Source organism: Neofelis nebulosa, chromosome 13 (assembly GCF_028018385.1).
Source record: "Neofelis nebulosa isolate mNeoNeb1 chromosome 13, mNeoNeb1.pri, whole genome shotgun sequence".
Lineage (NCBI taxonomy): Eukaryota > Metazoa > Chordata > Mammalia > Carnivora > Felidae > Neofelis > Neofelis nebulosa.
Window position 1 is genome coordinate 34,502,752 of NC_080794.1, and position 107,019 is coordinate 34,609,770.

A 107,019-nucleotide genomic window follows, 5' to 3' on the forward strand; every position below is an offset into this window, starting at 1 on the left:
ACAAAAATAGGGTTATAGGGGCACCTGAATGGCTCAGCGGGTAGAACATGTGACTCTTGATCTCAGGGCTGTGAGTTTGAGCCCTGAGCCCTACATTGGGGGTAGAGATTATTTAAAAAAAAAAAAAAAAAGGATTGGGGTGCCTGGGTGGCTCAGTCGGTTCAGCTTCCAACTTCAGCTCAGGTCATGATCTTGTGGTTCATGAGTTCAAGCCACTCATAGGGGTCTGTGCCGACAGCTCAGAGCCTGCTTTGGATCCTCTGTCCCCCTCCCTGCCCCTTCCCTGCTTGCTCTCTCTCTCAAAAATGAATAAACATTAAAAAAATATTATGAGGGTGTTTTAAATGTTTTCTGAGTGTTAGTTCCTTTAACCAGTGGGGAGGGGCAGAGTGCAGGAAGTTAGTATTGGTTCCTGACAAAGACTCTCCCTGACCAAACTTTGGGTCAGGCTCCTCTAAGCCTTCTTTCTTTTTTTTTTTTTTTTTTTTAGTAGGCTCCACAGCCAAAGTGGGGCTTGAACTCAGGATCCTGAGATAAAGAGTCAGGTGCTCCACTGAGTCAGCCCGCCAGGTGCCTCTCCTCCAAGCCTTCTTTCTGGATAAGCCTCACCTTTGGGCCCCAAAGTGTCTTCTGCCTGCCCAGTCCAGCCTTAGCAAGAATCCTGCCAAGGTCAGTTTAGTATGAATCCCTGACCCTTGATATCTGATCAAGTTCTTCACTCCCACCTTGACCTGCCCTTAGCCAGGAGTCCTACTAGGTCAGTTTAGCAAGAAACCCCCTACCCCGGAAGTCTTGTTAGTAATTTTCTATCCACTAACTCCCTCACTCTGCTTCTTGGCTGAAATCCCAAGCTTCTCTGCTATCTTTGCTTTACAACTCTCTGCTGTCTAGACTTTGCAAAGTTTTGAATAAAGTCTTCCTTACCATTTTAGCAAGTGTTGGAATAATTTTTTCTTGAACACTTCTCACGTCAGAATCATGGGGCTTCCAATATTCTTAGCCTTTAAGTGTTCCAAACTAAGGATCCTTTTTTCTCCAATATTTATTTCTCTGTTGGCCTCTTGCCATTGGAGAAATAAAGTGGACTGTTCAAAGGCAAATCAGAATCAGCTTTGGGATATCCAGCTCTCAGCCTCTGAATTTGCGTCCCTTAGTGTCTCATTGGACTCAATGACTATTTAAACTATATTTGGGAAAGTGGAGTTGTAGCACCAGGAAGCTGGAAGGGACCCTAAGACGTTCTTCGGTTGGCTAAGTATTTTTACTCTCTTTTTAAAGGAAAGGCTACCATGGTCCAGAGTCTTGTATTGTCTGAGTTCAGTGGCTAGAATAATGGAGCTAGAATAATGGAGGTAATTTGTGGTGTGTGTGTGTGTGTGTGTGTGTGTGTGTAAAGAAATGGTATTAAATGCCTTTCCCCTGCCCCCACCTCCTCTTCTCTGCTCTTTGCATCAACACAGTTGCTTAGCAAAGCCTTACATTGCTCCTTGAGAAATACAAACAAAAGTCTCCAGGATTTGTTCGTTCTTTCTTTTCTTTCTTTCTTTCTTTCTTTCTTTCTTTCTTTCTTTCTTTCTTCTTTCTTTCTTTCTTTCTTTCTTTCTTTCTTTCTTTCTTCTTTCCTTTTTTCTGGAACAGGGGAAAAACATGCTGTGGAAGCAGAAATGGTCATAAATAAAGAGAAGCCAGGCAGAAAATGATTTCTAAATCAGCCTTAGATGTCAAGGCATGATTGTCTTTTTAAAATTTTTTAAAAAGTTTTATTTATTTTTGAGAGAGAGAGACAGAGTGCGAGCCAGGGAAGGGCAGAGAGAGAAGGAGACACAGAATTCGAAGCAGGCTCCAGACTCTCAGCTGTCAGCACAGAGCTGGATACTGGGCTTGAACTCATGAACTTCGAGAACATGACCTGAGCCAAAGTTAGCTGCTCAACCAACTGAGCCAGCCAGGTGCCCTAAAGCTTGATTTTCTGAGTTAAGGGGGAGGACCTTCAGCCCGATGAATTTTGGTTTGGAAAAATATTTTGAAGCAGTTCATCAAAACATCATCCTCAGTGTAACATGTGTGCTGTAAACAGACTCCAGAGAAACCACTGCACTCCAAATGTGTGGGTATGGCCTGGGTGTGTCTATTCCTTGAGGCTTTGCCCTGGCATCGGCTGTTGGATAACCAGGTCTTCCTGTGAATCACCCACAACCCAGAAATGCTTTGGTGTGTGATGACCCCAGGCTAGTGGGAAGCAGCAAAAGTGGAGTTATTCTAGATGGAGTACTAGTTAAACTGGACTTGATGCAAGCAGAATGAATCTACGGCTCAGGTACTGGACTATGTGCTGGGTGACAGAGATGAGTCAGTCAGGAGGCTGGCCCTCCAGGGATCTCAGGTTGCCTGATAATTGACAGATAATTAAGTATTACAGCCCTTAACACACAGGGGTTTTAAAGGGTTAACAATGTGCTCCAAGAACAGATGATACCTTGCTGGATTTGTCTCAGGCTTCACGAGCTGAGCTTTGGAGGATATCACCTGGTGGAAAGGGGGAAAGCCTTCCAGGCAGATGGAATAATGTGAGCAAAAACATGGGAAGATGTGCAATTTTGTGTACCTGGAGTACCCCGTCCTTGTGTGGATTGCAGGAGTAGAGCAAAGATAGAAATGGAGATGAAGCTAGAAAGACAGGCTGGGGTTAGAGTAAGAGAAGCATTGAATGCTCTACTCAGGACAGACCCCAGGAAGATATGAGCATCAAATGATCAGGTTTATCTTCCATAGCAATTACAAATGTAGCAGGCATGCTTTTGTTCCTCCTTCAGGTTGTTTTCTAAACCAAATGAAATCTTTTTTTTTTTAAGTTTACTTTTGAGAGAGAGAGAGAGAGACAGCATACATGAGGGCGGGGGGAGGGCAGAGAGAGACAGAGGATCTTTTTTTAAATTTTTTAATTTATTTTTATTATTATTTTTTTAATATCAGCTTTCTTTTTTTTTTTTAACGTTTATTTATTTTTGAGACAGAGAGACAGAGCATGAACGGGGGAGGGGCAGAGAGAGAGGGAGACACAGAATCGGAAGCAGGCTCCAGGCTCTGAGCCATCAGCCCAGAGCCCGATGCGGGGCTCGAACTCACGGACCGTGAGATCGTGACCTGAGCCGAAGTCGGATGCTTAACCGACTGAGCCACCCAGGCGCCCTGAGACAGAGGAACTTAAGCAGGCTCTGTGCTGACAGCAAAGAGCCCAACGCAGGGCTTGAACTCATGAACCGGGAGATCATGACCCAAGCTGAAGTCAGATGCTTAACTGACTGAGCCACTCAGGTGCCCCTTGAAAGTATTTTTTGAACAAGTATTTGCACATGGTAATACACAGTGAAAAATAAGCCTTCCTTTGATCTTGTTCCCCATTCCTCTCTCTACAGATGACCTCTGTGATGACCAGTACCCTTCCAGAGATTTTCCAGCCACACATGAATATATATGCCCATTTCCCCCCCACCCCCATGTTTTAAATGCAAGTAGTGGGTCTATCTTTCTTTTTTACTTCAAAATATGTTGGGGGGTGCCTGGCTGGCTCAGTCAGAAGAGCATGTGACCCTTGATCTCAGGGTCATGAGTTTGAGTCCCACGTTGGTGTGGAGATTACTTAAAAAATTATATCTGGGGTGGGGGGGGGTGGTGCCTGGGTGGCTCAGTCGGTTAAGGCTCCAACTCTTTTTAAAAAAAAATTTTTTTTTAATGTTTATTTATTTTCGAGACAGGGAGAGACAGAGCATGAACGGGGGAGGGTCAGAGAGAGGGAGACACAGAATCTGAAACAGGCTCCAGGCTCTGAGCTGTCAGCACAGAGCCCGACGCGGAGCTCAGACTCACGGACCGTGAGATCATGACCTGAGCTGAGGTCAGACGCTCAACCAACTGAGCCACCCAGGCACCCCAAGGCTTCAACTCTTGATTTTGGTTCAGGTCATGATCTCAGTGTCATGGGATCAGGTCCCTTGTCTGGCTCCATGCTGAGTGTGGAGCCTACTTGAGATTCTCTCCCTCTCTTTCTGCCTGTCCCCTACTCATGCGAGTGCAGGCTCTCTCTCTCTAAATACATACATACATATATACATACATACATAAAACATCTATATTGATATAGATACAGATATAGCTTTCTGGGATACTGTCTTATATCAATCAGTACATAAAGTTTTGTCTCAATCTTGTTAACTACATAGCATGTTCTTTAGATGTATATATAGTGTTAGAATGACTTTGTTCTTTCTCAGGCATAGATTTCACTGAAAAAAAATATTTAAAAATCCTTTTATCATGAGACTTTTTAGTGTACCTTTTAGTTTGACTACTGTGTCCCTCTTTAAGTGGAGAATGATACCAAATCTGTCTTCTAAAAACGTTTCTGTGTCTAGTGTCCAGAGATCGAAAAGATGGAGGGCCCCTGAGAAGATTCTGTTTCTCTAGTTTTGCCATGTTAACACTGGCCATTCAGGTTGGAGACCTTGTTTTCCATGAACTCTTTTTTTTTTTTTTTTTAACGTTTTTTTATTTATTTTTGAGACAGAGGGAGACAGAGCACAAGTTGGGGAGGGGCAGAGAGAGAGGGAGACACAGAATCGGAAACAGGCTCCAGGCTCTGAGCTGTCAGCACAGAGCCCGACGCGGGGCTCGAACTCACGGACCGCGAGATCGTGATCTGGCTGAAGTCGGCCGCTTAACCGACTGCGCCACCCAGGCGCCCCTCCATGAACTCTTAAGACGTGTTCCATTTGGGAGGAATTAGGGGATATTTGTGAGGTAACTGATCCTTTGGGATCAAAGGATCCAAGTGGATGCATATTTGGCTGTAGTTTAAATTTCTCTCCTTACAGGGGCACCTGGTTGCTCAGTTGGAAGAGCGTGCAACTCTTGATCTCAGGATCATGAGCTTGAGCCCCACACTGGGTGTAGACATTACTTAAATAAATAAACTAGGGGTGCCTGAGTGGCTCAGCTGGTTGGGTGTCCGACTCTTGACCTCGGCTCAGGTCATCATCATGTCATCATGGTCTGGAGATCGAGCCCAAATGGGGTTCTCTGCTGGGTGTGGAGCCTGCTTGGGATTCTTTCTCTTCCTCTGCCCCTTCCCTGTGCTCTTTCTCTCTCAAAATATAATTTTTTAAATAAATAAATAAATAAATAAATAAACAAAATAAAAGTTAATAAATAAATAAACTTAAAATAAAAATAAATACAATTTTCCTCCTACAGTCTTCCCCCTTGTTTTGTTAATTGGACTAGCTTAAGTAAAATGATAATGGAAATGTCACACAGCTGAATGAATGTTTCCATAGTTTAAGACAGTTCTACCTCATAATTTCAGGCTGTGAAACCTCATAGCTGGGTCTACTTCACAGCATCCCTGTAGCTAACAAGGGCCTGATTGTATATTTCCAGTTCAAGTGCTTGGGAGACAGAAGCAAGCTCAGGACAATTTTTCAGACCAGGCGACAGGTCCAGTGAGTCAGGGCATGGTGTCTGGGCTTCCTCATCTAGCCTGGTGTGTGGACAATGTTGGCATCTCTGCTTCACCGTCCATTAGCCTCGTCCTCATAGGCAAGTGGCCTAAGCTATCTAAGCTTTCTTTTCCTTTCTTTTTCTCTTCTTTCTTTTTCTTTCTTTCTCTTCCTTCCTTCCTTTTTTTCTATTTTCCTAGCTTTTGTTCTTCTTGTGGAAGGTGTGGCTTAATATTACCCTTTTCAGAGGGTAAAATTTGAGCATAAAATTAGATTGCACATGTAAAACCCTTAGTACAGTTCTAGGCATAGAGTGAGCTGAGAATAAACGAGAATTATCATTACCCTTATAATAATGGAAAAGACACTGTGCCAGATGCTAGAGATAACAGAGACAAAAGTTATAGTTCTCCAGGATGGGAAACACAGCAAAGGTATCCTTGATCCTGCAAGGTTAGGGTTGCCATAAAGAGAACTCACCGGAAGAAACAGCCCTCACTGTGGAGCTTATATAGGCATAGGAGTGTAGTTCATTTAGACTCCCTGCTGCGTTTACCCATCCATCGCCATCAGAGTCAGAATTCAGATGTGAGATGGTTGTCTCAGGTTTGCATGTTTATTTGAATTGAGAATTGTGTCTGACTCAGGGCACCTGGCTGGCTCAGTCGATTAAGTCTCTGACTTCGGCTCAGGTCATGATCTTGAGGTTCGTAGGTTTGAGCCCCGCATCGGGCTCTGTGCTGACAGCTCAGAGCCTGGAGCCTGCTGTGGATTCTGTGTCTCCCTCTCTCTCTGCCTCTTCCCTGCTTGCACTCTCTCTCTCTCTCAAAAATACATAAACAAAAGAAAGAAAGAAAGAAAGAAAGAAAGAAAGAAAGAAAGAAAGAAAGAAAGAAAGAGAGAGAAAGAAAATTGTGTCTGACTTATTTGTCATAAGGAACCCTGATCAGTGGTTGCCCAACTCCATCTCTTATCACCTGTGTGATCAGGTCGCACTTCTTGATTAAACACGGCTTGCAGTTTCCTCGTCTATAAAAAATATAGAGATACTGGGGCGCCTGGGTGGCTCAGTCGGTTGAACATAAGACTCCTGGTTTTGGCTCAGGTCATGATCTCCTGGTTAGTGAGATCGAGCCCGCATCTGGCTCTGCACTGACAGTGTGAAGCCTGCTTGGGATTCTCTCTCTCTCCCTTTCTCTGCACACCCCCTCCATCTCTGTCTCTCTCAAAATAAATAAATAAACTTAAACAAATGTAGAAATACTAACAGTAGTTAACACAGAGTTGTGAAATTAATGCCCCAGTGTATAGTGTTCAATAAATGTTAGCTATCATCATTTAATAACATCATCTATCATTACGAGAATGATTTACAAGGAGCAGGGTATAGATGGTCTCCGATTATTATGGTTGTTATTGATGACTGATGAGCTGAGGGAGCGGGAAGTCTGGAATGACCCCCGGGTCTGGCCAAGCATCCCTCCTCCCTCTTATAGGGCCAATTTCTAGTAGTAATAACAAACGCCCTACCTCTCATTAACCTGTTTTTCCTCCAGGAGCTCTCACCCAGCCTCTGTCCCCAGCATATGAGGTTCCAGCCTCTGTCCTCAGCATATGAGCTGGACCACCTCACTCAGAGGCTCTGGCTAGAGCCTGATAGATCACAAGCCCCTCTCCCTTCAGTCCTGGGAGCTCCTGGGACAAGACGGTTTCTCAATCTTTTGGGAATGCCCGGAGCCAAGCCAAGGCTGAATTCCACGGATTTCACCACTGAGCCTCGCCAATCGGGGTGGCACCTCTGGAACACTTTACTTCCCTCACCACCTAAGTGTATAGGATATTCGGGGGTTGGGGGGGGGGGGAGCTAGATCCCAGACCTCAGAAATTCATGTGTAGAAAGAATTTTAGAATTCTTAGATTTCAGTTCCAACTCTTCATTTTACAGGACAGTAAACGAAGGCTCGGAGACAAGGGAAGTAGCGAGCAAAACAGCAGACCGAGACTCAAACCTGGGTCTACAGACTCCCGGGCCCGAGCGAGGTCCTTGACACCCGCGGGTTGTCCCTGGTCGCCTCTCTCACTAGGAAGGATCCCATAGCCAGGGAGATGGCGGCCACTCCGGTCGGCTCAGCTCTGGGGACCAACTGGCCGTGCTACTCGCGCCGCGGTTGAAAGAGGCTCTCGGGGGCTGCGGGGGCCCCCGTAGGACTTGGAAAAGCCCCAGCGCGGCCCCCCACCCCACCCCACCCCGCCCCGGGGTAGGGGAGCTCTCGGTTGCCCCGGGAGCTGGGAAGTGCAGAGAGACACGGGGGTGGGGGAGGCAATGGGGGGGCAGAGCGGCGGAGTCCTGCCTGGGGTGGAGCAAGGCCTGGTAACTCAGCCCTTGGAAACCCCCATTGGGTGCCGGCGGTCGAGGACCGTGGCCGCTCCCAGGCCTCGCGTCCCGCCCCACCCCCCGACCCGCCGAGCACAGCCGTCCCCGCCCCCAGGAGCCCGTTCCCCCGGCAGCCGGCGCGGCGCGCAGTAAGCCGATTCCTCCCGCCGCCAGTGCTCGCTCCCGACCATGCGCTAGGCTGCGGGCCCCGGCCACCCGTGGCGGCATGGCCCGGCCTGTGCAGCTGGCGCCGGGCTCGCTGGCGCTGGTGCTGTGCAGGCTGGAGGCGGAGGAGGCGACGGCGGCGGCGGGCACAGAGGAGCCTGGCGGGCGCGCGATCTTCCGCGCGTTCCGCCGCGCCAACGCGCGCTGCTTCTGGAACTCGCGGCTGGCGCGCGCCGCCTCGCGGCTGGCCTTCCAGGGCTGGCTGCGGCGCGGGGTGCTGCTGGTGCACGCGCCTCCCGCTAGCCTGCAGGTGCTGCGCGACGCCTGGTGCCGCCGGGCGCTGCGCCCCCCGCGCGGCTTCCGCATCCGGGCGGTGGGTGAGTGCGGGACCCGGGCGGGAGGGGCGCCCCGCGCCGGCCGCGGGGACGGAGCCCTGGCCACCGGGGGCGTGTGCTGCCCGGGCTCTGCTCTGAGGCCGCGGGAGACGGGGCAAGAGGGGATGGGCGGCCCGTGGGCTGCTGGAGGAGGGCCGTCCTCCCAAGACATTTCTTCCTGCCAGGACACTGAAGCTCAGCTCCCCCCAGGTCTGCCTGGCCGCTGCCCTGGGCCAACTCCGGGATGCCTCCATATCCCAAGTCTTTCAGCCAGTGGAGCCAACAGGTTCCCGGCCGAAGGAACTTTCTACTTAGAAAAGTGATGCTCTGGAGGAGCCACGGGGTACCCAGACTGGGGTCAGGAGACAGAGGCCTCTGCCCCTGCACCATGAGTATGCTTAGGAAGGATACTATTTCTGAACTGGTTGCTGCTTTTTTTTAATGAATGAATGAATGTGCTTAGGAAGGATACTGATTCTGAACTGGTTGCTGCTTTTTTTAAATGCATGAATGAATCAGTGAATCAATCAATCAATTTATTTATTTATTTATATTTATTAAAGTTACAGGCTTGGAGCGGACAAGTCTGTGGTTTCTATGCCCTTCTGTACTGGGTGGTGTGGTGGTCTCGTGGTTCAGGGCCTCGTGGAAGGTTTGGGGTGATTAACTGCTTGGGAAAAAGAGATGACAAATGGTGCTCTGAACACAACCCATCCCATTAGCCTAAATAGAAAGAATTCCTCCTTTTCAGCCTTTTCAGAGAGCCCGTTTGTTAGAAGACAGACAGCAACTTTCTGCTTGTATAAAATAGCTTCATTTGAGAAACGAAAGCACTCCACCGTTGAGCGGTCTTTGACACCCACCACTAAACTCCGGAGGGCTTGTCAGCGCCCCGCCACAGTCTCGTTTGTTTGCATTTAAGAGTGGGGTTGTGACGACCATTTGATGGTGTGCTGTTGACAAGTCACCAGTTGTCCAGCCCTGAATTTTGACTCCTACCAAGGACCCCCCCCCCCCCCCCCACTCAGTCCATAAATCCTTCTCCTTCCCTGGAGCAAATAAAACATTTGTTTTACGTCCTCTGGGAGAAGGGGGGTGGGGTGGGGGTTGGGAGGGTACAAGAGGCACTTGATGTGTATCATCTGCTCAGAGATGATGTCTCAATATCGGGGCCAGTGAGGCTAAATAAACCTTGGCTTTTCATCTCCGTGCGTTCCCATCTTTCTGGTGCCCCTGCCCCACTTTTGTTGGGGGGCAGACCATTTTAACTCTTCTGTTAAAAGCAAAAGAGAGCTCATTTGCAAAGCCACATACACACATTTCATCACCTTTGACTTGTGGGAATTAGTGAAGAAAATCGGTTTCTGACTCTAATAGCAGAGAGCTAAGTAGCCAGGCCAAAATTCTTACAGGGAAGGGGTCTTTCAGACAGGCTGGATGAAAAACTCTTTCCAGCTCTGTGTCCTCTGTTTTTCTGGTTTGAATTAGTGGTTGCATTGTCTGTTCCCCCACCCCCTTTCAAAGGGTGAGAAAGAGTATTGCAGAGAAGGAGTGGATGGAGTTGGGGTCTGGAGCTGAGGGTGACACAGAGCACTTGTGCTAAGCCAGAGGCAGCCATGGTACTACCTCCTGGGGCCCATCAAGCAGTGGAGAATGCTGGTTCCTGGGTTGGCCCTGTTTTCTGCCATTTGAACAGTGTGGTGGACAAAGAAAACACGTCACCCAGTACTCTGATTCTCCACCCACTAGATACTGCTGCCTTGTTGCAAAACTCAGGATGCTACGGACACTATAGCCTGTGGAGTGAACAGTAACAGGGGTCTTTACGCTGGGTCATCACCCCTGACTTGGGTCTCTTAGAAGGAATGGTGTTGAGGTTTTTAACAGTGTCCTGATAAGAATTTGGACATTTTAGCCGGAATTTGCACAAAACCACCTATTAAGACAATCTGGATAGCAGAATGGAGAAAGATCTTATTTGATGCAGGCCAATGGATGCACATGGGGAAGGGGGTTATTTTGAATAGAATTGATAATTACTGATTTAACTTGGGGTCCTGGGGTCACATCAGAGAACTGCATCAAGACAGCTCTTGGGCCATCTCAGTCCCAGAATGTGGTGAAGGAAGGAGGAGCTGCTTCCCCGCAAAGAAATTAGAAGTTTCTGTTCACTTGCTTTCCTGAATCTGGCAGCATTGACTTTCAGAAGCAAATATGGGCTTCCAGGAAGGCAAGGAAGAACAATGGTGCACTCTTGCAGGTACTGTTACTTTGTGGTGAAGAGCAAAATGCTAGCAAAAGACAAAAAAGATCAATTTGGTCAGATCAATTTGGTTCCTTTGCTGTAGATTTTTTTTTTTTTTTTTTGGTGAGGCTCATTTACTCCCATATAAAAGTGTTTGTGCATGGGGAATGCTGTTGGCCAGCTCAGACAAAGCGCAGGGAGGGAAGGAGAGGTGGCCACCAGCTTTATAAACCCATGGTACTCTGCTGGGTTCTCCTCCTGGGCTTCTGGACCTGGAACTCCTGGGGCCTCATAAAATATGAGGTAGGAGTGCCCTGGTTGAGCGGACAAGAGTGACTGGAGTTTCCACTTTCTGGTGCAGACCTGAATTTAAGGAGGAGTTTATATTTTCTCCTTGTTTTGTGTCTTTTCTTTCCCTCTTCACTCTCCACCTCAACTTCCCTCTGGTGAGAAAAATAGTTCCCAGACTGAGAGCATTCTCCTAAAAAGAGGGACATGTTTAACGTATGGGCCAAGAGCTAACTCTTCTTTTGTGCTCCAGTCTTCCTGTCTCTTTTTGTTTGTTTGTTTGTTTGTTTGTTTGTTTCTAATAAGCAAGTGACATTAACAAATGAAAGGGGTGAGCTCTGGAAACTGGAGGGAAATATCTGCTCTGCAAGCTGAGCCACTGCAGGTGGTTAGGGGTGGGGGACACCTGTATTTGTTTGGCTGAATCAGTGGTTACTCTGGGACCACACCTCCTGGGGTGGTGAAAAGTTAATGATGGCTTCCCAGGGTAAGAGAGGGAAGGCCACTTGGCCAAACAGTTTGTTCCTTTCTCCTGAAATTTATAGCTGCGGTGTCCCTACTCTTTCACTCCTAGCATGGCCTTCCGTCTGTTTTCTTTGAATAAAAATGCCTGTGGCTCTTTCTAAATACTTGCTTCATTAATCCATTCATGTGTCAGGTGCTCTTCTGAGTGTGCTTGTGTTTTAATGCATACTTCATTAAGAGCTGCTCGTGTACAAGGTGAAAATAGAGTCAGCCTATTTCCTTCATGTTCACTTCAAGGGGGGATAGCTGAATGGGAGGCTATGTTCTAGAAGTTGGCTGGTTCGAGTGCCTGGGCGGCTTAGTTGGTTAAGGGTCTGACTCTTGATCTTGGCTGGAGTCATGATCTCATGCTTTGTGAGATCGAGCCCCACATCAGGCTCTGCTGTGTCAGCTCTGAGCCTGCTTGGGATTCTCTCTCTCCCTCTCTCTCTGCCCCTCAAGAGCACACTCTCTCTCAACTCTCTCTGTCTCTCAAAATAAATAAACATAGAGAGGTTGGCTGATTCACACAGAGTCTTTTCCATCCCACTGTGACATGTGTGGGCACTGCAGGATTGGCCTGTGATTTAGTTGGGCAAGAGTTCTCTGGCATGTGATTTGGGGGCAGTCTGATCAGGCAGGTCAGACTGGTGAAAGGGAGGTAATAGAAGGATCTTTCCACCTCTCCCCATGTCCCTTATACATCCTGGTTTGCCTGAGACTGCCCTGACTTTAGAATTGATAGTCATGCATCTTGGGAACCCTTTTGGTCCCAGGCAAACTGGGATGATTGGTCATCCTAATTTGGGGGAGAATTGACATTTTAGCAATCCATGAACATGGTATATCTATGTTTGAGTGTTCTTAATTTTTCTTACTAAGGGCTTGTACTTTTTAGGGTAGAGGGCATGAACATCATTTGTTAAATTTATGTTCCTAAGAACTGTATGCTTTTGGATGCTACCATAAGTGGAGTTGTTTTACCTTTTTTTTGAGAGAGAGAGAGCAGGAGTGTGATCAGGGAAGGGGCGGAAGGAGAGGAGAGAGAGAATCGTAAGCAGGCTCCATGCCCAGCTCTGAGCCCAATGAGGGGCCCAAGGCAGGGCTCCATCTCACGACTGTGAGTCATGACATGAGCTGAAATCAAGAGTCAGATGCTTAACTGAATGAGCCACCCAGGAGTCCCCCCTTAAGTTTTTATTTATTTTTTTAAAAAGATTTTTTAACGTTTATTTATTTTTGAGAGAGAGAGAGACAGAGTGTGAGCAGGGGAGGGGCAGAGAGAGGGAGTCAGAATCCGAAGCAGGCTCCAGGCTCCGAGCTGTCCGCACAGAGCCTGACGTGGGGCTCGAACCCACAAAGCACAGGATCATGACCTAGGCTGAAGTCGGATGCTTAACCGACTGAGCTACCTAGGCGCCTCCTCTTTTAAAAATTTTTAAATTTAAATTTTATTTTAGAGTGAGAGAGCAGGGGAGGGGCAGTAAGAGAGAGAATCTCAAGCAGGCTCCATATGCTCAGCATGGAGCCTGATGTGGGGCTCAATACCACGACCCTGGGATCATGACCTGAGCCAAAATCAAGAGTTAGATGCTCAACCAACTCATCTACCCAGGCGCCCCCTAGGATGGAATATTCTCAATGTATCTGTTAAATGCATCTGGTCCAGTGTGTCACTCAAAGCCATTGTTTCTTTGTATATTTTCTGTTTAGATGATCTGTGTGTTGATGTAAATGGGGTGTTAGTTTTTCTACTATTGGGGTGCCTGGGTGACTCATTCAGCTAAGCGTCTGTTTCTTGATTTCAGCTCAGGTCTTGATCTTAGGATTGTGAGTTCAAGCCCCACGTTGGGTTCCATGTGTGGCACCTACTTAAAAATAAATAAAAATTTAAAAAATATAGTTCCCTACCATTATTGTATTATAATCCATTAGTTCCTTTGTTTGTTATTAGCTGTTTTATGTATTTGGGTGCTCTCAAGTTGGGTGCGTAAATACTTACAATTGTCAGATCTTTTTGTTGGATTGTCCCCTTTATTATGATATAGTGCCCTTCTTTGTCACTTGTTATAAATTTTTTTAAAAGTTTATTTATTTTGATGGGGCGTCTGGGTGGCTCAGTCGGTTAAGCGTCCAACTTCAGCTCAGGTCACGATCTCGCGGTCCGTGAGTTCGAGCCCCGCATCGGGCTCTGGGCTGATGGCTCAGAGCCTGGAGCTTGCTTCCAATTCTGTGTCTCCCTCTCTCTCTGCCCCTCCCCCGTTCATGCTCTGTCTCTCTCTGTCTCAAAAATAAATAAAACGTTAAAAAAAAATTTTTTTTTTAAAGTTTATTTATTTGGAGAGAAACAGAGACAGCACAAGTTGGGGGGGGGGTGCAGAGAGAGAGAGAGAGAATCCCAAGGAGGCTCCACACTGTCAGCATAGAGCCTGATGCAGGGCTCGAACCCACAAACTGTGAGATAATGACTTGGGCCAAAGTCAGACATTTAACTGACTGAGCCACCCAGGTGCCCCTACAGTCTTTGTTTTAAAGTCTAGTTTGTCCAACATATGTATCGCTACTTGGGCTTTCTTTTGATATCCATTTGCATGATAAATGTTTTTCCATCCTCTCACTTTTTTTTCTTTTTTCTTTAAAGTTATTTATATATTTTGAGAGAGAGAGAGAGAACGGACACAGGATGGGCAGAGAGAGAGGGAGAGAGAGAGAGAATCCCAAGCAGGCTCTGCACTATCAGTGCAGAACCTGACGTGCGGCTCATACTTACAAACTGTGAGATCAGGACCTGAGATGAAACCAACAATCAGACGCTTAACAGACTGAGCCACCAGGCATTCCTCCATCCCCTCACTTTCAATCTGCAGGTGTTCTTAGGTCTGAAGTGAGTCTCTTAATAGGCAGTTAGGCTGTCCTTTTTCACACCCTGTGTCTTTTGATTGGAGTATTTAGTCTCTTTACATTCAAAGTAATTAATGATAGATACGTATTTATTGCCATTTTATCACTTGTTTTGTGATTGTTTCTGAAGATTTTCTCTGATCCTTTCTTGTCTTTTTCTCATGGTTGGCTGGTTTTCTTTATTTGAATTTCTTTCTCTTTATTCTTTACATATTTAAACATTTTTTTCTAATTAATAGACTGTGCTTCTTTTTTTTTTAAGTTTGTTTATTTTGAGATAGAGGGGGTGGGGAACAGAGAATCTGAAGTGGGCTCTGTGCTGATAGCCCAGTGCAGGGCTCAAACTCACGAACCGTGAGATCATGACCTGAGCCAAAGTCAGATGCTTAACTGACTGAGCCATGCAGGTGCCCCAGTATTCTTTGCATACTTAGTCTGTCTTTTCCTCTTTTAAAATGTCATTCTAGGGTGCCTGGATGGCTCATTCGGTTAAGCATCTGACTCTTGGATTTCAGCTCAGGTCATGATTTCACAGTTTGTGAGATCGAGCCCCATGTTAGGCTCTATGCTGACAGCATGGAGCCTACTTGGGATTCTCTCTCTCCTCTCTGTTGTTCCCCTTGCTCGTGCTCTCTTTTTCTCTCAAAATAAATAAACTTTTAAAAAATGTCATTCTGGTGACGAGAACTGTCTAGCCTGTTGAGAAAATAACGGTCATGTCAAGATCATTTAGACGGTCACCAGGAACAAATATCTCTGTCCCATGTCTTCTTTCTCCCAAACACATCTTCATATCTCCCCAGTCTTTTGTAGCTTGATTATTCCTTTTCTTCTGTTAGGTGGTAAGCTGGAATAATTCTGTCCATTTTGCAGACAGGAAATGGAAATTAGGACTGTCATGTGGGTGGTGTTGTGTGCGTTTCTTGCCTTCCTCTTTATTCACTACCAGTCTTCCCATGGTTCCTGTGAAGGTTCTGGCATTTTTCACAAGCCAGTGCCCTGGCCCTCACTCTCCCTGTGAGGCTATCAGATTGCCACCATGGCTTTGGTCCACTCCAAGGCCCAGGAAATGGCAGAAACAGCTGCTCTGACCATGCCCCTGCTCTTACCTCTCTCCTTTCTACCCAGGATCCTTCCACACATGTTTTTCTGGCTTTGTTCTGCCAGATGTTACCTTTCTCCTTATTCTGTGCTGAGACAGCTGAACAGTTCAGTCCGAAAGAGCCAAAGGGCTCACAACAGGGTGTCTTGTAGGCATATTGTTACTAAGCTGGATGATCTGTATGTAGCATCTGAGCAGTTAATGAGTGTTTCTGGCTCCATGTTTTGATTTAGCAACTGGTGGATAAGAAAAGACACCTTGAGTTGCTGCCATGTAGCATTGAGGCCCAATGGGATGAAAAGAACCATTAATCTGAAAATCAGCTTGGACTCCTCTGCCTTCTTCCTCATACCCCAGGCCAGTAGGTCACCAAGCTTGGGGAGGCTTAACTCCTCAGTGTTTCTTAAACTCAGTTCTTTCTCTCCATTTCCCCTGCTAGGCCTTTGTCCACCCAAGATCTTACCATTTCCTACCCGAGTTTTGACTTCAGCTTCTTGCCTTTTTTGTGGTGCCTTCTCTTGGCTGGCTCCGTGCACTTCAGTCCATTTGCCACCTCACAGGTAGATGGACTGATGGCATCTAAAATGCGTATCTAATTCTGCTCTTCCTCTGCTCAGATACCTCTGCTGCTCCCCTTTGCTTTTCAGAAAAAGTCCAGAGCCCTTAACATGCATCACAGTGCTTCTAATCCCATTCTAGCCTGAGCCTCCTTTTTCTCCCCACCTTCTGAAAGGTGCCTGCCTTCCTGTTATCAGTCAAGGTTCAATCAGAGATACAGAACCGGTATGAGATACATATATTCAGAGATTTATTACCAGGAATTGACTTCTGCATGATTGTGGGGGCCAGGGCGGCAAGTCCAGAATCTGCAGTTCTCGCCATCATGCAGGGCAGGTGGGGACTCTGAGGCACAGCCAAAGCTGCTGTGTATAGGTAGAATTTCTTCTTTTGAGAAGCCTTAGTTCTACTCGTAAGGCCCTTCAGCTGATTGAAATCTAGATTAGGTAGGATCATCTCCCTTACCTAAGATCAACTGAGTGTAAACTTTAATCGCATCTATAAAATATGTTCACAGCAGTCCCTGGGTCAGCATTTGATTGAATTACGGAGCTGTAGCCTAGCCAGAGTGATGGTCGAGACTGACCATCACGCCACCCTTCAGCCAGACCTGAGTGCCACCCTCTGAACAAGCTGGGCTGTCACCGAGGGTGTCCGCATGCTGTACCCTCTGCCGGGTGCCCAAAGTGGGTGCTCTTTGGTCTCCCCCATGCCAGCCATTGGCAGGCTTCCCATCACTGGCTGTACTTACGTGCCTGTTGCTCTTCAAGGAAAAGCCAGTTACTGAGTCATCCTTGAGTTCTAGACACCTCTGTTCTTACCTCTGTTGCTGGCTGAGGGGTGAATGTCCCAGAAGGTCAGCTCCACACTGTTTGTTTGTAAAAGATGGTCATCTTCCTTCTCCCATTGTGCCACGCGTCGAGCCTTTTATTTCTTATTGTATTTTAGAGAGCAGGGGAGGGGCAGAGGGAGAGAGAAAATCTCAAGCAAGCTCCACGCTCTGAACGTGGAGCTGACACGGGGTTGGATCCCACGACCCTGGAATCATGACCTGAGCCGAAATCAAAGAGTCTGACACTCAACCGACTGAGCCACCCAGGCACCCCAGAGAAGCACATTTTAATAAAGCAAAGGGGGAGGACATGTGTCGCAGGGCATGGCCCACATGGGGAACCACAGGCAGCCAGGCACGGCCGGAGCGTGGAGTGGCACGTGGGCAGTGGCGTGAAGGGCCTAGAGAGGGGCTGGCCTGTGACAGACTCTGACCACCATACTGAGGGGTGTGGATTTGAGCCTGAGGCCACTGAAGAGTATCAAGTTGTGGGGTGAATAATGCGTACGTTACACATTACATTTGACATGGTGCGTAGGAAATCTTTCCCAGCCTTATGTGAGCATTATCTTTCCTCCAGAGTGTTTTCTGCAGTGGTGGTTCTTTTGGAGGGTTACATAGCCTGTGGACCCACTGTAGTTTGTGCCGTTTGTGCCCGTGAGGTGGTGGTCTGCCCTCCGAGTAAAGCTGTAGGGAGAGGCCGAGGGCCATTTAGGACACCCAGATCTAATCCTCTGCCACTAAGCAGCTGAGTGACCAGCTTCTGATCCAGTCCTCTGGGCGCCTCGGTTGCCTCCTGTTGGCAAGCATCCTACCTGCCCTTTCTGCAGAGTTGGCCTCAGGCTCAGATGGGACACCCTCTGGGAGAACACTTTGGAAAGTACAGAGTACAAGAACCAAGCCTTTCCATTTATTTATAAATCTTTTTTTATCTTTCATCAATTTTTGTTAGTTTTCAGTGTGCAAATCTTTCACTTCCTCAGTTCAGTTTGCTCCTAAGGATTTTATTCTCTTTGATGCTACTGTCAATGGGATTGTTTTCCTAATTTTCTTTTTGGATACTTGTTAGTGTATAGAAATGCAACTGATTTTTGTATGTTGATTTTGTTCCCTGTAACTTTACTGAATTTGTCAATTAGTTCTAGCAGTTCTTTTGTGGAATCTTTTCGAGTTTTCTACGTGTATGAACATGTCAAAAAGTGATTCCTCTCCTTCTTCTCCTCTTCCTTCTCCCCCTCCCCCTCCCCACCTTTTTTTTAAAGTACTCTGCCCTCGCGGCGCCTGGGTGGCTCAGTCGGTTAAGCGTCCGACTTCAGCTCAGGTCACGATCTCGTCGCGGTCCGTGGGTTCGAGCCCAGCGTCGGGCTCTGGGCTGATGGCTCAGAGCCTGGAGCCTGCTTCCGATTCTGTGTCTCCCTCTCTCTCTGCCCCTCCCCCGTTCATGCTCTGTCTCTCTCTGTCTCAAAAGTAAATAAATGTAAAAAAAATAAATAAAATAAAGTACTCTGCCCTCTACGTAGGCTTGAACTCAGCGCTGAGATCAAGAGTTGCATGCTCTTGGGGCGCCTGGGTGGCGCAGTCGGTTAAGCATCCGACTTCAGCCAGGTCACGATCTCACGGTCCGTGAGTTCGAGCCTCGCGTCAGGCTCTGGGCTGACGGCTCGGAGCCTGGAGCCTGTTTACGATTCTGTGTCTCCCTCTCTCTCTCTGCCCCTCCCCCGTTCATGCTCTGTCTCTCTCTGTCCCAAAAATAAATAAAAAACGTTGAAAAAAAAAAATTTAAAAAAAAAAAAAAAAAAAAAAAAAAAAAAAAAAAAGAGTTGCATGCTCTATCAACTGAGCCGGCCAAGTGCCCTGTACTTCTTCCATTTCAATTTAGATGCCTTTTATTTCTTTTTCTTGCCTAATATCTCTGGCTAGGCTGAATAGACATGATGAGAGTGGCCATACTTGTCTTGTTCCTGATCTTAGAGGCAAGGCTTTCCGTTTTTCCCCATTCATTATGACCTTAGCTATGGGCTTCTCATAAATGGCCTTTATTGTGTTAATTTAATAAGGCTAGTTTAAGGTAATTTTTTCCTGTGTTCATGGATTGGAAGACCTGATGTGGTCTACAGATTCACTGCAACCTGTCAAACTCTCAATGACATTTTTTACAGAAACAGAAAAAAACATTCTAAAATTCATATGGGATCAGAGAGGATCCTGGATAGCCAAAACAATCTTGAACAAGAAAAACAAAGCTGGAGGCATCACGATTCCTGATTTTAGTGTGTTATAAAGCTATAATAATTAAAACATTTATGGTACTGGCATAAAGGTAGACATATACACCAGTGGAACAAAATAGAAAGCCCAGAAATAAGCCCACACATACACAGTTAGCTGGTTTCTGATAAGGGTGCCAAGAATACACAATGGGGAAAGGCTCGTCTCTTCAACAAATGGTGTTGGGAGAACTGGATATCCACTTGTGAAAGAATAAAATTGGACTCTTTTCTTAGACCATACACAGAAACCAACTCAAAATGAATTAAAAACTTGGGGCACCTGGGTAGTTCAGTTGGTTAATAAGCATCTAACTCTTGATTTTGGCTCGGGTTATGATCTCATACTTTGTGGATTCAAGCCCCGTGTGGGACTCTGCTGTGAGCAGAGACTCTCTCTTCTTCTCTCTCTGCCCCTCCCCTGCTCACACACACACACTCTCTCTCTCTCAAAATAAATAAAGTTAAAAAAAAAGATCCTCTCTCTCTCCCTCTGCTCCTCTTCCCCACTTGCACTCTCTCTAAAATAAAATTTTAAAAAATGGATTAAAGTCTTTAAAAAAAATTTTTTTTTAACGTTTATTTATTTTTGAGACAGAGAGAGACAGAGTATGAACAGGGGAGGGGCATAGAGAGAGGGAGGCACAGAATCTGAAATGGGCTCCAGGCTCTGAGCTGTCAGCACAGAGCCTGACGCGGGGCTCGAACTCACAGACCGTGAGATCATGACCTGAGCTGAAGTCGGACACTTAACCGACTGAGCCACCCAGGCACCCCAAAAATGGATTAAAGTCTTAAATGTAAGACCTGAAATGTAAAACTCCTAAAAAAAACCAAAAAACAAAAACCTAGAGGAAAAGCTTCATGACATAGGTCTTGGCAATGATTTCTTGAATAGGACACCAAAAGTACAGTCAACAAAAGCAAAAAAAGGCAAGTGGGACTAAAGTACAAGCACCAAATATTCACAGTGGCTGTGTTCTCTCTTGTATTGATTATGGTTGGGGTGTTCTGTGTGCATGTGTGCACTCATGCGCTTATGGAATACTTTTTATATTTTTAAGATATTACCTTTTTTTAGCGCCTGTTATTTTGATTTAATGGGTTGCTTAGGGTAACATATGGTACAAAAGGGCACATAGTAAAACGTCTCTTTTCCCTGCCCCCAGCCGTATTTCTTTTCTCTGGGAACAGCTGCAGTGCCTGGTTCCCTAATCCTTCCAGAGATAGTTTATACATCTACAAGCAATACAAAGGTATATATTTGCCCCCATTTTTTACATAAATGTTAGCATGTTACAGGTATCTTTTTTTCTTGGAAACACAAGGTTTCTAGAAAGGTCGTTAAAAAAAGTATAAATGCAAGGAAGCTAACAGCACTGATCCAGTTGCGTGTGGAAACACTAGCTGTGTGGCATGTAGACAGGTATTACATAGAAGTGTTTCCTAGGTAAGTGCGTTTGGAAACCACATTTAAACAGGTTTTGTTACTGCAAAGACTTCTGGGAGAACTTAGTCTGTTGACTGCCTGCATCTAGGAGGCAGGAGAAAGATCTAAGTGCTCCAAGCTTGTTCTACCATGGAAACCTCTTTTGCCAAACTCTTTCTCGGGGAGACGTTTGAGGAATTCTTGGGAAATTCTGGGTTCCTATGGAGCGTCTTGTAGGAGTTGATAGGCTCATCAGGTGGGCCCAGAGGCCTGTAGTGGGCCTCTGTCTCTGAGCTGCTGTGATAGTGGGATGGAGAGAGAGAAAGTAAAAACTGCCAAAGCACACCTGCCCTGGGGAGTCTGAGCCATGGAGTATGGAAGGTTGGGAGGGGAAATGGGGAACATGGACAGAGTCTGGGCTGTTTGAAGAGTACTAAAAAAAATTTATTTTTAACATTTATTTTTGAGAGAGAGAGAGACAGTGTGAGCAGAGGAGGGGCAGACACAGAATCTGAAGCAGGCTCCAGGCTGTCTGCACAGAGTTCGACTCAGGATTCGAACTCATAAACCGTGAGATCAAAACCTGAGCCAAAGTCAGACGCTTAACCGACTGAGCCACCCAGGTGCCCCTGTTTGAAGGGTATTAATCATGGGACTTGGGACTGAGTTTTCCCAGCATTCTGATCCTGCAGCCCTCCTCTTATTAATGACAGTCACCATGCCTGCCCTGCCCCCAGAGTTGTTGGGGCTTTGGATATGGAAATGCCCTAATCAGATATTACACACACACACACACACACACACACACACACACACACGCACACACGCACACACGCACACAATTAATGGAAGAAGTTTCAAGGAGTAGAGTTTGACTTCACAGGTTTTATAGGTCAGAGGGCTTTCAAAGGCTCCCTGGGGGTTCAGCTAAATTGTGCTAGTTAGGGAAAGTCAGACTTTAAATTTTAATACAGGGTACTCTCTAGATCAGCTGACTTTTTACAGATGAGGAAACAGAAACTGCTTGCCCAAGATCATTTGCAGAATTAAGGTTTTTACATGATAATTTAACTTAAAAAAATTATCTGTTGGGGCAAGAATGTTCAAAATGATCCCCTTGCTGAGTCATGGCACCTCTCTAAGGCTCTGCCGCATTTCTTTAGCTGTGATTAAGGATCAGTAAGTCCCTTGTGAAATTCTTTTTCTCTTTTAATTTTTATTATTTTTTTATGTTTATTTTTTGACAGAGAGAGAGAGAGAGAGAGAGAGAGCAAGCTGTGAAGGGGCAGAGAGAGGGAGAGAGAATCCCAAGCAGGCTCCACACTGTTAGCACAGACCCTGACGAGGCTCCATCTCACAAACGGTGAGGTTGTGAACTGAGCCAAAATCAGGAGTGGGACGTTTAACCGACTGAGCTACCCAGGCACCCCATATATTTTTTAAGTGTTTATTTTTGAGAGAAAGAGAGAGAGAGAGAGAGAGAGAGAGAGAGAGGATCCGAAGTGGACTCCACACTGACAGCAGAGAGCCTGATGTGGGTCTTGAACTCATGAAATGTGAGACAAAGACCTGAGCCTGTCAGAAGCTTAACTGACTGAGCCACCCAGGTGCCCCGTGAAAATTCTTTTTAAATCAAAACAGCTTTTGTCTCCTCAAGTCTAAAACCATCAGTTGTAAGTGTATTTATTTGATGGAAGGGTCTGGCAACACAAATTTTTTCATGGCTGATTAGTCTTACATAAGTGCAATTGCTTATAAGTTACATTTTAAAAATGAAATATTTGGCTTCTTTTTGGGGGGTTTAGTGAGGCATAATTTACATACAGAAAAATTTATTCTTTTTAGATATACAAGTTTGAGTTTGGGCAAATGTAAACAGGTAACCACTACCACAATTAAGATATAGGGTATTTCTGGGATGCCTGGGTGGCTTAGTTAGTTAAGCATCCAACTCTTGGTTTTAGCTCAGGTCATGATCTCATGGTTTCGTGAGTTTGAGCCTCTCGTCGAGATCTGAGCTGGCAGCTCGGAGCCTGATTGAGATTCCCTCTCTCTCTGCCTCTACCCGACTCACGCTATCTCTGTCTCTCTCAAAATAAATAAATAAACAAACTTGAACTTAAAGGTATAGTGTATTTCCATCACCTCCCCCCCAAAATTCCCTAGAGTCCCTTTGTGATCAGTTCCATCCTTCCACCCTGATCCCGACAGCCACTGATCTGATTTCTGTCCCCATAGTTTTGCCTTTTTTGGAATGTCATAAATGAAGCATTTTGAGTCGGGCTTCTTTCACTTTGGATAATGCTTTTGAGATTCATCAGTGTGTGTATCAGTAATTCATTCCTTTTGTTGCTGAGTAGTATTGTAACTTGTAGATGTTCCTCAGTGTGTCCTTCCATTCACCCAGTTGATGGATACTTGGGTTGCTTACAGATTTTAGTGATTATGAATAAAGCTGCAACGAACATTAACCACAGGTCTTGGTGTGGGTATGTGTTTTCATTTCTCTTGGGTAAATACCTAGTGGGATTAGAGAGCTGTTTTCCCCAGTGGCAAAGCATTTCGCATTCCCAATGTAGGAGTATTCTAGTCTAGCATTTGATACTGTCTTTTGTTTAGTTTGATAATTTTTGGCTATTCTAATAGATGGATAGTGGTACTTCATTGTGGTTTTAATTTGTATTTCTCTCATGCCTAGTGAGCTGAGTATCTTTTCATGTGTTTATTTGCCATTTGTATCTTCTTTGGTAAAGTGTCTGTTAAGATCTTTTGCCCATTAGAAAAAAAAAATGTTTTTTCCCTTATTGGATTGTACAAGTTCTTCATATATGTTAGATACAAGTCCTTTATCATATATGTGTTTTCCAAACATTTTCTCCCAGTCTTTTTAAAAAATTTCTTAGAAAATGTTTATTTGTTGAGTGCCTGGGTGGCTCAGTTGGTTGAGCGTCTAACTCTTGATTTCGGCTCAGGTCACGATCCCAGGGTTGTGGGATGGAGCTGTGCATCAGACTCCACGCTGACTGTGCAGCCTGCTTGAGATTATCTCTCTCTGTTTTTCTGGCTCTCTCCCCAGCTTGCGTACTCTCTCTCTCTCTTTCTCTCAAATAAATAAAATGTAAAAAAATTAATAAATGTGTTTATTTTTGAGAGAGAGAGAACGAATGGAGGAGGGACAGAGAGAGAAGGAGACACAGAATCTGAAGCATGCTCCAGGCTCTGAGCTGTCAGCACAGAGCCTGACTTGGGACTTGAACTCAGCAACCGGGAGATCATGAGCTGAGCTGAAGTTGGATGCTTAACCAGCTGAGCCACCTAGGCACCCCTCTCCCAGTCTTTGTTTTGTGTATTATTCTTTTTACCAGCACCTTATGAAAATCAGAAATTTTAATTTTAATGAAGTACAATTTATCAATTTTTCCTTTGTGTGTTTGTTGCATCCTAAGAAATCTTTGCCTTACTAAGATCATAAAGATTTTTGTCCAAGAAATTTTTAAAAATTTTATACTTCTGGTTTATGTTTGGTTTTCTGATGCATTTCATGTATGTGTTTGTATATGATATATGTGTTGAGGTTCATTTTTCTGCATATGTATGTCCAATTTTTTAAGAACTATTTGTTGAAGAGACTGTCCTTTCTCCATTGGCCCTTTGTTGAATGGAAATTGACCACATATTCCTGGACTATGTTCTCTTCCTTTGATGTCTATAACCTGTCATTTCACCAAAACTACAATGTTTTGATGACTAGCTATATAGTAGATCTTGAAATCCAACTGTCTTTCTTTTGTTTGTCTGTGATGGGTCCTTTTCTTCTCTTTTTTCTTCTTTTTTTAAAGGTTCGTATCACAGTAACTGCGTATTAGGACAATGTCTCAGTTACATGGGTTGATTTGTTTATTTTTAAAAGATTTTTGTTTTTTTAAGTTTATGTAAGCGTTCTACACCCAACATAGGGCTTCAACTCATTACCTGAAGATCAAGAGCCATATGCTCTACTGACTGAGCCAGCCAGGCACCCCCCCTTTACTTTTCTGTACAAACATTAGACTCAGCTTGTCAATTTCTACAAAGAATAAAATCCTGCTAGAATCTTTTTTAGGATTGTGTTAAATCTACAGATTAATTTGAGGAGGCTTTATATCTTAACAACATTGAATCTTCTGATGTATATATCTCTCTCCTAAATCTTCTTTTTTTCTGACTGTGTGTTACAAATGTAAGTGTTGACCTTTGACCTCTGGAGTCTTTGAAAACCTGTGAAATCAAATGCCTTCCAGATACCAAGGAGTAAGCAAGGTAGCTGCAGGAGGAAGCAGAGGAAAGAGAAACCGCAGAAGACCTATTTAAATTCTGGAGAGGCACAGGGGCACTGAGGATCAAAAAGGAACAGATTCTTTAGGAAAAATTAGAAAATCCGTATCAACTAAGGGGAAAAGTATTTTGAAAGGCAACCAAAGATGATGCTAACTTAAGTTTTAAGAGCATCAGCAGATACCTGTTTATTGTGGTGGTTTGGGTTGGTGGGGGGTTTTGTCCAGTTGGGAGTGGGTCTGGGGATTGGAGGGTAGAAATGTTTTTAAGGAGGCGCCTGGGTGGCTCAGTAGGTTAAGAGTCTGACTCCTGCTCAGGTCATGATCTTGTGGCTCATGGTTTGAGTTCCACATTGGGCTCTGTGCTGATAGCTCAGAGCCTGGAGCCTGCTTCCAATTCTGTGTCTCTCTCTTTCTCTGTCCCTGTCCCTGCCCCATTCGTGCTCTGTCTCTGTCTCTCTCTCAAAAATAAATATTTAAAAAAATTAAAAAAAGAAAAAAGAAGTGTTTTCAGGTCTTTTTCCTGTCTGCACCCTGCCTGGAACTGATCAAGGCCTTTCCTTTAGTTGTTGATCAAGAACCATGCTAGGCCAGCTCTGACCTGGGTGCCAGGAGGGCACAGTGAGCAGTGCAAGGTCTCCTAGCCCTGTGGACATAGGCCAAGTGGCATTTCCTGCACTGAGAAACATACCTGTCATTTTATTCTCAGTTCTCCTTCAAGGCAGAGGCTAGGAGGCCACCCCCAGTTCCTGCTAATTGACCCAAACTAAAAGGTGCTAATTCTGGCCAGACCTTATCCAGGTCAGGCCCAACCCAGCTTCACTGCTGCCTTCCACCAAAGTCCAAGTGGCTTACAGGCCTCCTTCTTCCAGCCTTTGCTTGGGCTCTTTGGGGGCCTCTGATGCCACTGGCTAGGGCCAATATTTAAGGAGGAGGAAGAGCAGTGTGCCTGAGTGGCTCAGTTGGTTAAGCCTCCGACTTCAGCTCAGGTCATGATCCCATGGTTCATGGGTTCAAGCCCATGTCAGGCTCTGTGCTGACAGCTCAGGCCTGGAGCCTGCTTTGGATTCCGTTTCTCCCTCTCTCTCTGCCCCTCCCCCACTCAAGCTCTTGAGAGCGCGCACTCTCTCTCTCTCTCTTTTTTTTTAACATTTATTTATTTTTGAGACAGAGAGAGACAGAGCATGAACGGGGGAGGGTCAGAGAGAAGGGGACACAGAATCTGAAACAGGCTCCGGGCTCTGAGCTGTCAGCACAGAGCCCGACGCGGGGTTTGAACTTAGGGACCGCGAGATCATGACCTAAGCCGAAGTCGACCGCTTAACCGACTGAGCCACCCAGGCGCCCCTCTCTCTTTCTTAAAAAAATAAACATTAAAAAATTAAAAAAAAAAAAATTAGGAGTAAGAGGGATTTCAGAACATAGTGCTCAATAAATACCAGTGGTCAAGAACACTGGCTCTGGAGCTAGACTGCCTGGCTTCACATCGTATCAAGGCTACCGAGACAGTGGACAGTGTGTTTAACTCTCCATAGCTCTACCTCCCCGTCTGTAAAACTTACATACTACGACTACATTGGGTTGTTGGAGTAGTAAATGAAACAATGCAGGTAAAGCACTTAGAAAAGTGCCCAGCCAGCAATGATGAATCCTCAGTAAATGCTAACAATCCATTATTATTGTGGATCACACAGATGCCAGGCCAGGCACTTGGGCAGTACTCGAATCTGCCATCAAACTGTCCTGGAGGCCTCATTCTGTCACTCTGGAGGGTGTACTTTGGCCATCTTGGTTCCATGTGCCAAAAGATCACTACTGTGTTAAAACAGACACAGAAACAACTTTTTCTCTATTAGGGCTGCTCTAATATTTATTAGTGTGCCCCAGGCTTTGCTTTTTCAGATTCAATCAGGCATTATTGGCCTCTGAGTCCGTGAGACCTGGCTTCCATTCCTAACTTGTCCTGTTACTGGTCAGTTCCCGGCTGCCTCTGGACTTCAGCTTCAGTCTGTAGAGTGGGCGTGTTTCCTACCGTGTTGTGCTGTTCTCGTCCCACTGAATCACTGAATGATTCTCGCAGGCCAGTAATTCCTGGCCTCTTCTGACTGTTTGATATATAAATCATTATTTCCTAAAAATATGGAACAATCTACATTACTTTTAATCTAGAGTGAATAAAAATTACATTTGAAAAATTGAAAATTGCGTGGTTTTGTTATGCCCAGAATTCACGATCCCCAAAGACCACCAGGGAGCCGAGTCCGATGCAAAAGCAAAGAGCCTTTATTCGAGCTAGCTCGAGCTCAATCTCCTACCTGCACCGGCGCAGCGGTGAGATGCCAGAGAGAGAGCGAGTTTCAAAAGCACAAAGGTTTTATAGGGGTCTGGGGGCAGTTGGTGGGGTGATGGTCGTGGCTTTAGCCGGTTGGCTGGGGAAGGATCAGAGTCCCGTTGCGCAGGTTGCCGGGTGTGGTTTGAATGGGAAGTTTGAACGGGTGAGCGGGAAGTTACTCAAGGGGAGGAGGTTTTAGCGGGTGAGCGGGAATTTCTTTCTGCGGTTTGCCCGGAAAAGGGGGCCATGTCGGGGACATAGTCACTCAAGATGGAGGACACAGAACAAAATGGAGTCGGCCGGCCTAGGTCCGCTCTTTCAGTTTCTGCCCACTTCCCATCTGACAGAGGCACTTGCAGCTTCTGGGAGCTACAGAAAGAGTCCTAACCAGGGTCGTTCATCGCTGCATCAGACTGCAGAGAACCATGATGCTCAAGGCGAGCCCCTGCCTTGTCTTCTGTGTGGGAGGCCTCTCATGTCTCTTTGACCCGAAGGTTCTGTGCACAGAGATGGCAAGCCAGTAAGGCTGGGAGCCTGGTCTTTCCATCCCTCTACACCAGACTGTGATTCCTATTGGAAGAGAGGTAAAAAAAAAAATTACCTGCAGGGAGCAGTTTGATATTTGCTTTGTTTTTGTTTCGTTTTTGCCCCAGCCTTTGCCAGAATCCGTTCTAAACTTTTCATCATCTCACTTCTCCATAACTGTAAGAAACGGAATAAAGGAATGGTGTGGGCTTTAAATGGTAATTGTGGGTCACATAAACTGGCTGTCCCTGGAGAGCAGTGGCATTTGGTGATGGTGCTTTTCAGAAAGCCCAGGGCTGTGTTTTTTGTTTTTAAACTGAGCTTAATTGTCTAGCCCTGCAGCTGCCTCTAATTGTATTTGCTGGTTGAAAGCCCTGGTAATATATTTTTTTAAATTTTTAAATTTTTAAAAATTTAGTGTTCTAACTGAATGCACTGTAAAGGTGTTTCCTTGATGTGCCTTGAGAAGAAAGGCGAAGACAGTCTCCTCAGAGGGAAGCCTGATTCTCAAACCCAGGGCGCTTCACAAAGACAGTGTCTTCTGTTTCTGTTCTCACCCATTCATCCCACACAATGGATTAGGGCAAGGTGTGGCATATATAGGATTGGTGATGGCACACAAGTTGATTTAGATATACATTTATTTTTTTAATTTGTTTATTTAAGTAATCTACACCCAACATGGGGCTCGAACTCATGACCCTGAGATCAAGAATTGCGTGCTCTACTGACTGAGCCAGATAGGTGCCCCTAGATACACATTTAACCATTAAGCTTTTTTTTTAATGAAGTAAGGTGTATCTTCTGTTAATAGCTAATAGTACTGATTTTCCACTTACAGTTGGGACATAAAGTTTCTTTAGTAATGATTTTAATACAGTTGATTTTAAGGTAAATATTATATATGTAGATAGGTCCCAAATCCCAAATGTGACCCAAATGATTGATGTTTGGGAAACGAAGGCTTAGGGTTTCTGAAACACTTAACTTTTCAACTTCCCTAAACCATAAGGAGCCCCTGGTGGGTTTGGTGTTGCAGAAGAAGCTTCCTTGGAGTTGAATACTGTGTACATGCTCATTGTATGTATGGGTGTATTTATCATACTCACTTTAAAGTTGACACTTTTGTCATTAGCTGAGATTCCATGACATTGCATTTGTTTATTTTTTTAATATAATTTATCATCACATTGGCTTACATACCACACCCAGTGCTCATCCCAAGTGCCCTCCTCAATGCCCATCACCCATTTTCCCCTCATCTCATTTGTTTGCACTTAGACTTTTGTGTAGTTTTGCCAGCTTCTTGAAGGGGTGGGGGAGGGGCTGTGGGAGGGCTGGAGTCATAGGGACCTTCCTGACCAAGGAGGCAGGAGTGAGAGGTGTGGTTCCTCTGGACACCAACTGATTCTCTGCAGATGCCAACTGGGTGTGTCCCACAATTCTGACACTGACTGCCCGGAGTTAGCATCAGACTCCACAGGTTTTAGGGTTCAGTCTCACAAGACTGGCCCCCCTTTCAGATAACTCGTAAGTATTGGGTCCCCCAGGTTACCAACACTCCTAACTTGATTATAAAATCAGGAGTTCCCTGGGGTGCCTGAGTGGCTCAGTTAAACGTCCGTCTGACTCTTGATTTCAGCTCAGGTCATGATCTCGTAGTCCTGAGATACAGCCCTGTATCAGGCTCCACGCCCAGTTTAAGATTCTCTCGATCTCCCTCTGCCTCTCCCCCCCTAAAAAAAATCACGCATTCTCACAATCACCTAATGTTCATTAATTTGCTAGAATAACTCAGAACTCAGGAAAAGTGCACTGTTATGGCTTGTTACATATTTTTTTAATGTTTATTTTGAGAGAGAGGGCAGTGATAGAATCCCAAGCAGGCTCTGCGCTGTCAGCACAGAGCCAGACTTGGGGCTCAATCCCATGAATTTTGAGATCACGACCTGAAATCAAAGAGTCCGATGCTTAATCGACTGAGCCACCCAGGTGCCCCTCAGCTTATTATAAAGGGTACAACACAGGAAACAGCCAAACAGAAGGGATGCGTAGGGCAAGGTGTCGGGGAGAGGAGTTCAGTGGTTCATGCCCTCTCCAGCACCTTGGTCTATTCACTAATCCAAAAACTCTCCCAACTTCGTTTTCATGGAGGTTTCATTACATAGACGTGACTTACTAAATTATCGGCCATTGGTGAAGAATGAGATCTCCAGTCCCTCACTCATCCCCAGAGGTTCGGGAGTGGGGCTGAAAGTTCCAAACTTGTAATCAAGGCTTGTTCTGGCAACCAGGCCCCATCCTGAGGCTATCTAAAGGGGCCTGGAAGTCACCCTTATCATTTAGGGAATTCCAAAGGTTTTAGGAACCAGGAACTATGCCAGGAACTGGGGATAGAGACCAAATGTCTTTCCATGTATGATAAGGGGCAACACACAAAGTCAAACACAACTCTATCCTTGCAAAAAGGATGGAGGAAGAGGGAGCCTCAACATTATAGGAAATTTGAGTGCTCCATGAGCATAATGAATCACGTGGATCTTAACTCACTTTCTAATACATTTGACATCCAATTGTGGCAGTAAAAAGTCATTAAATTTTAAAATCTTTTAATTAGAGTATTGTTTGGTTTTTAATATTCCTCTTTATTAATTTTATCTGGAATGCACACCTGAAGTGTTCTGGGTCAGAGACAATTTATTCTTTTTATTTTTTTTAAGGTTATTTATTTTGAGAGAGAGAGAAAGAGAGCATTATGTGCAGGGGAGGGGCAGGGAAAGGGAGAGAGAGAGAGAATCCCAAGCAGGCTCCTCGATGTCAGCTCAGAGCCAGACTCGGGGCTCTGATCCCACGAACTGTGAGATCATGACCTGAGCTGAAATCAAGAGTCGGTTGCTCAACCAGCTGAGCCACCCCGGTGCCCTAGACACAGTTTATTCTTTAATCGCTTTCAATATGTTGTACACTGAGAAAATAAAAATAAATCTGTATGCACTGCCTTCTGGCCTCTGTTGTTTTGGGTGAGAAGTCAGCTGTTCATCTGTTTGGGCCTCCCTTGTATGTGAGTTGTTTTTCTCTGGCTGCTTTCAAGGTTTTCTTCTTGTCTTTGGCTTTTGGTGTTTTCACTCCACTGTGTTGTGTGAAGCGTTATCTTACTTGAAGTTCTTTGAACTTCTCAGGTATGTAGATTGGTTTTCAAAATTTGGGAACATTTTACCATTAATTCTTCAAATCTTTCTGCTCCTTTCTCCTCCTCCCGACCTTGTGGTATTCCAACTCAGACATACACTGGTGTACTTATTTAAAAAAAATTTTTTTTTTAATGTTTATTTACTTTTGAGAGAGAGAGAGACAGAGAGACAGAGTGTGAGCAGGGGAGGGGCAGAGAGAGAGGGAGACACAGAGTCCAAAGGAGACTCCAGGCTCTGAGCTGTCAGCACAGAGCCCGACGCGAGGCTCGAACTCACAAACCGTGAGATCATGACCTGAGCCGAAGCCGGACGCTCAACCGACTGAGCCACCCAGGCGCCCCTACACTGGTGTACTTAAAGACGTCTTGCATTTCTCTGAAGCTCTGTTCATTTATCTTCGTTCTGTTTTCTGTTCTTTGGCTTGCTCATGTGATCTCTACTGATCTTCAAGTTCCCTGGCTCTTCTGCCATTGCAACTCTGCTCTTGAGCCCCTCACATGAATGTTTAAGTTGGGTCATTGTACTTTTCAACTCCAGAATCTGTGTTTGGTTTTTATAGTTTCTCTTCATTGATACTGTCTATTTGGTGAGACGTTGTCTTTATACTTTACTTCTTGAAGCATGGTTTCCTTTGGTTCTTAGAACCTATAATGGCCACTTTGAAGTCTAAATCTGTCATCTGGTCCCTGTAGGCAGTTTCTGTTGCCTACTTTCCCCCCTGCATGTGGGTCACAGGTTCCTCGTTCTTTGCAGGTCTTATGTTGAAAACTGGACCTTTCTGGTAATCTATTATAGCAACTCTTTCCCCTTTCTGGGACTTGTATTTGATTTTGCGGCTTGACTAGGCTAGGTTAGTGAAGCCTGTTTCCCCCCAGCAAGAAGCCTCCCCGAGGTGAGCAGCCTGAGTGGTGACAGTTCCCAGGGATAACGGTGGCTTTAGCAGAGTCTCTTTCCCTGATCTCCAGTTAAGAGGTCTGCTCTGTGAGGTGCCGCACCACTCTTATTAGGCTCTAATGACAACTGATTTTTGTCTTCAACAATGCCCCAGGGCAAACTTGCCAGCAGGCTGGTCCAATTCAATTCCGGCAGGGATTGTTTTTTTTTTTTTTAATTTTTTTTTTCAACGTTTTTTATTTATTTTTGGGACAGAGAGAGACAGAGCATGAACGGGGGAGGGGCAGAGAGAGAGGGAGACACAGAATCGGAAACAGGCTCCAGGCTCCGAGCCATCAGCCCAGAGCCTGACGCGGGGCTCGAACTCACGGACCGCGAGATCGTGACCTGGCTGAAGTCGGACGCTTAACCGACTGCGCCACCCAGGAGCCCCAGGGATTGTTTTTTGAGGTCAGTCTTTTGAATTTTTTCCTGACCCCAGGAGTTTGGTTTTGTTGTTGTTGTTGTTGTTGTTTTTAGCTATCTCTTTTTCTGGTTCACTCTGGTGCACTAGCTGGTCTATAGTTTATTCGTAGTTCTTATGAGGAACTATTGTTTTTAGGAGTGCCCTAAGGCTTGAACTTTCCAACAGTCTTAAATCAAGTCTGTTCCTTCAGGGAGTGCTTTTGAACTCTTTTGGACTGCCTCTGTCCTGCTGTGGGTGCTGGGTACCATGGTAGCCTCTGGTCTTCTGTTTGCTCTCCCAGGGTGGGACCTATGCCCTGTGAGTGAGTTGGGGTGAAGGTGTTGGGGTCCCAGTGTTCTTGGCTTGCTGCTCCTGGAGTGGAGCCTGGACTAGGTGGGTAGGCACTGGGTAAGAGGAGAAGAACCCTTAATCCTTCAGCCACACTCACCAGGAATTTAAATTTAGCCTCTTCAGCTTGAAATTGGAGGGGATGGAAAATGCTGGCAGCCTGCCTCTCCCAGTGAGACATGGTAAACCTTGATTGGGAGCTGAGGGAGGGGGAGCCCAGACTTCTTGACCATATTTACCTGTAGTGGAGCCCTCATCAAACTGAGCTGGGGTTTGGAAGGGTGGGGTAGGGAGGGGGTTGTGGCTTAATTGCCACAGACTCTGTTCTTACCAAATTGTACTAGATTTTCTCGAATAAATGTTTCCTCGTTTGGCATAGGACCTTAGAAGAATTTCTAGGGACTTTGGCGGTTCTTTTTTATGGTTGCCACCAGCTTGTTTTGCTAAGAGTGGTCCAAAGAATTTCTCACACTGACATCCCGAAGTGGATTAGTTATTACTTCCGTAACAACTACATCAGTCCTGGGCAACACCATGGGAAGCAGTGGAGAAAGCCACCCACACAAGGAGCTGGACGTTCCATAGACGTGGGACTGAGAAAAATCAATTTTCTCTGACTTTCCACAGGAGAAGGGCAGCAGCCCCTCCTCTCCCTCCCGAAAGGAGAAAAACATTTGCTACTTGGAGACAGGGCGGAAAGCATTCTGGGTTCTCTAACCTTATGCAATGTAAACACATCTCTCTAGGGTCAGATAAACTCCAGCTTTTTGACCTAGAGAAGTCTCCAGGGTTGTGGGTTTCATTCCCCTTGAAATAGAAACACATACCCTCAGAATTAGGTGAATCTCTCTGGAGCTCCCTACCTATACAGTTGAAAATTAATTTTCCAAGACTTGGCTCTTAGCTGATTTTCAGCAAATTTATTCAGGAAATCCCAACAGTGCAGAAACACAAAAACTATTTTCTCTCTACCCAGTGATTCCACCTCTTATGTTTCTCCCTAGTTGGCTCCTGGTAAGTTTTTCTAGAATATGCCACTCTGTTGGTCATTTTCTTTTAATCTGACTGGCAGGAGATAGGACCAAATCCACTGGATTTGTCTTAAACAGCACATACCCAGCTATTGCCCCCAGAACTCCAAGGGCAGGATGAGGTCATTCCCACTGCAGTGGTCTTCGCCTCAGCCTCCGAGGTCCTTCTGGTTTTAGTCAATTGAACAAAATCTCATTTACCATCAAGGTCTACCTTAGAATGGCTGGTGGCTTCCTCAGGTTTCTGAATCAACCTTGCCTACCTGGCCCGAGGCATATACCCAGGTTCAGCTGGATGTATTAATACTTTGTATGGACTTTGCCACAGCCTGCAAGAAGGAAATCTAGAGCAAATTCCGTCATCCTTGTAATTGGCCCCAGTGAGTTGAAGCTGACCTGAATGTCTTTGAGGCTGAGATGGAGCCGTAAATCCCTTCAATGAAAATGTGAGGAATAAATTTCATACCACCTTTCTTTCTTTCTTTTTTTTTTTTTTTTTTAACATTTATTTATTTTTGAGACAGAGAGAGACAGAGCATGAACGGGGGAGGGTCAGAGAGAGGGAGACACAGAATCAGAAGCAGGCTCCAGGCTCTGAGCCATCAGCCCAGAGCCCGACGCGGGGCTCGAACTCACGGACCGTGCGATCGTGACCTGAGCCGAAGTCGGCCGCTTAACCGACTGAGCCACCCAGGCGCCCCTCATACCACCTTTCTAATGGAATAACACTGTAGGCAAGCTGCCCTAAGAGTATGTGTCTGAGGGCTCCTTGGTCTACCTGTAGTGTTTCTATAAACACTTGAACATTCCTGATAACCGTGTCTAGGTGTAGGTCAGTGTTTTCACCAGAGAGAAGTTAATGCCTGCCTTTCAAACACACAGCCCCAGAGGGCACGCGGGGGATTATACATCAGTTAGGCAGCATAAGTGCACAAGATCCCTAATGTGGCCTTCGACCAGTTAATAGGTTTTGGGGTTCCCCACTTCAGCCCAAATAAATCAGTTCAGTTCTTGTTTTCAGAGGGATTGCCTTCAGGCAATCAGTTTCAAGCAGTCCAGCTTGCTCGTGACACCCGATCATCTGTTCCTGAGGTGCAGACGGTACCTGGAGTTGTTATACGTGGACCATGCGGAAGCTGGGCCCACCCCCTCCTGTCCGGTCAGCTGTCAGGCAGCAGGAGCACGCTCGGTGGTCAGTTTGAATTTGGAGTGCTCACAGCAGCAAGGAAGGCAGTTGAGAAGAGGAGTACAGGGCAGCAGGTCAGGAGAGCAGCGGGGAGGAGGGCTCCAGGAGCAGATTCTGGAAAGCAAGCGTCATGAATCCCCTGCCCTCCATCTCCTGGGTGTGAAGTTCTTCCTTCTCTAGGGCCTTGCTTTTGACTTTCCTTTCATTGTTACTGAGTCAGTGTGTCTCCTTACTGTGACTTCACAAAGTTTTTCCCATCATACACTCCTCTCACCCAGACATTTCGTCCATAAGGGTTGGGTGTGAGAGAGACAAAAAGCCTTTTCACAGAACATTTGCACACAATTCAAACAGACTTAATTATGAAATCTGCATCTCCTGAGACCCTTTGCAGGCAAGCTTACCTGGGATGATTGTCAAGCGGGAGAAAGATACATCATATGCAGGAGACTGGTCAGGGCAGAATTCTGAATGAAAACATTTTTTGAAATAGATCTATACTGCCCTCACTCCTACCTTTCTGACCACGAGCCAGTGAAAAGCTCAGAGAATCTGCCCTCCCTGGTGACGGCTGCATTGATCATCAAGCTGCCTTCCTGAGGTGTGTGTACTGGGAGAAGGCGAATCCGACCAGCAGCTGATGGTTAAGTGACCTCTGCCAGAACCAGAGGAGGCACAAATGACCCGACTGCAAAGGTCAGAAAGGCTGACTGCAAAAAGCCAACAGCAATGAGATCTCACCGAGGGAGGTCCCAGAGTCCCCTCTGATTCCATCCACCTGAGCGGGCGGAGGGGCTGCTAGGGATGGGGCAGACTCCGTCAGCGGTGGCCTCCTGGACAACAGCCCTTTCCGTGGGCACCTGTGTGCGATCCAGACAGGTCCGCCCGTGTTCAGGATTCGTTTCTGCAGCTCACAGCCTCACAGAAGGATGTCTTTGAACATTCTGAGTTCAGCTCACAAAGCGGGGTAGGAGAGAGGCACCACACCTCTTTTTAGCTTAGGAGAGCTGAAAACCTGACTCTCCGCCCCTAAAAGCCAGTGGCTTTTCCTTGCTTGGGGCAGCTAGAGGAGATCGCTCTGCCCCTTTCTCATGCAAAGCAGAACCGCTGCTCGGCTAGCAAGGCCTTTCTTACAAGGATTTTTGTAAAAGCTCCTTTTACCTGTCGGTCACGGAGTGTGAGTTGACCCATTCCACGAATGGGCACATCTGAATTCCACAAGAGCTCCGTAACAAGCTCATAAGCTGCTTTTCAAAAAGACACTATGTAGTATCCATGTCAAAAACTTCTACTACGGTGTACCTGACTCTGGAAGCTGTCCCCCTTCTTGCTTTGGCCTTACTACCTTTCCTAAGGCGAGCATCACAGCAAAAATCTGGCATGGAGACTTGGTCTGTCTCTCACACCTATAATCTAGTAAGATTTCAGGTCTCCAAATTTATGGTAAGAAGCCAACAGTTTTCTCCCTGTTGCCAGAGAACCTCAGGGCTAAGAGACATCCATTCCACTCACAGGTGACAAAAGGCAAGGGCAGCTTTCTCTTAGCAGCCTTCCGTGATGGAGGAGGTGAGATGATCCCTCTCGAGCACTTAGGACAAGCTTATAACCTCCAAATCAAGTTCTGCCATACATTCAGGTGTAACAGCACAGACAACAATACAAAGTCATTTTTAAGCTCCTCTTTTTTCCCCACTGCAAATTTTTCCACAAGCTCCTGACAGTTAAAATCAGCATTTACAGGGATAAAATCACAGCTGCAGGGAGAAGCTGTTTCCTCCCCGGTGGGGAATGTAGAAGTGGGGCAAAATGCAGGCAGCAGGGTGGTGTTTTATAACAGCCCTCTCCTTTGTCTTTGGCCTATGTGAGAATGCTCCAGGACTCCTGCTAGCTCACAGGCCAGGCCAGGCGTTCCACTCTGCATTCCTCAGCATCTCCATTTACCCCTGAGTCCTCTCTCCACAGAACTGTCAACATTCCAGGCTCCCTGTCCCCTGGTGGGTGTAAAGGGATTAGTGCAGTGCCTTCTGAGACAGGAAAGTCAGCTGGAGTCTGGAGTCGCAGGGGAACTAAGGAGCAGAGGGGAGCAAGGAAGCGTCTCCAAGGTGGTGCTCCACACCCTTCCCTGTAGTGTTGACTCAATACCTGTAGCTGTGCGGTCCTCCCAGTCTTGCTCTTGCCTTGGGAGCTGAGTAAGTCTCTCTTCTCACCTGCAGGAGCAACACGAGCTTCTCCTGTCCCACCTGAAGCCCACCCTGAAGGATTTCTGGGTCCACCCAGAGCAGAGAGCAAAATCCCAATCCTCACTTTCCAAGCCTATCTCCTAATCCCTAACAAATTTCTCAATCTTTTTAACAGATCTGATTCCTGTGGATATCCTTTAAATCCTGCTAACCAGCCTTGGGGCTCTGTCTCTTCCAGTCAACCACGTGACAAATAGGATACCATCATCTTTGCTGCCATAATAACTGTTGGGCTTTTCATATGCACCTTTATTAATGAAAGCCAGATGGCAAAATCTCCAGCATAGGTGGTTAGACACTCCCTAGGTGAGGGATGGAGAAGAATGGATTTTCCTTGCTTCTATACAGAAGAGGCAACTGCTTCCTTCTCTTCTCCCAGAAGGGAGAAAAACCTTTGTTGCTTGCAAACAGGATGGAAAGGATCCCGGGTTCTCCCTCTAACCTTTTGGAACATAAATACATCTCTGCAGGAGCCAGAGCAACCCTGGTGGCTCCAGTTTTTATGACCTAGAGCTATTTCCAAGGTCATGGGTCTCATTTGCCCTTGAAATGTAAACACACCTTCAGAGTTAGGTAAATCTTCCGAGAGTTCTCTCACTACATAGTTGTAAATTAACTTAGCTGAGGATCTCAAGATTTCAGCAACATTTCTCCAGGAAGTCCCAGCTCTTCAAAGTCAAAGATTCTACTTCTCTTGCTGACAGTTTGCTCCACTGTGCAATGTTGGAAGCTGGACAGATGCGTGACTCTCGTGACCCAGAGGTCTGTGCTGCTCCAGGCACTTCCACAGGAATTGTCTTTGCTCTCCTACAGCTGAGTTCAGGCACCATGCATTGGGCTGCCGGCAAAGATGTGAGGTGGCAGCGGCCTGAGTAAGAGGGTTGGTGAAATGAGCAGTGCGTGGGTAGCAGGAGTACGGTCTGCGCCGCATTTGCAAGAAGGGATATTTCATAAGTGAAAGGAGAATGTCAGTCTTAGACTCCTAGGTAGGAAGAAGAGGGGACCAGAGAAGCAATAAGCTGGGAAGTAGTATGTCTAAAAGATGTGTTGGAGTCTCCTTTTCTGGGCTGAGACCAAAGAGAGTGAGGAAAAGAGTGCATTTGTTTTGAGTGGGGTAGGGAAGCCATGTCCATGTGGAAGGTGAAGGGAAAAGTCAGCTAACCGTTGCAGGCGGACCCTAGCAGTTTCTGCCTGGACACACAACGTGATGTGCATGAACCCACACTCTTTTTTTTTTTTTTTTTTTAATTTTTTTTTTTTCAACGTTTATTTTATTTTTTGGGACAGAGAGAGACAGAGCATGAACGGGGGAGGGGCAGAGAGAGAGGGAGACACAGAATCGGAAACAGGCTCCAGGCTCTGAGCCATCAGCCCAGAGCCTGACGCGGGGCTGGAACTCACGGACCGCGAGATCGTGACCTGGCTGAAGTCGGACGCTTAACCGACTGCGCCACCCAGGCGCCCCTCACACTCTTTTTTTTTTAATGTTTTATTTATTTTTTGAGAGAGAGAGAGAGAGAGAGAGAGAGAGAGCAGGAGTGGGGGAGGGTAGAGAGAGAAGGGACAGAGGATCCAAGGCAGGCTCTGCGCTGACAGCAGAGAACCTGATGCAGGGCTCGAACCCACGAACTGTGAAATCATGACCTGAGCAAAAGGCAGATGCTTAACCAACTGAGCCACCCAGGTGGCCCACAAACCCACACTCTTTCTGCCAGCATGTAACCTGAGCAAACATCTGGCTGCCTTGGGTCAGAGGTGCAGGAATGGACAGCTTAGTATAAAGCAGGTGGTTCGCTCCCAGAGGCAGTGGTCCTATGACCCCACATGTAAAAATCAGAGCCATGGATGGTAAGCAAGGCCTACAGCCTCTTTTAAGATTTCTCAGGTGGTGAACTTTTCATTTCTAAGGCAATGACCTTGTGAAAAGGTGCTAAAGGCCTGCTGAGGTATGGGCACATCTGCCCAAACGTAACGTGAAGCCTTCTGGGCCGAATAAAAGGGAATTCACAATCTTAGAATCGACAAGTTTATGTCATTAAAGTCTCTAACAGCCTGGAAGTGCTTCTCAGTAAAACTACATTTCTATGAATTGTTTTCCCCGGAGTGGCTTTTATCTTTAAAAGTTGATATTTCAGGAGGCCAGAAGAATCTGTAATCAACTTGAAAGCAGCTGGGGCATAGCAGATAGTCTGGAAGGAGTGAAAGAGACCATTGATTTAGAAACCCAGTGATGCTTTCCTGATTGGGGCAGGAGCGGTTCCCAGGTGGGAGAAAGGGTGGCTGACTGCGCTGAGTGCCCTGTTCTGGGGGCCTGGGCAGGAGCCTGCGGGCAGGGATTATCCTCCCTGGATTCTGGGAGCAGGTCCTGTTCATTATTCTGGGTCACCCGACCCCCACCTCCATCAATAGGAGAGGCACAGGCCAGGCTACAATTTTTGTGATGCTTTTAGTAAAGTATACATGTGTGTGTGTTTGGCCTGGAGTATAAGTCAACACTAAGTTTGTCTCTCATGATGTAAATAAAGTAGAGCCTTCTCCCAGGTCCCGTCACCACAGAACCCAACTATCTTCAACAAATGGCAGGGATTACCTACTCCTGAAATAGAAGTGGTGTTGTTATTCATTATTTGCCTCTTCACATGCTGAGTTAATCTTACATCGACGTGAGTGGTGATACTGACTTATTGGCTGCATTTCACAAGACTTCCTTTCAGGAGAGATTGAAAGGCATCCCGTTCTCAGGGCTGTAACTGTAGATATCCATTTGGAGAGCGAGCTGTACAGCTGTGACTGTTCTTATCTCCCCCTCTGTGGTTTCTACAAGCAATGACGAAATCCTTCCTCATCCCGAGGAGAGTGCCTATTGTAGCCTCTTTAGGACAGATTTCCCCGAGCAGTTAAAACGTAGCAGTACTAGCTAAAGTTGCTGCTTCTCATCCTTCTCGTGGCGTGTTCCAGACCTGGCATGATAGGAGGAAAGCAGCAGAAGCCCTGACACCTTTCTTGTGAAGACCCGTCAGCATAGCATTTTGGCTTAGAGTCACCCAGCTGCCGTAGAATCCAGAAGCTTCACTCCAGCCCTTGGCAGGGCAAACATTTTGCCCACAGTGGAAAACCTGAAGGGGAAACAAATGTCAAAAGCCCCTGACTAAACATGTGTTTTGCTGCAGATTATAGAAAACCCTCTCAAAATGGCATGAACACGTGAAGGGTGGATTTGTCTCAGAACAAGAAGGGACAGGTCTGGCTCTTCTCATTCATGATGATCCTGCCCAGGCATCCACACACTTCTGAGAATGGCATTCAGGAGGGGGACCAGGAAGACTGAGTCCCTGTCCTACCAATGATAGCCCTCCTCTTGGGCTGTGATTGCCTCCAACCACTGTTCTTCCACTAGAATCAGAGCCCCTGGAGGCCAAAACTGTATTCTGTTCACTGTTGTATCTCCAGGAACTGGCATATAGTAGGTACTCAATAAATATTTGCAGGATAAGGAATGATTGAATGACTGTGTTGTTATATTACGAGATACCTAAGCTACACCATGGGAGCCGCTCATTCAATGTTTCTTTAAGTGGTCCCTGTAGGAGGGAGAATGTAACTCTAGCTGCTGGGTTCCGAGAACAGTTCAGGGGAGAGTCAGTCAGCATTTGGGCCAGTCCTCCTGACGGGATTTTGAAACACGGGCATGGGGAGATGAGAGTACAGACTATTCAGGGAGAAGTCAGAGCTGAAGGGTAATACTAGGTTTTGGAGAAAGATTGCTGCCAGGTATGACTGGGAAACACGGGGTTAAATAAACTAGATTGTCCGTAACAGTTCTCAGAGCTTTTAACAATGCCACTGTGACTCCAGGCAGCGTTTCTTAAACATTTGGCCTTGGGACCCTTGCAGAGCATTTTATGGAATGAATTTTCCACAGAACACATCTTGGGAAACACTGATCTAGTTCAGTCCCACATTCAGAGACAAGGAAACTGAGACTCAAGAGAAGTGGTTTACCCAGAGCCACATAGCAGAACCAGGTCCCTTGCCCACCAATATAATGCTCATTCGTAATACGAAGACTGCATAATAAAGGACAGCTTCTTCGTCACGGGGAACTTTTTATTTATCTATTATCCAAGCAACAACCTCGGTGCTAAACATTTTCCCCAGTTTTGCACAGTGGTATTTTATATTCATCACCATGACTCTCAGCTGCCAGTCACAGCCATTGTGTGTGTGGCCTCCAGACTCTTGGGGAGAAGGTTCACCTTAAATCAGTCCCAGGTTTGCCTCGAGGGCAAAGAAAAGATTTTCTCCTGCATGGCCATTTTTAGGGAGATCCAGGACCATTGCAGTTTACAACCTGTGCCTCTCTTCTCAGGTGTTCCTGGTCCCCAGCCCTTACATCTGCTGAGGTAGGCAGAGCGGTGCCCCAGACTTGTCCGCCTCCAAATCCCTGGAACCTGTGAATATGTTACCTTACATGGCAGAAGGGACTTTGCAGATGCAATTTTATGTCATGGACTTTAGGAAGATTATCCTGGATTATCTGGGTGGGCGCAATCTAATCACATGAGCCCTTAAAAGCAGAGAACTTTATCTGGCTGGAACAGAAGTGAAGCAACAGTAGGGCAAGTCAGAATCGCGGTGTGCAGAAGACTCCATGCTGTCTTTGAAGATGAAGGGGGCAACAGGACAAATATAGATGGCTTTAAATCGCTGAGAAGAGGCTCCCTTCTGACAGCCATCAAGCAAATGAAGACCTGAGTCCTAAGTCCCATAATCAGAAGAAAATGAATTCTGCCAAAAACCTGAATGACCATGGAGAGAGACTCTCTCTAGAGCCTCTAGTTAGAGCCTAGGCCAAGGGACCCGGAGCAGAGGAACCATTGTAGCCCAGGGGACTATTGATGTGTAGACTGTGAGATAATAAATTTCTGTTGTTTTAAGCCAGTAAATTTATGGTAGTTAATTTTGACAGCCTGAGAAAACAGACACCCCTGGGATAAAATCTTGAACATCCAAAGTGGAAGCCTTAAGGGAAGAGAGGTTAGGGAAGGGCACCAAAGGGCCTGGAGGGCTTTGGGGCTGAGTACGGAGTTTCAGTGTTTTTTAAAAAACCAGCCAGTTTGAGTCATGCACATTTTCCCTGTCACCCCCCACCTCCCCCCCCGCCCCCCCGGCCAGGTGTCCTTGTATCTCTACCCAAAATGAGGTGGTCATGGGGGAAGTGTGCTAGAGGCCAAAGGGCTCCCCAAAGTAGGACCACCTCTGTCTTTTCTATACCCCATGTACTGTCTGACGACTGAATCGTGGAGTCTGTCATAAATGGCCCAAAGCCTCTGCAACTCGTTTGAAAGTGGTTATTAGTGGCTATATCAGTTGAAAAGAAAGGGGCTGCAAATTCACAAACCCTGACAGGTTGAAGTGTGGTTATTACAGAAGACAACATTAAGGACTCCTGGTGTTGGACTGGCCCAGGCTTCCAAGGCAAAGCCTTTAGCTTTTCAACAGAGGGCATGTCCCAGAAGGGAAAGCATTTGTCTAGGAGTTCAAAATAAACATCACCGTGCTTGAGAAAGATTTCAGCTTCCATGGCAGATAACCTGACTAACCTTAGATCTACAGCTGTTTCTGAGTCTTGGTACTCTTCAGTTTCTAAATGTGGAGGAAAGTGTTTGCATTCTTTTATTTTACTGAAGTAAAAGGGAGACATGGAGAGGGACTTGGTATTGCTGGTCTGAAACGTTTTTGTTCCTATTTTGTTTGATTTTCTGAACCTATTTAAGGTTCTAACACAAGAGATCTAATTATTTAAAGCTATGGAGATTTTGCACAGTGTCTTATCTCTGATGAGATACACATTGTTACAAAATACTTTCATTTTTAAAAGAACAGGATTAATTTTAATGTTAAAGGAATCTGGAAATTCTGCCTTGGATAAAAGTGGAGTTAAAAAATCAGGGAAGCTTCTTGGATTACTTAGAACAAAACATCCTTTTTTTTTTTTTTTTTTGTAATTAAACTTGAGTGTATTTGCAGGCTGTTTTATTCATGCTCCATTGTCATCTCTAATGCACGTAGAAGATACCGTTCCCACAGTGTGATTCAATACAGGCACCCAAAAAGATGGTCTCAGATTTCATGTGTCCGGGTAATTAGCTGAGTTTGAGCGGCTCAGTTAAACCCTTTGAAGGTCAATAATGCATGAATTTCTGGCAGACTGCCTAGCACGGAGTCCATAAACTTGTATAGGGACTACACATTTTTATAGTAGAGAAAATTTTGTGTTTGAAATATGAACTAAATGATCTTAGCATCAGTTTTGCCTAGAATTTTATGGCAAATTCATGTTTTAGTGGGACAACAAAAAAGTTCTGATGTGAGTGCTTTCCAAATTTTCAAAGAAATCTTTCCTCTGTTTTGCATATTTGGTAGCACAGTCTCTTATGAACCTTAAAATCGTGTTTTAGTACTCCCAATTAAAATGTCAGGATTTAGATTCCACGAGAAGGCCCTCTGGGAATGTGTCTAGGTGTCTTGAAAACATAAATGTAAATATTACATGGTATTTAACTTTTTTCCCCTAAAGGTAAAGGTTTTATAGAAAACTTTAATTTTGGCCCTGAAATTTAACTGGAGCATTCAGATAGCAAAATAAAACTCAGTTTTGATAAAGATGGGTTTTTCTTCCCAAGTTTTCTCAGTGGACAAGGCAAACGTGGGATTGGGCCAGGCAGATTGCCGCTTGATTTTGCTTCCGCCTTTCTCACTTGGGAGGCCTAGGATCACACGGTTTCTTTGCATCTGGCTCTTTCCTCCAAAATGGTTATGATTCCAAACCTCCCCTTCAAGAGGTGGAGCGAGTATGTTGTTTGAACCCCAGTACTGCTGCGTGGCATCCGACGCTCACTCTGGGTGCCGGGACTGATCGCGGTCACACTTCTGTTGGCTTGTGCCCCCCACACCCACTAACCCTGGAAAACTAACCTCACTGGACCGGCCACTAGGCTGACACCAGTGCTCCCAGTCATGAGAGTGCAAAGTTGAGGCTCACTTAATTTTACTAAAGCTTCCAACTGATGATCTGTAACTGGCAGATTTAGGAGTCTGCTGTCCCTGGTTGGAGGTTTCTCCAGTACCAACAGCGTTGGGGGACAGTTTGCTTGGTCGACTCCAGCTGCCTTACCTGGGTCCGGTGAAAGGCAGTCTTGCTGTATCCATATTTGTCATGAGTGTACCTCCTGACATTTTACACTGGGGTGTGAGTACGCCTCATGAATTAGCCAGGAAATGACTTTTTTGTAGCCACCTTGCTGATAGAAAACAGCCAAGATAGGGTATTCTTCTAGAGGTCTTCCACCAGAGGCATATGGACGAGGCCTTTTGTCTTGACATAAAGAAGCCACCTCCTTTTCTTCAGTTTTGTTTGGTTTGTGTTTTGTTTTGTTTTCCTCTCAGAGTTTTGATGAGGAGTTTGCACTGGATCCTCATAGAGCTATTGTCACCAACTCCAGGAGCAAGCTGCACTTCCAGGCTTCTGCCATCAGCTAGGGGCTTTCTAGGCCACTATTATTAGGCATCAGGGGCAGAGATTGATTGCCTGGGGTTGTATTTTTTTTTTTAACTTTTTTTTTTGGTGGGGGGGAGGTTATATGAATTTATACCCGTCACACAGGAGCGCAATTCCAGTCACAGTTGTTGGATCCCAAGCCATAAGGGGCCTGCTTGTCAACCTGTGACCGTTCAGAACTCCATACTTTCATTTCTGATTGGACTTCTACACACCACAGCTATTTAATTTGCCTTGTGCTGTTTTTTTTTTCTTCTCCCCCAAAGTGGACTTTTAAAGAATAATTGTTTTAGAACTCATAATTTGGAAACTCAAAAAATATATGAATAGCAACTAAATCCTTTGGGAGTACAGCAAGTTAGTAACAGAAAGTCCTTTCGGAAAAGATGGCATTAAATGTAGTAGGCACCGATATATATGGTTCGACTTTGTTGGTGTTTTGGTCAAACCAGTCTTTGAGCCTAAATGCTTTTCTCATTTCTGCAGCACCCAAGAGTGCAAGACTGTGTAAACAGAGAGAACATTGTTGGGAACTGTTTACTCTGGCGCACAGCCTCTCCTAGCCTTCTGATCACTGCTACAGGTCAAGGGTCAAAGGTCCACGACAGGCCTGGGCTTAAGGGTGCTCTTCAATTACTCCATAGTAATTGAGGATAAAACCAAAGGATTGCCTTTTCCTCACTGTGAAATCTGGTCACATCTGTAAGTGGGCTCTTCTACACAGAAAGTTAATATTTGGTGGAAATCTCTGTTAAGGGTTATTTACTGAAAGAAAAAAGATGGCTGTAGCGTGAAAATGATTCCTGCGTCTGTCACAAATGTTCCCATGTCAGGGTTCACTCTGCTTTCCTGCACAAACAACTCTTGATGATTTATGCACCTGAAGACGTATCTTACGAATGGCTATGAAGGAAATGTTCTGAGAAACGTTCTCTAGGCTTTGTTTAGAGGGAGCTCCGAAGCAGAGGTTAAATGCAATTTAACATGTTCCTCCAAAATGCAATTGACATATTGCTGTATTAATTTTAAGGAGAAAAAAAAGGCCATTTGAATTCCTGGTTGATAGATTTGTTGACTCTTAAAATACTCATTCCCACACCGTGGTAGGAATTATGAGTACAATTTCTGAGAGTGTCTTTGGATTTGGCAAGCAGTGTCAGGATTCTTTAAAAGAAGTTGCTTGGGATTTTTTAAATGTAAGAAAAAAGTTCTGTTTCTCATTTATATCTGCTTGTTAACTAAAAGTGATCGTTGATTATCTGCTTGATTTTATTTTTATGTAATCTCTACACCAAGTGTGGGGCTGGAACTCACAACCCTGAGATCAAGAGTTGCACACTCCACGGACTGAACCAACCAGGTGCCCCTAAAAGTAGTGCCTTCTGAAAAATCTATATTTAACTTTTATTTTAAAATAATTTTAGATATACGGGAGATTGCAAAGAAATGTACAGGAATATCCCGTGCATCCCTCCCACCAGCCCCATGAAAAATCCATTTTGACTATTTTTCCTGTGAAAAGAGGAAATAAATTTAAGGGTTGAGCTAAAAAACGGGCTGCTTCAGTGTATCCGTAAGGCATAGTGGAGATCAGAGTATTGGACCCCCACCCTTCCTACAGCTTCCTTGTTTCATTTGCCAAAAAATGGACAGCTACCGGCAGAGGGCGCGATAGGGATGCTGACGCTCTAGCCACTCATCTTCCTTTTAATGCTTCCTCCTCCTCCTCCCATCTCAAAGTTCAAAGTGACTGGGTTTAGGGTAGGGATGAGGTGAGGCTTGAAAGTGGATTGTGTGGTTGAGCAAAACTTTTGAAGTTTTGCCTTATACTTCGCCAATACTCTAGCCCTAAACTTTCTAGGAGAGACCTTTCTCCTCCCTCTTTTTGAATGAAGGACTTCTAGTCCACATGAAAGTGCGGGGGGAGGGTGCGGGGGCAGGTAATCAATATAAAATCACATACAAGAAAAAAGTCACTTAAGAGTGTTTTGGGAGATGAGGAAGAAAGATACCGAAAAGTCACTTATTTCAAATTAAGCACATAGAGTTATGTTAAAGAAGCATGGAACTATTTGAAATTGTATATTTTTTCCGGTTGAGGAGGGAGATGAAAGAAAAGAAGGTAAATCCCAAATTCTGAGGGAAAAAAGAAAGGCAAAGAGGGAATGAAGAAAGGCAGAGACTTATTACGCTCTGCTTAGAGGTAGAGTCTCTAGGAGGAATTTGAGGTTTAGGTCAGCTATCGTCCCTCTGGACAGTAAGCTTCAGAGCATCATCTCTTATCACTGCCCTTAGAAACGTTAATCGATTAGCCATTCATCCTAGCTTCTCAGAATGCTGTAAGTATCCTGGCATCACCCAGTGGAAGAGCCACAAGTACACAAGAGGAGATCCTAACCTCAGTTGCCTCGGTGGCAGACGGCAGTTCTGCCCTGTTGTGACCTTCCAAGTTCGGAGATGCCCCAGTCTGCCAGATAGAGAAGCTAAAGTACACAGGGAAACAGACCAACGTTATGTATAACAGCAAACTGTTTACCAGTTTCCTTATGACAGCCCTTTTTCTTCAAGCAGATACAGTAAGTACTGTGGGCCTCTCACCAGCTGGCTACAACCTTTCATACCTTGCCAGCCCTCACCACCTTCCTTCCCCCTCAATAACCAGTACAATGTACTGGCTTCTCCACTATCACTAGGGGAATCAACTGCAGGGCATAACCAGGTTTTCTCAATTCTTTGCCTTCCTTTTGGCTACACTTGACTCCCTGTGCCTCAGGGCCATGTTTATTTGTTGAATGGTTACCCACTTTAACATTGCTGTCATTACCACCCTAACCCTCTACCATTCCCAAGTGGACCTCACCTGGGAAGTTGTTAGAAATGCAGAATCAGAGGCTCAGCTTCAGACCTTCTGAATCAGAATCTGCACATTAGCACAGTCTCCTGGGGATTCTCATATGCACATTAAAATTCGAGAAGCCCTGCTGGCCTCCCTGGCTCTCACCCTTTTCTATTTTAGATTGCCACTTCACCTGCCAGAAACCATACTTCCATCATCTTGAGACCCCTGCAGGGCTCCTTCATAATCTTTGTATTCATTTTTTTTTTTTTATTTAGTATACTCCAAGAATAGCTCTTCCAACCCCCTTTCCACTCTTCCTCTCTTCATTCCTGTTTTTTTTTTTTTTCTCCTATTCCTATCCTTTCTTTCCCTGCCTTAACTTTACAGAGATCAGACGACCTTGCTGTGCTAATGTTTTGTTTGGTTTGGTTTTTTTTCCTTCTACGCTTCAGTATATTTCTGGTGTTCTACCACCCTCTATTTTCAGATCTCAGATGATAATATCTTCCCTGTTTCTTTTTTTTTTTTTTTTAATTTTTTTTTTTCAACATTTTTAATTTATTTTTGGGACAGAGAGAGACAGAGCATGAACGGGGGAGGGGCAGAGAGAGAGGGAGACACAGAATCGGAAACAGGCTCCAGGCTCCGAGCCATCAGCCCAGAGCCCGACGCGGGGCTCGAACTCACGGACCGCGAGATCGTGACCTGGCTGAAGTCGGACGCTTAACCGACTGCGCCACCCAGGCGCCCCTATCTTCCCTGTTTCTAAGGCAGTTCTTCTACCTGTGCCTTTTGTGCATTTTCCTATGCCTCTCTTCTGGGATCTTGCTGTCTCCCTGGTCTTCTGTCTCCCAGAGTCATGTACATCGTTTCCGCTAAGCCTTTCCTTTTTGCATCCAAATGTGCAGAGATCTTCTTTTAAGAAAATCACAAGATACACACACATTCATATTCACTTGATCCTACTCCTTGCTGGTTTGCATTCGATTTTTCCTCTTTCACAATCGATTTTTCCAAGAAATGGTATAGAACAATGGCTTGTATTTGGGACAGTTTTGCCTTCCCTTGCCTCTGGAGGCATTTGCAAATGTCTGGAAGTATGGTTGCTGCAACTGTGGGAGATGCTCCTGGCATCTAGAAGTGGGTGGAGACCGAGGATGCGACTAAACATGCTACAGTGCACAAGACAGCCCCACACAACAAAGAATTATGTGGCTATGGTGACCAACCATCTTGGTTTGCCTTTGACTTTCTCAGTTATCACGTTGAAAATCCTATGTCCCAGGAAACCCCTGAGTTTTGGTCATCCTGGGATGGTTGGTCACCCTATCATCATGCCACAAATGTCAAAAATGCTGAAGTTAAGAAACCCTGCTTTGGAAGGAGGATCCATTAACTTTACTTTTTTCTCACCAACTCCCTTCCCTTCAACTTGACATTTAGTTTTGGTATTCTTTTCTATGGAAACAATTCTTAATGAAAGTCACCAGTGGTCCCCTTCTTATCACGAAATTCAATGGCTGTTTTGTCTCCTCCCTCAACCTTTTGATCTCATTCAAACATTTTGACACTGTTGCTTTACTATTCACTTTGGAGCATTTTATTCTCCTACTTTTGGTTCTCTCCCTTCTACCCCCATTATGGGGCCTTCTCTCTTTTGTGGGTCCCTATTTCTATTATCTCTCTCTTTTTTATGGGATTAGTGGCTTTTATTTATTTATTTATTTATTTATTTAGAGTGCACATATGAGCGGGGTAGAGGGCCTGAGGGAGAGAGAGAATCTTAAGCAGGCTCCATGCTCAGTGTGGAGCCTCATGTGGAGCTCCATCCCTTGACCCTGGGATCATGACCTGAGCTGAAATCAAGAGTGGGACACTCAACTGACTGAGCCACCCAGGTGCCCCTATTGTCTCTTAACTGTAGATAGTCCTGTAGTTAAGTGTTCCTTGGCTCTCTTCCTTACTCTCCCACTGAAGAATTTACTCCACTCCATAGTTTCAGATCTCATCTGTATTAGTTGATTCCCAAATCTCTTTCCTGAGTCCTAGTCTTTCATGTCCAAGTAACTGAGGGATTCCCTTGGATGTTCAGCAGAATCAAAAACTCTAATGTGAGTAATAGCAAGTTAAGGACATTTATGTAATACATTAGCAAGGAGGAAGGACAATATGGTCTAGCTTCCATTTCCAGTCGGTCTTCCACTTGGGTCTGATATAACCCTTCAGCTCTATCCAACCAGGATAATTCTGTTCATGCTTTTATATACCTTGTGCTTTCCTCCTTCCATGGTTTTGTTCCGTGGCTTTATGCTTGTGAAGAACATTTCTGCACTTTCCTTCCTTCCTAATCATTCCAATCAGGAAAATGTGGAATGATGAAAATACTGGATTAGGAGTCAGAAGACCTATTTCTGTCACTCTACTTGCTGTCTGACCTTGGGACAATTTCTTGAGCTTTCAGAAGGTTTTCTATATATGTTTTAAATTTTATTTATTTAAAAAATTTTTTTAATTTAAAAATTTTTTAATTTAAAATTTTTTTTAATTTTTAATTTTTAAATTTAATTTTTAAATTTTTTAAACTTAATTTTGAGAGAGAGACAGAGACAGAAACAGAGCATGAGTTGGGGAGGGGCAGAGAGAGAGGGAGACACAGAATCCAAAGCAGGCTCCAGGCTTCAAGCTGTCAGCACAGAGCCCTATGCGGGGCATGAACCCGTGAACCACGAGATCATGACCTGAGCCAAAGTCAGATGCTCAACCGACTGAGCCACCCAGGCACCCCGAAGGTTTTCTGTATTATAAAGAAGAATCCCATCCCCGCCTGCCTCAGATAGCTAATGTGAAAAAAAAAAAGCTTTGAAAGATGAGAATTACCATATAAGCATTGTCCAACCTGTACTCTGATAGCACTTTGTGCCTTTAATCTGGGGACTTACTATCTCTTACATGTAAAGCAGTGACAAAGTCTACAAACTTCTTAAAAAGTAGGGACCCTAATGTAAAACTTTTCTTCTATGCTCTCTATCATTGTACATATCATGTTAACAGATTCTGAGGAAAAAGTGATTAAAAAAAAATAGCAATTCCATGTACTATTCAGTTTTTATTCTTGATTCACTAATTTCAAATATTTAAAAAATTTTTTTTAATGTTTTATTTATTTCTGAGCGAGATAGAGTATGAGTGGGGAGGGGCAGAGAGAGAGGGAGACACAGAATCTGAAGCAGGCTCCAGGCTCTGAGCTGTCAGCACAAGAGGCCAATATGGGGCTTGAACCCACGAGCTGTGAGATCATGACCTGAGCCAAAGTCAGATGCTCAGCTGACTGAGTGACCCGCAGACGCCCCCCCCCCAAACATTTTTTACTACAAATTTATCACCTTTCCTTTTTTTTTTTTTTTTTTAAACCTCCAATTTAGGTGATGTCTTTCCAGTGCAAATGAATCCAATAGCTCAATCTCAGTTTATACCTTTGGCTGAAGTTCTTTGCTGTGCTATATCTGATATGAATGTTGCTCAGATTGTGGTGACACAGGAATCACTATTGGAGCATTTGATGAAACATTACCCAGGTAGGACAGCAAGTTTTCTCTATTAGTTCATTGTATGTGTTTGCTTTCTATTTATAAGTCATTTTTTTTTAAAGAGGGATTTCAGCAACTTAAAAAAATTTTTTTTAATGTGTATTTACTTACTTATTTATTTGAGAGAGAGCGCGAGCTGGGGAGGGGCAGAGAGAGGGAGACAGAGAATCCCAAGCAGGCTCTGTCCTGTCAGTGCAAAACCCGACATGGGACTCAAACCCTTGAACCATAAGATCAAGACCTGAGCTGAAGTCAAAGTCAGACACTCAACCAACTGAGCCTCCCAGGCACCCCTATTTATAAATCATCTTAAACATGTAAATAAACTGGGTGATATCTACTTTTTTTTTTTCTATTGTAGACCCTTGTATTAGAGCCCTGCTAGGAAAAGTCTTGCATCAACAAATTTAATAAGGGTATTTCTTTTACTTTCCAAAGGAACTTTTTCAAAAATTATGCTTATGGATATAAAAAAAAAATTTTTTTAATGTTTATTTATTTTTGAGACAGAGAGAGACAGAGCATGAACGGGGGAGGGTCAGAGAGAGAGGGAGACACAGAATCTGAAACAGGCTCCAGGCTCTGAGCTGTCAGCACAGAGCCCGACGTGGGGCTCGAACTCATGGACGGTGAGATCATGACCTGAGCCGAAGTCGGACGGATGCTTAACCGACTGAGCCACCCAGGCACCCCTCAAAAATTATGCTTATGACAACAAATCAGATTGTAGAAAGGAGTGCAGAGCAAAACAAGGGAAAGTTCATCTTCTCCCCCCACCCCCCCCCCCGCCAGTCACATCCTTCCATTGCCACCTCCCAAAGGCAACAGCTTCTGTTCTCTTTTCCTGTGTATACTTTCATAAATTGTATTTGAGCATATGCGTTCTATTTTTATAACATAGATTGGATCATTTTTTAAAATGTTTATTTATTTTTGAAGGACAGAGAGACAGAGCATGAGCCAGGGAGGGGCAGAGAGAGAGGGAGACACAGAAGTCTGAAACAGGCTCCAGGCCCCGAGCTGTCAGCACAGAGCCTGACGCAGGGCTCCAACTCACAAGCCGTGAGATCATGACCTGAGCCGAAGTCGGGCGCCTAACTGACTGAGCCACCTAGGAACCCCAAATTAGATCTTTACATTCTCTCTGCCCCTTGCCTAGGTTAAAAACATATTTTAGAAATCTTTCTGTATTATTATATATCGATCTATCTCATTCTTACACAGCTGCCATGATATCCCAGTGCATGAATGTAGAAGAGTATTTTTTGATTCATTAATAATATTATTATTATCTTTAAAGTAATTTTAAGGATTTTATTTTTAAGTAATCTGCACCCAACATGCAGTCAGGCACCCCTGCAGAAGAGTATTTAAAAAATTTTCCCATTGTAAAATATGCTCATTGTAGAAAATCGAGAACATCTAGAGAAGTAACCACTTATGGTACCACCACTCAAGGAAATCAATGTTAATATATGATGTATTTTCTTCCAGTGTTATTCAAAAATGTTTTCACAACATAAATACAATTTTGAACGCTGCTATTTGGAAAAGGGAAAATTTTTAAGTTTATTTATTTTGAGAGAGGCAGAGACAATATGAACAGGAGAGGAGCAGAAAGAGAGGGAGAGAGAGAATCCCAAGCAGGCCTGGCACTGCCAGCTCTGGAGCCTGATGCGGGACTCGAACCCACAAACTGTGAGATAATGACCTGAGCTGAAACCAAGAGATGGACACAACTGACTGGGCCACCCAGGCACCCCAGGATTTTAATTTAATTTAATTTAATTTAATTTAATTTATTTTTTTTTCAACATTTTTTTTTTTTATTTATTTTTGGGACAGAGAGAGACAGAGCATGAACGGGGGAGGGGCAGAGAGAGAGGGAGACACAGAATCGGAAACAGGCTCCAGGCTCCGAGCCATCAGCCCAGAGCCTGACGCGGGGCTCGAACTCACGGACCGCGAGATCGTGACCTGGCTGAAGTCGGACGCTTAACCGACTGCGCCACCCAGGCGCCCCAATTTAATTTAATGTTTAATTTAATGTTTAATGTTTATTTATTTATTTAAAAATTTTTTTTAACGTTTATTTATTTTTGAGACAGAGAGAGACAGAGCATGAACAGAGGAGGGGCAGAGAGAGAGGGAGACACAGAATCTGAAGCACGTTCCAGGCTCTGAACTGTGAGATCATGACCTGAGCCGACATCAGATGAGTAACTGACTGAGCCACCCAGGTGCCCCCCCACCTTACCCCCAGGGATTTCTTTTAAAAAGATTTGTTACCTTCCTAGTTTGAAAAACTATCATAATATTGATGTTAGATAGTTTGCCCTCCCCCTGACACAAGCTGGTTTTCATTTTGTCTTTAGATTATTAAGATTTAAGCTAGGAGACTGTGATTATTTTCAAAAACTCTTCAAGAATGCTTTCTTGAAGTGAACATTTAAATTTGTGTGGCTCAGTCATTTGAGGGCCAGACTTTGGCTCGGGTCACCATCTCACGGTTCATGAGTTCGAGGCCCACATCGGGCTCTCTGCTGTCAGTGCAGAGCTGGCTTCGGATCCTCTGTCTTGCTCTGCCCGTCCCCCACTTACGCTCTCTCAAAAATAAACATTTAAAAAAATAAAATAAATTTATGATGGGGTTATATAGCTTAGTGTTTGTATTTGAGTGGACTCATTTTTTTTCTCTACTCAAACATTAACTTAGCCCTATGTCTTTGTGTGGGCCGAAATATATTCCTATTTTTCAATTAAGTTATGATTATTATTAATGCCTCTTTGGCATTTTAATCACATATATTAATTGTGTTACAGTCAGCTCTGGGTTCATCAGGCAAATGTGTGGTCATTTCTGACTTACTGACTTCAGGCATTGAAATGTTTTTCATTCAAAATCTATCAGTGTAATAAAATGCTTGTTTGTTTCAGGCATCGCAGTTCCACCTCAAGATATTCTCTATACCACTCTGGGAACTCTGATTAAAGAAAGGAAAATTTATCACACTGGAGAAGGATACTTCATAGTCACTCCTCAGACTTACTTCATTACGAATATAACGCCCCATGAAAATAAGAGAGACCTATCGGATGAAAGCTGCCAGATGCCAACTTGCGTTACTTATCTGGTGAGCATGGAGAGCTGTGCAGAGTTGGCCCAAGAAAAGGCTGCCCCCATTTCTCACTGTCAGTCTTGCCGGTGTTTCCCTGATCTGTGCACTCAGGATGTACAGGAAACACCAGCTGCTGCAGAAGTGACTAGAAAAAGCCAGAAAGGTCTGCAGGAATCCAAATCTTTGGGACAGAATCAAGCAGTTTCCCCGTCTGAGGGGAATCACGTCTGTGAAAGCACCAAACCTTTACCATACACAAAAGACAGAGAAAAAGGCAGGAAGTTTGGCTTTAGCCTCTTTTGGCGTAGTATATCCAGAAAGGAGAAGTCCAGAATAGAGCACAGTAGTTTCTCTGCCCAGTTTCCACCAGAAGAATGGCCTGTTCGAGATGAAGATAACTTGGACAATATCCCTCGAGACATTGAACATGAGATCATCAAACGAATTAATCCCATTCTGACTGTTGACAATTTAATCAAACATACCGTCCTAATGCAAAAATACGAAGAACAGAAAAAATACAATAGCCAGGGCACTTCCACTGATCTGCTGACAGTCAGGCATAAATATCCCTCAAAAGAGGGAGTTAAGAAAAGACGGGGCCGGTCTGCAAGGCCTCGAAGGCGGGGCCATTCTCATAGGGAAAGACACAAAGCCAGGAGTCAGGGAAGTGAGCCTCGTCCAGGAAGCCTTAGACTGGAGAAACATCCCAAGTCCCCTGCTGCACAGCCCACCTCCAGAATTCAAAGCCCAAATGAAGCATTAGTTCAGAAACCACTTGATGAGAATCCATCAATGCTAGGTTCCCATTTGCTTTACAAGAAGCGAATTAGTAATCCTTTCCAGGGTTTGTCTTACCGAGGGAACCCAACAACCAAAGGGCACAACATCCAGACCAGTGATCTGAAACCGGGTCAGATTGGACCAAAGGGAAAGCCTTTCCAGAGGTCAAGGTCTTTGGATTCCTCAAGAATCTTTGAGAGTAAAGGCAAACAGCCACGTGCTGAACAGTATGAAGATAAACTGACAGCAGAATCCATTTCTATGAATAACTCTACCGTCAAGCCTATCAGTGATGACTTTAGAGATCCCCTCTTAAATCACTCTCAAGGTAGTGTTTTGCAAAATGGTAGTAAATGTTTTTCCTTTAAGGAAAGCCTGAGGAGACACGATGTGTATGGTGGAAAAAATGAGGTAATCCCTGAAGTCTTGAGGAAAAGTTATTCTCACTTTGACGCATTAGGGGACGCAAAAGAAACACAGTATGTGCTGCCATCACAAGGTTCCTCCTCTCTAGGCCATGCTTCCTCTGCGTGTAGACTAGTTGATAAAACAATACACCAGTTCCAAAATCTTGGTATTTTGGATTACCCAGTTAGTATGAACTGTTTGAGACAACCCGAGAGACAAGAGGGAGACTCAGAAGAAACACGAGTAAGAAAGGCATTTGTCCAGGAAACAAAGACTGTGAGTCCAGAAAACGAAGGGCTTTCTGAGGATAACCAGGCCTTGTATCAGAAGGAAGTGGAAGATGATGATGGAGCCTGTAGTTCATTATATCTAGATGAGGAGGACTTTTCTGAGAATGATGACTTATGTCAAATGCTGCCTGGCCGCATTCAGTATTCCTTTACAGGAGGAAGCAAGTGGAATCATTTAGGAAAACAAAAGGGGACTGAAAGATTTCTGACTGAGTACAACCGCAGAATACACAGGTCTGAGCCTCAGGTGCTTAAAGGAAATGAGTGTTACAAACCCACTGGGTTGTTCACTAACCCAGGTGAAAGCCAAACCCCTAAACTCTCTGCTGAAAGCTGTGGCCTCAATTCAGGGACTCGGTCCACTTTTAACTATGAAGACGGACCCAGTGTTGCTACATGTGTGCAAGCCTCAGCAGATACTGATGGAAGTGTATTTGATTACTATAGCACAAGGAAAGCCACTTCTGAGACTGAAACCCTACAAGACTTGGTTGGTGACATAGGAAAGAAACCAGCTAGCTGGAGTCAGGGTGCTCAGAATCAGGAAGTGAGAAAACAGTTCGTGCAAAAGTTAGAACTTTTCAGCCCTTCACATATGCCAGTGTTGGCTCAGGATGTCCAACAGGAACACAGTCATCTGGAAGGAACAGAAAATCACAGCATGGCGGGAGACAGTGGAATAGATTCTCCACGGTAAGTGTATGTAAAAGTGTTTGATTAGCCACCATTCCTCAGGAATTATTACACTCAAGGGAGTACTGAATGACCCAGTAGGAGACTCCCCTGAATACACTTTTTATAGTGATAGAATTCTGCCAGCCTTTACTGAATGAATTGTATAAAGTTAAAATGAAATCTCTTACATAATAGGATAGAGTTCATTTTGAATGTGAACCAAAATTTGTTCCACTACTACTAAATCTTGAATTATTTCTAAATATAGGAAGGAACTGCTATAAATGAAGCACTTCCTGAACTGAGGGCTAGAAGTTTTCACTTATATTTCTGGTTCTACACAGTTCAGAAAGAGATGCAGCTATTTTCCACCAATCTTTTCCATGTTTCTTTAAATTTTTTTTTTACATTTATTTATTTTTGAGAGACAGAGAAAGACAGAGCATACAAGTGGGAGAGGGGCAGAGAGAGGAGGAGACACAAAATCCAAAGCAGGCTCCAGGCTCCAAGCTGTCAGCACAGAGCCCAACGTGGAGCTCAAACTCACAAACCGTGAGATCATGACGTAAGCCAAAGTTGGAGGCTTAACCGACTGGGCCACCAGGGCGCCCCTCCATGTTGATTTGTTTAAATTAAACATTGTACATGTTATGAAAGTAATATGTACATAATAGAACATTTGAGAAGTACTGAAAAGCATTTTAAAAAACACCTATAATCACCCTACCATTTAGATGTGTTTAAAAACTCCTTTTATATTTGGTATATTTATAACACTTCAGTCTGAACATATTGATCTATGTATTTTGTCTAAATGTTTTCCCTATACTGTCATTACTGTTTTGCATAGTGCTTTTTTCAGGGTACAGTGTGAACATTCCCCTGAGGTTATTTAATAGTTTTCAAAAAGGTCATCTTAAAATTTGGCATATATCTTTACCAGTTTTTTATTATACAAAATTATTATATACTTTCTTTTGAAAAAGTAATACAGAAATGTAAAAGGTGAAACTGACGGTCTGCATTCCCCAACCTTTTCCATTGCCTTTCCGTTGAGGTGACCTAAACATTGTTGACAGTGTGGTTTATATTCTTTCGGACTTTTTTCTGTGCATTTAGAAATAGAATTACTTTTTTAAAAAAGAAGAAATATAATTATTTTTTAACAACAGATCATACAGAGCTGTGACTTTCTTTTTTCACTTAACGTATCATGCATATCCTGCAATCAATACATACAGATCCAACTCATTCGTTTTAATGGCTGCTTAGTATTCTGTTATGTGGACTCTAGTATTTATATAACTATTATTTTCCCTCCTTTGACATTTAGATTCCCACTTTTTTTTTGCTGTAATAAATCAATCTTCAGTGGATTGTTTTCACATATAAATGTTTACAGACATTTCTGACTCTACCTTAGGCTAAATTCCTGGAGGTCTGCAGTTTAAAAATATATCTTTACTTCTTATTGGGAAACAGATCTTTTATGCTTGAAAGAATTGTTTAATTCATATCAAGTCTTTTTTTTCCTGGTTTTGTTTTGTTTTTGTTTTTTGAGAGAGAGAGCACAAGCAGGGGAGGGGCAGAAAGAGAGGAAGAGACAGAGAATCCCAAGCAGATTCCGCACTGCCAGTGCAACCCCAATGGAGGGCTCGAACCCACGAACTGTGAGATCACAACCCAAGTCAAAACCAAGAGTTAGAGGCTTAACCGACTGAGCCATCCGGGTGCTCTTCATATCAAGTCTTGAAAGTATCAACACATATTGTCTCCAAAGTAAACAATGGTAGTGTAAACCAACAAGCTATGGGTCCCCTTTCACTTCGGCAAAAGCAGAAACAGAAGGCTGACCAGAACCTCATAAAACAAGGACCCTTGCCTATAGTCCTTGGGCATTTACTTTCAAATGTCCCCTCTCTGTAAAGAGAGCTTTTCTACTATTCTTCCTTTCTAATCTTATATTCTAATAAACCTTTGCCTGCTGCTAAAAAAAAAAAAAAAAAAGAAAAAGCAGAAACAAAAACAAAATCAAACCCAAAACAGGTAAGGGCAATTGCTCCTTGACTTGCACGTCAAGGACATGCAAGAATTTATTTGTCAAGGATATGAATGAGAATTTAAATTTGTGAAATCCTGAGAAATTTGATTTCTTTTTTTTTTTAATTTTTTTAATGTTTATTTATTTTTGAGAGAGTGAGAGAGACAGAGCATGAGTGGGGGAGGGGCAGAGAGAGAGGGAGTCACAGAATCCAAGGCAGGCTCCAGGCTCTGAGCTGTCAGTACAGAGCCTGACGCGGGCCTCGAACTCACAGACTGTGAGATCATGACCTGAGCTGAAGTCAGATGCTTAACCGACTGAGCCACCCAGGCGCCCCGAGAAATTTGATTTCTTAAAAAATTGCGTATAATATGGTTCTCTTAAAAGACTTATAAGTATAATCAAGAAAAGGAAGGGAAGATAGCATTTGAATATCAACTCTGTGCCATAATTGTTACGAATTAGAGGGACAGAGAAGACCCACAAGATGTTGCTACCCATAGGAAATTTGCACTTTAGTTGAGTAGACCAACAAAACATAAGTAGCCGAATTGAACTCAAGAACAAAGTGGAGGGTGCCTGACTGGCTCAGGTGAAACCCACATTGGGGGTAGAGTTTACTTTAAAAAAAAAAAAATGAAGTGGAAACTCTCTGTAATTGCTGAAGAGATGTGGAATTAAGAGTAATGAAATGTTTGGGGGGACACTTATTGGAGGATACATTTTTGAGGCATCTCTTTTTTTTTTAAAGTATGGTGATAGTAGTTTTATTATTTTTTTTTTAAGTTTATTTATTTATTTTGAGAGACAGAGAGCTAGAGCAGGACAGGGGCAGAGACAGAGGGAGAGAGGAGAAAAAGAATCCCAAGTAGACTCTGCACTGTCAGCACAGAGCCTGATGTGGAGCTCCGTCTCAGGAACCATGAGATCATGACCTGAGCCAAAACCAAGAGTCCTACACTTAACCAACTGAGCCACCTAGGAGCCCCAAGGCATATCTTACTGTAATGAGCAAGTGATGGAGAGGATGCAAGGTGAGAAAAGGGGAATGTCAAAAGCAAAATGCCCAAATAGTAATGTGACTTGGCTGAAGCAAGGCAGATGTGTTAGACAGGGGACTAACCTAGCCTACAGCTCCTTAGAAAGGAATCTTGTCAATATGAAAAATGCTATGGTCAGCTTTTCTCTTTCATATGACGTCTCAAAAAAGAAATTACTCAAGAAGGTATGGGTTACTACACTTGTAGAGAAGAGTTTTTTAGGGAACTTGTTATTTCTTTTTCTTTCTTTTTTGTTAAATTTGTGTATTTATTTAAGTAATCTCTACACCCAGCGTGGTGCTTGAACTCACAAGCCCAAGATCAAGAGTGACACGCTCTTCTGACTAAGCCAGCCAGCCACCAAGGAACTTACTGTTTCTGACTAGAATATACTTGATATTGGATCTGAGAAGATGTTCAAAAAATATGAACTTCTTGGAAAGCAGCTGCCAAATAATTGAGGTGCTATTGTGAAGCCTTTAAAATATAAGGAGCACTTTAGGGGCACCTGGGTGGCTCAGTCAGTTAAGCATCTGACTTTGGCTCAGGTCACGATCCCACAGTTGGTGGGTTCAAGCCCGGCGTTGGGCTCTGTGCTGACAGCTCAGAGCCTGGAACGTGCTTCAGATTCTGTGTCTCCCTTTCTCTCTGCCCTACCCTGCTCATGCTCTTTCTCTGTCTCTCTCTCAAAAATAAATAAACATTAAAAAATAAAGTATAAGGAGCACTTTAGATTTTTAAAGGTTAACTTCTAAGCGCGCTTTAGTGTTAGAAAATGTTATATTGCTTCAAAGTAACAGGTGAAGGTATGATGCCTTGATTAGAAGCCCAGTCCCCTTTGGAAGGTAATAATTCTGTTATTTTTAACATCTTTAGGACACAGAGTCTGGCATCTAATAATTCAGTCATTTTGGATGGACTAAAAAGAAGACAGAATTTTCTGCAGAACATTGAAGGCACAAAGAGCGGTCAAACACTCACATCCAATTCCTTACTACAACTAACTCCAGTCATAAATGTTTAATTCTTATTTTTCTTTTGGAAACTCTTTGGTAAAAAGGTACAGCATTAATATAGAATATTTTAATCAACCGAATATGTAAGAATTCTCTAAAGCCAAGTATGAGATTCTGTTAATTTCATTACATATTTTGTTCTAGTTGCTGTTTTATCCCCTTTTTTTGACATTTTAAAGCTTTTTTAAAAGATTATTTTACTATGAACTTATTGGGAATATACAGATTATTTTGCAATTAAACCATAAAATACATGGTCCTTTTCCAATTAAATGTGATTAACTCAAATTTTCAGACATTCATTAATTTCCCAAGTACATAGGATGCTAATTTACTATACTCAGTAGTGAATCTCTCTACCTACACTAATCCACTCTTATGTTAAGTGGATTTCACCAGATTTCAACACAAAACTCCCGAAAATAGTGTATTAAGGTTGCATAGATACTTTGTTTGCAACTAAAGTCTTCTATCATTATCAAAGTTTATATAGATGTACTGGGTACTTTGGAACAAGAATTTTTTCTCTCTAGTCATTGCTGCCAAAGATCTTTTCTGCAACCACCTTGAACGTGAACAGATGGCCCCACATCATACTGACTGGCAATGTCCAAAATACGTGTGGCAGCAACTGGGTCTACTGTTTTTCTGGTTCCTCCTTTCAAGGCACTCTCTGTAGCACGGCAGTGAGAAATCAGGATGTTCTCAGAGGGCAGAGATAGAAAGGAAGCAGAATGGTTGCAGAATGGCTCGTGAGTGCAAGGAGGTTCTGAATTAGAGATTTAGAGAAAAGATGGAAGATGGATGATAGTTCATTTACATCTGGTCTATTTCCACTAAGACTTAGACAGCTTTGCCAGAATTTTTTCTGGCTGGCCTTTTCAGGCAGGTAGTGGAATGGTCCGTTCTCTCAGGTTTGAGGAATATGGAGCAGTCAGGACTGGTTTCAGCATATTGGATAGATGCTAATGCTGACTTATGGTTCAGGGGATGTTTCTTCTGAGAGGTTTCTAAGGGTTGTCAAGGCCTTAGATCTCAAGCATGACTGAATGATTGGAGGGTGCCTCTTTCCAACTCTCACCAGTGAAGACAAGATAACAGTGAAGGCAAGATGAAGCTTGGCACCATAGAGAGCTGTCTCCAGGCTCTGGGGGAGTACAGAGAAGGAGAGGTCACATATGCCCATGTACAAAAGTAGTGGTTGGCCCACTCAATTCTGACTATTGGCTTGTAGTGGCTCTGAGCAACCTATTATGGCATTTCCAAGAAGATCAGCTGTGGTCACAAGGACATTTGAAACCCTGGGCAAAGTAGCAAGAAGGGTAATTTGTATAGAAAGGCCTTGTGTGGGAGGCATTTTTTTAGGAGGTGTGACAGCTTGGAATCATCGTCAGTGAATGAAAGTTAGAATAAAGATTTCAGCTCAGATAAAGAACTTCCCACTAGTCAAAACTACCCATAGATGAAATAGACATTTTATAAATGAAAGCATTTCCCATTATTTAGGGTATTCAAGCAGAAACTTGGTGATCCTTTGATTGGTATATACTTAGCATAACAGGATAGCTGAACTAGATGATTTTTTAAATTAAAATTTTTGTGTTTATTTTTGTAAGAGAGAGAGACTGAGCGTGAGCAGGGGAGAGGCAGAGAGAGAGGAAGACACAGAATCTGAAGCAGGCTCCAGGCTCTGAACTGTCAGCACAGAGCCTGATGTGGGCCTTGAACTCACGGACCGTGAGACCATGACCTGAGTCGAAGTTGGACGCTTAACCGACTGAGCCACCCAGATGTCCCAAAAATTCCTCTTGACTGTAAGGTTTTGTTCTTATAAGATTCAGTGAGGGTTTTAGGTCAAATATGCCTCAAGGGCGGGGGGAAAAAGATGAAGTGAGGATCCTACAAAACACTGAACTCCTGCAAGATTCCAGAGTTCTTCCACTTCTCCATTTCTGTACTATCCTTGTTACTCCTTGGAAAAGGGAGCAGCAACAACTCATTCTATCTTTGATTTTGGACCTGGACAAGTTTCTTAACAGAATGAGGAATCCAAAGTCTTTTGTGGCTCTAGTCACATGTAGGGACCAATGAAATCCGTCTAATTTTGCCACTGGATGCATTATGACATTCTCTAGATGTATTAAATGAAACCTATTGTGAGACCAATAAAACTTTTCTTCTAAAAGTTGTGTTTCTTCTAAAACACAACATATGACAACAGATATTAAAGATGGGTATGCGTGTTGTTTGGGAGGTTATTCTCTAAATAGGTGGCTTGCATTTTCCCCCCCCAATATTGTGTGTGATGACATTAGTTCTTGATTTCTCCTCCGCATGACGGTTCCCTTGAGGTAGCATGATGACCTGAGTTTAGGATTCAGACAAATTTGTTGTTGTTGTCATTGTTGTTGTTTTAATGTTTATTTTTGAGGGAGAGAGACAGAGCATGAACAGGGGAGGGAAAGAGAGAGAGGGAGACACAGAGTCTGAAGCAGGCTCCAGGCTCTGGGCTGTCAGCACAGAGCCCGATGAGGGGCTCAAACTCGTGGACCATGAGATCATGACCTGAGCCAAAGTCAGATGCTTAACTGATTGAGCCACCCAGGTGCCCCTGTTTTGTCTTTTTTTTTTCTTTTTCCTTTTAATGTGTGAGAAAGAGAGAGACAGAGACAGAGACAGAGTGCACGTTGTGGGGGGGGGGGGGGGGGGAGGGAAGGGAACACAGAATCTGAAGCAGGCTCCAGGGTCCGAGCTGTCAGCACAAAGCACAGAACCCATTGTGGGACTCAAAACTCAGGAACCATGAGATCATGACCTGAGCCAAAGTCTGATGCCCACCCAACTGAGCCAGGCAGGCACCCCAGATTCAGACAAATTTAAATCCCAGTTACAATCCTTGGGAGCTGTGTGATGGAGAGAGATTCCAAACTTCTCTGATTCAGTTTTCTCATCTGTAATGATATCTACCTTTCAGAACTGTTGTAAGATCTAAGGCTCATCTATTCAAAGTGCCCAACGCAGGAGGCACCTGATATTGTTATAAATATACGTATGCATATTTTTATATATTTATATATTCACAAAACTGGTCTAAATACACGGCCTTCTATATAGGTCTCCTGTTTTTGCTAGGTTGTCCTGAATTCCTCCATTTAGAGATTCAATCCTTTAAGATTTTTTTTTGTAATAAAGTATTTTTTATTCTTTTTTAAAAAAATGTTTATTTTGAGAGAGAGGGAAGGAGAGGCAGAGAGGAGAAAGAGAATCTCAAGCAGGCTCTATGCTGCTGTCAGCAAAGAGCCTGACATGGGGCTCGATCCTATGAACTGAGACCTAATGACCTAAGCTGTTAAATCAAGAGTCAGACACTTAACTGGCTGAGCCACGCAGATGCCCCTAAATTAAGATTATAAGAAATTTCATCCCAATCCAAATCTGGATTTGCCTGGGGAGTTATTATGTCTTGGCTAATAGGAAATATTATGCCTGATGCTATAGGAATAAAATATGCAAATCATGGGTTAATTTAGACATTTCATACAAGATCATCCTCTCTCATCTGGGATCTCAGACCCCTAGGAATCCTCAGAGAGTAGCTGGGTTCTGCAAGCTATTTTCAATATTTCAAAGATTCTAATAGAAATTGTATATTTCCTTTGCTTAACTCCTTACTAATTAAAACATCAAGTTTCTTTGGCAGTGGCTGAAATTACACCAGCTCCGTAATAGAACACCATCACATGCTGGTGTGACATTGCTAAGCTGCATTTGTATCTTATTTATAGATTAGAATGATCATGAGTCTATTACTAAATGCAATTTAGCAGACAGAGGTTTCAAAATGTCAGATATGTCAGGAAAAACAATGGAGAGAACAAGAACAGTAGTAGTGTTGAAAACTGGTAACGACTACATTTTGAGAATCCCTCCTACAGCTGAGAAGGCTTTGGGGGAATGCGGGAGAAAGACTACTGCCAAAATGGAGTGGGGAAGAGAGACACGGGAGTCATGTAGCAAGAATGGGGGGGTGGGTATCAAAAACTCATGACTACTTTGCTGGCCTCTACAGATCTGTCTTCCTTTTAAACCTTAGATGCAAGCAGCTTCCATTAGTAGTAGCAGCTTCCATTTTTTGGGTAATAGTGCCCTCTCTGGGTAGCTGATGTCACTACTCTTCCACCATTTGATTCAAAGCATTTACAAAGTAATTGGCTAAAAAACCAGTAAGACCTCTCTCTAAAAGTTAAAAAGGTCTCCCCCCACCCCCACCCCCAGGGGTGCGTGGCTGGTTCAGTGGGTGGAGCGTGGGACTCTTTTAATCTTTTAATCTTGGGGTTGTGAGTTCAAGCCCCACATTAGGTGCAGAGATTACTTAAAAATAAAACCTTAAAAAAAATTCCACCTTTGAATTAGGAGCTACATACATTAAGTGTACATGTGCTAAATGTGTTCAAAGCTGTGTCTTCCTCGGGGCTGTTAAAACCTTGACCTAAAGGTAGAAATGTAAGCAGCTCTGTATATCATCTTCTCTACAGTACTGGTTCATCAGCTGATCCTCCCAATTTCCCTGCACTACCAGCAGGGAAGGCGTATTTGTCCCCACATTACTAACAAAAAGACCAGATTTTATTTATTCAAAAAAATTTTTTTTAACATTTATTTATTTTTGAGAGACAGAGAGAGTATGAGCAGGGGAGGAGCAGAGAGAGAGGGAGACACAGAATTCGAAGCAGGCTCCGGGCTCCAAGCTGTCAGCCCAGAGCCCGACGCGGGGCTCGAACCCGTGGACTGCGAGATCATAACCTGAGCCGAAGTCGGACACTTAACCGACTGAGCCACCCAGGCACCCTGCAAAAGACCAGATTTTAGAGTTGAGTTTGGCAAGGTCATGTGGCTAGCAATGGAGGAAACATGTCCTGTTCCCTCTTTTTCTCCTTACTTCTTTATACTCTAAACATTTATTCTATGCAACAGTGTCTCTTCATCAATTTATAACTGCTTCTTAAACTATTTCCATGTCCTAACATTTAAGCATGGTAGTTCAGTTCCTTTTGTCACATAAAACTGAAATGCAGATGCAAAATGACTTTTTCTTTTTAACTTTCTATTTTTTAACTATGGAGTAAAAAAACCAAAAAGCAAAAAAAACCCCTAGCCCTGTAGGCTTGAGAAGGACCAGAGAGAGGCAAGTGTAAGTCCTCTTTCTATCTTCCAAGATCAGACAAGATTGGGCATGTTCAGGGTAGTATGGTCGTAGACCTCTTATTTTTATATCTTAAGGTCATAGAGTTTAAGGAGCTGAAGCCAAAGGCAAGATAAATCTTTATAGAATCGGGAAGCAGATGAGGTATTCTCTTAAATTTTAAGAAATTATATCAGTGATTTTGGTAAGATATTTTGGAAAATAAACATATTCTAATATTATATTTTGAATTACTTGTACATTTAAATTATGCTACTCCTTCATGTCCTCTCCAATAGATTTTATTATCAGATACAAATCTCTTGAGAGTTATAGTGGGAACAAATATGAAAGAAAAAAAAGAATTCTCCATCCCTTCATTACCATTCCCAAGTTTTCTAGTTGAGGTCCCTGGAGAACATATAGTTACCCAAATTTGGTAGTACCTAATTTTTTTCCAGCTAAGCCACAGCTTGGGAAGTTACTTATGACTTGGTTTAAGACACCAGACAGAGATTTGATTCAAGGAGTTTGGGGCTTAGAAAGGCGAGGGTTGTAGAATGTCCTAAATCACAGGTCATTCTGAAAAACACTGATATGCTTGTTAGTCTCTGGCATAGGGAGAGTTGAACAGTCTAGTCCTTTTTATTTCCATACCTTCTGTAAGACCTCTGATAGAAAAATGAATGCCAAAAATATAATCTAGAGGAGCTAAAAACTTTACCTCATCTATATTTGGTCTTTAACCACAACATACTAACATCTGTTCCTATTATTTTCCCAATGTTACATGTGTGAAGTTGCCACATCCACTCCATGTTCCTATGCACCTCATGCTCTGTTGTAGGGCTACAAAGACCTTACAATGGTAGAATTGGGGTGGGTGTACAAGAATGGTAGAAAAGGATTTACATCTAGAGATGCACAGCGACTCTCATACTCGAGAGAGATGCATTTTTTCCACTATCTTTTGTGGACACTCTTTGTTCACAGTATGGAACCCATAAGGTGACTTTTAGATACACAGTCCTTTGACTTCAGGCCAATCCACAATAGTGCAGAAGGCCTGTAGCAATCATTTGTGGTTTCAGCTATTCTGGACCGATAGTTTGGGGCAACTCCATGATGTATATAGCAATATGTAATGTTGCTAAGACACAAGCCTGATGCCGAGGTAACAAGGCTGGTGTCTTAGAAATTGTCAAGTGGTTGTGAAGTGCCCCTGCACCTACAATTTCAGTTTGGGTTCTCATTCTCCACTCAAGGGTAGCTGAGGTGAAGAGATCATGAAGAGATAAAGAAATGGCTTTGAAAAAGAACGCTAACCAGCTGGCACCAGTGGCGGAAGAAAAGAAGTATGCTAAGGAATCAACCTTTTGTGTTGTCGAAAGGTTTCCAGTTTTGTACGAGGTTGTAATTTAGGGGCGGTTAATCTCCAATAAAATAAAATCCTTTTATTCACTGCAACTACGTCATCTGTCGAAGACATTTAGGCTTGTTTTTCTACGTTTCTCCCGAGTTTTCCTAGTTATTATTTCATGGGAGCATCTTCCCCCAAACGCTTTGCGAAACAAAGTATGTTGGTGTGGCAAGAGAGCACTGATCTCAGATTCAGAAGCGTTCTCTCTAGTCCTGACTATGCCACGAACTGCTTTTGTGTCTTCAGACCTGTAAATCCCTTTCTCGGGGTTTAGTTTCCCCTCAGTCACTGGGGAGTGTGGAAAGAACCTAAAATGAACCAGGACCTATTTCCTGACTAAAACTTAAGACTTGAGAAACGACTGTCCAGCCCTGACCCTCACTTCAAGCCCCCCTAGCCCACTCCAGACCCCACCAACCCCTTCCCAACAGCGCCGGACTGCCGGCTTCGCGCAAAGCCGTTAGACGTTAACGCCTCACCCCGAAATGGGCGGGCTGAGACCTGCAGCTTCCGGCGGCGAATGGCGAGGAGGCGCGTGGCGCTCCCCACCGGTCCTGCTCGGGCCTGCCCACGCACCATCCCGCAGCGGGCGAGCCCCTCTCCGCCGCAGTTCAGGGCCTTCTCAGCCCCAGCAGTGCTCCCTGGAAAGCCCCAAAGCGACTCCGCAGGGCCGAGGAAGACTGTTCGGAGTGGGGGAGGGGGAGAGAAGGCGAGGAAAGAAAACCCGCATCATTTTATGCTAATCAGTTTGCTCATCCTTTATGGAGATTGGCCAGGGTTTTACCCTAGCAGCCAATCACTTTGGAACAAGGGTGGGCCAGTCGAGATCGCTCACACTCATTGGATGGAAGGTTGCAAAGCAAAGGATGAGTTTAAACCGAGAGTATCCGGGATTATTTTTCCCCGCCGCGCGGTGCGTGTCCCGGAAGTGACGTAGGCCCTGGCCGGGCGGCCGCCCTGCCCCCGCTTCCTTTCACGCTGCCGCTGCCCGTAGGTGGTTGTGGCCACCGAGCCCAGAAGGAGGCGGCGGCGGCGAATGATGCCTGGGAAACTCCTCTGGGGGGACATTATGGAGCTGGAGGCACCCTTGGAGGAGACCGAGAGCCAAAGGAAGGAGAGGCAAAAGGTGCGCTGGATGGGCCGCGCCTCCTTTTGGGCTGCGCCGGCTTGGGCGGGGAGGGGAGCTGTCTCTGATCTGATGGCCTGTCAGAACCTGGCCGGAGCATCCCAGGGTCTCCCCTCGCGCAGCCGTCGTCCCTCCTGAATGGTCATTCCGGAACCATTCCCATCTCCACACCCCGAACCTGGAGAAGGGCTGCACTAGGCTTTGGCCGGGCCTCCAGTGCTCCCTCAGCCCTTCCCGTCGGCGACTACGAGATGGGCAGACTCAAGTTCCCATCGCCGTGGAATCTGTTCTTTCTTTCCTCTCCTTGCTTAAGCAGCGAGGCCTGTTACTTGGTTCTTGTTGGCCGCGTTAGAAGATGGTTAAGAAAATGGTTGCCTTGAATATGTGTTACTTCTCCGTCAGCCCGACCTGTGAGCGAGAATCTTGGGGAAAGCGATCTTAGGTTTACAAACCTCGAGAGCCAGTCTCTAGAGGCTTAAGGAAGAGTGTCACAGCCGACATTCCCAGGATTTGGCTGTGATGGAGATCGTGTGGGTTGTTTTTACTAGTAGGCTTTACTGTTAGTAGTGTTTAATGAGCTTAATTTGTGCCACACTCTTTGCTGGGCACCACAGGATTTAAATAAGTCCCTGCCCTCAAGGACCCCGTAGAGGAGTTGTAGAGAATTCCCACCCTAAACCTCAAAAAAAAAAAAAAAAAAAAAAAAGAGACCCAGAGAAAAGAAAACAGAGCTAAGGTGGGTGAGGAAGCTGTATTTGAAGGCTGACATTTGACAAAAAAAATGAAAATACTCTGTATAGCCCCAGAGAGCAGAACCTACCTTACCTTATCACCAAGGTAAAACTTTGCCATTCCAGCCAAGCGGTTATTTTTTTTAATCATGGTGAAATACATACGACATAAAATTTGCCATTTTAACTATCTTAGAGTGTACAGTTTTGTAGCATTAAGTACAGTCACATTGTTCTGCAGCCATCACCACCATGCATCTCCAGAACTTTTTCATCCTCTAAACTGAAACTCTGTTCTCATTAAACACCAACTCCCCGTTGCCCACTCCCCTCAGTCCCTAACAATCTCCATTTTACTTTCTGTCTCTGTGAATTTGACTTCTCTAGATCCCTTATGTAAGTGGAATCACCAAGCAGTTATTTTAATTTTGGCTCCTCCTGAAATACCTCTCCTTTTGCATTCAAATCCTGTCTCTCTGTCAAGGTTTAGTTTATATGTGTTTTCTAAACACTCCAGTATACACATCCAGTAATCTCATTCCCCTTTGAAGTCTTGTTCCAGTGCCGTCTTTATCATTCGATTGGTATCTATTCTGTGCTGCTTTGTAAAGTTAGCTCACTTTTCTTGTGTGTTCTTCTCAAATGTTTCCAAAGATTCTTGAGGTAAGTGGCCATATATTTGTCCATCCGTTAGTACATTCTTGTAAATTGATGGCTTTCACATTGTACGTTCTCCAGAAATACTTGTTGAGTTTTCTTTAACTGTGAGGGATAACTAAAGATTTGGAAACAGATCAGAGTACCAGCTAACAAACACAGAGCATTTGGGTAGTGATCTGGCATTGAGTTGACGACAACTACGGATTTGGATTTGTAGAACTATGAAGCTGGGCCGTGTGTTCTCAAAACTGGAGTGCAGGGGAGGAAGGAATCATGGAAATGTTGAAACCATGAAAATGGTATGAAAGCGTACACGGAGAACTTAGACTTAAGGAGCATCTACAGAAGGAGGCGGGAGAGGAATCATTAGGGTAGAGGTAAGAGGATAAGGAGGGAATATAGAGTGTCATGGAAGCCAAGGAAGTGAAGAGTGTCAAGCACTATGGATCTGATGTGGAACAGTGTATTTCATCACCTTGCGATATCTCTGGGCTTGGACTTAAAGGCCTCTCTTTACCTTGCTTCATTTCCCTCAAGTACATGGCCCCAAAGCATTTCTAACCCCAAGGCTGGCTCTGTAAATAACCTTGTTTTTCTTTGGAACTTATTGATTTGGGGAGATGTGGGTTAGTTCAGTTAATGAAAGATCAAATATATAACATGTAACTGTATAATTTATGTTAATGTAAAGCTCTACTGTTTACAGAGCATTTTCACATATGTTATTCCGTTTTCACAACATCTCCATTTTGTGGATGAGAAAATTGTATGTGAAAGTACTTTGTAAAATTTATGTAAATCATGGTCAAAATTTTGGTGGCAGTAGTGTTTGTTACCACTAATAACTATTACCTAATTTATTTTGAACATTTGACCAGGTAATTCTGAAGTGCTAAATTGCCAAATAATTTTTGCTGTTTGCAAATATTAAAACACTGGTCACCAGTTTGGCATTTTAGAAGTAAAGTTGCAGAGTAGTCTTTTTTTTTTTTTTTTTAAGTTGTATTAATTAACAAAAAAACTTTTTAAAAAGTTTCCAGGGTTACTAATATACTTGTCTTTCCATGGGAATATAACGATTGGAGCTTTACATGAATTATTTAGGGTTTTGTTTTGTTTTGTTTATTCGTTAACCTATTAATTATCAGAGTTCAGAGAGGAAGCATGATGTGAAAAGAGCATGGGCTTTCAAATCAGACAGAGCTTGATTTCTAGAACTTCCACTTGAAGGAAATCCTGCATGTGAGTCTTTGGCAAGTTATTTACCTCTAAGAACTTCCGTTTCCTCATCTGTACTATGGCAAAGGTAATACAGGTTCGCTATCCCTTATCCAAAATCCTTGGGGCTAGATTTGTTTTGGAATTCAGAATTTTGGGGGCTTTTAAAAGGGTAACACCCCAGTAGGGCTTGGGGCCCCCAACCTATGATCAAACACCTTAATATTAAATACGAATATGCATACTAAGTGGAATAAGTAAAGGTAAAAATACCCTCACATCAGTTTGAGTCAAATTTTTCCATCAAATGAGTTCAGGTTAGGTAAGGTTTTGTCTCCAAATAAGTTACCAAAAAACTTTCGGTTTTCAGAGCTTTATGGATATCGGAATTTCGGATAAGGGATTATGGACCTGTACTTCCCTTATAGGGTTGTTATGAAGATTTAAACAAGATAAGCCGAAAGCATTACACAGTGCTGGGTAGGTACTCAATAATAATTAACTTTTTTTTTTTCTCTTGGAGATATTAGAAGTTTTTGTTTTTGGATTTGGATATGTTTTTTAATTTACAGATCTCGGGTTCTCATCTTTTTCTGAAAGGAGGTATTTTGATTTCCCTTAAATCATGTAATGGGATTAGAGAGGGGCTAGAGGCCAAGTCTTGAGAATGCAAGAGATGGGATGAGAAAGAACGCAATAGGTGAGGCTTAGGCTCGGCATTAGCAACCAGTTGATTTTTTACCAGGTAACTTTTCAAGGTGGTTGGGGGTCACTCTCTAACTTCTCTAGAGTCTTAGGAGACCTTGTGACCCTCTTGTCACTGCTTCTTTGTTTTTCCACAGAGTGATAGAAGGAAATCAAGGCACCATTATGACTCAGACGAGAAACCAGAAACAAGAGAAAATGGTGTGGCAGATAACTTGGATGCTCCCAAGCCCAAAAAAGCTAAAATGAAAGAGAAGCTAAATGGAGACACTGAAGAAGGATGTAATAATAGACTTTCAGATGAATTTTCTAAATCTCATAAGTCAAGAAGAAAAGATCTGTCAAATGGAGATATTGATGAATATGAAAAAAAATCAAAGCGAGTGTCATCCTTAGATAGTTCTACTCATAAATCAAGTGATAATAAACTAGAGGAGGTATGGATACTTTTTGTTTTGCATTTGCCTTTATCCTTGAAATACAGGTTAATTTGATCTTTTAGACCAATTAGAATTGATTCCATGATGTTTCCTGCTTAGTGTCCAATACCCTCAATTGGACGGGGAATCTGTACAACTGAAACTGGAAACTTTTTTCCTTTGTCCCTTGTTTCTGTCATTGTATTTTGTTTTTCTTGGGGTGGAGGTTGGGGGAATGGTCAAATGTAAACCTTTCCTATGCATTTGGGTTCCTAAATAGTTTTTCCAAATTGCTTATTGATGGTGATCTGCTTGCATTTCTTATGGTTATTTCAGTCCCTACCAGTACTCATGAATTGACATCTGACTTCCTGAAACAAGGTACATAAAGCCTCTTGACTTTGTGTATTTTGCCTTCTGCTTTTTGTGCTTCTGTAACAATAGCAACTTTAAGTGATCTTTAGGTCATATTGTAACTCAAAAGCTGTTTGCATTTTTAAACAGAAATGAACCATATAAAAATGAACTGAAGAAATCTGTTTTCCAGGGTATTAATTTTTGGGGAGTTTAGAAAACATGCTTAGTATAGAATTTGTATTCCTGAACCCATTGCTTTTGCCTTTATCTGTTAGAACAGATATTTTCTTGCACAGAATTTGTCCAATTTGTTCTTGCAGTTTTCCTCTAGCAGAGTTCATAGGTTTACCTAGGTATTATAAACTGTCAGTTACTCAGGTCTTCAGACAGAAACAACTTTTATAGTCTTAGTAATTCTTGGTATTAATAATTCCTTATATTTAATTTTCAAAAAATACTTATTTTTGGGAGAATGCAAGTGGGGTGGGGCAGAGAGAGTGGGACAGAGGATTGGAAGTGGGCTCCACACTGACAGGCTGACAGCAGCAAGCCTGTTGTGGGGCTTGAACTCACAATCGGTGAGATCATGACCTGAGCTGAAGTTGGACGTTCAACCGACAGAGCCACCTAGATGCCCCAATAATTCTTTATATTTTAAAATCTGATGGTTGCCGATAATTTAAATAGGTCTTAGCCTAGCTTATTGTGTAAACTTTGGGGAAACATACTGAATTTTTGCCTTAAAATATGGTGTTTCTTTTACTTGGGAATTTGATATTTGTCAGGAGGCACGTATGTTGAGAGTTGATCTAAATAAGGCCCACCAAGGAACCTGGAGTGGTTCAGTCGATTGTGCATCCAACTTTTGATTTCGGCTGATGTCATGATCTCAATGTTGTGAGATCAAGTCCCATTTTGGACTTTGTGCTGAATGTAGAGTCTGCTTGGGATTCTCTCTCTCCCTCTCTCTTTGCTCCTGCCCCGCTCACACATGCTGTCACTCTTTCTCTCTTTCAAAATAAATAAGTAAATAAACATTAAAATAAATAAGTGAGGCCCTACAAGTTTGTATTGCTAGTGGCAAAATGTACAGAGTTGCTTTTGCTCTGTTGCGATTTTATGTGGTATAATGCTCTGTATTATAATAGGCTTAATTGTTTATTATTTTATTTAGATCATATTAGGGTTCAGGAATTCTATTTGTAGGCAAGTGTCTTAAGGAGATAATCATGAGGTGTATAGGGTTGTATGAAACTCTTACTACAATGATGTTGATAATAGTGGAAAATTTATGCATTCTAAATGCCTACTAAATGCCTGATAGTAGGCAATTGGTTTTAGAAAATATGCTACATTTATGCAATACATGACATCTATCCTGAAGGTCATAGAAGAATGTTAAAAAGGTGTTTAGTGTATCTTATTAAATGAAAGACACAGATTATAGAACAATATATACAGTATTATCTTATTTTAAAAAATTTATATGTGCATAGAGTGAGGATTGGAGGAGTGTCTGTTTCAAATGTGGTATCAGCTGACTGGATTATAGTTTTATTTCTGTTTATATGTGGTTTCTATAATGAAAATGTATTACTTTTGTAATAAAATTTTTTCTTTTAATTAAAAAAATGGTAGCTTTGAGGTTTGCTTAAATAGCTTACAATTTCAGTTTGATATTATGTCTTTTATCTGGTTCTCTGTTTGAAAATTGCTATTGTGTATGGTTTTGGAACAACTTTCTTTAAACACACCAATAATAAACTTAACAGGTAGATAATATTGTCTTTCTTCTATATACATATTGACCAGTACACAAAGTTTTCAATAGATGTTAAATGATAATATCATGCTAACCTATGTATATGTTAAGGAAACTTTCAAGCTTGCAGGAACTTTGCTTTGTTTTGGTGACCTAAAACATGCTTTTTGGAGCCATAGAACAACTTTTTAACATTTATTTTTAGAAACAATTTATTTTTCTCATTGTGTAATATTTTTTTAGGATGGTTTATAGGCTTCTGTTAGTCCTTGTAATTAATACTGCCTGTATCTGTGAATATGGCTTAGATGATCAAATAGTGTTTTTGTAATGTTTCAGTCGAATGAAAATATATTTTAATTTATGTAGTAGCTGTATTTCCAAAGGGAGTTTTATGTGTGAGTGAATCATTTTTAAATGTACTATGGGAAAATGTATTAAGTAAACTTGGTATTTAAAGGGATGCTTTTTGAAATTAAAAGAATTTTCCACTAATTGGTTGTGTAAGTTAATCTATACAATTTTTGCAAGTAGTAACTAACTTTGATTTGTTAGCTCATTTAGTAAAGCTAAAATTGGTAAATGAGTAAGAATCTAAATGCCTAGTTGAATATGAACTATTATTAGTTAGAACTTTGATTTCATTTTGACAGAGCCTAACACGTGAACAGAAAGAAGGAGCCTTCTCCAATTTCCCTATTTCTGAAGAAACTATAAAGCTTCTAAAAGGTACTATGAACTTTAATGGCTATACAACTAAAAATCTACAACTAGATTTTATAAGAATCTTTGCCTCTTCTTACCAAAAAGAGAATATAGAAAGTGTAAGAGAAATAAGCCCTTCTTTAATTGCAGTTATTTCTACATCATCCTTTTTGATATTCTGACCGGTTTTTGACTTTAATTGTATGTATCTGTCAAGAGTTCAGACCAGTTTTTAAAAAATTCCTCTTTGGGGTAGGAATAACTGTAAATGTCACTAGGTGGTATATTTTTAGGCTGACATAGAGGAATCTGGATTGTCATTTTCAAATATATTTTTTCCTAACGCTAGTCTTAAATATATTTCAATGAAATCTCATTTTACAGGTCGAGGGGTAACATATCTCTTTCCTATTCAAGTTAAGACCTTTGGTCCTGTATATGAAGGAAAAGATTTAATTGCTCAAGCACGGACAGGAACAGGAAAGACATTTTCTTTTGCTATCCCCTTGATTGAAAGACTCCAAAGAAATCAAGAGACAATTAAAAAAAGCCGCTCACCAAAGGTAACCATTATAGGGAGTAAAAGGTTTAAACATTACTCTAATGGTTAGGGAAAGAAAGAGTATACTGATCTTAAGTTCAAGAACCCCCAAGGTAGAAAAGTTAGCTCTGTGGCATAAAGTAAAAATTTAGGTCCTAAAGCAAAAATTAGTGGATTTTTTAATATAAATCTCAAGCCGAATGAAGTAGTTATTACATATGAGTGTAATGTGTATGGATCCATAGATGTCTTTGATAAAGATGTTTGTAAACATAGATGTTATAAAGCCAGCATGTCTAATTTTAGGTGTATTTATAGGGAATATATTTAGTGACCTTGTCTTCTTTCTTTTCAGTCTTGACCTTTGCTTTTAAACAATGAAATTTGCTAAAGAGGTATTCATTTATTTGGTCATTCAGTTAATAATCAATATCATTTATTTCACTGGTTGATTTTTTTAAAGAAGAGATTATAGAAATGATATTGCTAGTCCATATGTTATTGGGGTATTAGAGATCTGTCTTAATGTATAAGTAGGAGAGAGCAGAGAGGACCTAATGAAATTTTAGCCTGGAATTTGATGTTTTTAGAACCTGTGTTCACTTTAAGGTTAATAAAAGAAAAAAAAATCAGCATCATGATTTGAACAGATAATGTGACTGAGAGTAATTTGTTCTTTGAGATTCCTAAATGGTACTGCAATATGAAAGTAAATTCACATGTATGAGTATAATTAAGTCATAATGGTCTTGGATCAGGGTGGCCAACAGGAAAAACCTTTTTTAGAGAGTTTTGTTTCTTTGGTGAAATTAGGGAAGACTGCAAGTAGTAGAAATAGGACCCTGCCTTAAGAAGCTTTTGTGCTAGAAGGGCGTTATTGGAGATTCCAGCTCCACCACTTCTAGCTGTTTGATCTTGGACAAGACTCGACTTCTCTAAGACTCAGGTTCCTCATCTGTAAAATTGTGATAATAATGCCACCTCACAGGGTTTTTGTGAGGCTCAAATTCTGTAATTTGGCCAAAGCACTAGTGGTTGGCTCGTAAACGTTTGTGTATTCATTTCACAAATACTTTTTGGGTATCTGTTCTGTGCCAGGCATGGTCTCAAGTGTAAGGAATTCAGTAACTTAAATTGACATAAATCCTTGCCTTCATGGCAGCTTATATTTTAGTGGGTGAGACAGACAATAAACAAAAAGGTAAAATATGAATATTTAATATGACATAAGTGCTCGGGAGAGACCGTTAAGGAGGGGTGGAGGATATGAAAAGAGAGTTAAGAATCTCATTGAGAAAGTGAGTTTTGAAAAAAAAAAAAACCTGAAGGAAGTGGGGAGGGTATTATCAACATAAGCTGTTCTTGTTGGCATTGGTGCTGTGTCTTTAAATACTACGACTTTAATGTTTAGATTTCTAGTTTTAAATGCGCCTTAAAAAAAAAATCTTCTCATTTTGAATTTAGTTGTCTTTAGAAAAGTATCTTTTTATTTTTTAAATCTCTTGCTTAGGTACTTGTTTTGGCTCCTACAAGGGAACTGGCAAACCAAGTAGCCAAAGACTTCAAAGATATCACTAGGAAACTCAGTGTGGCGTGTTTTTATGGTGGAACATCCTATCAAAGCCAAAGTGAGTAAATATGTAAGAGGATAGTGCAAAGATCTACTTGCTACTTAAATCTAAGGAAATAATGTGAAAACGTATATTTGATTTTTATATGTTACGGTATTTCTCTCCTCTAACAGTTAATCATATTCGAAATGGTATTGACATCTTGGTTGGGACTCCTGGTCGTATCAAAGACCATCTGCAGAGTGGCCGATTAGATCTTTCTAAACTGCGCCATGTTGTACTTGATGAAGTGGATCAAATGTTAGATTTAGGATTTGCTGAACAAGTTGAAGATATCATCCATGAATCCTACAAAACTGGTATATCCTAATTCCAAATAAACACATTAGCAATTATTCTTTATCTAAAAGTTATGAATTTTTTATTTCATAATTATTATTACACTGTCCCCAGCCTTCAAACAGAACTAAAGTTATTTGTTATGTGTTCTCTTCCTAAACAAGAGACTATGGTGACGTACTTTAACATATTTGTTAGCTTCCTACAGTTTCTTTCATCTATTATTTTTTATAGTCCATAGTTAGATTTACTGACTCATTTTTACTGATTTCTTTGATCATTGTCCCTTCTTAAATTCTCACCTTTTTTTCTGGGTTCAGTTTTCTTCATTTTTTCCCCTAATTTTGAAAGTTGAAAGTTTTAATAATTGCAGTGAAGTTCGTATGTTCAAATTTTACCCCAAGTTTTGAATTTTTAATTATTTCTTTGAAGTTTGGGGGGGGGGGGGGGTTTCAAGAGCTGACTACATCATGGATATTAAGAAAGCATTTGAATTCTTTTTGTTTATTTAAGATTCTGAAGACAATCCTCAGACTTTACTTTTTTCTGCAACTTGCCCACAATGGGTATACAAAGTTGCAAAAAAATACATGAAATCCAGATATGAACAGGTTGACCTTGTTGGAAAAATGACTCAAAAGGCTGCAACTACTGTGGAAGTAAGTAGCTTTCTAGCATGAGAGATTGTAGCTTTTAGTTGGTATTTGAAATTTGTTGAAGCTAAACTTTTAAGTTTTAGGTACCAGTTCAGGCCAAATCTCTTTTTTCACCTTTAGTCGGTAAGATACCTATGTATTTCTATGGTCTGAGATTAAGGAGCAGAATAGAATAAGTAGAAGAAAATATGTAAATAAGCAAGTCCTAACAGGAGATACTCTACAAGCAGCCATAGAGAAGGACTTGAAGTATGTGGAAAGTGACAAAGGAGACAGTTTATGTCAATATGAAGAGAAGAGTGCTGATAATAGTTAGAGCTTCATCTCATACCCTATACCAAAAAAGGTCTCAAAAGAATTTTAAAAAGTGAACCATAAAATTTAAAGCAGGTGTAGATGAACAATTTTTTGATTTCATGGAAGGGAAAGCTTTTCTAAACATAAAGTCAGAAGGAAAATGTTGATAATTTTCACTCCATAAAAATTTAAATCAGTAATATATATATTTTTAAAAAGAATGAAAGAGGTGCCTGACTGGCTCAGTTGGTAGTGCATGTGACGTTTGATCTCAGGGTTTTGAGTTCCAGCCCTGCATTGGACTTAGAGCTGACTTGCAAAAACAAACAAACAAACAAATAAAAGACAAAAAAAAGAAAGGATTAAAGATGGCATTTGCATTATTTATGGTAGGTACCATCTATGTCACTTTCCGTTTAATAGATGTACATATATATATGTATGTGTATATATGCAAATAAAAATAGGCTAAACAATGGTATAATGTATAAGTACAATGGAATGGTTAAAAAGAATGAATTTGAGTGATAAAAGCCAAATTACAAAGTGATATGTACAGCATTACACTGTATTTTTGTGTGTACAAAAAATACACAAATAATGCTAAATGGATTCTTTAGGTATTTATGTAAATGTATAAAGATAGTTTGGAAGGATAAACATCAAACCAATAATTACTTTCGGGAAAGAAGATTTTTATAGTATGGGATAGTCAAAGGAAACTCTTACATTTTGTAATGGTTGAAAATTTTATGAGAATACAATGCATCAGTGAAAAAAATTGATTAAGGAAGTTTTCAAACATACGCAGAAATCGAATATTATAAGGGACTCGATGTACCCATCACCCGGCTTTTTTTTTTTTCTTTTAATGTTTATTTTATTTTTGAGAGAGAGAGAGAGACAGCAAGAGCAGGGGAGGGGCAGAGAGAGAGGGAGACTGAGAATCCCCACGCAGGCTCTGTGCTGTCAGCGCAGAAACCGCTGTGGGGCTCAAATCCATGAACTGTGCGACCGTGACCTGAGCTGAATCCAAGAGTCTGACGCTTAACCCGCTGAGCCACCCAGGGGCCCTCATCACCAGGCTTTAATGATGATCTTTTCTGTACCCCCATACGTTCTTCATTCCTACATTGGAAGCATTCTTGTCGTCATTTCATCTTCATGTAATTGTTTATATTTTGAAAAGAATAAGTGTTCTTTAAAAAACAAAACAAAAATTACAAAGTTATCACATTAGAAAAAAACCCAATAATTTGATATTATTGAATATCTAGTGCCCTTGTTACCTTAGTTGTCTTTTTTTTTTTTATATAGTTTCAGTTTGGATCCAAATAAAATCTTTGAATTGCCACTGGTTTATATTTCTCTTAAATCTTATAATCTACAGGTTCCTCTGTCACTTTATTTTTACAGTTTTTTTTTGTTAAAAGGACATGATCATTTTTCAAATGATACATTTCCCACAGTCTTAATTTTGGTAATTGGCAACCCTGTGGTGTTATTTAACATGTTATTCCGCTTTCATTTTCCTGTGAATTGATGTTTAGATTGTGAGGCTTGGTCAGATTTAGGTTCTTGTTTTGTTTTTTTTTTTAAACCATGGTGAAGAAGCAGGAGTGTCATAGGTGGTACAAAAGATTCTTCATTTTCTTTGTTCTTTTCTCTATTTTCCAGGTGCTGTGTAATTAATTTATATTATATTTTATTATAATTTTTTTAAAGTTTATTTTGAGAGAGAGTGCGTGCGCATGTGTGCGCACACCTGTGGGAGCAGGGAAGGGGCAGAGAGAGAGGGTGAGAGAGAGAATCCCAAGCAGGCTCTGCCCTATCAGCATGGAACCTGACTTGGGGCTCGAACCATAAATCACATCATGACCTGAGCTGACATCAATTGTTGGCCACTTAACAGACTGAGAGCCACCCAGATGCCCTATTTTTATTATTATTATTTTAAATGTTTATTTATTTTGGGAGAGAGAGAGAGAACATGCACATACCTGCACAAGTGGGTAAGGGCAGAGAGAGAATCTCAAACTGAGCGTGGAGCCTGACCTGGGGCTTAATTTTATGTCTGTGAGATACGAGATCACGACCTGAGCCGATATCAAGTCTCATGTTTTTTTGTTTTTCTTGTTTTCTTTTTAAATGTTTATTTTTGAGAGAGAGACAGAGACAGAGTGCAAGTGGGGATGGGCAGAGAGAGAGGGAGACACAGAACCTGAAGCAGGCTTCAGGCTCTGAGCTGTCAGCACAGAGCCCGAGGCGGGGCTTGAACTCATGCCACGAGATCATGACCTGAGCTGCAGTTGGACGCTCAACCAATTGAGCCACCCAAGTGCTCCAAGAGTCGGATGTTTAACCTACTAAGCCATCCAGGTGCCCCTGTATTACATTTTAAAAACAATTTTATTGAGATATAATACACGTTAAAGTGCACAGATTTAGAATATACAATAGCAATTGAAATATAATACATGTTAAAATGCACAGATTTAGAATACACAATTTTATCCCGAGTGTTTTTAAAAGATTTTTATTTTTATTTTTTAAAATATTTTTTAAGTTTATTTATTTATTTTGAGAGAAAGAAAGCCTGTGAGAGTGGGGGAGGCAGAGAGCAATTGAGAGAGAGAGAATGAATCTCAAGCAGACTCCATACTCAGTGTGGAGCCTGATTAAAGATTTTATTTTCTTTAAAAAAATTTTTTTTAATGTTTATTTTTTTGAGAGAGCGCGAGCAGGGGAAGGGCAGAGAGAGAAGGAAACCCAGAATCTGAAGCAGGCTCCAGGCTCAGAGCTGTCAGCACAGAGCCTGACGTGGGGCTCAAACTCACAGATCGCGAGATCATGACCTGAGCCGAAGCTGGATGCTTAACTGACTGAGCCACCCACGCGCCCCTACAGATTTTATTTTTTAAGTTATCTCTATACCCAGGATGGGGCTTGAACTCACAACCTGGAGTTTAAGTGTCACATGCTCTACTAACTGAGCCAGCCAGGTACCCCTCCCAACATTTTGTCATGAAAATTTTCAAACACTGAAAAGTCAAAACAATTTTACAGTGAGCGCCCATATGCTCATATTATAAATTTGTTTTTATTTATTTATTTATTTATTTATTTATTTATTTATTTATTTATTTATTTATTTTTATTTGAGAGAGTGTGCAAGAGGGGCAGAGGGAGAGAGAGAATCTTAAGCATGCTCCAAAGCTCAGTGCAGAGTCTGATGCAGGGCTTAATCCCACTACCCTGGGATCATGACCTGAGCCGAAATCAAGAGTCAGATGTTCAGCCAACTGAAACACCCAGTTTCAGTAGGCACCCCTACAAAGTTTCTGAGGCAAAACTCACAAAATTAACTGTATAACATGTATATATTCATGATGTTGTGCAACCATAGCTTTTGTCTACTTCCAAAACACATCATCACCCCAAAAGGAAACCCAATAATCATTAAGCAGTTGCTCCCCATCATCCCCTTTGCATAGCCTCTGGCGTCACCAATCTGCTTTCTGTCCCTATGGACTTACCTATTCTTGATGCTTCATATAAATGTAGTCATACAGTACATGACCTTTTTGTGTTGGGCTTCTTTCAGTTAGCATATTTTTGGGTTTCATATAATATTTGCAATTTTTAAAGATGAGATTTACATATTAAAAAGCCAGAATTTTAAGTATATTTGTTTAGTTTTGACAAATTCATAAATGTATATAACCTAACCTCCTAACCACATGTAGAAATATTACCATCATCCCAGAAATTTCCCTCATGGCCCTGCTCAGTGAAGTCCCCCATCCAGGGACAGCCACTGTTCTGATTTTTTCTACATAGATTAGTTATGCCTATTCTAGAACTTGATATAAATGGAATCCTACTATGTGTGTTCTCTTTCTGTAAAACTTCATTTACCTAACGTGTTTTGAGATTAATCCCTATTGCTGCATGTATCAGTAGTTGATTCTTTTCTCTTTTAGTTTTTAGTTCCTTTTAATTACTGAGTAGTATTACATTGTATAAATATACTAGTTTATATATCCCTTCACCTATTGGTGGCCGTTTGTATATTGTTTTCAAATGGGGTTCAGAAGAATTGTCGTTTTATTGTCTCCCAGAAAGGCCAATTCTTGAACAGATTAGGAAAAAAATATACAAGGGAAGTCATTTTCACTAATTTTAATGAAACAGATAATTGGTATTTTCTTTCCTCAAAGCATTTGGCCATCCAGTGCCATTGGTCTCAGAGGCCAGCAGTTATTGGAGATGTCCTTCAAGTCTACAGTGGGTCTGAAGGGAGGGCTATTATTTTCTGTGAGACCAAAAAGAATGTAACTGAAATGGCCATGAATCCACACATAAAACAGGTAAGTCTTTTCTGATGCTTCTCTAATTGAGATTATAGGGATGACTCACTGAAGAAAAATATTGTCCTTTGTGGATCAGGTTTGACAGTATTTTTAGAATCGAATCTAATTCAGAAGGAAGTTATAGCCAACCTTTCATGATCTTTTAAGTCAGGATAGAATTCTACCCATTTTCATGAGAAGGTTTTTCAAGACTTTGCATAAATTGATCTTGAAAATATAAAGGTTGAAACAAAATGAATTCCTGTGGGTAAGAGTGGGTAATAGTTGAAAGTTGTGTTATAAAATGAATTACAAATGTTTATTGAATGAATGGATCAACTGCAACAATTAACCTTATTTCATCCAAATGCCCACTCACTTCCTGCTCCTGAATTATTTTTATGCAAACCCTGGATAACATATTACATATTATAAATTTTTGGGTATGTGTCTCTAAAAGAAAAGAATTTTTTTAAACCTATAATAATGTTACCACATCTAAAAAATTAATAGTAATTAATATTTTCAAATGTCAATTTGTGTTCAAATTGTGAATTGCCTCATGATTGCTTTTTTTCTTTTATAGTTTTTGTTTAAAAACATTTTTTAAATGTTTGTTTAGTTTTGAGAGAGAGAGAGAGAGAGAGGGAGAGAGAGAGAGAGAGAGAGAGTACATGAGCAGGTGAGAGCCAGAGAGAGAGGGAGACACAGAATCTGAAGCAGGCTCCAGACTCTGAGCTGTCCCCACAGAGCCCCACGTGGGGCTCGAACTCCTAAACTGTGAGATCATGACTTGAGCTGAAGTTGGATGCTCAACCAACTGAGCCACCTAGGGGCCCCTATAGTTTTTGTTTTTATAGTTTTCTTTTGTGGATTCAAATAAGATACGTAAATTGTGTGATTTTATTATATCTCTTTCTTTCTTTACTTTTTTTAATGTTTATTTTTGAGAGAGCGCATGAGTGGGGAGGGGCAGAGAGCGAGGGGGGACAGAGGATCTGAAGCTGGCTCTGCTGACAGCAGAGAGCCTGATGCGGGGTTTGAACTCAGGAACCGTGAGATCATGACCTGAGCTGAAGTTAGTCGCTTATCCAGCTGAGCCACCCAGGAACCCCTCAATATATCTCTTTAATGTATGGATTCCTTTCTCATCTGTTTTTTCTTGTAGCTTTTTTTTTCGTGTATTTTTTTATTTTTTGAGAGCACAAGAGAGGCAGAGGGAGAGAGAGAATCTTAAGAATGTGGGGCTCAGTCTCACGAGTGTGAGATCATGACTTGAGCCAAGATTCAGAGTTGGACGCTTAACCAACTAAGCCACTCAGGTGCCTCATCTTTTTTGTTATTTAAAAAACCCAAGTTTCCATCATCTAGAGTATTGCTTCCCTGTGAAGTCATTTAACATGTTCCTCTGTCTTCTTCTGTATTTCCTGGAAACTCAGGTTTGTTTGTTTATTTAGGGCAAAACTATGTTATAAGAGTATATAATGCATAGTTCTTTCTCTTTAAAAACTCATAAAAAAGTTTTTAAACTTAAAAAAAACTCATAAAAAACTCTTTAGTTTTTATGTCAGTGTCTCTCCAGTCATTTTTGTTGTCTGAGAGTGGCATAGTAGATTCTTGAAGAAGGGCTTATGGAAATAATATTACCTGTTGATAATAGATTGTTTGTGATTTGTAATGATACATGAAAATCATTTGGCTGGATATTAAAATACTTGGTTCATATTTCCTTTCCTTCAGTATCTTAAATATGTTTTGCCATTGTTTTTGGAGTAAAGCATATCCCACTTTCTGAGCTCTGGCTGTCTTTTCCCTAACTTTTTTTTAAAGTTATTTATTTTGAGAGGGTGGGGGGAGGAGGGGCAGAGAATGAGAAAGAGAGAGAATCCCAAGCAGGCTCTGTACTGTCTGTGTAGAGCCTGACACAGGGCTCAAACCCACGAACTGTGAGATCATGACCTGAGCCCTGAAATCAAGAGTTGGATGCTTCAACTGAACCACTCAGGTGCCCCTTCCCTCATTTTTATGCAGATCTTCTATTCCTTAGCTTCTGTAATCCCTGGTATCCTCAGTTTGGATCCTAGGTCCAACACTTTCTCCTCAGTGTGGAGCTCTTCCTGGCAAGGAAACATTGGCTTATTAGTTTTGAAAGTTCACATAGGGTCCAGGCTGCTCCAGCCTTTTCCATATCTTACCTCTGGATTCTTAGAATCCTCTGGAATCACCATTGAGTGTACAAAAACTCTGTCACGTTCAGCTGCTGTTCTCAAATTGGTCCGTTAGGCTTTGCAGGGAGTATCTGTTCTTAGGACCAGCAAATCTCCCCACCTCATACATACACACACATCTGTCCCTACCTGTTCATGTTTTGGAAATCATGAAAATACTTTCACTTAGTTTTGTCATAGATGTCTGTGGATTTTTAATTTTGTTATACAGTTGTTCTATTTGTTTTTATGGGAGAATGAGAGATTCAAAGACTATTCTGTCAACATCTTCCTCAGTATCATTTTAACTAATTGTGTAGTTTTAGCTTTGTATACGGTATACACAGATGCCAAATGGTGAAAGTGATTGAGGGTGGTTGATTCACCTTTCCTGTTACTGCCTTAGAACACCTAGCAGCAGCAGTGTTGCAGCCGCTCTTCTGTCTCCTAGGGAGGAACTGCCTTGCTGCAGAAGCTGGGTAAGAATTCCCCCGCTTACTGGACGATAATCAGCTTCTGTGGCTGAGAGCAATGCAGTTTCTGCTCTGCTGGTTTACTGTTTAGGTCAAAAATAGTAGCATATCATTATAGGTGATACAGGATTTTAGGGACTGTTGAGGGAACTTCAGTGGTTATTTTCTTTATTTTTAACTATTTTTTTCCTTAAGGTCAGATTTTACCAAGAAAAATGCTTTCTTAATTCTAAACAAACCTACACACACACACGCGTGCGCGCATATGCGCACACACAAACTTTTGGAAAATAATTTACTCAGATGTTAGAGACCTGGAAACCATCACTGTGTGTTTTTTTTTTTTTTTTTTTTTTTTTTTTTAATTATTTTATCACTACACCAACATGGGGCTCCAACTCAAAACCTCAAGATCAAGAGTCGTATGCTCACCAACTGAACCAGCCAGGTACCCCCATCATTGGCATTATTAATGTATTATGTCCCTTCTTAGGACTAATTATCAAGAAAAAAATCAATGTTGTATCAAAATTTTTTTTTTTAATTTTTTTTTTAACGTTTATTTATTTTCGAGACAGAGAGAGACAGAACGTGAACAGGGGAGGGGCAGAGAGAGAGGGAGACACAGAATCTGAAACAGGCTCCGGGCTTTGAGCTGTCAGCACAGAGCCTGACGCGGGGCTCGAACTCACAGACCGTGAGATCATGACCTGAGCCGAAGTCGGACGCTTAACCGACTGAGCCACCCAGGCGCCCCGTATCAAATTTTTTTAAAGGGAATTTGAGCGGTGCCTGGGTGGCTCAGTTGGTTGAGCATCTGACTTTGGCTCGGGTCAGGATCTCGCAGTTTGTGAGTTCGAGCCCTGCATCAGGGCTCTGTGCTGACAGCTCAGAACATGGAGCCTGTTTTGGATTCTGTGTCTCCCTCTCTCTGCCCCTTCCCTGCTCATGCTCTGTCTCTCAAAAATGAATAAACGTTAAAAAAAATTTTTTTGAAAAAAATAAAGAATTTGAAAATTTCACTCTGAAAAACTGTCCCAACTGTTTAACATATGTTTGCTTTTGACTTCTTTTTAAAGTGTTTATTTATTCTTGGGAGAGAGAGAGCGTCTGGGGAATGTCAGAGAGGGAGGAATGTCAGAGAGGAATCCGAAGCAGGCTCCAGGCTCTGAGCTGTCAGCACAAAGCCCAACATGGGACTCGAACTTGTGAACTGCGAGATCATGACCTGAGCCAAAGTCGGATGCTTAACTGACTGAGCCACCCAGGCGCCCCAGCCACAAAGTATTTTTAGATTCTATCTTCCATGGCTGAAAATGGTCCATTTCTTTCTTACTACTGTTGCAGAAAATTAAAATCTGGGAGTCAAGAATAATGCTTCTTTCCTTTATACCTCATTTCTCCTTTCTTCACCGGGTCCCCCAGTTTCATCTGACAGTAGTTCTTGAATTCATTTATGGCTTAGCCCCCTACTTACTTTTCCAACTTCATCTTATTATACTTTCCTGTCATTTCTGTACACTCTTCCATATCTGCCATGTTTCCTCACACCACAGGGCTCTTGAACTTGTAATCTTCCTTGCCTAGCAACTCCTACTTATCTTTCAGATAAAAGTCTAGAGCACCACTCTCAGGGAATTCTTCCTTGCTCCAAACTAGGTCAGATTGTCCTTTTTTTTTTTTTTTTTAACAGATAAACGGTTTTTATATTCCTCCTCCTTTTTTATTCCTCCTCCTCCGCCTCCTCTGCCTCTGCCTCCTCCTCCTCCTCCTCCTCCTCCTCATCTTCTTCCACCTTTTCCCGGCAACTTTAGCAGGACCCTTTGTGCTATCAAACTTTCCTTGGGACTTATAGTCAGCGACATCCTTCTTCTCTACTTCTCCTTCAGTTTTGCTGCCTTATTGTTGTAAGGCTACTTTTCACTGTCACTTAAGTTATTCCCCATTTCACCCAGCTTCTTTGCTGTGTCTCCAATGGAGATACCAGGGTTTGTAGATTTGATCTTGGGGCAGAATTCTGAACAGAACAGGAAGAATCCAGACGGCCTTTGGGGGCATTAGGGTCCTTCTTCTTGCCTCCCTTAGCTGGTCCATAATTCTTCATTTTCCAATAATAGTGCATTTCATCTGCCTTTGCCATTTCATCAACTTTAGACTTTTCTTTCCCAGACGTTATCTTCCACCTCTCAGAGCACTTCTTGGAAAATTCTGCAAAATTGACAGGGACCTCTGGGTTTTTCTTCTTAGGTTCCTCTCTGCATGTCTGCACAAAGAAGGCATAAGCAGACATCTTGCTCTTTGGTTTCTTGTGATCACCTTTAGCCATCCTGACTTTACAACATTTATCTTGCTGATTGACAGGCTCCCCATCAAACAGTGGCCATGTGAGGGCAGAGACCTCTGTTCTCTTCTCTGCTGTTTCCCCAGTATAGGATTGCCCTCTTATAAATGCTCTTTGCCTCTTATACCCGTGCATCGATTACGGTTGTTGGCTAAATTTGTGTGTCTCATAATTTGATTAACTTCCATCTCCCCTACCAGAGTATAAAGACCATGAGGACAGAGGCAGTCTTATTTTTGTTTGCAATTTTATCCCTGGTGTCTGACATTTCGTAGGTTATAAAGTATTAGTTGAATGCATAGAGGGTGATTGGCACTGCCTTGGTGAGGCCACTGATACATCTTTTGAATTCTACAACAGCCTGCTACCTAGGTCTCTAGCTTTTGTCTTTCTGTTTTGCCATTTTCTAATACATTCTATACATTATAATCAGAGTGTTCCTTCTATAATGCAAATATGTTCATGATAATCTGAATATGTTCATGATAATCCTGTTTACAATCATTCAGTTGTTTCATATTGTTCTCAGGATATAATTCATATTCCTTTCCAGCCTCATCTCTCATCATTTTTCCCTTTACACACTATGCTTTATCAATACTCAAATATTGTAGATCCTCAAGACACCCTGTTCATGTATGAAGTTTTTTTTGCCCAAAACTCCCTAGCCTCCTGCTCTCCTTCTACCTGACTACTGGTTCCTTATTATCTGTCAGGTCTCAGCTTCAGTGCTGCCTTACCCTTAAACAAAATTAAGTTAGGCTTCCCTTGTAAGTATTCCTATAGCAGCCTGCACCCGGTCATAGTATATATCATCATACTGTACTGAAAATGCCTGTCAGCTTGTCTATCCCAGGGCTATTGCTTCGTGATTGTTCCAGAATCTGGTGCACACCAAGTATGTGAATTCATTCATGAATACTTAAGACTTGGTTACTAAGGTTTAGATGTGGACTGTTACAAACTTTTTAATTTTAATAGTGGCTAGAATTCTAGGAAATATGTTTATAATAGTAGGAAAATTATTTTCAGTACAAATGAAAGGTAATATATAAATCGCATAAAGAAGGCTCAACTTCACTAAATACTATAGAAATGTAAATTAAAACATTGGGAAATCATTTTTGCCTAAATGATTAGATTTACAAAGATGGTAATGATTCACAATACACAGGGTAGGCAGGTTATGATGAAGTAAAGACTCATAAAGGTTGAAGAGTAAATGGGCACAACCTCTTTTTATAATACACTTTTACAATAGCTATTAAAGTGTTAAATGTTTATAATTTTAAATATTATTTATTTATTTTTAGTGGGGTGATGGGGAGAGGGGTAGAAGGAAAGAGGGAGAGATTCTTAAGCAGCCTCCATGCTCAGCATGGAACCTGATGCAGGGCTTAGTCCCATGACCCTGGGATCATGACCTGAGCTGAAATTGAGTCAGACATGCAACCGACTGAGCCACTCAGGTGCACCAAATGTTTATAATTTTTGGCCCCAAAATTCAACTTCTAGATATGTTTCCTACTGAAATACACATATACTGAGTGGTCCAGAGGTGTAAGTACAAAGTACTTATAGTATAGTATAGTATAGTACTTGTAGTATTATGAAAGATGAAAACTTGGATATGACCCAAACATCAGTAGGATATTGCTAAAATATATGACACTGCATCCATATGAAGAAATCATATCCAGTTTTTAAAAATTAAGTAGAGTTATATCTATAGATGTAGAAAAATGGCTAAGGTAGTAAATTTATAAAGTATTTCATTGTTTTGAAACACTACATATATGTATATAGTATGATCCCATTTTTATAAGTAAATATATAATATTATAGTATATGCCGTTATGTGTGGGTTGTGGGTCTTGTATGTTTTTTTAAAACAATATCTGGAGGAATATTCACCAAATGGTTAGTCAATTATTATGAGGCTTATATTAAGGGAAGCTTTTACATTTTATATTAAATATTTAGTTTCTGTAATATTTGGTCTTTTTGAACAATAAGCATGCATCATGTAATTACCAGAAAATAAGATTGGGGCACCTGGCTGGCTCAGTCAGTGGAGCATCTGATTCTTGATCTTGGGGTTGTGAGTTCAAGCCCTACACTGGGTGTAGAGATTATTTAAAAAAAATTTTTTTTTTTTAAAGTAACAAAAAAAGAGTACAGACTGTGTGGTGTTATGGTGCTATCAATTGCAAGTGTGAGTTGTACACTTACTTTTTCTCTTTTGTCAAATAGAATGCCCAGTGTTTACATGGGGACATAGCACAGTCACAAAGAGAAATTACCCTGAAAGGCTTCAGAGAAGGTAGTTTTAAAGTTTTGGTGGCAACCAATGTGGCTGCCCGTGGTTTGGACATACCTGAGGTGGACCTGGTGATTCAAAGTTCTCCTCCCCAGGTAAGAAATGAGATTTTATTTAGGGAATAGAAGAACAACTGTATAAATTGCCATTTTACTTATTTACAAGATGTTGCCTGGGATATGCAAAATATGTTATCTGTTCTTCCTCTTAGCCATTTTTTTTTTTTATTAATGCAGTGTTAAATTAGTCAGAATCTGATGCCTTAGCAAATGATTAACTTTCCTTTTTGGATTTAAAGCGTGGAATCATGCAAAGGAATTATAAAAAGTTGTCATATGAAGAGCCCTGGGATTAGGTGGATTAAAAAAAATCCTATTTCTTTTATCCAAAAATTCAGCATAAAAGTTCTTTGGAATGTTGAAAGAGCAAGAAGATTGAAATAATATATTTATTGGTGGTAGTAGTTTTGTTATTATTAGCATTATTTTTTGAATGTTGGAATGACTGTGTTTACTTGCCAGATTTTTTTTTTAATTTTTTTTTCAACGTTTTTTATTTATTTTTGGGACGAGAGAGACAGAGCATGAACGGGGGAGGGGCAGAGAGAGAGGGAGACACAGAATCGGAAACAGGCTCCAGGCTCCGAGCCATCAGCCCAGAGCCTGACGCAGGGCTCGAACTCACAGACTGCGAGATCATGACCTGGCTGAAGTCGGACACTTAACCGACTGCGCCACCCAGGTGCCCCTACTTGCCAGATTTTTTTAAGAAGTATTAAAAAATGCCTCTTTTATTTTTAGGATGTTGAGTCCTATATTCATCGTTCTGGACGCACAGGTAGAGCTGGCCGGACAGGGATTTGCATATGTTTTTATCAACCAAGAGAAAGAGGTCAACTACGATATGTGGAACAAAAAGCAGTAAGTAGAGTTAAATTATTTCAGGCTTATTATCTAAACGGTGCCTTAGAGCTCTTTTTATATTTGTTCTCACAAATAGATCCTTATAACTATTTTCTCAGTTTAAGCTGCATTTGGATGTGAAGCATGTGGAGAGCTAAATTTATATGAGCTGCAAGACTTTGTTTTGATACAGCTTTTATTGTGAAGACAGAAGAGCTGACTTTCTCATTTTTCCCTTGAATTTCTCCCTTGATTCTAAAATCAGAAGCACATTGTGATTTCAGTATCTCATAGTCCAGCATTGTGAAGGGGTGACTGTGACATAGTCTTGGTGTATTTATAAGATTATATTGAATAATAGTACAACGGCCAGTTTCTATAAGAAATTATGTACATTTTTTTGTGGCCTGTATTGTTTTGTGGCATTTTACATTTTTTCCTATTTTTATGATGTGTGTTTTTTGTTTTTCTTTCTTTTTTTTTTTTTTTTTTTACATTTATTTATTTTTGAGAGACAGAGCACCAGTGGGGGAGGGGCAGAGAGAAAATGAGACACAGAATCCGAAGCAGTCTCCAGGCTCCGAGCTGTCAGCACAGAGCCCGACATGGGACTCGAACTCACAAACTGTGAGATCATGACCTGAACCCAAGTGGGATGCTTAACCGACTGAGCCACCCAGGCACCCCTTTGATGTGTGTTTTTTAAACACTATTTCATCTACTTTGTAAAATGAGATAGGGTAATAAGAAAAAAAAGTTGATAGACATAAACAGCATCTTTTTTCCTCTTTTAGAATCAGCTTTATTTTGTAAGTGAAATTTCATGATTGTAACTAAGGGCAATTAAATTTTTTTTCTCTTTCTAGAATTTGTAATTGATGATTTATTAGAAAAAAAGCAGGTCTTTTGATCTACTGGGGCTTGGAAATCTTTAAGTCCAAGAAATGGAAATTCAACAAACTATATTAATTTAGGAATTAATTGTAAAGACTTCCATTTTTCTTTAATGTAATTCTTTCATTTTCAGGGAATTACTTTTAAACGTGTAGGTGTTCCTTCTACAATGGATTTAGTTAAATCTAAAAGCATGGATGCCATCAGGTATGCTTTCTGACCTTGCTGAATAAGTTTTTCTTTTGTATTAGGCTATTCATCTTTAAGCTCTCCTAGTTCAAATATCAGAAAACTTAATCACCAGTTTTACCAGCAGACTTTTAGTTATATTAAAATACGAAAACGTTGCTCTTTCTTTTCCCATTCATTCTCTTATCTTTAATTTTTTACATTTGTCTTGACCAAGAAAATGTACTATTTTTAAACCATAGGTCTCTGGCTTCCGTTTCTTATGCTGCTGTTGATTTTTTCCGACCATCAGCTCAGAGATTGATTGAAGAGAAAGGGGCAGTTGATGCATTGGCTGCAGCATTAGCCCACATCTCTGGTGCATCAAGTTTTGAACCACGATCTTTGATCACCTCTGATAAGGTAGAAATCTATGAGAAAATTATGTGATTGAGATGATAAGGTAGAAATCTATGAGAAAATTATGTGATTGAGAAAAGATTAAAATTGAACCATAGATAATTCATCTATCTGGAGAGAAAACCATGAAACCTTTATTTTGCCAGTACTGTGTTAACTGAAACTTACATACCAGAATCTATTCTTTATTTTGTAAGTTGCCATGGAACCATGCAAATCAAAGCATAGACGCTATGCAGTTCACACAGTACCACGCAAAGGAAGGATTGCCTGTATATGTGGAGGGGTGTGTGCATGGTGTGACACTACTGATCTAGTTCCCTGCTAGATCAGTGTCAGATGTCAAAACAAATCACATCAGAGCTATTGGTTGCAAGTAGTTAAAAGGTACTCACCATGGTATAAGTGAGGAGAGTCCCTGGATGACCGGACCCATCCATAAGAGAGCACTCTGATGTCTGGGTGGAGAGAGAAAGATTGAGAGAAGGAGTTGGTGGGAGAGGGGAACAAAAAGAGCAGGGCAGATAAAGTTACTTGGGACTATTTGGTGGTGTAGGATAAATGAGTACATCTGGTGTGTCTGAGGCTTTCCATCTGGCAAGTGTTAATGGTTTAGCCAAATGTCATTTTGCTGGGAGTGACTTCATGTGTCCATCTCCCCCCACCAGCACACTGTGTATTTCTAAAAAACATCGGGATTTGGGGCACCTGAGTGACTCAGTCGGTTGAGTGTCTGACTGTTGATCTAGGCTCAAGTCATGATATCACAGTTCATAAGTTGGAGCCCCACAGTTTGTTAGTTCAAGCCCCACATAGCACCCTGCACTGACAGCATGGAGCCTACTTGGGATTCTCTCTCTCCCTCTCTGTCTGCCTTTCCCCTGCTCACTTGCTCTTGTTCTCTCTAAATAAATGAACATTTTTAAAAAACCATCTGGATCCAATTCAAGTTCATATGTTACATTTGGTGTTAATGTTTCTCTTTTAATCTGGAACTATTTTCCCATCATTTTTATTTTTATTTTTTTAAAGAGTATAGATTAGTTGTCTAGATCAGAGTCTAAAACTTCTCACCTGGATTTTTCTGGTTTTCTCTTTTTCATACATCATGTAACTTTTGTCTTTATTCAGCTTTTCCTGTAAACTGGAAGTAACGTCAAAGCATGATTTTATATTCAGGTTAGATAGTTTTGGCCAAAGCACCCTGTGGGTGATATTATATATATATGTATTATATATTATATATTATATTGTATATAGTATATATATGTGTTTTATACTACATTACATCAGGAGGCATATGATGTCAGATTGTTCCAGTACTAAAATTGCTTAGTTTGATCACTTGTTTACAGTGGAAACTGCCATGTATTCCCTTTGTGAAGGTATCTTACTCTCTGTAGTTGGGGTTTTGTTTTTTGTGTGTGTGTTTTGTTTTGTTTTTTATTTGAGAGAGACAGAGAGAGTGTGAGTTGGGGAGGGGCAAAGAGAGAGAGTCCCAAGCAGGCTCCAGTGTCAGCACAGAGCCTGATGCAGGGATCGAACTCACAAAACTGAGATCATGACCTGAGCCAAAATCAAGAGTCAGTTGCTTAACCCACTGAGCCACCTGGCCACCCTGCCACCAAATATTTCTTAGGAAATTACTTAAGCCATAGTTTTTAGGAAAATGTTGATAGACTTTTAGGCTAAGAAGTACCTAAGAGATCATTTATTCCCAGCCCTTATCTAATAAAGGAATCCCTCTTTGGCAGATGGGTCATCTAATTTCTTTTTTTTTTTTTTTTTTTTTTTAATTTTTTTTTTCAACTTTTTATTTATTTTTGGGACAGAGAGAGACAGAGCATGAACGGGGGAGGGACAGAGAGAGAGGGAGACACAGAACGGAAACAGGCTCCAGGCTCCGAGCCATCAGCCCAGAGCCTGACGCGGGGCTCGAACTCACGGACCGTGAGATCGTGACCTGGCTGAAGTCGGACGCTTAACCGACTGCGCCACCCAGGCGCCCCAAGGGTCATCTAATTTCTGATTAAATATCTTATAAACAATGTTAGTGGGTTTGAAATTTTTTTATAGTTTAAACCAAAATCCAGAGTCTTTACCACAAATGCACTACAGGGTCTTCCCCTTTGTACCTCTTTGACCTCATCTCTTTTTTTTTTAATGTTTATTTATTTTTGAGACAGAGAGAGACAGAGCATGAGCAGGGGAGGGGCAGAGAGAAAGGGAGATACAGAATCTGAAACAGGCTCCAGGCTCCGAGCCGTCAGCACAGAGCCCGATGCGGGGCTCGAACTCACGAACTGTGAGATCATGACCTGAGCTGAAGTCGGATGCTTAACCGACTGAGCCACCCAGGTGCCCCATGACCTCATCTCTTACCATTCTCCCCTTGTTTCAGCTACCCTAACCTACTTGTTACTCAAACATAAACCTACTTTCACATAAGACCTTTGCACTTACTTGTACTGTTTCATATGTTCTTTCTTTTTACCACGTGGGTTCCTCCTGCAGTTTATTTAGGTCTCTCTTCATAGATCACTGTATTATAGAGGTCTTTCCTGATCACCCTGTCTAAAATAGTTTACCTTTCCCTTTACTCTCGATTCCCTTGTCTTGCTTTATTTTTCTTCATGATGCTTACTACTATCTAGTGTTTATGTTTGCTTATTTATTTACTGTCTACCTCACCTCATCACCACCACTCCTATTCCCAACACTAGAATATAACCTTCATGAGAGAAAGGACTATTTACTGCTAAATCTTGAGCACCTACTATGTCTCTGGCACATACATAGGGGACACTCAGTGGATATTTGTTAGATAGGTGAGAGGATCCTGGCTGGCTCAGTCAGTAGAGTATGCAACCCTTGATCTCAGGGTTGTGAGTTCAAGTTGCATGTTGGGCATAGAGCTTACTTAAAAAAAGTAGATGAATCCCTCCCTATATATTCTTCATGCTGATCCTTTTGCTGTCCAGTGAAGTTTTACAGAACAAGTAATCTTTGCATATGTAATAGTCCTTCAGAAGTTTAGAGATTTATGTCTTCTTGTTTTTCCACTCCAAGCTTTGACTCTTTCAGCATTTCCTTAATTCTTTACAACTTTTTCTCTGGTGCTCTAGGTTTTTTGTTTTGTTTTTTTTTAACATTTATTCATTTTTGATACTGAGAGAGACGAGCATAAGTGGAGGGGTGGGCAGAGAGAGAGGGAGACATAGAATCCAAAGCAGGCTCCAGGCTCCGAGCTATCAGCACAAGGCCCGACGTGGGGCTCGAACTCACGGAGTGTGAGATCATGACTTGAGCTGAAGTCAGACGCTTAACTGACTGAGCCACCCAGGTGCCCCTCTGGTGCTCTAGTTTAATTATTTCTTACAGCATGAGTCTTTACAGCAACACAAAGAAGAATTGTTCTTTCAAAGATCTGTAAGCATTAGTCTTCTATTAATACGGTTTTAAAGAAGTTATTTTTTTTTAGCAGCCATGTTATACTGATGTCTCATGAAAAATGTAGTTAAGTCATGAAGTTAGAACTTCATTGTCCTACTTTTGCTGCCTTTTTCCCAAAGATGATGTGACTTTTAATTTTTAAGGGGTTTGTGACCATGACTCTGGAAAGCCCAGAAGAAATACAAGATGTCAGTTGTGCTTGGAAAGAACTTAACAGAAAGCTGAGTAGTAATGCTGTCTCCCAAATTACCAGAATGTGCCTCCTAAAAGGAAATATGGTAGGTTTTTCTAGACAAATAAAAAGCTTTTTAATCAACTACTATAAATGTTTCTAAAGCCCAGTAGATTTTCTTTTCTTTTTTAAAAGGCTAATAGGGTGCATAATATGGTTTTCTCTGTGTGATGGTTTGTTTCTAGTTGTAAATTTGGGGAGTTTTATAAATAACTTACTTCTCTAGAAAGCTGTAAGTCATTCTGCTTAGTTTGTCTAATAACCAAGTTATCTAAGTTTCTGCTTTTGTGCACATATTATCTGTGGTTGTATGTGTTTTACTCTATGACTAAGTAACTTATAATTTCAACAGCTGAACAGCTCTGTTATTTAGAGAATATGCAGTGTTGACTTTTAAGTGGCCTGCTTTGGTTGTTAATGAGGATAACGAAGTAAAGTAAGAATTTTAATACATTTTTGAAACAGCAAAGTTAAAACTTATCTCTAATCTTACTGACTGTTTCTTCTAATGGTTTTGAGGAAAGATGTTATATTTATTCATCCAACTTTGCTACATAGGTTTATTCTAGCCTAGAATTTATTAACTTTATTATTTATTGGAAATAATCATTTCTCTCAAAGTTTAATATTACCATTAAAAAAAGTTTTGTGGCAAATCTGAGACAAATAAACGCATTCAGAAAAAATATGAAGGGCATGGAAAATCTAACAAAATCTTTAGGCCAGGCTAGTTGCTGTACTTGAGAATTAAATTAACTTTCAGTTTATTGACAACCAGTACCAAAGAAGAAGCATCTTGGGTTATATCATTCCCATTATCCGATAAATACTGCATCTCTTCAGGATAGAAATTTTCCAGCACTAAATTTTCCAAAGAATTTATTACATGGATCATTTTACAGTGGACATGGAACAACATTAAAGTGTCTACAAGAACTTTTCTAGAGAGTACTCTATATTTTTAGTAGTAGATTCCTGGTAGATATTTTTTTTACTTTTCAGATTTAGAAAATATAATAAGCAGCCACTCTCATGCATTATTTATATGTTAGTTGTTTTAATCTTATAAGCATTCATGGGACACACCCTATCTTTTCTTTCTTTTTTTTTTAGCTGTAAGATTACCAGCAAGTACTAGTGTATTAGTAAAAATTCAACTCATCTGCATCTAAATAAAATTTTTTTCATTTTGCTTTTAGGGTGTTTGCTTTGACGTTCCTACAACTGAGTCAGAAAGGTTACAGGTACTTTAAAAATTTTATCTGTTAAATAGTTGAATATTTAACCATTTAAAATAGTAATTTAAAAGAAGTCATTTAAAAGAAGTCACAATATCATTATGATGCCTAAGTCAATTAATTTTCCTTTATAGAATATATCTAGGCTATATCATAATTTAAAACATTTATTATAATTTCAAATATAAAAAATAGAATTGCATAATAAATATTCATGTACCCATCACCCAGCTGCAGTTGTGATCAGCTCACAGCTGGTTTGTTTCATGTCACTTCCATCCATTTTCCTACTCTCCTGTATGTATGCTTTTGAGAGAAATTGTAGGTATTCTGTCATTTCAACCATAAATATTTCCATATATCTACTAGGGATACTTTTTAAAAACATAATCATAATGCCATAGTTCAAATACCTAAAATAATAATTCCTTAATATCATCTAATTTTGTGTTTAAATTTTCCCTATTGTCTCCTAAATATTTTTTATTTTTTTGTCTCCTGAATATCTTAGAATATAAGACCCATACATTGTAATTTGATGTTTCTTAAGTCTCTTTTAATCTGCAGTTTCTTGCTCCTTTCTTTGTCACTTTAAAAAATTTTTCTTGTATTTTATCTGTTGCAGAAAGAGATTGTCTACTAGATTCCTACACTATAGAATTTGACTATTGCACTACTGTGTATATTTATATATGTATTTGGGGGTGATTCTGTTCTTTAAGTCTTTTTAAAAATTAAGAATATATCATGAACACATTCCTTTGTCAACTATACAGTTATTTTTTAACAGCTCCCTGCATTTGGCCATGTGGGTGGTCAACTTTTCTTTTCTTTTGTTTTTTAAAAATTTTTAAGTAGGCTCCATGCCCAACGTGGGGCTTGAACTCATGAAGCTGAGATCAAGAGTCGTGTGCTCTACTGACTGAGCCAGCCAGGCACCCCTGGTCAACTTTTGTTAATGTTCTGTTTTCTGACATTTAGGTTATTTCCAGTAATACACTGTTATAAACAGGATAGCCATGAATGATGGTGTAGCTAGCTCCATTTCTTTGGTTTTTGGGTGTTTTTTTGTATCCAGATCTGTTTATTAGGATAGTTTCCCACTCATGCTAATTCAGGGTGCTTTTACTGCCGTTGCTGTCTGAAGGAGCATCCTTCTGTAAGCCTTGCTTTTCTTCCTATTGGCTGGCACAGGACGGTGGAGCAGCCCACAGACAACACCACTGTTTGTGTGTGGTTGAAGATGGTGGTGATCTTGTAGCACCCAGGCTACCTCATATCCATGAAGTAGGAGTTGGGGCCCCGCACCAGGCGCTTCTTTTTGCCCTTCCTCTTCTCTTCTGGGGACGGGTACGGAAGGTCCTTCACAAAGGGCTTGTTCTTGTGGGCAAGTTGTCATCGCTATAAAGGGGTAGCATAGCTAACTCTTTATGCATTGCCATGTTTATCTCTTCAAGATGAATTTTTTTTTAAATGTTTATTTTTTTGAGAGAGAGAGCAGGGAAGGGGCAGAGATAGAGAGGGAAAGAGAGACAATCCCAAGCAGGCTCCTTGCTGCCAGCACAGAGACCTACACAGGGCGTGAACCCACCAACTGTGAGATTATGACCTGCACTGAAACCAAGAGTTGAACACTTAACCAGCTGAGCCACCCAGGTGCCCCTACATGAATTTTTTTAAGTTTATTTATTTATTTTAAGAGAGAGAGAGAGAGAGAAAATATGCGAGTGGAGGAAAGGCAGAGGGAGAGATAGAGAATCCAAAGCAGGCTTCTAGCTGCCTGCGCAGAGCCCAGCATGGGGCTCAGACTCATGAACCGTGAGAACATGACCCAAGCTGAAATCAAGAGTCCAAGACACTTAACTGACTGAGCCACCCAGGGCCCCAAGATGAAATTTTTTTTTAATGTTTATTTACTTACTTAGAGAGGGAGAGAGAGAATCCCAAGCAGGCTCTGAGCTGTCAGCATAGAGTATGATGTGGCGCTCAGCCTCATTAACTTGTGAGATCATGACCAAAATCAAGAGTCGGACACTTAATTGACTGAGCCACCAAGGCACCCTTAAGATGAATTTTTTATTTTTATTTCTATTTTTATTTAATTAATTATTGTTTTTTACTATAATATATTGTCAGGTTAACTAACATATAGTGTACACAGTGTGCTCTTGGCTTCGGGAGTAGATTCCCATACTTTATTGCTTACGTACAACACCCAGTGCTTGTCCCAACAAGTGCCCTCCTCAATGCCCATCACCCATTTTCCCCCCCCTCCCCCCCCCCGCCCCCACTCCTTGCCCTCCCTCAACCCTGTTTGCTCTCTGTATCTAAGAGTCTCTTATGGTTTGCCTCCTTCTCTGTTTGAAACTATTTTTTTCCCCTTCTCTTCCCCCGCCATGGTCCTCTGTTAAGTTTCTCAAATTCCACATGAATGAAACCATATGGTATAAGATGAATTTTTTAAGATGATTGCTTGGCCAGAAGGTTTGTGCATTTTTAAGGCTTTGGTCATATATTGCCACTAGTGGTATATGTGTTTGTCTCTGCTCACTCTTACCAACAGGGTATTTTAATATTTACTTTCCTTGGCAACTCATGATTACAATGAACAGTTAATGTAGCAGGATATAACATAGTGATGCTCTTAGGAGCGCTGATTTGTATATCTTGAGTTGTTTACCCTGACACCAGATTATTTCCAATGGCTGTGTATTTTTGTCCTCACCTGTGTTGACAGGTTTTAATCTTCATCACTAGCTCTCACTTCTTGCTTCTGTCAATATAACTGCTGAAAGAAATGCACTACTTGTTAATGGCCTACTTGTTTCATGCCAAGAAATCAGTGCTCTCTTTTAGAGTGTATAAACTGAGTATGAAATTATGAGCCTCAAAATGAGCCTGAGAATTTCTCCTAAGACTAAAATTTAGGAACTTTAATGGATGTACTTTGAATATGTTTTTGGTTTTGTTTTCTGGCTTTCAGTTTTGTTCCAGAAACTTTGAATTTAATGGGAAGATTAATTAGCTAATAGTTAATGGACATTAAAAAAAGAATCTCCTGTACCCAGTGTACTTGCTTATGGTTTCTATTTTGCATTTATATTAATCCTCTAAATTCCCCCAACAGGCAGAGTGGCATGATTCAGACTGGATACTTTCATTGCCAGCCAAGTTACCTGAAATTGAAGAATATTATGATGGAAACACATCTTCTAACTCCAGGCAGAGGAGTGGCTGGTCAAGTGGCCGGTCTGGCCGATCTGGCCGGTCAGGTGGTCGATCTGGTGGCCGGTCAGGTAGACAGAGTCGACAGGGGAGTCGGTCAGGAAGTCGACAAGATGGTAGAAGACGAAGTGGGAATAGAAATCGATCAAGAAGCGGGGGCCACAAACGGAGTTTTGACTGAGTATTTGATAGTTAATCTACCAGTGTGAGCTTGCCTATTTCTGCCTAATCATGTACATTATCCACCAAAAATTAGGTCATCATAGTTGAGGTATGTGTCTGCTCTTTGCAAAGAAGTTGGTCATATTTTTTTAAAAAGTGTTTCACAAGAATGGTTGTAAACAAATCTACTTATCCAGTTATACCTTTGAATAAAAAAACCTCCTTTTATTGTCTCTTTTCACTATGTGTTAAGAATTTTGTCAGTGTAATCTTCTACAGTTTCTTCTAAAACATGACAGTCAAATTAATCTTAAGATTACTTGCATTTTGAAAAATGTGGTGTATTTGTATTGAGATCATTCCTTCCATAGGCTATGTAGTAGAAAAGAAATCCCTTCTACATTAAAGGGATGTATAAACCATATATATATGGTTAGGTATATATATATACCTGGTTGGGTATATATATATATGGTTGACTGGTTAGGTATAACATTTAAATTCTAGATACAGTTAATTAAAAAGGTGTGCAAGCAGTGTACACTCAATAATTTATTCACCAGATAATGATTGAAGTCTACTATGTGCCTATCACTGTGTTGATCACTAGGGATTTGGTTGGTGAACAAGGCACAGCACTATCTTCAAGGAACTTAACAGTCTAAAGACAAACAGTTATGAATGAAATTAACATCTAAAGGCTAAGATCCTACCTGGATGGAATGTTAAGGACCTAGTTTGGGTACACCAAACCAGTCTTAGGAGTCAGAAAGGCTTACAAGCAGTGATACCCAAAAAAAGAAGCAAAGCAAAAGTATCCGTTGATCTAAGCAAGTATGTGTGAATGGCTGGAAGAAGTGTTCAGAAGGGAGAGGGTTTAGAGGCCGGGAGAACAAAATATGCAAATAACCAGAGCCAAAGAATACCATAGCAAGTCTGAGGACCTACAGTTCAGTATGGTTTGCATGTGACAGGCAGAGGGAAGGAATAAGAGAGAATGAGTTAGTATTTAACAGGGACCTTATTTTAAAGGTCTTGTGTGCATTAAGTTTAAACGTTCTCTTGAAGACTGGTGAACCATTAAAAGATTTAAGGTAAGGAATGACATAATGAGATTTGTGTTTTAGAAAAGATTATTGGCTACACTGAAGAGACTGGATCAGAGAAGGGCCAGATTGGAGGTAAGGAGACCTCTTATGATGCTGTTGGAACAATCTAAGGTAGAGGTGATGATGGTCTGCATTACTAGTAGGTAACATATTTTGATGATAAGAACTGAGGCATTTAGGAGCTTATTACTTGGCCAGAATCCCAGCTGGATCAATGTAGTGGAATGAGGATTTAAACCCAGATAAGTCTACCTTCTGAACCAGCATTCTTAACCACTGTGCTAAATAGTTGGTGGGTGACACTGAGAAACATGGATAGATTTCCAAAGTTTTTTTTTTTTTTTTTAAGTTTATTATTATTTTTTAGTAATCTCTATACCCAATGTGGGGCTTGAACTCATGACCCCAAGATTAAGAGTTATGTGCTCCTCCAATAAGCCAGCCAGGCATCCCCAAAGTTTTTAGGAAATAAAATGGTTAGGACTCAGTACTTGATTGAGTTGGAAGATGAGAGAGATGCAGAAGTATAAAACAGGTTTTTGTCACAGATAAGGTACTAGGAGGAAGAATAAGAAAAATTATGTGGGGAGGGAGGGGGGATATGATTAGTTCAATATTAGATATATTTTAATATTGAATAGCCCATGAGATCTTAAAAGAAGATGTAAGAGGAGGTTAACAGTATACAGTTGGATTTGTAAGTTTGAGGCAGAGAGAGATCTGTTCTAGAGGTGTAAAGATTTGGGAATAATAATGGTAATTGTAGTTAAGGCAGTGGAAGAGTATATCTAGTGAAAGTATAGTAAGAAAAGAGGACTAAGGAGTAAACCCAGAGGCAAACTAATGTATTCACTACATAACAGAGGAAGGCAATCGCATCACTATCAAGAAGAGGTAAGAAGAAGGCAGAAAGTCCAGAAGTACGAGGCTTTCAAAGGAACCAGAAGATGAGCCTGAGATGGCCATTGGATTTGGCAAAAAGGAGACGTTTGACGTGGGGAACACCCAGAGTAATAAAGTGTTGAAAGTAGAAACCATTGAACAGTGGGTTCAGGTGGAAATGAGAGATAAAGAAGTAGAGACGACAAATCTGTCTTCCAGAAATTTGGCTGTGAATAGAGAAGAATAAGCTAAAGCTGGAGTGAAAGAAAGGACATGAGATGACAGTTTTTTGTATGTGTGGGCTGGGGGAGGATGAAGGAAATTAGAGCATGGACTACTACTACAGGAAGGAGCCAGAAAGGAGGGAGGAATATCCCTCCTTTGATATTGATGGAGCAATACCTCTGAAGACCCAGAAGGATGAGCTTAGGCAGACAGAATTTAGCCTTAGAGGTAGAAGCACATTTTGCCAGGAGGAAAGTATGGTTATCACGTAGGTGAGTTTGCAGGTGATAAGGTAAAAATTAAGGGAGTGCCTGCCTGATGTCTTCTATTTTTTTCTGTGGTATTCTTTCATGGACATCTACTAAGGGAGAAGAGGGAAGTAGCAGGCTAGGAGATTTGAGAAAATGGGAGAAACACTGAGGTATCAACTGTAGAACAAGATAGCTTACTAGGGAAACTGAGGGTCACAGGCAGCTTTGAGGGTCCAGCTGAGATTAGAGACTTCATTTATTCTGGCAGCAAGTAGAGCACTTGAGTGACTTCCTGTAATAACATTTCAGTATTCTGTAGTAGGAATGGAGATGGCAGATACCTGCTTGATCCAGGATTGCGGTTTTGCTCTGTGAGATGAAAGGATGAAGAACTTTGGCAAAAGTGATCGGAGTAATGGTCCATGGAGTCTAGACTGCCTAGGCATTGAAGTGGAGGTAGGGTTGATAACTGGGAGAATATAGGAGCAAAGACCTGAAGGTCACTGAAAGTTCTCTAAATTTGAGATTTCAAGAGTGGAGCAGTTGGGGAGAAGACAAGTTCAGGGTTTGGTAGCAGGCCTGTTCAGGGGCAAAGGTGGTCACTTCAGATGAGATGGTCAAAGAACTGAGAATCAGCATTCTTTGGGTGTTTTCATGGACAATGAAGTCTTTAGGACTGAGGAGGGAGAGGAAGACTAAGCCAATGAATGGTAGAGTTTAAGTTACGGAACAAGAAAGTGTATAGGGTGATATTGCCACGTATCTTCAAGGGGAAAAGGGCATTTGCATGAGAGTGAAGGAGTAATAGTTTGGAAATGGTTTTGAAGAAAAGAAGAGGACATGGATACCAGGGTACGTGGGATATGAGGGAATGAGCAACGTGTGAGGGAAAGCTGCAAGAATAGTATTTTTCAGCAAACCCAGATTTCAGTTAAGCCGGGGTGTGTGGGGGGAGGACTCAGTGCTGGATTGAGAAAGGGAGAGGTTTTGATTATGGGAAATGGGGTTCCAGATAGCCATGACTCGGGGGAAAAGTGTCAGTTGGCTCTGCATATGAGTAGCTGTGAGCTCTGCATTTATACTGAAGATGAAATCGGGGCTCCATTCCTACAAAGGTGCACGAGTCCTAGTACTTTAGTCAGAGTAAGTTGTAGACCTGCAATGCCCCAGGCACCATGTTCAGGGTACAAAAGTGAGTAATGTGTGCCTGGTCTCTGCCCTCAGGAACTCAGAATCTAGTGAAATAAATGGCCACAGAAACCTAGGTCCAGGGCAATGACTAGTGCAATAATTTGAGAGCTCTGCACAAGAGCACCTAGGCCAGCCCAGGAAACGGGGGTGGGAGTTCAGAGAAAGCTTTTTGGACACGATGATTGAGAATGGATTAAGTCAGGTAAAAGGAGCAAAGTGGGAATGGACATCGAGGCAAAGGCATAGAATAGCTAATAAAACAAGGTCCAAGCATGGTGAATGAGAAATAGCTCTCATCGCTGGGCTTCTCACTTCACGGAAAGCAGTGATGAGAACAAGGTAAGGTCCTATCTCGGAAGGCTTTGTAGGCCTTGTTTTGAAACCCATTGAAGGCTTTCAGGGAAGTGAGTGAAAAAGATAAGCATGTAGGTGCATGCTAGCAGGGTGGAGGTAGATTTTAGAGGTCCACTTGCTAATGGCTGGCTTCCCTATTAGCAAGGAAGATGGGGCAGGTCCTAAAAAAGATTAATAGCTTTCCATACCTTCTAGAAGAAGGTGGGGGCAGAATTCTCCTCTTTGGGCTGCATTTAGCCCCTTATTTTTGCTCTTTCTTCATAGAGCCCAGCACCTTCATGCTTCCACCTTTTGGCTATTCAGAGCCTCCTGTTTGGTATTTGTGCCCTAGTGTGGTCACTTAACAGCTATGAATTTAATTAAATCAGTTACCCTGATCTTCAGTTTTTGAACTTGTAAATGTCTGTCTTATTAGAAATTTGAATAATGAATTCACATTTATGTGTGAATGTCTGAGAGCTTCCTCTCACATTGTTTTTGTTTCACATGTCTTGTGGGTAGTGTTTAATGTTTTTTTAAACCATATTCCTTTTTCATATTAGTAATATGCATCCATTGTTGAAAATTTGAAAAAAATAGAGGAGCAAATGGAAGAAAATAAAAACCATCCATAATTACATCACTCAGATAATTACTGCTAACATATTGTTGTGTAGACTTTTGAATCAGTGTGTGTGTGTATGTATGCATACTTTTTGAAACAGAAATTCTCCCCCCATTTTATGAAAACACGACATTATCTACATCAGAGGAAACTGGTCTGGCGGAATCAATACCCAGAACTTCACATTTCCAATCAAATGTATGTATAAGACCTATTTTTTTTCTACTTGTTGCTGAATTTTATACTGATAACTAGATTTAATGCAGTAATTTGGCTGCCTTTGACCCAAAAAGGGCCTTTGCAGGCTTCCTCTGAGAATTTTGGCCTTATGCCTATGTGTGGGTATATTACAAAGGAACTTACATATTTTATAAACCTTGACAACAGTTTTCCATTAAGGAGTGTTCTGGGCTCACTCAGTTGTTGAACATCTACGGGTAATAAAAATGTCCCTGTATAGTTTATAGCAGTATCACAGAGGTTCCTTAAGGGAGGGACTGGGCCTTCACTAAAGGTACCCCAAACTCCCACGTACAATGCTGAAATCCTAGATGTTAAGCATTTTATCAGTTGGTTGATTGCATTCATGCTTCCTCCCGCTTCTACACCTAATACCAGGATGATTGAATTGCTTTCCTGCCTGGACATAGAGCTAAAATTTATTTCAAGGGATTTCTCTGTCTTCCCCACACCCCAACATTGCCATTTTAATGGTCAATCAACTTTTAGTGTCAATCTACCATGTGCCTATGTACCAGGCGCTGTTTAAAATCTTTGGGATACAAAATAGGTAAATCAAGGTTCCTAGCTCAAAGATATCACAGAGTATAAGTTAAAGAGTTGCTGTAGATTTACATAAGTTTACCTGTTAAAAAGCTGAGACTGTGAAACATCAAGTAACAGTTTTATGTGAAACATGAAAATTTTCCATTGAACTGTCATTTTAAAATGTGCAGTAAATACAGAAATAAAACTTCTGCATTTACCTTTGTCATAAAATGATTATATTTTAAGTTGTCTTTCTAAACACCTACAAGTTTTAATGGCTGTCATTTATTGTGCTTTACGTGCCAGAAACTGCTAATCCCTTTTCATTCATTATCTTACTTAATTTTCTCAGCCCACGAGATACGTTTGTTACCCTGATTTCATGCAGGAGAAACTCAGGTTCCAATTAAGTAATGTGTGCAAAATCAGAGAAAGACCGAGCAGTGCAGGCTTTCAAAGCCAGGCATGATTTCAACGGATTTTTAAAAATTATTCCCAATTCTTTGGATCACTAGCTTCAGAGTTTAGTGACATTGTCATAGGTCATTCTATGGATGATCATGGACCACTTTCCTCAACTCCTCGAATTAGTATATTGCCCCAATTATGCAAGATTTAGAGCCCTGTATTTTTAATTAAAATTTTTTTTTACGTTTTATTTAGAGTGCAAACAGGGGCAGAGAGAGAAGGAGGTAGAGGATCCAAAGCAGTCTCTGCACTGACAGCAGTGAGCCCGACGTGGGGCTCGAACTCACGAACCCCCAGATCATCACCTGAGCCTAGGTCCCACGCTCAACTGCCTGGGCCACGCAGGTGCCCATAGAGCCCTGTATTTTCTTATAGAGGTCCATGTGGTTTGGGTGCTCTTCCTACTGGTCCCAAGGACGGTTGGGGTGCCTCTCTGTGTCTTCAGAATAACTGATACTCCTCTATCTTCCAGCAGTCTATAAAATTTCTTTATGACAAGTATCGTATATTCTCTGTTAACTGAATCCTAGCCTTGTTTCTCCTGACACCTGACACTGAATGCTTGGGGGATGTTTACGTGCATGCAATTAGGAATGACATATCCGACTGAATTCTAATTCTTATCCAGGCTTGCGAGTCTGGGCATCTCCTTTCAGTGTCGACGTTTCCACAAGGTGATCAAGAAGACACATT

At 41.9% G+C, this 107,019-nt stretch overlaps 2 protein-coding genes, 1 long non-coding RNA gene and 2 pseudogenes across 7 annotated transcripts; 2 read left to right on the forward strand and 3 right to left on the reverse strand.

Annotated features, from left to right (window-relative positions):
• Positions 1-7,982: 7,982 nt before the first annotated feature.
• On the forward strand, positions 7,983-67,047 carry STOX1 (storkhead box 1). 2 transcript variants are annotated; one of them, XM_058696534.1, is made up of 4 exons: positions 7,983-8,411; positions 50,862-51,014; positions 53,964-56,319; positions 66,846-67,047. In XM_058696534.1, exons 1-4 carry the CDS (start codon positions 8,096-8,098, stop codon positions 66,868-66,870), a joined length of 2,850 nt encoding a protein of 949 aa, XP_058552517.1. In that variant the 5' UTR covers positions 7,983-8,095; the 3' UTR covers positions 66,871-67,047. The 2 variants fall into 2 exon arrangements, with proteins under 2 accessions (XP_058552517.1, XP_058552516.1); XM_058696533.1 differs by lacking the exon at positions 66,846-67,047 and adding an exon at positions 60,259-60,474 and having other exon boundaries at positions 7,985-8,411.
• On the reverse strand, positions 33,481-38,289 carry LOC131492760 (uncharacterized). Its single transcript, XR_009252276.1, has 2 exons — positions 34,324-38,289; positions 33,481-34,082 (listed from the first exon to the last, which is right to left on the reverse strand). It is a non-coding gene; the product is annotated as an uncharacterized LOC131492760 (long non-coding RNA).
• An 884-nt stretch (positions 67,048-67,931) lies between the features above and the next one.
• Positions 67,932-100,715, forward strand: DDX50 (DExD-box helicase 50). 4 transcript variants are annotated; one of them, XM_058696538.1, is made up of 17 exons: positions 67,977-68,126; positions 70,666-70,823; positions 71,106-71,215; positions 71,578-71,877; positions 74,632-74,707; positions 75,068-75,246; positions 76,735-76,852; positions 76,969-77,154; positions 77,648-77,793; positions 82,308-82,457; positions 89,714-89,875; positions 90,581-90,700; positions 91,710-91,783; positions 92,008-92,167; positions 95,761-95,895; positions 97,049-97,093; positions 100,215-100,715. In XM_058696538.1, exons 4-17 carry the CDS (start codon positions 71,686-71,688, stop codon positions 100,491-100,493), a joined length of 2,022 nt encoding a protein of 673 aa, XP_058552521.1. In that variant the 5' UTR covers positions 67,977-68,126; positions 70,666-70,823; positions 71,106-71,215; positions 71,578-71,685; the 3' UTR covers positions 100,494-100,715. The 4 variants fall into 4 exon arrangements, with proteins under 4 accessions (XP_058552518.1, XP_058552519.1, XP_058552521.1 ...); XM_058696536.1 differs by lacking the exon at positions 70,666-70,823 and having other exon boundaries at positions 67,975-68,126; XM_058696539.1 differs by lacking the exon at positions 70,666-70,823 and having other exon boundaries at positions 67,984-68,126; positions 71,164-71,215.
• LOC131492759 (high mobility group protein B3-like) lies at positions 86,843-87,448 on the reverse strand (annotated as a pseudogene).
• Positions 98,213-99,917, reverse strand: LOC131493645 (small ribosomal subunit protein eS27-like; annotated as a pseudogene).
• Positions 100,716-107,019: the final 6,304 nt, after the last annotated feature.

Bases quoted from the DNA above. Each gene is read 5' to 3' on its own strand.
- STOX1 (XM_058696533.1), top strand. From the start codon at position 8,096: ATGGCCCGGCCTGTGCAGCTGGCGCCGGGCTCGCTGGCGCTGGTGCTG. The intron at 8,412-50,861 runs GTGAGTGCGGGA...CCTCCAATTTAG, and splicing joins CTTCCGCATCCGGGCGGTGG to GTGATGTCTTTCCAGTGCAA. The intron at 51,015-53,963 runs GTAGGACAGCAA...TGTTTGTTTCAG, and splicing joins TTTGATGAAACATTACCCAG to GCATCGCAGTTCCACCTCAA.
- DDX50 (XM_058696535.1), top strand. From the start codon at position 68,037: ATGATGCCTGGGAAACTCCTCTGGGGGGACATTATGGAGCTGGAGGCA. The intron at 76,853-76,968 runs GTGAGTAAATAT...CTCCTCTAACAG, and splicing joins AACATCCTATCAAAGCCAAA to TTAATCATATTCGAAATGGT. The intron at 95,896-97,048 runs GTAGGTTTTTCT...TTTTGCTTTTAG, and splicing joins GCCTCCTAAAAGGAAATATG to GGTGTTTGCTTTGACGTTCC.